The sequence below is a fragment of the Onychostoma macrolepis genome, chromosome 05, assembly GCF_012432095.1.
Source record: "Onychostoma macrolepis isolate SWU-2019 chromosome 05, ASM1243209v1, whole genome shotgun sequence".
Classification (NCBI taxonomy): Eukaryota; Metazoa; Chordata; class Actinopteri; order Cypriniformes; family Cyprinidae; genus Onychostoma; species Onychostoma macrolepis.
Window position 1 is genome coordinate 15,765,696 of NC_081159.1, and position 121,902 is coordinate 15,887,597.

The window sequence follows — 121,902 nt, forward strand, 5'->3', positions numbered from 1 at the left end:
ACAAGAAAGAATCACTGTACTGTATGTCAGACTGAATCACAACACACACAAAATGCCAAAAATGCTGCTTTCTGTTCCTGTGTTGACATGAAGTTTGGGTGGGCGTTATCAAAAGGCTCATTTGTAATAGCAGTTAGGCTCATGGTACACATACTTTAACTTTAGATGATATAGATAATTTTGATTTCATGGGGTTTTATACATGTGGCCTTTTATGTGTGTGTGTGTGTGTGTGTGTGTGATGTTGATGGGTGTATGTGGTAGTCTTCGCCTCAAGATCCTTTTCTGAATGTCAGAACATCTTTACTGTCTCTATCTATCATCTCTCTCTAACTTGATCTCTCTCCGCTCTCTCTTTATCATTCACATGAGTCTTGTGAGAACCGTAATGTCTGGCTCTGCTGCTCAAGTACAGATGGGATGAGACCGTAATTTTCCCTCTCCTGGTAAATATTTGATGCTGTTGGCTGTTATATGCCTGTCTGAAACACACTTTCATCACACTGTGGTTCTTGTTCCAGAGAATAAGTCTTTCTGGTGTTTGCATTCTGAGGAAAACACTGTTTTGTGGAAAGGTATCGTGTAATACTTCACACTCAGATTCAGGAAAACCATCTCAAGAGGGCACTGGCAGGAAATTCATGAGAGGTCTAGAATACTTAAAGCACTGAACATGTGAAGCTGAAGTGACAGTGTGTTAAGCATTCATCTGTGTATGCATGACTGTGTGGTTTTGTCTGGGAGTTGGAGCGCAGCAGATTAGCAGTGAGCACTTAGGTCTGCTTTCCTTCTCTGATGTGATTCTTTCTGATTCCCTTTTCTTCTTTTTTCTTCCTTCATATCTCTCTCTCTCTCTCTCTCTGTGGTGAATCTCCTCTCCTTAGATCACTTAGAAAGAAATTCTTTTTGATCTTTAACATTTGTTCTTTCAAAACCATTTTGTATCTAAATGTGAGAAAGACGGCATTCTGCGTGTGTGTGTGTGTGTGTGTGTGTGAACTCCTCTGTGCGAGTATAAATATACTGATTGATTTCAATATATTGATTTTTCATTTCACTGTGGTTCTCGTTGCATTGATCTATTCATTAATGGATTTTCAGGTCAATTCCATTACAGTTAAAGCTGAGCTTTATAATTTTCATTACATTCACACACAAGTGAAACTCTTTCCCACATTTAGGCATGGTATATCATTAACGAACAGTGTTGTTGTTGTTATCATTTAATATTAATTTGTCCCCTGTTCATTTTATTAATGATGTTCAATTAAACAAAAACCAGCAGTGATTATTCTCTCTTTGGTCACTAGACTTTATTTGCTGCTCTTCTTCACCAATGGCTAACCAGTATCATGACAGGAGCCACTGTTTTCCTGAAATTCTGTCCAGTTCATTTCCTCCTTTGTGTTTTAATCTCCTTTAATGCTCTCACCATCTCTCTCTTTCTGTCTCTCTTCCCTTTGTCTCTCTCTCTGTTTGCCCTCCAAATCCATGAACTGTCTCTTATAATGTCATCCTCCCTTAGATAACATGATTTGAGGATTAGGATTAGGATTATAATAATATAACAATGAAATACTACAGGGGAAATCGATTTAGAAATATTCCTGCTTTCCCGTTGATGATTACCCAACTCTCTCTTATATTATAATTAATATTAATTGTCAGTTTTCACTTCATGCGTTTTATGCACTGGCTCTTAATGTTATCTTTTTTTTTTTTAACTAAAGAGAGTTCATGCCAGAAAACATCAGGAAATAGCAAAGTAAACTGATATTGATGACCACATCTCAAATGCTCCTTCTGCTTACTGTTGTTTTACTGCTTTGCAGTTACAGACCAAAATAGATTTTGCTTTACTGTCAAAGTTCAGCAAGATCAAAGGTCAGAGAGGTTCATGTTATGCTGTGCATCTATAATTTTCACTTGTTTAGCAGCCAAATACACATGCTGCTCTACTCTCTATTTCTTTCACAGCAGCACATATTCTGCCGTTGCCTCTCTCTCTCTCTCTCTCTCTCTCTCTCTCTCTCAGTAGGAGTTAATTTTTAATGCTGAGTCATTTGATGTGTACAGGAGGGTACGATTGCAGTATCACTGTTGTAGTGTAAATAATAGATGTTTCTGGCATTATTGAAACTCTAAGTGTTCCTCAGCACAACTTGGTGCTCACAGCAGCATGCATTTCTTAGTAAGGACATGAGTCACCGAAAAAAAAAAAACTAATGTCAGTGTTGACACAAAGTACATTGTTGGCAGATTTTATACTAAGAAAACAGCTTGAAATGAATTTAAAAACTGTTTCTATAAAAGGTTTTCTTCACTGACTACACGCATTGCAGAGTTTACAAGTGGGATCCATTTGGATGTGTTTGATAGCTACAAGCAGCTTTTTGAAGAAGAGTTTTGTTAGAATAATTGTGTGTTTGGATCAGTTTTTTGCCTATATTGTGGGGACCAAAGGAGGACATCAGCTCAATAAACACATTAATTAATGTCTAAATGAAAGTAATAAAATGCAGAAAGGTTCACGTAAGGGTTAGATTTGAGGGGAGTGGAAAGAAAATTTGTGTCATCATAATGTGACCAAAGCCCTTAGCTTTTTGTGGAAGTCTCAAATGACCAGGTGTGCTAGATGATATGAGAAAAGGGGGAAAAAAATATAGGTACTTTTAAATTTATAAATTTATTTTTCCCTATTTGTGTGTGTTAGTTATTCTGAAGAGCTATATTTGTCTTTCAAACTTCAATTTTCATTAGAATTCTGATATTGGCTTGAAATCATCTACAAGTAAAAACTATAAATATGATAGACATTTATTTAACTGTAATGAATTAAAATTGAAATAATTTTGAACACGGCACTTGTCCTGAATAAAACATAGTTGCAATGCAGGATCATTTGTATTCTATATGAAGAGAGATGCCAGCAGCACAGACAATAGGAGCTATACTTAGCTAGTGTAAGAGCTCTGACTCATCCACATTAGTTAGCAACCATTACGTTGTCTTATCTACACTCATTTTCATTTCATTTCTAATGTCTTAATCTAGCAGCTTCTCTCTTTACTGGTAATGTTTTAGGCAAGCTTGTGGGATTAATTTGGCTATTCGTGGCTCGCACTCACTAGGTTTCTATCCAACAATTTTTATGGAAATTCAGAATTTAGAAATCGTGAATGTAAAAGCTTGATATGTGCATAAACTCCAAAATGCACAGGTGGGTTTTCTCATGTCAACAATCACAATTGAAACATTCAATTTTTTACAAAAATAATGACATTTAGACTATTTAAGCATGTGTTTCTGAACTTACTCACAACAAAGATGCCAATAGAGAGGCTTCTTCAAGTAGCGTGCATAGTTGATAAAAACACATATAATGTTGCACATTCTCTTTGTGAAACATTTGGATGGAAACCCAGGTAGTGTCAGCCTATTTAGTGTGTGAATGCTTTTCCAACTGGGTCAAGGTAAAATGCACACATACACACACACACACACACACACACATTGTCTCTGTCATTCAGAGAACATCTATGCAGGTGATGCAGTGCTGTGTATTGGTTTGTGATTTATGCTTTCACCACCTTCATCCCTGCAATGATTTCATCCTGGACAAAACCCTCCAGCATAGCATGCCCACTTAGATGGAAATACACATTTGTGCACACGCATGCACAGAATCAAGTGACAAAGAAATCATTATGCCATTATATTCCATTTATTTCTTTAATAGTTTATTCATTTATTTTTATAGCATATATTTATTTATAATTTACGTATATCTTTATATATTATTGCTGCATTGGAGCCTTAGTCAGTATAGACTCTCTCTGCCATTCCCATAGAGCTATAGATCTCCTCCCGCATGCTTCAGAATACACCTCAAAAATATTGGGTGCAAAAAAGAAACAGTCTGTTTCTATACACAGCTCGTAACACTATCTAGCCATTCTAATGATGCATCGTAACATGCCTTTGTCTGGAAATGCCCATAGTATAAAATCACTATTTTTCCTGTCCATTACAGAACAAATGCAGATAAACAACACAATTCAGTTTTTTTTTTCTTTCTTTTTTGTTTTTGGCAATCAATGTGTAATTCTTTTTAAATAATGGCAAAAGCTACACTTCATTGTGTGAAATACATGGATGCTGCAATATCGATATTCTGAGATATGTACAGTAATGAATGGGGGGGTTGGTGAAACAGAGGAATCCTGGGATTTGGACTGGGGACTGTGGTGTGTCAATGTTGGTTTTTGCATGAGGATGGAATCTCTTATGGCCCTCCAGCAAATGAGGGGGTGGCTTATCAGTACATGAATGTTCGTTCTCTCTTCTTGCCTTGTGTACTTAATAGCTATATCTATAAAACTATGCAGAAAGAGACAGAAAATGAAAGAAAGCAAGTGGGGGAGAGGCGTAGAGGTGTCTGTGCTGAGGTACGGTTTTATACTCTTTTGTTTGTCCTCCTTTTTTCTCTTTCCAGTTGTTCAAAATGTGAGGGATGTCTCAGCATTGACCCTGGAGAACATTTTTCATACTTTACAATGCTTCTGAGTCACATGCTGAGCTGCCCTTTAGCTACATCCCTCCATCTTTCTATCTCTTTTGACATCAAGCAACTCGAATCAGATTTGCTTCTTAAATTTCTCTTTTTTTGTCGGAAGACTTTTGTTGTTAAGCAGGGCTCAGGGATATCAGTATGTGTGTGGTGTAAATGTGTTTGTCTATTAAGTATGAGTATGCTCTGTTCCCCAGCGCTTGTCATTAAAGTCCGAAAAAGCAGTTTTATTTTCCATAAAGTTTAGAATGCCAAATCTGATTTGCTCCAGTCCTCCCTTTTCCTTTTGCTTTTTTGTTTTCACCCTACCCCTCTCTCACCCTGTCCAAACTATGCATAAAATTTGCAATGTCATGTCTGCAGCACAGGGCGTGGCCGTCGCCTTGTCAGCCACTCCCAACCTCGTCTAAGCCCCTCCCCTATTCGCTGTCAGACATAGGCCGATTCGCTAGACTGGGTGCGGCCCAGGTTGGGCACAGAGGAAAGGTGGGACACATCCTTTTTCCGGATCTCACAAATGGACTTCCTGCGAGCCTGGACGCCACGGATGGCCGTCTTAATCTTCCGCCAGCCCAGATGGTTGAGCTCAGCCAAATTTAGCACCACGCAGATCCCGCTAACTGCGAACATGAACACCAGGAAAACTGTCTTCTCCGTGGGACGTGACACGTAGCATTCGACCTCCTTCACACAAGGGTAGCGGTCGCACTCAAACATGGCAGGAACGTTGAATCCGTACAGGAAGTACTGGCCGGCGAGAAAGCCGATTTCCAGAACGTTCCGGAACACCACTTGTATGACATAGAAGCGGGAGATGCCCTCCTGCTGACGGATCTTGGCACTTTTGGAGTATGTGACCCCTTGCGGAATGTTGGGAATGTCTTTCAAATCCAGACAGTCGCGGTCATCTTTGCTTTCCGGGTGCACCAAGATACCGTTGATGTTGCGGAGCTTGCGGCCCACCCCGTGTCCGTGTTCGATGTACGGGCCGTGCAGGAGGGTGTAACTGCGATCTTTGTGCTTGGCAGACTGGTGAACTGAGTAAGTGATAAAACAGAGGCTGGGCGTACACACCAAGATGATCTGGAAAACCCAGTAACGGATATGGGAGATGGGGAAGGCTTTGTCGTAGCAGGCCTGGTTGCAACCCGGTTGCAGCGTGTTACATATAAACATAATCTGTTCGTCCTCGTACACCTTCTCTCCCACTATACCCACGATCAGGATCCGGAATATCACCACCACTGTCAGCAGGATCCTTTGGGGGAGAGAAAAGAAGAGACAGAAAGAAAGAGGAAAGTAGTGGTAGAGACGGGAAGGAAGAAAAAGCGAGAAGAAAAAAGGATTAGTTAGAGTTCATTTTTTCATTCAAAGGCACAGTGCTAAACTGCTTTTCTAACTCCCTCTATCTCACAAACGCAGACACGTGCACAAAACACATGACAAAATAGTGAGTAATTACTGTAAGAAGCAGAGTTAATGCAGGCATTTAGCATTTCTAAATTACCTGCTACTCATTTTATGCTTTAATTTGTAATTATTTGAAGTTAAAAAAACGTTTCTGTTTCAGCTTGATATGAAAAGTAAGCCATTCCTATTTCCCCAACATTCCATATTTTCACATTTTTCATTTGAACACTCTAGTAAAAAGTAATATATTTAAAATCCATTTATTTCATACTAAGTATAGTTCAAATCTATTAACATATTTACTGCTATATACTTTGAGACTTCCTGATATAAAAATTATAATAAAACTTTATTTGGCGTACAACTTGTGCACAATGCACATTTCTTAATATTAAGTCTAAAATGTGTTTTAATGTCGCTTTTGATGAGGATTGTATGATCTTTGAATAATATCGGTCTTTAAATGCAAAATATTTAAAGTGTACCGCAAGTATATACTTGCAATGGTCCCACTTTAGCACAATCAAATATACTAAGTATGTATTTAATTGGACTTCAGCACTACTTCCGCACAATTAAAGAGCATTAGGTACAAAATTAGTTGTTCCGATATAGCAGACGTGAAGTATACCGGTCTAGTATACTAAAAGTAAAATTGCAGGGCATTTTATTAAGTACATAAATATGAAAAGGTATTTGAAGTATACTTAGCATGAAATACATTTATTTCAAATACATTTAAGTATATTTATTTTTCACTAGGGCAGCCTGACTCTGTTCAACCAATGTGATTTTTGTGGCAGGGCTATCAATTTGTATGACTAATGGCAGATGGGTAACCTGTTTGACAAAGTATCATTAGGTGTGTTTGACTTAATGTGATGCTGCACAGACCAAAAAGTAAAAATAATTTTCATGTAATCTTAATGTTATATTGTATAATAAAACTGATCAAAAATGTAGATCCCACTTCATGAAGAATGTACAGGTCTGAGCAGGGTGTGTTACATGCCTTTATTTTAACGTGTTATTTTATTTTTTCCCCAATTAATATGTTAAATAAATAACCCTACTGTTTATTTGACAAATATTGCATCTAATCCACTTCATCTGCACTAAAGAAAGCAAATACCATGTGAGGGTCACTACAAGAAGCAGAAAGTATCTGACCTGACAGCTTCTTTTTCAAGTCAATGTGACAAATCTTGCCGATCTGTAAGGTCAGCCACAGTTGAAGTCAAAAACATCTAATATTTTGGCTAATGCATGGAGACCTGGATATGACATGCTGGGGATAAATAAAATATATTGTGGCCCCAAATTAAGAATTAGTTCACATGACTTAATTCATTCCTTTGTTTTAGTCAAATCGTGAGCACGTTGTACTACTCTGTTCCTTGGTTTTAATTTGTGTAAACTGTGGCAATAAAACAAGGGACAGAATTAATATATTGTGGGAATTAATTAAGTCAATGTGGCCACAATTTATCTAAAATGAGGGGACAAATTCCTAATTAATTTTTTTTTACATTTTCTGTAAGTGATGTGCAGAGCTCTGAACTAGTGGCACAGAAATTACACACTTCATGAGCTTCATTGATATTGAAAATATCTATGTAGACCATTCAAGAACAGCTTCTATGTTTTAACATTCATTCACGTGCGTGCAGGCATATGTTCCCTGCTGATGATAACTGGGGCATGCTGCATCAAGGCTATCAGAGTTTGTGTTGGGAGGCTGTCCCCATCTCTGCTCTCTTATCAGCTCTTTGCAAGCTTAAATTGGAACTCAATGAAAAAATTTATGAAGAAACACACACACACACACACACACAGAGAGAGAGAGAAATCAACACACAAGCACAGACTCAGACACATCTGATCATGGTGGCAGATAAGAACAGAGGAGATGTGTGAACTCACAATCACACATGCAACATACTAATGTGACATACGACACACAATGTGAGTGTCATGAGGAGAAGGACAACACCTTGAAGCTTTTACGCATGGGACTCACGTGAGTGTGCCATTTAGAGCGAAACATCTCCACCCTTCTGCCTCACACACACTGCCTCTCTCAACAGATGCAGCCTGAGCACACAAATCTTCCTCAGTCTGTCTAGCTCTTTTCCTCACACACACCTACACACACAGATCCACACACACCCTTGTGCTGAGACCGTCCTTCACTCACAATAACCTTGCTCTAGTACCAGCCATGACGTTATTTCATTGCAGGCTGGTCTTGATGCATGAGCACATACATTTTTTCTCTCTCTCTCTCTCTCTCTCTCTCTCTCACACACACACACACACACACACACACACATAGTGTGAGCTATATAATACATATACAGTACCAGTATTTTGCATTTAGTATTAAGACTTATAGGCCCAGTTTGACAAACGGGGGCCTTAGTTAAATTAAGGTATTTAAGCAACTTTTGCAAAAATGCCTTATTTTAAAATATGTCAGAGCAAGATATTTTCAGTTGAGACAGCTCAAACATGCATTTTAGTATGGGACTAGCTTAAGCCTTGTCTGTGAAACTGGGGGTTACTCATAAAGTACTTCATTTAGGTCCTGTCGACCGAGTTAAACTACTAACTCCACAACAATGGCATTTTCTGTTCATCCTTAAAGAATGATTCATATAGCCCTCAGTCCAAGTCCCTCAGCTTATTTTTTAGCATTGGGTGGTGTAGCTTAGTAGCTGAAGATCTGTTGCTAATGAAAAGGTTGTATGGGGCGATGCTTGAAATATAAGTATGTGCCCATGAGCACAGCACTTAACCCCAGCTTTCTCTACGGAGACTGTCCTTGTAACTGAATATAGTGCCATTCTACAGTACACTTGCATAAATTTGTAGAGACATTGAGCATCAGCCCTGGTTGTGTGGCAATTAATAATAAAATAATTGTTCTTTTCTATATTTTATATTGTTGTTATTCAGTTGGTATATTAAGTTTTTATGCTCTCACCTAGGTTCATTTGTTTGATTAAGAAAGTAAAACATTAATATTGTGAAATATTATTAGAAATGAAAAATAACTTTTTTTTATTTTCATAAGTTTTAAATGTAATAATTCCTGTGCGGCAAAGCTGAATTTTCAGCACCCGTTACAGTTGTGCTGCTTTATATTTTTGTGGAAAATGTGTTTTTCAGGATTCTTCAATGATTTGAAATTTTAAAAGAACAGCATTTATTTGAAATACAAGTGTTTTGTAACAAAATAAATATCTTCACTGCCCCTTTGATCATTTTAATAAACTCTTGCTAAATAAAAGTATTCATTAAAGAAAAAAAAAAAAAAAGAAAAAAAATTCAAAGGTCCCCAAACTTTTGAACAGTAGTGCATTTTACTGGATAGAGAGTAATAAAGACAAACTGGTTTTGCTTTCTATCAATGGTGGAGAGTCTTAAGTGAAGTTTCCTCCTTCCAGACTTAATTAAGCATAGAAAATGAAAGTGAGGCATTCCTGATTCATTTTCAGAAATTCATTTTCAGAATGATAGCTGTTTATTCAATATTAGGGCAGTTATGGGGAGTCAATGCAAAAAAATAGACCGGTTTTTATATTGTACATATTTGTATACTCTGAAAGTTAATTTGATGAAAAGTTAGTCATTTAATGGCATTATTCTCAATTCTTCAAGTGTATGCATAGTTTATTGCCTAAAAAAGGAATTTGAATACACACCCTTTTACCTTTTTCTCTTCTATTTCTTTGTCTTCAAATCAAGATTCACGATGTTGTGATTAATTTCATAGCTGGTTGATTAGGTTCATGGAATAGAATTCTTCATTATAGAATTGAATATTTTAAAATCGCTACAGAGAAAATGAATTTGAAAAGAATAATGGGAAATAGTTTGTGCTCTGAGTCAGACAGACTAATGTTAGCTCAGTGCTGTCTAGGACGGTTAGCACTGGTTTTAATGGACATATGGTGAACATTTGCGCTGCACTAAGTAGGACAGTTATGACTCTTGATCAAACTCAACAGCACTTTACTGTAGTATAACAGCAAGAGATGTTTCTCAGTTCAACCAGCAGACGGTGTAACCTTTATTTAACACTTAATGATAATTACCGTAGGATACGAAAAAACTAACGTTAGTTCTTCAGCACTGTATCAATGACCAAAGGCCCTGGTGGGTCTTTAAATTAGCAGCACATCCCCCACTCCCTGCTGCCGTTACTATAGCAACCACATAGTGAACCACTCAGCACTCTGCACTGTACCAGAGAGAGAGAGCGATAAGGAAGGAGGGAGGGAGAGAGGAATGATTGATGGAATATTGGGAAAGAGAGGAAAGTGTAGAGCCTGGAATGAGAGAGAACGAGAGAAAGTAGGCGTACCAAGGGCACAGGAAGGAATAAACCTACATACTAAAAGTGTGGAAATGGGGGATGATGAAAAACACATAGGGAATGAGAAAGAGAGACATTTCAAGGTGAACTCAAGAGAGAAAGAAAGAGCATGAATATGACGAGAAAAGGAAGGAGGCAAGCGGAGACAGACAGATGGGCAGAGGCAGACTAGAGGAGCAATGAGACAAATAGACAGATACGGAGAGACAGATGGAGAGAGACGACTGGGAGCAAGTACTAAGAAACAGCATATTCAGGAAATAAAACCTACTGAAAGGACTCCTTTTAAAGCACCTGGTGTGTGTGCAGTAACACGCATATTGTGTATAGCGTGTCAGTTTGCGGCAGTGTAATTTACAGTGAATGGAGTGTGTGTGTGTGTGTGTGTGTGTGTGTGTGAGCAAGCAGCTGGAAATGTGTACGGTACACTGACTCTCTCCATGTTTGGACATAAGACTGTCAAGCTTTCTGTGCTTTTTTTGTTTCTAAAGTCACACAGACCTTTAAACACATTATTTCTTTATGTAGTATGTATGCCCACATTCCATTTCTCAAGTTTTTTTAATCCAAAAAAATATATAATAAATATATAAAAAATAAGTGAGTTTAAGCTTAAAAGGAAAACAAATTATCATTAATACGCCATTGGGGAAAGAAAAATAAATTAGTTTTTTTCCTCAAAGAAATGTTTCTTGATTTAAAAATGTTTAGATATATTTATACTGGAAAACAAGACAAAAATACTTTTTTCAGAGTACATGCAAACACACAAGAATAGTATATAAGTATTTTATTTCCCAAGTATACTTATACACACACGAACCAACAAAACACAATTTTATTTGGGTGAAATAACGCTCCAAAAGTTTTGTATTTATTTTTACATACCAGAAAGAACAAGAAAAGTTTACTAGAACTAACAGCATCTTCTCACATCAATTATTCATGAACTTTGAGAGCTTTTCTGAGATTTTCAGCTCACTTTCTCTGTGTCTCTCTACATATTCTCTCTTTCTCCACATCAAAACACACTCGTTCTTCAAATAAACAATGTCCTTGGTAGGAAAGCATCTCCTTGCCATGTTTTTATAGCTGACTATCTCATCTGATTTTATACAGCTGACCTGACCTGTGTCATGTGTCCCGGTGCCCCTCTGCCTCTCCACAGAAGCACCTGATATGAAGAACCTGTGCTTGTTCTCATTTATGCATGGATCTATCAAAATGAGTGCATCACAGTTGATGTTTTTATTAAAAAAAAAAGAAAAGAAAAAAAAGCTAATTGTAATGTCTTTAACCTTTTTTACCTTTTTTTTTTCTTTTCTTTTTTTTGAACTAAAAAATAAAATAAAGATATTATAAACTGATTCTCCAAACGAGGGCGTACTCAAATGTCAAATGAGGTTTTATCATATTTAAATAACTGCTGTAGACACACTTGTCTCCAAAGGATAGCTAAATAAACCACAACACACACACACACACTTATTCAAACATGGAAAACGAGGACACCGGGACAGATATGTGTTTGCAAATGACTATCACTCTAGAGATTTACCTCACATGCTCTCTATCTCTTCCACTAACTCACTCGCTCTCTTTCTCCTTTTCTGTCTCCTCTGTGTCAATAAAGACTTCCTACTTCAAATAAGATGCAGCTAATGCCCTACATCCTAAATGAAAAAAATGAAAGAAGACAAGTGAAGAAAAAAATAAATTCCCGAGAGACAAAAGCAACTAAGTAGATGAAAGGATGAGAAAATAAGATGTAATGTTAGTTGTATGCATGCACCATGACTTCAGAAAAATAATTTGTACATAGACTTTATCAAAGCATGCTGAGCTACTCACTCACAATGTCTGTATGTGTATGTGTATGTGTGTGTGTGTGTGTGTGTGTGTTTGATACAATAAGAAAGAATGAAGGGCTGGGATTTTTACTTTTAAACAGTGTTCCTGTAGTTCTGTCAGTTCAGCATGGTGCTCTACTTCCAGGTTACACCTTAATACTACATTTCTAAAGTTAAGTTTATTAAGGCTTTAATGCTCACAAAGGCTGCATTTATTTGATCAGAATACAGTAAAAATAGTATTATTTAGAAGTATTATTACAATTTAAAATAACTGATTTCTATTTTAATAAATGTAATTTATTCATGATTGCATTTCTCCAGTCTTTAGTGTCGCATGATCCTTCTGAAATCATTCTAATATGCTGATTTGGTTGGGTGCTCAAGAAATATTTCTTATTATTTGCAATGTGCTGCTATATTCTTGTGGAAACTGTGATGCATTTTTCCCATGGATTCTTTGGTGTGTGTGTGTAATAATAATAAAATAATAATAAGTAAATAAATAATTGTATTGCATATGTACAAATACCACATTTTTTTTAAAGGAATGAGGTTAGTGATAAATTTCTAAGTAATTAGTATAGTTGCTAATAATTAAAGTTGGAGACTTCTTAATTGTAAAACTGAAACAAGAATTTTCTGTAAGTCTGCTTTGAAATAATATCTTTTAGAAAATGTGCTATACATGTACTTACATTGAATTTAAATATGGGGCTTGTTTATTTCACTCCCCTCTCTAGTGCTGCAATAAAGATTGAGTGATATATGAACACATTACTCTCTCTGCTTCCATCTCACAGGTGACGCTTAATCATCTGCATTTGCACAGGAGGTGTGTGCATGTGCGTGTGTGGCAAGAGATTATGAAAGATAGAAAGAGAGTGATGATTCTTTCTATATTTAATCTGTGAAAGAATATTAGTAGATTTTAACGTGACTATAACCGCAAAACATAAGGACGTGTTATAATAATGAAATGTGTATGTTTGTTCTGCTGACCCATATGTTGTCCAGACCAAACAGTAAATGGAGAATGGTATAGATTACACTGTTGTGACCACTCAAAACAATGACGGAAAGAAAATATTGACTAGTTGAAACTACAACATATCAGCTTTCAACTGCAAGCATGCACATACAGCCACACATACAAGTGTTTGCCTGTGCTTTTGTTAGGATCAATTTGGTAAAGAAAGATCAAACTGTTCTGAACCATTTAGACTCTCTCCCAGCGAGAAAAAGAACAGAGTGTGAGTGTGTGTGACAACACTCATAAAGCCTGAGACTGAAAGTGGCTGAGCTGCAGTGTGTGTTTGTCTCTATGTGTTTTCTGAGGGAGGGAGGGAGGGAGGGAGGATTGCAGCAGCTGATGAATGATAGTAGAGGCTTTATTCATCTGTTCATTCATTTATTCATTCTGTCGCTATGATTCCGGCCTCAAGTGCTTGATCAGACCTCAAAGGGACAGAGAGAAGAATACTCTGATTACCTCACAAGCTCACACATACATTAGCAGACACGTGTTTTCAACTACACAACACTGCCATGCAAATTCCAAAACAGCTCCACCGTTTGAAAAACAAGTTGTGTGTCTTTGCATTAATCTATATGTGTGCGTGTGGGTCTTGTTTTGTCTACATTGTGTGGATCAAATGTCCCTATGTATAGTACAAAATCTTTAAAAAGAGTCAATTGTCTCGACGAGAAAAAGACTCAATAAACCCACTAAATAATGTATTTATGAAAAATTTAACATGCAGAAAGGTGTCCATAAGGGTTAGGTTTAAGGTTAGAGGAAGGAAAATATCATTAACTCAGTGTGAAAACAACAGAAGTCAATAGAAAGTTCTAACCATAATAGAATAACAAATGTGTGTGTGTGTGTGCGTGTGCGCACATTTTTGTGACAAATGAGGACATAAACTTGTATAATGACAAGGGTATGACATAGGTATTACAAGGAGAAGGTGACTTTTCAGGACATTACCCCATGTCCCCACTTTCCAAAACGCTTATAAATCACACAGAATGGAGTGTATTGAAAATCTGAAATAGCGCAAAGTTTCCTGTAAGGAGTAGGGTTAGGTGTAGGGTTGGTGTAGGGAAATAGCACATACAGTTTGTACAGTATAAAAACCATTTCGCCTATGGGATGTCCCCACTTTTCACAAAAACAAACATGTGTGTGTGTATGCATTTCCCTCATATATAGAGTTACATAATGTATGAAACAGTTAGCTAACCTCAGACAAACCCACATTAAGGATTCATTAAACGATGGCAAGTCAGCTTTCCATTTAGTGTCAGATGTTTTGTGATCGATTGATGTTAAGTGATTGACTGCTGGTTTAAGCAGTGTTGGACTGATGGAAGTTTATTACATCACCTAAGGTGAAATGAGTATTCCTTTACATGCTGAAGATTCATTAGATGAAAAAACACTTAAAGACATCTATTGAAAGGCATGTTTGACAAAATACTAAATAAGAAAACAATTTGACTCAAGCTACCCCCCCCCCCCTCCCTGAAAACTGTAAAGTTAATACATAAAAGAAGTGAAAAGACATTGACGATGAGATGCCTGATAAATTGTCATTTTATGAGGAAAGTGTTGTGATTGACTAAATTACATGAACATGTTTTTTCTCAGCATCATCGCTTAGAATGCAATTTTCAGTATGTGTGCAGAAACAAAATACATACACTTAAGTGTCCTGCACACACTCACTTACATGCCCTCTGTGCCACAAACCTCTCACAGACAGGAGAAGGACGTGCCCTTGATGTGAGGCTACCTGCAGTTAAGGTTAATGAGCACAGCAGAGAGTAGTGCTTACTCAAGTCTGGCACACACACACGCACACACACACACACACACAAATGTGCACACTTTAAGCTCCCAATCTCAACATGCCTTCATGACACACATGGTTATTGTGGGTGGGTGTGTGTTTATGTGGTAATGGGACTGTAATATTCTTCCCTGATTTGTCAATATGCTTTATATCAACTGTTCATTTTTAGCAGCCATCTCTTGATTAATACTAAATCTCTGGGTCTGAGACTTTAAAGCTCATAATACAGCCTATTGATTACTGACAATTTATTTTGCATTAAAGAGAGAGACTGAGAGGAATGCATACAGTTCTAAAATGACCAAGAACATATAACTATATTATAACATATAACATATATTATATTTTTATATATTAATATTAATATATATTATAATTGAAATGCAATTGCATCCATGCTGAATAAAAGATAGATAGATAGATCTATTCTTCATACATTAAATAGGTTAATTTATACAATGTGAATACATGTAAAAATGTATTAGCACATGTAGAACTTAACATTCACCTAGACTGACCTAATGCATTTACTGATGTGATCAAATTGAACCTTCATATATAAGGTTTTATCAGGGTACAGTCCTTTTGTGAGGTGTGTGTGTGTGTTGCACTACAGCTCTTACCTGCCGATCATAGTAGAGTGCTGCTGCACCGCAGCCTCCAGCAATCTCTCCAGTATAGTCCACTCGCCCATGATTCCGCGTTTATAGCTCTCACTCCTGCTCTGACCTTCAGTCTCAGCTGTCACGACCTTTGCCCTCGGCAACTCTTCCAGTGTCCCTCTATTGACCTTTGATGGGATTCTTGGGGCTCCTCTTGAAGCCGCAGCTGTGTGCGTCTGAGCGTGTGTGTGTGTCAGGTTAGCGCTCTAGTGCAGAGATGAGCTAGTGTAGCATCTGCAGCAGAAAATCTGATGATGCTGAGGCTGAGAGACTTCAACCATACTGCATCTCTCAGTCTCTCACACACGCACACACACTGGCCACCTTCACTGTGTTATCTCTCTCTCAGGGTGTAGAACGCTCTACCTGCTCTTGCATCCTGTGCTGCAAATATACACTCTCTACACCTATCTGACCTTTTCTACCCTTTCCTCCACATGCACACTCAACTCAAACTCACACACACTCACTCACTTGACGGTCACTGCGGGCTCTCTTTTCCCATTAGTTGAGGTGAACGCTAAAGGAGCACACATGCAAGAGCACACGGATGATGAAGCGGGTCTCTGAATCTCATAGCAACGCCTGAGCGCACCCTCGCACACACACACAGACACATACACACACTATCGGCAGTGCTCCAGTGTGTGGCTGTGGCAGCAGCAGCAGCGGCAGCAGCAGCAGACGAGGATCATCAAGGTTACGTCCGGTTGACTGATGAGCCCGTGATCATGTCTGCGGCAAAGGGCTCAGTCTTCTTCAAACCTCATCCTCTCTTTTCTCTCTCTCCTGCTCGCTCTCTCCACACCTTCCCCGTTCTTTTCGTCTTTGTGCTGCACTGCTGTTGCTGCTGATGATACCTTTCCCTCCGCTCCTCCTCCTCTTCTCTCTCGCTTTCCCTCTGTTACATGCCGTAAGCATGCCACCCTCCCTCCTCCCTCCCTCCCTCCATCCTAGACCTGCTCTCCTCTCCCCTCCCTCTTCTTTCTCTCATTCTTCTCTGCTCTGCTGACTGTTTCACTTGTGCTGCTGTTCAGAATATGCCTGCTGCAGGAGCCAAACGGGTTCTAATCTTGTGCACTTATCTCACCACATACACATTAATAATGACACATCCTCACTTTCAGGACCTCTTTTCTCCCCCCAAATTTTTCTTTTTACTCTAGTGTCAAGAGGATTATTGGGGAAGGGTAATTCTGCACTGCCTAACCCATCTCTCGCTTCCTCTCAATGTAGTCAGCTTACTACTATCACACCTATTCTTCTCTTCTGTTCTGAATCCTTTTCCTCCCCATCATCTCTATCCAATCCTCAGTGTGTGCCACATGCCTCTTTGGAATATATGCTAAAAATGTGTAAGCGATAATGTATAGCCATTACTGCAGAAATGGTTTGAGTTAAAATTATTTTATAACCTTTACCAGTCATGTCATCCTAAAGCTTCCACTAAGAAAAAATATTGTGCATTATAATATACTAGGGATGGTAAGATTCAATGATTCACATTGGTGAATCGGCATAAAAGTTAACGATGCAAAGATTTAAAAAGTGTGCATCGGATACAAGTTGCCATTTATATCGCGATGCATCGTTTCTAACATATTCGTAAAAATGATTTATTTATATATAATTAATAGTAGTTCTGTCATGACAACTCTCGGAGGGTTTAGCATGGTAATGTACATGGCAGTATTAACAAAGCCACTAGAATGCAAGCCTGCAACCATTAGCCAAAAAAGCATAATGGCTAATGCTAACAAAAAGGAGACCAGAGGCCGTTTTATTTGAATGGATGTCAATGGAAGAGAGGCTTCACTACGCTGAATAAACAGCTTTTAGAGGAAACAGCTCATCAGTTAATGAATCGACAGCCTATTGGCTAATCCTCAACAGTTTTACACTAAGCAATACTATTGGATTGAACTATTTTTAGAGTTTACACTGGAAAAAATTCCATTTTATAAGAGAAGTCACAGACTTTTTGCGACAGGTGGGATTCAGCTTACGGCATTTCACATTCATTCCTATGGTATCCGTAAATGGCGATTGAGCGTCGCCCAACAAGGCTGTAATGTGATTGGTTATTACAGCACATGTGATCCAAGTTAGCCTTTACACTTTCTCCAGTAGTAAGTAATACTATGTAATACAGACCCTCTCATCTCACATAATCTCTGGTATTAATGTGTTTGGTCTTGGCGGAAGAGATCTACTATGCTGCTGCTGCTGCGGCAGCAGATACATCAACAACATGCTACTGTGTGTAAGAAATATTACTACTGCACATATGAAATAACCCCCATATAGCATACATGAATCACCACGTAGCAGATCTATACAGGTGGAACTGGGGAAGGTGGAGGGTTTCTTAAGCGCACTGCAACTGATACAACAAACACTAGCCAAGTATTTGAATGTTGAGCAGCAAGCTCATTGTCTGTTGATACAAAAGGAACCAATCAGCTGCCATCTAGACAGGGCTCGACAGTGCGATCATTTCACTCGCATTTGTGACTAAAAATAGATGTGTGCGAACTGGAAAATGTATTTAGGAGAATGAGTGCAAATACAATTATAAAATACAAAACAGCCTGACTTACACAGTAGCCTATAACAAATGTATTAATTTCTTTAATTTATTTATGGAAAACAGCGATACAGCCTCATACGATTATTGAACTTTAAAAAGGCAACGATTTAATTCAAATGAGCACAGATGAGAAGAAAGGTGGAACGAGCATAACACATAACATTAAATAAATATGTTTGGTTCCAAAATGCTATAAATCCATTTTGATTCATTTGAGTAAAAATGTGTTTTCTTTACCAAGAAAGTGGCAAGATGAAAATCATTATTTTCTGTTTCAAATTTTCACATAGCATCTTTAGGTTATAATAACATTAAAAATTCAAATCCAAATTTTGATTTTCAAAGATTTATTATAAAAACTGGTTATTTTTTCCCCCAAAATGCAATAAATCCATGACACTTTTTATAAAAGTTATTTTTCATATTGAAACTGTTGATCCACATATGACAGCCTCTGAACTTGGTCAATACTAATCTTATAAGGCTACAGGCACTGGACTAAAAATTCATCTTGTTAATGCTATAAATTAATTACAACAATAAAAAACAATTTAATCATGAACAACAATATCACATTAGACCACAGAAATTCCAAAATTACATTTCCCTTACATTCAACTTCCAAACGTGCATTCATCTTTGCCATGTTACATTCATTTAGTTGACTAGTGCTATACAGTACCCTGTATTAACAAATCATTAATGGCATTAATAAAAACACATACACTGACAAGCTACGCAATATCGCTTTCATAATCGAATGCGATTCATCTGCGATTATTAACGCCATATTGCGTAGCTTGTCAGTGATCTACGGCTCTGTGTATTAAATGCCGCTCCATCTGAAAGCACGTGATGGAGATCACAGAACCAGCTTTACTGACAAGATGCGCATGACAATCACATGCGATGTATCGTATTTTTGGTTTGTTTGTTGATCACAAAGTACAAAGTAGATGAGGAAAACTAGGATGCCGAGTGTATTCAAAGCGCCGCCATTACAGTTTACAATGCGTGGAATGGTGCGCTGTGATTGGTTGCGCGGATGTATGCATTCTGCAGAGAAGGGAGACTGGCATTTGTCGCGGTTTGGGAAGATTAGGGAGAAAACATGACAGAATAACATGGCGGATATCGCATTTTGCGTAAAATTAAAAATTGACTTTTACCGACCAGATAAAATACTGATTTTGGAGGACACTCAATTTTTTTTTAAATGGCGTTTATCGCGTTTTGGAACCAAACTCTTCATATTTTTAATCAGGTTAGACATGAATTATTTATCACTCAAACCCCTTTCTCTGCCTGTCCGTTGGTCTCGCATATCCGCCATTTTTTTGTAGTTTTTAAACACTTTTTATGCGTATTTGTAGTTTGTAGTTTGCAATGTGTTGTGGGGCAATATTAGCCATTGGAGTGTGCATTGATCTGCACTTCGAATTTTAATCTCAAGTAGTAGACCATCCGGGAACCTTTGGCATACTCTTTTCAACATATGATTTGGGACATACTAATTCTATTTTAGAATACTATTTAGGACGGATAGTATGCGAATTGGGAAGCAGCAACACACTCGGCACTAGAGGGCGCTGACGCTGTGCCGTTACCCCAACAACCCTGTAAACACAGCAGCTATGTAAATGTTTCAAACAGTCATTTAGCCTAGATATTTATATTCACATTAGTCTTCACCATAGCACCAATGTTAAGTTAAGTTAATACTTAAAGACTTAATGAGCTATTTATTTTCATACTTGGCCTATCTATATACTGTATTGACCGATTCATTATTATTGTTCGGTAACAACAGGTTACATTAAAAGGATAGTTCACTCAAAAATGAAAATTCTGTCATTAAAGGTGCTGTATGTAGGATTGACACCGAGTGGTTGAACTAGGTATTGCAGTCCAAATTCAAAATATTGGAGACGGTTTTTTTCACCCGGCCCCTCCTCCTCAGACTTGACGCACAGGCAGGTTGCCAGATTAACGACATCAACAGGAACGAGAGCACATGATGATGAATGAAATTAAACACGTTGTGTTTTCCGCCAACTGGCAACCCGCGGTGCCGAAATACAATTGGGTAAACTGGCAGTGGGCGGGTTTCACAAACCATAACAAACAGAGACATTCCGACATTTTGTTGTTGTTACTTGAAACATTGATTTAAAGTGTCAGTTATTGCATTATTATTTCAGTCAAACCTATAAAACCCTTTGTTACCCCAAACTACATATAAAAGCCTGATCAGTGGCATAAAAGTAATCAATGCAGCTACTTAATCCTTTGCTACTCATTAACGCATGAACTTCCCCTTTAAATAACGTGACGCTCTGCCCTCTATGCTTCTCCCATTAAGGTGAGTAATTAATGACAGAATTTTCATTTTTGGGTGAACTAACCCTTCAATGTTAGTTGACATGAAATAACAGTGACTGCATTTATTAATCTTAGGTCATGTTAATTTCAACTTTTAATAATATATTAGAAAATCAAAAGTTGTGTCTGCTAATATTATTCAATGGAGCTAACATTAACTAACAATAAATAGTTGTATTTTTATTAATCAACATTAACAAAGAATATTAACTACGGCAACAATTAGCTATTGTGATAGTTCATATTAACCTGCTTTAACTAATGTTAACAAATGGGACCTTATTGTAAATTGTTACGTATTGTTCTTTCGTTCATTTTAACTTAATCTTTTGCACCCTAATCTTGAAACACTTGTTTACTTTATATTTTTAGTGTTTTTTTTTTTAAATAAAGTCTTTTTTTAGTAAAAGATCTTTAATAAAGTTATTTAACCTGTTAGGAGGACTTTTCTTTTCACTTAGAAATTAACCTATATATTGTGATAAACAAAAAAAAAACACAGGCTATACCGTGACAAAAGCTTCAACGACTATTGTGAAAATTTTATAACGTCACATATCTAATGTACATACAGTTTAATAGGACTATAAATAATTACATAATTAGCCTATTAAATAGAGTCTGAAGCAAATTTATTTAAAAATCTTGTGTACTTCCTGCATTCTGATAAATAATTGTGCTTATAAATGTCTCCTTATATCCCCTTATTAAACTAAAACACATAATTTGAAAAATTTGCATTGCGCCCCTACATTTTTTTTAATGCACTCCTAAATTTTTAAACTTAGGAGCACGTGTGCTCCTTGGGAAAAAAAGTAAGCATCAAGCCCTGCTAGAGTTTCATGCCAGAACTTTGGATATGCGCTATACTTTTATTATTTGGAAAGTGAACAAAAATTTGTGACCAATTTTATATATTGATTGATTTCTCTTCTCTAAACTGTTTCTGTCATCACTGCTGCTACATGAATATGACATATCAACGAGAGTCATAGAAGATTAACATGGCAGAGGTAGAGCTGCATCTTCCACCAAACAATTACAAATCCAATGTTTGGAAACACTTTGGATTTTATAACAGAGATTGAAATTTTGATAAAATAAAGAAAAATATATCAAATATCTTCTTTTATGCTCCACTGAGGAAAGAAAGTGATAAAGGTTTGGAATGATATGTAGGTGAGTAAGTAATGACAGCATTTTCATTTTTGGGTGAAATATTTCGTGAAAGTTAAAACTGCAGGTAATCACTTTTGTACAGTGAAAACTAAAGTCATAGCTGTTATGTTATTTAGGGGAAAACAGCTTTTGCTAAATAAAGCTATTATCCAATTTCTATAGCTTGCACCCACATATTTAAAAGGTTGGCCTGTCATGCACTTATATTTGATTCAGTTAATTTTCTTATATCTCCCATCTCTCTCTCTTGCCTCATTTCTCTCACTGTCCGTCGTTGCGGTCACGTGACTCTGAGTGCTGCATTTATTTGATTAATATTTCGGGTTGATTCCCTCCCCCCTTCCCTCCTCTTGCCCGTTCCCTTGTTTTACCTCCACCATGTGACTCAGAGACTATAGGGCTGTGAAGACGTGGAAAAGGGAAAGAAAATTATTCAAACAACATTTAAAGGCTTGATTACCATTTTGATAGAGCACCTACTTGAACTGTAATTTACACGAATGTGTATTTCTACGGCTCTCTGTAGCTGCTGTGTGCAGGCATGTGTGTGTGTGTGTGTGTGTGTGTGTCAGTGTCATGGTAACGTTGTGTATAATTACATTAGTCTTGTATTGCACAGGGAGAGGAGAGGAGTTCACTATCCACATAAGCAAGCAGTCATTAACCTTTCTCGCACTCTCACTGCCTGAGTGACTCTGAAATGAAATAGTTAATCACAAAGCAGCGATGTCATTATCAGGGGGGCATTATGGGTAAGGACGCACTGACTTTGACTATGTCAGGTGTTTTTACTCTCATAATGCACACACGCGTGAACACGCAAGATGTTAACAGTGAGGAGGTGGAGGAGGGAGGGTTTTCTTCATGGTCAGACTGTCAGGGCTGCTGTTTCAGGGAATGCACAGTTTCGGAAATTATGGGATGTCAGGTTTTGGGTGGCTGTGAAGCTTGAAGGCAAGAGGCACAGGTGTGTCATCCGTGACCTAGAACAGCTATTTCTCTTTTTCTCTCACACACATGGGGGTATTCAATGTGGATTCGAAAATTATCTATCTATCTATCTATCTATCTATCTATCTATCTATCTATCTATCTATCTATCTATCTATCTATCTATCTATCTATCTATCTATCTATCTATCTATCTATCTATCTATCTATCTATCATTCTGTCTTTCTATCTATCATTCTATCTATCACTCTATATATCTATCTATCATTCTATCTATTGTTCTGTTGTTCTGTCATTTATCGTTCGCTCCATCATTCTATTGTTCTATCTTACTAGCTGTCATTCTATCTAACTATTGTTCTATCTATAGAGATATAGACCCCAGACTTTAGAAAATTTGTGTATATGATTGTTGTGAATATCTTTTATCATGACTCCATTCTGAAATATCATCCAAAATTTACACTCAAAATTTTGCGAGTTTCACTGCATCCTGTTCAGTTTTTACCCACGCAGAGGTAACTCATTTGCAGGGAATTTTCAGGGATGCTCCAAAATCTATGCTGGGAATGTTCCAATTGTTGCAGCAAACATTCACAGAGCCCTCTGAAAATAACAGTACCTTTATCATTAACACTAAGCAATGGTACATACACGCACGTACACACATTTACTTAAAATGACTCTGATGTGCAGATTGTTTTCTTTTTTATTTTCTCATGTTCGGAGCATATGCAGAATAGTGAGGACCACTGTTCAACAAAATGTTGCATATTGGTTTAATTAAGTTAATGTATTTGAAAAATTATTTGAATTTTAAATGTTACAACACAGGCATTTCTCAAGGGACCAAGACGGATACATGTTCAGACTGCATTTGTTCTCCTGTAGCTGTTGTACTAATTAAATGACTTATTGGGAATTTTCTAAGGGTCACAGGAATACAATCTAAAAGGAGGATCAACTGGGTTGAGCATGTGCTAATCTATATGTTTACTTTAGTGGTAACTGCAAATGAGATTCACCTATAGCCTGCTGCAGAGGTTACAGTAATGTGAAGTTAAATATAGAGCCGGTTTACTCTGCTGGGGTACCAAATCAGGCCATTAGCAGAAACGGGGTTGGAAGGAAGTGGACCGTGAGCAGAAGACTAAAAGGGGAAGAACATCATGTGAATGAGATTTTTATGATTTTACAGTATTAAGAATATCATTTGTATTTAATCATGTCCTGAATCATTTTAGCCTACAAAAAACAATCTCATGAGAATGTCATGAGGATTGTAAGTATTCTGTCAGGCTAGAATGCTAAATTCTATTAAGAAAATTAATTAAGCATGAAGAAATTTAATGACTCTAATTGTTTGTGTTGCATGTGTGTGTAACTATATAATATTAGGATTATTGAAATTTAATTGATATTAATTTCATCCCATCAGTTTAACTTTGAAAAGAGACATGACAATGACTAATTACTATTCATCAGTGTTATCAGTGAGATACTATTATAGTTTTAGTATTTTCTTTTTTTTTTATCTCTTATTTCAATTTTTTCTGGTTTTAGTCTTAGTTAATAACCCTGCAGTACATATTTTCATGTAAAATCAAGGTACAAAGGCTCAAAGTCAATCAAATAGAAGGTGTTTAGTTTAGCACTGCCATGGAAATTTGGAAGCACACACAGGTTAAACACTTTGTGCTTTATACACACCATAGATTAGCCATCAAAAAAACTAATTTGCCTACATACGCAGTAGTAATTTGAGAATACCAGACCCTGTCTACAAACTAAGGACACAATCCACAACTGAGCCTCTGCAACCCCAGGGTTTAGCTGTGAGACTATAAGAACAAAGCTTTGTGTTTTTAAAATATGAGTGCTGGCGGCCAAGACAGAAACCAACATGAATGCTGCTGGGGGTTTTCTTACTTATCTTTGCCATTTAGCAGATGCTTTTAATCCAAAGCTACTTACAGTGCACTAATTGCAGGGACAGTGCCCTCGCTGGAATAACATAGAGCAAAGTGTTTGGCTCAAGGGCACAAAGAGCCAGATCTCTTCTCTTGCCATAAACTCTCTAACCTCTGTCTTAGTGTTCCTGGTCCATATCATTATGCTACCACCTCCCTAAATACTGTGTAATTGTGTCATCTTCTAAAGTGGAAAGGATTTGAATCCATGCATACATAAACAATGGATTACCATTCAGTTTCTGAATGGTAATATAATTAATATATTAATATATAATTAATCTGAATGGTCTATAAATTAGAGCAATTTATAGCAAATTCCACATTTAAATGCAATAAAAAAAATTTGTCGAATGGAAGTTATGTTAATAAATAGCTGCCAGGGATGGGGAAATTGCTTTGGCCGTATAGTGGCGGTGATGTTTTGTTCAGTTTTTACCACACTCTGTGAGCCCAGATAGAGCAGCTGCCATATCATACTGTGCTATAGTTGCTGACCATGCTCATAAATATGGTCATTGTTGAACCTTTTCAGCACTCCAAAGTTCCTATTTGGTAGTAACTCAGCATTATCATGCTGCACAACAACAAGCTTTTCCAGAGACACTGTAAGTTTAGAATGTGACTGGGTTGGTATGCCTCAAAAGCATAGTAAATAGTAGGTAAATGCTCTTAAAAGCCGCATAGGAGGATTTGGAAAAAACCTGGTCCAGGACTGTGGGGATGGAAAAAGTGTTATGTGTGGAGATGAGGACATATGGGCAGTAACTGTTTTCACACTGAGTCTCACCTTGCTGTGATACCTGGCTGACCTTTCGGAGCACACAGGCAATGAGTGTGGGTGGAAGAATAGACTGGATTGTTGTTTGCCTTATTTGTGAACTACAGTCACAAATATCATTCTAATGGTGTATATGAGAAATGTTGGGCAGAAACTCTAAACATCATAGTCACCTCACAAATAAACTTTGCTTACAGTTATGTAGGCTATGTATACTTTTTGTTTAGTCAGGTATAAACATATTATATGTATATATGTACATACATTATAACTAAAATTACACATCAGTACTTTAAGGTCACATATAAATGATGTTTCAAACAAGATGTGAGCTAATATTCTTAAAACTCATAAACATCTGTTTGGGAAATGAGGAAAAAATACAATACATGCTAATATGAAAAATATGTCCATCCGCCAAAGAGAAGGCTGCTTTTTAGATATTTTAGAAATTAAATAGTGATGTAGCTGGCTCTTCCAACAGCACAGCAGTTTTAACGAATGGATCCATTAGAACGTCTCCACCACCTCTTTACCTAATCAGATGGTCTGCTTGATTTTATCAGGAGGACAGTGCTCTCTGTTGTTTGGAAAAGGCACTGCAGCTGGTACCAAGAGGAAGCACTGAATGAGCCTTACATTCCCATGAGAAGCATACAAGTGGAACGAAAAATGCTGCAATAAAACTGCTGAATTAGCAGTAATACCATCTGTATTTCCCTTGTACGTGAAGCTTCATAGAGGGCATCTCATGTTGTAATTCATCTCACAATAATAAGAGGTGGACATCTGAACTTCTGGCAATAGTGTTTATGTAATATACTGTTATGTATATTGCTGTGAAACCTGGCTAATACTCTTTCAATTATTTCACATCACCTACATTTGTAAGACATTTCTTGCATACTTATCACATATGTACACCAAGTTAAATAAATATAAGACCCACTTTGCTTCTACTGAGCAACCATTGCTAATCTTTAAATGCATCTGGTGCATTACCCAATTTATACATGAATTAGAGAGTGTGTCACATTAAAGACTTCAAAGCACTTTTAGGCTCTGAGACTCCCTGATCCTTAACTACAAGCTTTCAGGACTCATGAGACAATCACTCAGCACGCTACATCATATTACAGTCCTGCCAGATTTTGTAGTCTAAATGCGTGATGAGTGTTTCTACACATATGCAACTACTATGAGGCATATAAAAATAAACTAAATATGTTTTGGGAAACAGAAAATGGCACATCCTTCCTAAAATGTCACTGAAGCCTTAAAGATAGCAAGTATGAGGGAGAGGAGTGCAGTCTTCGGTTAAGATAGAGTTCCCACATGGCTGGAGGGTGGTTTTGAATGTCAGCCTGAAATAAGTAAAACACTGATCTCAGATCATCTATTGCCAACACTCAAGATACATGAAAACCAGATGATGTCTGAAGGATATATTAGGGCGATAAAACTTCTGTATCTGTATAAAATAATAAAACTTAAAATACCTTAAATTGAAAGCTATTTTTTTGTGAAGAAGTAAACTGATAAATTAACAGAAAATGTTTAAGATGCGTAATAATAATAATAAAATAAATTATCATCATTAGTATTATTGTTGTTATATAACCAGCAGTGGATGAACCCATTGGTCTGTCTCCTCTAAACTTGATGACCTCCATGGAACAAACAGAAAAACAAAGGGATTGCAGTAAAACCCCATCTGAAACACGGTACTTCTAATACTTAATATTAATCAGTTTTGTTACACTTGGCTTTAAGCCAAGGAAATTCATAATGGAGAAGCAAATTCATAACGCAACTTGTACTGTAAAAATCAGCAATTTTGTGTTTACGGTTTTATTGAGGTGCATTCTGGGAGAAAATGATTGACATCGCGGCCATTTTGGCTCTGGCCGCCCCGCTCCCATTGTGTGTGAGATAGTAAATACTGACACTGCCAGACAAGCCGAGCACATATTTCACCGCGCGAATTAAAACACGTTCACCTGAGGTAAGTGCCCCAATGCATCACTGTCTCCTCTCTGAAATACTTTTCAACAGCTTTGTGAAACTTTCCTGTAGAATAATGTTTATTTTAAGCGTTAAAATGTTAAAATCCCATCGTCTGAAAATGAGAAAGCCGATGGCGAGACGCGAGAGAAATAGGCTCTCCTTTTCGTGTCGGAGGACACACTGAAATCCGTCCCACTTTCGTATGTCTCTATTTACTTCGGTCAAACGGCGTAAATTCGCGGCAGATTTTCCTTCTAAGCGATTATTTAGTTACCCAAGGATGCCTGCTACCGTATTGTGTTATGGGTTTTGCGTTGTATGCGTTAGATTTTGAATTTTATTTCAAAGTTTACGTCCTCCCCTGTGCCTCAATGCACGGACTCTCTCCAGTTGCCGTTCAAATTGCAGCCATAATCTTGCGGTTTAGGGCGGGGCTTAGACAGGCTGATCTCCCCCCACAACTGGCAGAACGGCCTGTGATTGGCTAGTTTATTCCGCTCTTCAAACTCTACTGGCTACTGCTTTATTGTTGTTTTACAGTCGTCTGAGATTGGTTGAAATGCTGTATCAGTCCACGCTGAGTGGTTACTTTTATTTATTGGGTTTAATGTGACGTGCTGAAGGAAGTGGCCTGAAATAGCATATATGGGGCAGGGAGTCAAATACCAAAACAAGTGTAAAACTAGAGACGCTATTTATAGTAGAGATTTACTCACTTTTACATCTCGGTGCTTCATGTTACACAGCTAGGAGAAAGCACTATTAAACATGTTAACTTGTTCCTAGAGTTGTTTTACATTCCTGCCTTGTATGTCATGACTTAACTGTGTTCTAAAATACTCAGTGTGTTCCTTTCTTGCAGGTGATATTGACTAACAATGGCCCGTACTAAGCAGACTGCTCGTAAGTCCACCGGAGGAAAAGCTCCTCGTAAGCAGCTGGCTACCAAAGCTGCCCGCAAGAGCGCTCCCTCGACTGGAGGAGTCAAGAAACCTCACCGCTACAGGTGATATTCCAGACTTGTAATTGTACACAGCAAAGAAAGAGTTGCGAGGACCCCTGCATTAAGCATCTTTCTTGTCTGCAGGCCTGGTACTGTGGCTTTGCGTGAGATTCGTCGGTATCAGAAGTCCACTGAGCTGCTGATCCGTAAGCTGCCATTCCAGCGTCTGGTTCGAGAAATTGCCCAGGACTTCAAAACTGATCTGCGTTTCCAGAGCGCCGCCATTGGTGCACTGCAGGTACGCATTGAGGTTATTATAGCTAACTAAAACTGAAACCATAAAATACATCTTCATTAGTGGAAATAAAATCAACACTAAATAAAGTTTGATTTTGATTTGATAAACTTTATTTATAATAAACAATGTGTAATCTTTAAAATTTAGTAAAAAAAACTAAGACATTCAAACAAAAACACTTAAATTACAACTTTAGAATTTATTTAAAACAGAAAATTATTTAATTTAAAATATTATATATTTGGTCTTTTTTTTTTTTTTTTTCCTTAAATGTTGAACTTTTTTGCACACATTTCTGTTTGAGGATTTGGATTTGATAGTTTTTTTTTGCCCAATTAACTGACCGATTTTTGTATGTATTCTTGCAGGAGGCCAGTGAGGCATACCTGGTCGGTCTGTTTGAAGACACTAACCTGTGTGCCATCCATGCCAAGCGTGTCACCATCATGCCCAAAGACATCCAGCTGGCACGCCGCATCCGCGGGGAGCGCGCTTAAACTCACCCCTTCTTTCTATTGCCCTCTTTATTTCTTTCTGTCTCTCCACTTGTTCTCCTCCTGCTTTTCTTGGTAGAGTTTAGAGTATCAGTGATGGGGAGTAACTGTGTCTCAGTCTGCTAGTGCTGTCTAAATGACGCGTAGGGTACCTATATGTGCATGTAACAGGTGCTGCTGATCACACACGCACGCACACACACATACACAAACACATACATAAACTTACTCTCACACATTCACATTTGGAGTGTAAACGAGGTCCACCCCGCCCGCTTTAGGGCCACACATTCAACACGCATGTAAAGAGAAGAAGTCTCACCCTGTGCTCACATTTACTCCGCTGCCCAGAGAGAAAAACAGGGTTGTGTCTGGGGTCAGTCTGCTTAAGGGGAGCGGAAACTTCCACAGCAGGGTGCTACTAAAACTGCCTCAGTCCACCTTATTGAAACCTGTCCTCGCCAGTCCCCCAACTCGCATATGTTTTTAAACTCACCTTGTGTACCCTCCCCATCCTGCCCCCTTGATCCATCCAGTTCTTACATGTCCTGCTTGAATCCTTACTTGGCCCTTCATAGTGGAGGTGAGTGTGGGGTCAGACTTCTTCTCTGTGTGAGTGACTGTGGTTGATGTGATCAGCAAAGCAGAATCGTATTCAACTGCAAACCAGCATCTATTGGTTAAAAAGTTGTTACTTGTAATATTGATGATTGCTATTATTGTCGATATGGTGTCTTTTTTCTTTTTCTTTTTTTTTTACAATGCATACATGAATTGTTCTTTAAAAAAAAAAAAAAGGATTAATCCGCAGAGAATCAAGTTTGAATTCGTTTTATTTTTCCTATTTCATATTGTAGTGAAAGCCGATCCTGCTCCTCCTGTTATAACTTCAGGCAGCCACAGGGGGGCGCTCTAAACCAGCCTCTCATTCAACTTCACTGTTCGACTAACATCCTGCTCTCCCTTCCTTTCTTTGTCTTTCTCTTTTTCTGTCTCTCGTTTTCCACTCTTCCAATTCCAGTTTTGTCAAATTAAAGATCGGCGTTAGAGTCACAGAGTGTAGCAAAAAATATTCTTTATGTTTAGTACTCTAGTACTGAGTCTTTCACTTTGTTTGGGTAGAACTTTGCTCCTTCCCTCTATTCGTGATACACAATGTAACCTCATGTTTGTGCTTCTTTTATTTTTCTTATTCGGAAATTGAAATAAGCTGATCTTTGTATTTTCCAAATTTCTCATATTCTGGTGGTAATAAATAGATGTTACACAAACTGACTTTTCAGTGTCATTTATAAAAACACCCAAATTCATCATGGTCTAGTCCTATGATCTAGTGTTTAGAGTATCTTTTAAATGTTGATCAATAAAAATGATTGAAGAAATGGTAAAAGTTGAATCCTGCAAAAAAAAAATTAAACAAAATCCAGCAAAGAAATACATGCTAAAGCTGTTTTTTAATTTGTTTCCTTACCTGCTGAAATAATTGTTACACAAGTTTCCCATACTTTTAATATATACCAACCAATATTTACATTCTTTACCAAGCTGAAATTGTCAGTGTGATTTAGATGAATAAGGAACTGAAACTGTTTATTCTACTGTGTTTTTTCTTTGTGTGAGTTCCTCTTGGTGAAGCAGTGTTTTCAAAGCATCAGAGTGTTTATACTCTTAAGTCAGCTTAGTTTTAGTTGTTTGTACATTAAACTAGGATGGAAGGCAGTATTTTAATATTAGAACAATTGTAAGTTTACCTTCAAGTAGTAGCCTAGAATAAAACGAATATGGTCTGAAAAAAAGGTTAATCTGTGCATTTTATCCAAGTCTCATAGCACAGCAAAGGCACAGTGAGAGGTTGCATGTGAGGATGCGGAAAGGTAACACATAAAACATAAACAATTTTAAGCTATCGAACTGATTGTATAGGCATGCCAGAGGGTCTATAAATATGGTACCAAAAATTAACATCAAATTAACAATTAATTAATTTACAGAAAGAGAGCAACTTGCACATACAGCTGTGTCTTCACTCATATATTAAATATACACATTTGACTTTCACAGCAACTAAAACACAGAAAAAAAATGTCAGTGATAGCGATCCATAAATAACAAGGTGTTTGCTGGTATAAATCCTAGGCTAGACCACGATGTGAACTTACTGTTTTCTGTGATATAGTCACCGTTAGCACGACCAGCAGAGGGAGCTGTTTCTTTCCAGCGATATTCACATAGCATCGTAGCACACACAACAGGTAGCCCACACTCCGTCGAAAAACTTAATTTATATATTACACTTTACTGTTCGACAACTGAGCTATGTGTATGTCTTCTTTGTTTTGCTTTCTTTTTGACTAGTCACTCATCGCCAGGTGTTTTTAGAAAGGAGCGCTTGTAATGTATCCTGTAACTACATTAACATACACCTGTCATTTAAAACCTGTATTAAGTGTATTTACAGTTGTATAGTTTCAGGTCTATGTGTGTGAGAGAGTCTGTAATATGGTAGAGTAAGTAATGTATTTGTCTGGTTAAGTATCATATGTATCTAGATGCTGGTTTGTGGGTTATGTGTGTGCGTGTTCGTAAGTGTGTTGTGTGTGATTTGTTAGATTTGAAGGCTCAGCAGCTTCTCCTTTTGTCTTCTTGCATGAACTACAGACAATCTGTCACACAGAGAGAGATTAATATCTGGAGAAACAGGGGGAGGGTGAGAGGAAAAGAGAGTTGACCGAGGAAGACTACACAGACAGACAGAGATAGATAGACAGATAGTTATACACAGATAAATTTAAAGGGGCAAGAAAGTGAAGGAAATAGACCAAACAGCTACTGTACAATTTTTACTTATTGTTTTTTAAAACGTGTTATACACACACAGAAATGTTCATATGAAGTAAAACAATGTCACATGATTAATTTTTCAGATTAAAAAAATATATATGTTCACTTGTGACCTATACATAAACAGCACACACACACACACACACACACACACACACCCTTCGTCCTGGAAACAGTACATGTGGTTTTATTCAGGTCAGAGTGGGATTATGAAGCAGGACGGGTGGAGGGGTGGATGGAGAGAGAACAAGTGAGAGAGGGCATGAAAGATGGCACAGAGGAGAGAGAGAAAGGCCTGTGAGTATCTTTAGAGTAACTGAACTCCGCATCTTTCACTGTCTTCATACAGGTATACTCATGAGAGATGTACATAAAGAAAACAAAAAAGTGAGCGCACACACACAAAAAAGTTTTTTTAAGAATAAATTTATTTTTAAATAAACCACTTGGCTTGGTATTTTGTATCTGATGCAGTGACACTGTAATTTTTATATGGCTACATGTTTATAGGGCCATCAGTGTATATTGTTTCTCACATTTTTAGCCAGTTTTTTTTTACTTTTACTAGCCAGCTTTAGTTTTAAGCATCTTAAGTCATTTTTGTGGATGTTGGAAGTTCACATATGTGTAGTTCATCACATTAACTATAGGTATTTTGCACTAAATTTTGGCAACCAGAAAATCTCAGAATGATTTTTGTCTGCTGTGAAAATATCATGAAACCTAACTAACTAGTGCCTTTGTGCTATACTGGTTTTGAAAGGCATTTAATTTGACATTTTGTTGTATTAGCTAATGCCAAGACATTCATACATTTATAGACATGTTATTGTCTAAAAAATTGGGTAAATGACTGCAACTAATACTGAGTATGGGACCAATATACTGAGACAGATGAGGAAAGAATGATGGAATAGTCATAGCAGACAGAGAGGGAACTGGAATCAACAGGAGGAGATGCACGGAGAGGTGTGGAAGAGGTGAAAGAGAGCGAGAGAGGGAGCTTCAGTAATCCTGTTTAATTGCTTTAGGGTAGTGTTCTGTCGACAGTAAGGAGATTGAGGTGCTCTCTGGGTCATTGGCTAAAATAACCCCACACACCCGGCTACATGGGCGGAGCCAGCCACACCACACCATCACAGCAACACGATTACCAGACAACACCATCGCAACAACCTTCTGGACCCCCAGATGCCTCCTCTGTGTGGGCAACCTGTGTATCCAACCCCCAGGGTGTCACAGTGACTCAAGGAGAAGATGGTGGAAGAATGTGAATCTTGCACTTCATATTTCTAGACCCAAAGTACTGAACTTTTCATCTGCTTTCAATTTAGTTGGTTAAAAATCAAGTTCATTAGTTTGAATTACCAGTTACCTTGCTGATACCAGAAAAGCCCCTAATAGATTCGTTTTCATTTTTAGTACTTATATTTATTATTAATTTAGTCCTTATATATTTTTACTTAACATTTTGTAAAGTAACCTCTAAATTTGTAACCATGTATGCGTGTTCAGTTTGAGGGACAGACATAGCTTAATTTAACTGAATTTAAGTTCAGTTTTAAGGAATTTCCCCCCTTTTCTCACGTAAATCTTTTGTTCTATGTTTTTATTTATGATAGTGGTACTTCATCTTGCATAATCAATGAGAAACAGAGTTAGACAACTCATGTTAGACAAATCTTGTGAAACAAAGCCACATTTAATTGTGTAGTTAAACTAAGAGAAAGAAAATAAAACCTTTAATGTAGCTCCCATCTGAATGTATTCGTTCAAAGCAATATAACAACAATTGTAAACACCAACATTTTTTCAACACAAGGTCACCCAAATAGAAAATATATATCAACAGTATGCATGCAATGCCATTAAATGAAGTTTAATTAGTTACTATTAACTCAAACTAACAGAAAACAACATTATTTCTTATAAGTAAACATAATTTAACAATACATAAATAACAGCGAGCTAAAAGCACAACACAAGAACTTCTAATGCCTCCCAGTACAGACAAACCAAACCAAACTTATGAAAAAAGTAGAAAGAACTTTGTCCCACAAAGAGCTAATTATATATGCAGAGAAACTGAGAAGTTTCCCTCCATTCATCGTATGTGCTTGTCTTTGTGTAATGTGTGTGTGCCTGTGTTTTAGTGATAATTCCTTCAAAGTGTTGTGAAATATGTTCTAATGTGTGTCTGTGTGTGAGTGTTTGCATGTGTGTGTGAGGTAAATGGTTAATAATGATGACTGATCAGTATACTTGAGGAGTCCCTTCACTCTCCGCCAATCACAGAGCAGGTCTGGATTACAGAGGAACAGTCTTCACCTGTTCCAAAATGGGCACCCCTTTTCACCTCTGAGATCACATGAATCCTGCTGATTCAGTCCTGTTCATCATCTAAATGTCTCCGGCATTTCAAGCAACAGTTTTGTTTAATTTACTCTTCATCCGTCTTCTCCTCATTCTCCTTCCCTCCTGTTCTTTTTCTTCACTTGCTCACTTTCTCTTCTACAGCACCTGGAATTTGTGGTCGAGGCAGTCAACGGTGCTGAAGTTGAGCTTCCAGGCCTGCTGGTCCTTGTAGTCCAGGCAGTCTACGGAACTGAAACCCAGCGAGGAGGTGCTGTATCCTTGGGAGGAGAGGGAGGGTGACTGGCTGAGCGAGCCGCCCATGGAGGGCACGGTGAGGGGAGAGAGGGCGCCCCCGCTTGCGGACAGCTGACTGGTCATGGGAGAAAGGTACGGGCTGCAATCCAATCCACTGAAGTAAGGAGAGGAGCTGTAGCCCTGGCTATAGGTGGTGGGCTGACCGTAGCTCATAGGATAGGGAGCGGGGCGCTGCACGCAGGGTGTGCCGGAGCCACACAACGGGTCAGGAAGGGGGGATAGAGAGGTGGGACTCCACACAGAAACTGGTGCTGTGCCTGTGCTGGCACTAGGGGGCACGACTGGTGCGGGAGCAGCCACCACTGAGGAGCTTGCACCAGGGTCAGAGGTCAGCTCAGGGGGTGGAGAGGACTTCTTTTTAGGGGGACGGGGCTTGGGCTGACCGCTGGTCTGCTGTTGCTGTTGGCGGCATTTAGCACGACGGTTCTTGAACCAAACCTAAGGAAAATAAGAGTGGGGTTAAAGGTGGAAATAAAAATTTGGCTCATTCCGCTTAGGATCAAACGGGACTTGTTTCTTTTATATAATGTACAAATCTCATGCTAGATATTCAGGCCTGCAACATTAATGGGCCTCACAAACACAGACTTTCAGATTTGTTTTATTTGTTTTGTTTGATTTGTTTGTAGTTATTTTCAACACTTGAGACTCAAGGATTTAGAATAGTTTCAACTTCAAATGCACACACTGTACATATTTAGCTGCAGATGTATGGTTTACTTGCATTATAGCAAGTGAGTGTTAGATGCTGGGATAAATGTATTTTATTTTACTTGAAGTGAATTATCTGCTACATCAGGCATTAGGCCAGATGTGTTTAGAAAGATGTCAGAGAGGTGTCAGAGAGATATTTGTCTCAGTTTGAGGTAGATAGTCTCACCTGAACTCTGGACTCGGGAAGGTTGATTTTCAGAGCCACCTCTTCTCTCATGAATATGTCTGGGTAGCGTGTTTTGGTGAACAGGGCTTCCAAAATGTCCAGCTGGGTCCGTGTAAAGGTAGTGCGCTCCCGACGCTGCTTCCTTGGAGTGGCTGTTTATAAAAACATAGACATTACACAGTAAGAAACAGCTTTATGTTTTTCAGTAGAAAAAAAGGAATGCACATTTAATCACAGGGAAGAAGAAAACATTTTGTTTTTACATGTAGATGGTATCAGTTTTAATTGTTTAATATGAGCTTATAACAGTTATGGTTGATGTTGCTGAGAGAAAGAGGGAGGGACTTGGACTATCCGTTGTCATCATAAAACAGTGATAGATAGATAGATAGATAGATAGATAGATAGATAGATAGATAGATAGATAGATAGATAGATAGTATTTTCGACTAACGTCCATCACTAACGACAAGCAAATAAAAAATAGTTTCTAGCATATCACATTTTTTAATTAGTGCTTTATTAATATTTAAATTATGAATCCATTCAGCTTTATTCTTATTCTCCATTCAGTACGATTATGATCATTAAATCATTTGCAACAACAGGGGAACCAAACGCGTGAATTTTAAAGCTGGATTTAAACCGTTCATAATTGGCTATAAAGTACTTCTACATAATAAACAAGCAAAAACAGGCGATCATTTTAAATTAAAATGAAAAAAAAAAAGTTGGTTATATACATTTTTACTACGAAAAAAAACACAAAACAAAAAGATCTTTAACGTTTTACAAAGAACCCTCAAGATGAATTTCAAATACATTTGACGTCGACTTTTCTAAAGTTAATTTTGTTAGATACGTTTGTTAGGCTACTACGTGAGCAATGTAGATATCAACTGATTATATCACTTTACGTAGCTTAAATTTTAAGAAAAAAAGGGGCAACTCATCTGAAATAAAACAGGAAAGACGGGGCTACCTTTCAGTTTTGCTTTTCCCCTCTCTTTTTGAAGTTCATTGACCACCAAAATGAATCAAATGTCTGACACAAACATATTATAAATGATTAATAAGAATGAACTGACCTGGGTAGCCGACGGCGGTGTGGAGCAGGTCCATTCCTGAGGCGGACAGTGTTAACCCGTTCACAGCATAATGGGGCTGCTTTATGTAGGACATCATTCTTAGGACGGCCGCGTCTCTCGCACACTCTCTCTATTGCTCTCTCTCTCCCTCCCTCTCTCTCACTCTCTTTTTTCTCTGTGACGCTTTTTTTTTACGGATCGGGGGTCGCGCTCTGCTCCTGATGCCGCGTGTCTGTGCTCGCGTCTGGCGCGTGCGGTGCTCCTTCAGTCTCGCGGCTCTTCAAACACCTGTGGATTCTTTCCCGCTTCTCAGTGTCTTGAACAAACTTACACTCTTGCCCAAGTTTAGATAATTAATATCTCCCTGAATATCAAAGATAAGCGTACTCTTTCAATGTGAGGTAATCGTAAAAATAAATAGCCTGTTATACACACAAGTTTTAGACTCTATGTCAGAGTTTTGGCGTTGGTTAAGGCGCGTGTCCCTTGGGAAGGACCGGACAGGAGCGGGACACTATGAGCAATAAGACACCGAGCAGCTAATCAAGGGACATCTCTCTCTCTCTCTCTCTCTCTCTCTCTCTTCTTTGACGTGTATCTTAACACGTGGTATGACAATAGACATTTATTTATTTCACTTAAAATACAAGGTAGGCTAAAGTGCAAAATCATAGATTATGAGGGGTTGCCTGGGTCTGGTTGTCTGGTTATGGCACATAACAATTCGATTTTCGAACGTTCTGTTTAAACTATTAAACAATTTCTTTCGTTTTTTAGTTTGAAACCAATAAAGTAATAAAAATTGTGAAGATCGAAATATGGCGAATATTGCCTTTTAAAAATGTTCCATGCTCCGGCCAAAGATGTCTCAAAATCCCGCAGATATTTAAAATATTTCAAATGTTTAGATATTTATTTATTTATTTTTAAATAGGCTATTTAGCTATAATATAAACATATTTAAATATATTTAAAATAAATATTTAAAGTGTTTTTAATTGAAAAGTAGGCTATTATTATTATTATTATTATTATATTTATCTGGGTTTATGTAGCAACCATTAATTTAATGGAACAGTAGCAACCATTAATTTATTTGAAACATTAAAAATAAATGCCTGTGTCACGCTGTACATTAGCCTAGATGTGTTAGAAAAATGGGCCCTCACAGTAGCCTAAATATCCCCCTAAAATCAATTTCAGGAGGGCAGAAATCGTTCCCTAATAATAATCATATTAAATATTAATTTTATTTCTATTTTATAAATTCTATAAAAGTTTACAAATTATGCACAAGCTATTAACCATTAGATCCACTTGAATTAGCTGAATGTTTTTTCTTCGTATAGGCTATTGATCGGCGCCGCGCAATTTTTCCATCTTTAAAAAAAGCCATATGTAATAGTTTAAATGTCAGATATTAGACTAAATCTAATAAATAAGACACCTACAAATTATTTCATTCGTTAATCGAATGTGTCTGTTGTTTCCGGATATTAATATGTAACTAAATGTTTCTTGTTGACATTTTCTTGTTCAGTCCTCTGTTAACACTTCTGCATAACGACATGCCTAATAGAAATAATTTATTTTTATCATCATATATATCTGTTAAAAACTTAAAATCCTTAATCATAATTTCTTGACTGAACACAAAACGTAATAGGAGCATAATACCAGTAAAATATTTGACGCCACATTTATGATTTGTAAAACATCTAAACTTTGGTACTCTTTACACTTTCTTTTTTGACACACAATAGCGTTATGTGAGTAGTCCCTTAACCCTGGATAAAGAGAGGAAAGAGAGATTTCTCATCAGTCCATAAGAGGAGAGATAGATATGTGTGTTAAATAAAAAAATAAAAAACATCACAGGATGCAAAGGGGGTGATAGAAGAAGAGCTGGAAGTTAAAGAATGTGTGGATAAATGATGAATAAAACGAGATGAAGACAGAAGGATGAATGTTTCTTGACCAGTGATGGAGACCTGATAAAAGAAGAAAGGATAGCAGCCATATGGAAGTTTGTTGACCAGTTCTGATGCAGGAAAGGATCCATCATTTCTGTAATGAAGCTATTTGAAAATTTCATTAGAATGTATTCTAGAGAAAGAGAAAATGGAATGGTTTATTTGAAAGTATTATGAGTTTGAGTGTAAACATGTTAGTGACAGAGAGAGGGAGAGAGAAAGGCGTCAAATGGCACTCAAGATGAACTGAGTGATAGGTTGGCTTAAAACAGACACAGTGCAGACAGGGTTATTTGGCTGTGACTGAGATAGATGTCATCCCTCCTAAGTACAGCACAAACTCTACAGCCAAGGAACAAAGGGCAACAAAGAATCTTCAGATTCTCCTAATTATTATGACTAGCTTTTTTCTGAATGACAGAAATACTAGATTTATATATTGTAGAAAATATACTTGTATCTTGCCTAAAGATCTGCATGTACCGAATACAAGAATGAGAGACAAATTATCTACTGTATTTGGTGACAAAAAGCTGCAGAATATGATTTGATTTGGATTCTATCAGCTTAATTTACCACATAAATAAATCATTTATTTTTCTTTTTTTTAAAGGGAATTTGAAAAAGGAATATAAGATGGAAAGAGCTCGGTTGAGCGGTCAGATGTTAAAGGGATAGTTCACCCAAAAATGAAAATTTGATGTTTATCTGCTTAGCCCCAGGGCATCCAAGATGTAGGTAACTTTGTTTCTTCAGTAGAACACAAACGAAGATTTTTAACTCAAACCGTTGTAGTCTGTCAGTCCTATAATGCAAGTCAATGGGCACACAATCTTTGAGAGTAAAAAAAACATGCACAGACAAATCCAAATTAAACCCTGCGGCTCGTGACCATACATTGATGTCCTAAGACACGAAACGATCGGTTTGTGCGAGAAACTGAACAGTATTTTTATAATTTTTTACCTCTAATACACCACTATGTCCAACTGCCCTGAGCACGTGCACAGCACCCGGTGCCTGACGTCTGTATGTCCAACTGCCCTGGCGTAGTTTACGCAAGCGCCAGAAGTGTGAAAAGTCAACACTCCCGGATGAGTTCGCACGAGCAAACGTATTCTTTTAGGTTTAAGTCGGTTTGAACAATCAGGATAAGTGCAAGTAATTACCATTTTGATTAGCTGTCATACCCACAATCTCTGTGCACTGTGTAAACAATGAGTGACATATAAGCGACAGATGCTTCCAGCGCTTGCGTAAACTATGCCAGGGCAGTTGGACATAGTGGTGTATTAGAGGTAAAAAATGATAAAAATACTGTTCAGTTTCTTGCACAAACTGATCGTTTCGTGTCTTAGGACATCAATGTATCGTCACGAGCCGCAGGGTTTAATTTGGATTTGTCTGTGCATTTTTGTTTTACTCTCAAAGATTGTGTGCCCATTGACTTGCATTATAGGACTGACAGACTACAACGGTTTGAGTTAAAAATCTTCGTTTGTGTTCTACTGAAGAAACAAAGTCACCTACATCTTAGATGCCCTGGGGGTAAGCAGATAAACATCAAATTTTCATTTTTGGGTGAACTATCCCTTTAAGAGCAAATGCAAACCCATTCTTATTCAGGATCAGAATTATTTTGCGATACATATATATAAAAATAATGTTTTTTAAAAAGCATTTATTATTTATAAACTCAATAATGTAGAGAAAATTTCCAGTTGTCCACCTCTTTAATCACCCTCTAAGCAACGATTCTCGATAAAAATGTATATTGTGAAATTTTGTGAAATATGCAAGTAAAACATTGACATATAGTTGCAATTATTTAGTTTGTCAAATATAAGACAGTAGAATGGTGAAATACACAATTTATACAATGTCAAAGCTGTATAAGCAGGTTTTATAAGTAGTATTTCTTTATCATTCGTTACAGAATCATTCAACATAGAATTAATGACAGGAGAATAGATAATATCATTCCCAAACAACAACTGTATATTTAGGCTATGTGCTTGTTTTTTTATTTATGTGACAAACTAATAATTTGCTCAGATTATGAAACCGTAGAACATGCCAGTATTTCAGCGGTTGTTATTGTTGTTTTGTGTGAAAGAAGTTAAAAAAGAGAGAATTTGTTGTTGTTGTTGTTGTTCTGTGTCAGTATAGCATGTTTGTATGTTTATGTGTTCAGGATCTGGGCTTGTGCGCTTGCAGAAGGGGAAGTTTTGTGGAGGGTGGTGCAGTGGGGGGTGGGGGGACCAGTCCGTCCATCTGGCAACAACCAGCTACGCAGGCACAAGAGCAATTATGGAAGTGGACTAAACTCTAATCCGCAAGCACACACACACACACACACACACCAGAACACATTAGCACAGAAATACACAGACGACACAGTGACACTGCAACAGACATTTAATCTGAGTGGATAGTTGGATAGATGAAATAAACAAAATGTTCCCACGCAAATAGAGGTAAAGGAAAGAAAAATGTGAAGATGGACTGGGATGAAGGAGGGCGAGTGAGGTGACAGATAGAGAGAAAGAAAGAAAGAGAGAGAGGGAAGGAGGGAGGGAGGGAGAGAGAGGGGTAGTGGGCCGCATCATTGCAGGCACACTGCATCAGTTAATCCAGATTAGGCAGTCTAAAAAGGAGCGGCTTAATCTGCAGGCCAGCCAGTAATACACAGACCGCTGTCAGCACCAATCACTCACACAGTTCTAATCCCTAAAGAAACGCACACGCCGGACACACGCACACAAACACACGCGCTCTCTGAACAATGTGAGTTAAGCATGCATATATAAAATATTCTGCACAATCAGGCAACAGATTCATCAAGTGCTAAATATGTGTACAAAACTTTTTCCAACTACTTTAATCCCTCACAAACCATGTGATTAATCAATTAATAATACAGTATGCAATTCTAATGCAGTATGTAGATCTGTTTCTTTTGGAAGATGTTGTGACGAGGCAGTTACTTTCTGATAACGACAATACGTCCCATTGTGGACAGACTTTGGGTCACAGATTAAAATGGTTTTAATGTCAGTGGGGCTGTATGCTGAGGGCCCCAATAACTGATTGACAGCTTGTCTGGCCCTCTAGTGGAGATTCTGTCCATTTATCCCATTTATTTCAATTCAATTCAATTCAGTTTATTTCAGTTCACGTTTTGCTAACAAACAAACCTTTACAGTAAGTTATTGATATATACATGAATGTGTGCAAGTATTGTATCCAAATGTGCAAAATTTTATGACATTTCTTTTCTTTTGCAGTTTACTTGAGTCAGATCTTAGGGGTATCCTATGTCCCATAATTCAGTATGCTTTTCATTCATTTGAATAACAAAACCAAAATAGTATCTGTTAATACTGAACTGAACTGAGCTGGATGATGACATCACTGAATTAAGTGTTTACTATTGTCCTTTTGCATTATTGAAACACTATTTTCCTATTTAATACTGTAAAAATGCTTTGACACAATATGTAGCCTAATTTTTAACAGCGCTATATAAATAAAGGTGACTTGATTTGACTTAATAGTATTTAATTGGTGGCTAATCTAATTAACTTAATTGTTGTCCCTTCGGGATATCATACATCAGATCAGACGATGCTAGACATTTAGTAATGCAACATCTTACTTTTAGATGCCTTTGTGATCATAGGCTACTAGGCCTATTTAATGTAATTTCATTTAGACTTCAGCCTGTCAAAATAAGTATCTTTTTTCAAATTGCAAATTATAATGTTGTTATGCCTAAATTTACTTGTGGCATTAAAAACGAGAGAGATGCTTTATTGACTGATTGATTGACAAGAGGTTTTCATTCAGTTGTAATTCATTGTGATGGCTGCCAATTTAAGTATGGTGTTTTAGTGAATTTGTGGTATAGTTAATATTTTTTCTTATCCATACAGACACATTTCTACAACAGTATAGATAAAGTAGGGTTCAATAAAGAAAGTAAATGAGTTAAGAAATGTAATTTCGCCCCCTGTAGATGCCACTTTTCTTCTTTGGAAACAGAAATAAATTATTAGCACAATAGCATTAGCCTCCCACTGGTTTCACTTTTTTGCATCTCAACCACTGAAAGAATAAGACAGAAGGGCAATGAGCAAAAAACAAACTGGTATGGGCTATTGGGGAATATTTGACACGAACATTAAAAAAAAAAAAAAAAAACTTTAATGTTGATATCGTTGTCGGCGACAGCTGATGACGTCAGCCTCAAGTCGAAACCTCTGATTTGTTAAACGGTGCGAAAAACGCAGGTGATTGGTCAAATGTACTCAAAAACCCGCCCACACACGGATGTTGTTTTTTTGCCACTAGCCTGACAGTCCTGTAAGGTCCTTCTGAATCTATTTTTATTTTTGGTTGTGATTATCTGTAATATGTTACCAGATATAAAAGGCACGTGTCCATTTGTGGAAGACAGTTTTAGCCGTTTTCCCTCGCAGAGTAACATGTACGGACTGTGCCAGGCAGGCGAGCAGGAGTTACTGGCAGCGACTCTCAAGGGGAAAGTAGTGTGCTTCAGATATCAGGACCTGCAGAAGAAAATCAGACCTGTGGCTAGAGAGATTCAGTTCACATATATACCAGGTGACAACCAGTTTGTTTCGACAATCTTTTGTTTTAGCTGTCCAATGCTATTTTTTTTTTTCTTATCTTTTCTGTCAATATAGTTGATGCAGAAATCGTCTCCATTGATGCCTTCAACAAATCAGCTCCTAAAAGAGGACTGGTCGTAGGAATAACCTTCATTAAGGTGTGTTTCATCATTAAGTGATAAGTAACTTTTTCCCCACCCATGAGATCTGACATTCATTTTTCAGCTTTGAGACACTTTCATTTCTGTCCATAAATATTTAAATGCAGGGGAAATAATGTGTACGTGTATTTCTTGTTGTTTATATCTTTCTGTCTCTTTTTGTCTCTCAGGACTCAGGAGATAAAGCAACTCCTTTCCTTAACATTTACTGTGATTATGAACCAGGGTCAGAATTTAACCTAGAGTCTATTGCACGTGAGTCACTTAAAATATCCCTTTTTTAGTTGTTGAATTGATGCACTGGCATGTTTTGAGACCAAATTATGTTTAGTTTAAGTTATTCCTATATTAGTATGCTTAATTTTACGAATTTAGATCAGAGACCAGTGATATTCAAATGCCAGACTTTATAGGTATGAAGGACCAAATGAGATTAATATGTTATATTGAATGATCTGAGGCTTCTGTCCCGTTGACAGAAAGCTGTCTGAACCTGGAGCTCCAGTTCACCCCCTTCCAGCTTTATCACACTGAGTATGTCATGTTTGTATAAAAGAAGCTTATATGCTGGCATTTTTTATATTTGTATAGATGAAACACTGTTTTGTTACTTTTACATCTGAATGTTGAAACTGCATTGATGTTCATAATTGATTTGCAGGGTGCATTGTGGAGATGGATCCTGTGAGACTGTGTTTCTCCTCAGTGGGCATGATCAGCGCATACATCTTTACAAAGAGGTCTGCCTATAAAATGTAGTCAGAGTAATGGCTGCTTATTGTTGATGCTTTAATTTGTACTTCTCTTATATTCCCGTACTAAAGATTGGAATTTAATTTTCAATGTCTGATAGTAGAATGCGTCTCTACACCAGTTTGAGGAACAACCAGTAGAAAGACTCTTTCCTGAACTGCAGGAGCTGCAAAGCAAGTGAGTGTGTCAAGTTTGGATGACGAGACATGTTATGTAAGATGTTTGATGGTAATTAGTATGTTTTTTGTTTGCATTGCAGTGTGTTATGGTTAAATGTTTTGAGCATTGATCAAAATCGGCGCCTCACTGCGTTTGGGTGTCAGAACGGTTCTGTGGGACTTTCTCTTGTCAACCAAAAGGGACCTGGTGAGAAATGCACTTACACACGTTCCTCTTTTTCTTAGAACGTAATATGGTGATAATAAAAGTTCTGGCTTTCTTTGTACATTTGCCTTATTAGAGATTCTCCAAAACTGGCGTGTGCAGCATGACAGTCCCATCTCCACTGTGTTACTGTTCCCTTTGAAACAGCAGCACCAGAGCACTGACACTAACAGTGAGTGATACAGTTTATCACTGAATGGTCACAGTTATCAACCATACTTAAAACAAAGACGCTATTTAGGCCTTTGTCTAACATGTTTAGAGTACAGAGTTTGAATACTCGCATCCAGATCACTCTGAATTCATTTTTAGATTTAAATTTACAGTTTGAGGGCTTCATAGAGAAATGCATATAATACCGTTCTCAAGTTTTGGGTTGGTACCATTATTAATGTTTTTGAAAGTCTCTTGTGCTCACCGTAAAATTTATTTGATCAGAAATAAAAATGTAAAATATAATTTATTCCTTTACCCTGAGAAATCATTCTAATATCGTTATTTTCTGCTCAAGAAACATTTTTGTATTAACCATGATACCTTTTTCAGGAATTCTTTGAATATGAAGTTCAAAAATATTTCTAATGAATTAAGCTTTGTTACTTATATTTATGGAAGATTATTAATGATGGGTAAGACCTCCAGACTGTTGTTATTGATCGCTCTTTATTCATCTTTTTTTTTTCTTCTGACAGGGAGTCAAAAGGAAACATTTAATCTGTTGGTGACCAGTGCAATAGAAATGGCTGTTGTTTACAGGTTAGTGGCTGGTTAGTTTGTTGCTTGTTCTGCACCATGTGTCTGGTAGAGTGTAAAATAAATGTGTGCATGTTCAGGGATGTGGAGCAGTATGGACTGAGCAGACAGCTGTGTTTGGCAGAAAGCGACCGGTGCGATGCAGTGCTCTGTGCTCTTGTTGTTGATCTGGACTTTGATGGACAGCATGAGTTGTTGCTGGGAACATATGGACAGGTACAGTGCTGGATTTAAAGAACAGAAACACTTGCTAGAGAACAAAAGTATGCCACATTGAATGAGTTTAAAATACATAAATTGATCTTCAAGCAGCTTACCAGTATGCATAAAATTGTTCAATTTGTGATCTACAGGATCTACTGTGCTACAAATTTCACCAACCAACGGGAGCCTTTGAAGATAGGTTACAGCTGCTGTGGAGACGGAGTTTTAAAAGTCCCCTGCTATCACTCATTTATCTTGACCTGGATGGTGACGGGCTAAGAGAGCTAGCCGTTCTTACTTTAAAAGGCCTGCATGTCCTACAGGTAACGGTCACTGCACTGATTTATTATTATTATTATTTTGATGTATTAATTAATTCTCCGTATTTTTGTCCCTAACAGCACAGTCTGAAAACAACAGCAGATCTTGTTCTTCACAGATTGTCCACTTTAGTATCAAGATTGCCCATTTCTTCAAAAGACCAGTCAATCAAAAGCCAAGATTGTGAAGAGGAGTCCATTTCAATCAGCAATGAACAGAGAACTGCAGAAACCTGACATTGTCTATTAAGTGACAGATATTTGTTTTTATTTCAAAGGAAGGTAAAGTGTGTGAAGAGTTAAATATCTCATTTTCTCTGTGTAAGAATGCATGCTATATTCCATCTAACAGGCATTTCAGCAAGCATAACTTGTGCAGTGTTTTGCTGGGTGAGTGGTCGTAATGGGTTTTAATGACAGACCTATTCTTCCTTGAATTCTGTACCAGTGCGGTGACTATAAAGTTGATGCTGTTGTGTGATGTATACCCTGAAATGAAAACGTCTCCTTGCTGGTGCCATGTTTGATTCCAGACTTATTCAATCTTATATCCTAGTGATCACAAGCAATTCTTGTTCAGAGCGCGACCTCATTTCTGTGCCTATTGGCTCTGGGTAACAAGTTGTTCAATTAAATAAAATAAAAAATAAAAAACATATCATTTGCCCAGAACTTTGAAAGACCCTACGTACAAATTTGACAAAACTAGTTGTCATTTTCTTGTTGATTAATGTCCTATTGAAATAAGAATTTTGTATGGGACTGAAGGGCTTGACATTATAACCTGGCAAAACTTATTTCTTACTTGTTATTGCTAGTCAGTAGCAGGTAGTATATGGACATTTTATTTGTCAAGAATTTGTATACCCTTATAAATAAGACAAGTCATCATTATTGCTGGTCCATTTTTAATCTACTGAAAGTTAAACGCTTGATTTGGCTTCATTCTCAAAGTTCTGTAGGCAAGTGGTGTTGTGGTTTTGTTGTATTCCCAGGAGAGGGCGCCCTTAGTTAACGTTGCATCGGTGTCACTGTGCATTTCAGAGACCCTGAGATCAGGCTGGACGTGACCCCTGTGTTTGTGCAGCCTGAGGCTTGGCCTGAAACTTCTGTCACGCTCGGCTCTCTGGGGTCTGCAGCTAGTTACTGTTGGACCCCCAGAAGATTTAGACAAAGATATTTTGTCTTGTGCATTAGTGAGCTGAGGGTGTGTGGATTTTAATAGTTTACTAGTCTTTTTTGAATCTTAAGCTACAGATTTGTGATGAGTTTGGAATCAAGCTGTTAAGCTCTGCAGCTAGATACTCTTGCCCTCTTAAAGAGTAGCTGTGAGAAAAATCAATTTCATCACAAGGTACTGCTCTCGTTACGCTCATCCCATTACCCTTTTTTCTTTTACCATAACTGTATATTTTGTTATATATTTTTGGTCCAGAAGGTCACAAGGCTGACAAGTAATGACCATGTAACTTGCAAGAATATATAAAAGCAAATTATGTATCCTGTACAGGGGCGCAACTGCACATTTGTCAAGGGGTATGCAAGATCAGTGCCGGCGCCCCACTGTATTTTAGTAGCCTCTAACACTAACTTGCGCAGAAGACTTTCTGCAAGTCAATGACCAAAAGCCCATTACTAGCATGTGCATGGAAGGACTCATCAGGAGTGAAAAAAGTGACAAAGGTTTGAATCCCCTTCCCTCTTTTTTAATACCATAGGGGAAAAGTAAAAACAAGAAAGAAAGAAAAGTATGTCACATAACATCCACTTTAACTCCTGATGGTAGTCTAACACGTAATATTGCTCACTTTTTATATAATATAATTTATTTGCCTAAAAGTTATTCATATTCTTGCACATTTTTATATAGTAAAATTTATTTTAAAGAACATCTGCATTTTTTTTTCTCTTTAATTCATGGAAAATTTTCCATGCTAAGTGGAAGATTTCTGCCAAGATTTCACCTGGTAGAAAAACAAATACTATTCAAATGAATGTTATGATTCCCACTGTGGCCACTAAATGGCAGCAGAGGATCATTTATTGTCTCCTTTACCATTTCCACTCAGTAATATAGTTCTTTTCACGTTTTGCTAATGGATTTATATTTAGACATAAAATCACTATTATAACATTTAAAAATCTCTTTTTTGTCAAAGTTCAGCATTGTTTTGTATTTAAGTATGAAGTAGCAAGAGTTTGAGAGGTACTGAGAGATACTATAAAGTACTGGACTGTTTTAGTGCCTAAAAAAACTGAATACAATTAATTTGTACTTAATGTAATTCACAACTATTTCAGTTACAATTAAGTAATACTGAGTGAATGACAATTTTTGTATTACCTAGGCTCCAGGTATTTTAATAAAAGGGCTCACTATAGCTTTATTGCTCAGTAAACTTGGTTCTTGGTGACTCGCGCGCCGAGGGCAAGCTGAAGTGCGCGTCTGAAAAGTCTCCTGTTTGTTGTGAGCGAGAGATATGGCCGTGCCGCGTCTTAAGTTTTTAATAAATACATTTTTGAACTCATTAAAATGCTAAAAAACTGTTGTATAAAAATGTTGCATTAATTAGTTTTAATAACTAAGCTTTTTATTATTACGTTTTATTACTATAGAAGATTTTCACAATGATTTTGGCAAAATGGCGCCCCCCTGTGTTGCGTCCCTATGCACTGCAGATACTTCATACCCCTTTTTTGCGCCACTGATCCTGTATGTAGTGATACTAGAAAATACCTATTAAATACCTGTAATATTGTGAAATATTACAATTTACAATAATTTAATTTAAATAATTTACTTGTATTTTGATATTTTAAAATGTGATTTGCATTTTAGTGCAGTTCAGCAAAGCTGAATTTTCAGCAGCTATTAGTGTTCAGTATAACATGTTTCATAAATTATTCTAATATGCCGATTTCCTGCTTAATATTTTTGTGAAAATCTTTATTTTTTTTAGATTCTTTGATGAATGGCAAGTCAAAAAGAACATTTATTTCAAATAGAAATGTTCTGTAACAAATTTTGTTAGTGTCACTTTTGATCTATTTAATGCATTCTTGCATAATAAAGAATTAATTTCATTTTTTTTTTTTTAAAGTCTTACTGACGCCAAACGTTTGAACTTGTGTACAAATGTACTACACTTCAAAAATAAGCTTTACAGAACTTTACAGATCAAAAAGTTATAATTTTGAATGAACTGAATTCATGCAAGTGGTGTAACCAAAACTTTTATAGCCTGGACTACCTTGTCTAGTGTACAGCCTTACTGTAACGACATATCACTGTGTTGATCTCCTGGATTTTGTGTTTGGTTGCTTGGCTGTCTCCTTCAATCACACAACAACAATCCCACTGATATAAGCCAATATGCACAAGAAACAAACACTTCACAGTGACGTCTTGACTAATTTATTACTTTGTCACACAAATGTACTCTTATACAAGACTGGTCAACTGAAAAAAACAAAAACATTAATACCAATATATAAAAAAAAAGAATTAAAAATGAAACATACAAAACATTGAGTCCAGTCTTACTCTGGAAATAAGGTAATCTTAACAGTCCCATTTCTTTCCCTCCAGGTCAAGAGTTAAGACATGCTATGGTGCGCAGCTCAAAAGGTCACTGGGAGTTGAAGGTTAGTGGTTGTTATTATGGGTTCAGTTGGCGTGCTGTGCTGTTGAAAAACACAGTTTAAGAGTGTATGGGTAAGGCCCGCCTGAGGAAAAAGAGAAAGATGAGATTTAAGGATCAATGTGATTTATGATTAGGGCAAAACAGTTCATAAACTTAGAACAGTGTAAAATTATGCCACCGCTAGGCGAGTGAATACTTACTGGGGTTCTTCATCTGGAAGTGGTTGATCATAGCAAGAGCCTCCATTGCATCATTTACTGACTCCCACTCCAACAGACCAGATGAACTTCTCTCACCTGCAGTTCCACCAACACAAGAGCACACACACACAAACACGTGTATTTATATAGAACCAAACATACACCACACTTTACCAAATAATTCACACAGTAAATGGACTGTTTATAGACAAACACAAACTCATAAGTAACTCACTCTTGCCAGTAAACAGTTTGACGCTGACTGGAGTCTTGATTCCCAACTCATCACAAATCTGTAGATAAAGACCCAGAAGAGATTATTAAAATCTAATTCCACACATATCATTAAAGCACAAGACATTTTTGTCCAAATTTAATCTTTTCTTTCCTATTGTGACATTATAGCAAGAGGGAAGGAATATTAATGCTGATTAAGATTACAAACTCACATTTTAAAAAAACATATGTGCAGATAAATCAAACACTACAACATTCCATAAAAAAAAAAAACGAGTTTTATATATATACATATATAATGACAGATAACAGCTCTGACCTGATTGAACGCTTCAACAGTGCAGTCTGGTTGACCGTTGAAGAAGTGCAGTACGTTGCTGGGCTGCTGGATGCGGTTCTTGGCTGCCTGTTCAGCGGTGGTGAAACGGTTGTTTCTGTTGCCATGGAAATCCTTAAAACTACAGCTGCCATCTTCCAGTTGGTACGACTGACCTGGCATTATGGCCTGTTGTTTGGATACACTGCAGACCAAAAGACAAAAAAATAAACAAACAATATAGTACACACAAGACAGATAAATCATGCAAATTTAGTTTTACTTGTCTTGGACTGAGAAACAACTTTGTGGTCTGGCACATTTACTAATTATCAAATGTAAAAAGACTTAATTGAAATTGATTATTTTAAAGTATGTATTAATTTAAACAAAAGGATAAAAAAAACGATGAAAATGCATACTCAAAAAACAATTCCATTGTACACACCAGACATTGAGTTTTTGTCCAAACAGCATGTTGTTGTTCAGGTGTGAAATGGCTCTGTCAACGGCATAGCAGTCTCCCATCTCCACCATTGCAGCGCCTGGTTTACTCTTCATAAATTTCACCTGAGCACACATAAAATATTCAATACAATAGGAGACAAACAACTACATACAGTATCTCACAGAAGTGAGTACACCCCTCACATTTTTGTAAATATGTTATTATATCTTTTCATGTGACCGCACTGAAGAAATGACACTTTGCTGCAATGTAAAGTAGTGAGTGTACAGCTTGTATAACAGTGTAAATTTGCTGTTCCCTCAAAATAACTCAACACGCAGCCATTAATGTCTAAACCGCTGGCCACAAAAGTGAGTACACCCCTAAGTGAAAATGTCCAAATTGGGCCCAAAGTGTCAATATTTTGTGTGGCCACCATTATTTTCCAGCACTGCCTTAACCCTCTTGGGCATGGAGTTCACCAGAGCTTCACAGGTTGCCACTGGAGTCGACATCACGGAGCTGGTGGATGTTAGAGACCTTGCGCTCCTCCACCTTCCGTTTGAGGATGCCCCACAGATGCTCAATAGGGTTTAGGTCTGGAGACATGCTTGGCCAGTCCACAACCTTTACCCTCAGCTTCTTTAGCAAGGTTTTGGGGTCGTTATCATGTTGGAATACTGCCCTGCGGCCCAGTCTCCGAAGGGAGGGGATCATGCTCTGCTTCAGTATGTCACAGTACATGTTGGCAGTACATGAACTGTAGCTCCCCAGTGCCGGCAGCACTCATGCAGCCCCAGACCATGACACTCCCACCACCATGCTTGACTGTAGGCAAGACATACTTGTCTTTGTACTCCTCACCTGGTTGCTGCCACACACGCTTGACACCATCTGAACCAAATAAGTTTATCTTGGTCTCATCAGACCACAGGACATGGTTCCAGTAATCCAGGTCCTTAGTCTGCTTCTCTTCAGCAAACTGTTTGCGGGCTTTCTTGTGCATAATCTTTAGAAGAGGCTTCCTTCTGGGATGACAGCCATGCAGACCAATTTGATGCAGTGTGCGGCATATGGTCTGAGCACTGACAAGCTGACCCCCCCACCCCTTCAATCTCTGCAGCAATGCTGGCAGCACTCATACGTCTATTTCCCAAACACAACCTCTGGATATGATGCTGGGCACGTGCACTCAACTTCTTTGGTCGACCATGGCGAGGCCTGTTCTGAGTGGAACCTGTCCTGTTAAACCACTGTATGGTCTTGGCCACCGTGCTGCAGCTCAGTTTCAGGGTTTTGGCAATCTTTTTATAGCCTACGCCATCTTTATGTAGAGCAACAATTCTTTTTATCAGATCCTCAGAGAGTTCTTTGCCATGAGGTGCCATGTTGAACTTCCAGTGACCAGTATGAGAGAGTGAGAGCGATAACACCAAATTTAACACACCCGCTCCCCATTCACACCCGAGACCTTGTAAAACTAACGAGTCACATGACACCGGTGAGAGAAAATGGCTAATTGGGCCCAATTTGGACATTTTCACTTAGGGGTGTACACACTTTTGTGGCCAACGGTTTAGACATTAATGGCTGCGTGTTGAGTTATTTTGAGGGGACAGCAAATTTACACTGTTATACAAGCTGTACACTCACTACTTTACATTGTGTAATTTCTTCAGTGTTGTCACATGAAAAGATATAATAAAATATTTACAAAAATGTGAGGGGTGTACTCACTTCTGTGAGATACTGTACACTACAGCTTGGGGTCAGTGAGGCTTTTTTTTAAAGAAATTAATACTATTTAAGAAATTAATACTAGAAATAGCAAGGACACATTGTTTTTGCTCTTTCAAATAAATGCTATTGAACTTTCTATTCCAAGAATCCTGAGAGAAAAAAAAAAAAAAAAAAAAGGGAGTATCCTTGTTTCCACAAAAATATTAATCAGCACAGCAGTTTTTAACTTTGATAAGTGTTTCTTAAGCACCAAATCTGCAAATTAGACCAATTTCCTAAAGGATCATGTGACACTGAGGAATGGCTGCTGAAAATTCAGCTTTGCCATCACAAAAACATTCAAACTGAAAATAATTATTTTAATTTGTAATAATATTTAACATTACTGTATTTATTGTATTTTTGATCAAACAAATGCAGCTTTGGTGAGCATAAGAGATGCCTTTCAAAAACATTTGAAAAAATGACCACAACCATCACCCACTCACCCTTTCCACATTGCCGTAGAGACAGAATATGTTGAAAACTCGGTCTGCATTGATCTTGGTGGGCTCAAGACCATACACCATGACCACAGGAGAGTCAGCATGAGCACTGTAGTCCGGCGGAGGAGGTCCGTGTCCGTACTGCGCCCCACCATACCGGGGTCCGCCACGGCCACGTCCTATTGGGGGCCCCATGCGCCTGCCCTCATAGTGAGGGGGTGGGGGAGGTGGTCCATAGGTGTCATCATAGTGACCATAGCCACCCTGAGGACCACCTAGAGAAAAAAAATAAATAAATAAAAAATAATATATATATATATATATATTCCATAAGCACCTATAGAGCAAGAGGCACAAGTCAAACCATTTGATAATGTGTATTAGACTGACCATATTCAGGTGGATGATCTCCCAGCAGTGCTGGCTGCCTTTGCCGCTTGTTTGGGTTAGCATTAGGGTCTGAGAAAGAGAGACAGAACAACAATACAACATCTCAACTGCTATGAACATCAAGAGTGAAAACACAAATTGAAAGGAAAGGCTGTGCCGTTCTGGGAGTGACATGCAGTGAGCATTAGTTGTTAATACTACTAAGTGACTGCAATACTAAGCCATAATGGAGATTTTGAATGGCATATCAGGTCGATCAAAGAGAAATTCAGCGACATTTACATTGAAGAAAATGTTTCATTCTCTCAGACCTCACAACCAAACACACACCTTGTGAATTGTTCCAATTGCCATCTGCATCGGTATCTGCACAAACAGGTATACACAAATCAGATTAAATTAAGTATTAAAATTATAAACAAACATGATTAAATAACCATACCTTCAAAATTAAATATGCATTTGTGCATTTCTCTTGGTTCAGACTATAAAAACCACAGGTTCCAAGAGGTGTTCAAAAGCACATGTATTAATAAATTAGAGGTCTGTTCCAGAAATAAGTGGTCTTAAAGAATAAGCACTTCAGACAAGTAGCTGAGTTCTAGTTATGGTTACAACAGTCTGCCTGCCTGCCTGCAAGTCCAAGTCAAATTATTTTCTCCAGTAAAATGACACCCAAACCACATCAATGTCATAATACAAGGTTTCACAGAAAAGGCTACTACAGCAATGCATTGTGATAAACACATTTACCTACATATTTTAGACAGGAATTTAAGAGAATACAGCAGAGTTTAATGTTTTGCTTAAATGTTATAAAATACTAAACTTTAGGAAGCGTTTTAAAGGTCCTTAAAGTCAACATGAAACAATATTGCAACCCATTATACTTTCTTGATCTGACCTATTCTAATGTTTTCATTATATATTTCACATGGAAACAAAATGTGCACTTTGAATAATGTACACCAATAAATCTTAAAGCTAGACAAATGAACAAGGCTTCTGATTAATAAGGTGGCAGGTCTTTTTAGAATGAAATTTAAAAGTTGTGATAAAATGAAAATAAATATTTTCTTCTGTATTGTGACATCCGAGTAAAACAGATCAACTAAAAGGAAGGGGGAAAAAAATGTAGAGCAGGAATTGTTTTAATCTATCAGTTTTTGATTGGATGAAGGCAGATCATAAGAAAAGGGCTGGATTTAAGTGGACAGAATGATTGGAAAACATCACCATGTGTCACCAAATAGAAGTGTCATTTTATCAGAAGACAGGATTTAAAACTTACATGGATCAAAAACAAAAATCAACATATGCACTGATGAAGCGTTTAAGAGTAATACCATGCATTTAGAAAATAGAAAGTTAATTTTCATTTCATGTCAACCTTTTTTTTTTTTTTTTTAAAGTGATTGATCAATTAAACTAGAAGAATGGTAAGTTTCAGTCCTATAGAAAATTTTACCTTCTAAAAATGAAAGAAAAAAAATCTCAGTCACTTATGCCACATCATCCAGGCTGAAAGAGTCTAAAAGGAATTAAAAGAGAGCTGCATATATCCACTCATCATTGCAGAAAAAAAAAAGACAGGATTCTTTGTTTAGCCCTAAAAGGCCACACGAGAGTATTCAAGGGTCTTCACTTCATGCCAAAAGTGTGTAACACATCTTACCAACCAAGTTCCAGCTCATCCAGCCAGGACAAACAGATCGAATAAGCAGTACGCTATACACCCATTAAAACAAAAACATATGTAGCAGGCACCATGGAAGTGTGATGTTCTTTACCAGTCGCCCTACTCCTGATGATTTAGTTTTCATTCAGTTCCTTAGGACATTTCTCCTAGTCCTCTGCATGCGTTTTTGGTGCGTTCCAGGCACATCGGTGCTTACCGTAGTAGTACAGGTGGATAGCAGACAGCAGACGGTGTTGAGTTTAGAAGAGACGCCACACCAGCAGTCAGACTAATCCACACCTGCGTCACACAGGGGGCGTAACACAGGGATCAGAACACGGTCAGCCGTGCCCAATGAATAAAACAGATTCAACACAGAGAGGAAGAGGAGGAGAAGAAGGGATGGAGAAATGAGAGATAGAAAGCACTTCAGTCCACAAAGAGACAGGGCTTGGGGAGGGAGAGCAGCTGCGGTCCTTCCCATGTGTTACAGTGGTGTATTGTTGCTAATGTCGCCCGTAGTGTCTTGTCTGGTGCATTTCGCTATTTTTAGCAAGATGTGTTTGCCACAATCTCACGTTGATGTCAGAGCATGTGGCCTGTGAACATGCGGTTTCGGATGTGTCACGGTGTGAAGTCGATGTCATCTCTGTTAGTTACATATAGACAAATGTCTGCTCTTTGCTGGGTGAGTAGTGACGATGTCAACTTGTCGTGCTGCGCGCAACGAGACCACCGCCGCTGTGTTGGAGCAATCTTGACTTGTGTCGTGATGATAATGTCGACTCGCTGATCTCTGCGTAAACCTCAAACAATTTGTTTGCTGTTGTGCTGTCATGGCAATGTCAGTTTGGCAGTCTCTGACCATGGCGCTTGTGTTGTAGCAATCCTGATCTGGTGTGTTGTCACTGTTATGTCAGCTTTGCATGTTCGCATGATGTTCTCAGGAAAGAGGAAAGAAGCGAGAGCAAAAGTAGCCCAAACACCCAAGAAACATGACGACATTAGGCAGGGAATGAGAAGGAAATATCTGTGTAATTCTTCTCTGTTGTTCTGTGTATCTGTACCACTTTGCTTCATGTGTTTGCTGCTCGATCAGTCGATGTGCGAAGGTCTTCGGTGATTGGCTGTAATGTATTATCCAAAGAGATTAGACCCATTCCCCTAAATGTGTCATTAAGATGTCCGCCACCTTTGTAGAGAATGGAGATGTTAGCTGAGTGGAAGAATATCTTGAGTGTTTTTTGTTTTTTTAAAAATCCGTGTCGATACGAGTGAAATTGCCATCTTTGAAGCATTTAAAGTTGTTGTGAGTTCCGTTTCACTGTTCCATGTGGCCTGTTGAATTGCTGCGAGTGTGTCTTGCAGAGAAACGTAAGTAGATGGAAATGTTTTGTTGGATGTAAAATGTGTTCCGCAGCTAGTTCAAGCACAGGAGCTTAATGTATCTCAACTCAGGACTAAAAAAAGCTCAGCAGTTTTACCCTGAGAGACCTGATACATAGACAATTTACATAAGGAAAAAGTGGAGAACACTGAATATGAACCACATTTGGGAGTTCTAAAAATCACATTGCTTAAACATGTTCAAATGTGAATCTGATCCTACAAAGCAGAGCATTTACATAAACTCTGGCTAAAGAAAAGCAAACAATAAAAGCATTCTGAATGCAAAATCTACATTAGAACAGTGAATCTGAGCGATCCATTACACTTTGCTTGGATCATTGTGAATCTTTGCGCTCATAAATCTACCTGTCTCTTACATCAAGCCTGGCTCTACAACCATGTTCAGGCAAGCATTTGCCCTATTGCTGGGGTGTCCAATCCTGCTCATGGAGGGCATAGTCCTACAGAGGTCTAACTTCAGTTTGCCCCGACACACCCACCAGGAAATTTCTAGTGATGCTAAAGGTTAGCTAGTACAATGTCAAACTGGGGTTGGAGTTAAACTCTGCAGTTTAGCTCCAATTTTCTGCACCCTGCCCTATTGCAAAGCAAAAAAAATCAAATCTCCATCATGTAACAAACTAGATGCGGTGTCATGCTTAGTGAGTACAGGTGAAAGAGTGCCTGCTCCTAAGGATTTCTGTGTATATGAGAAAGACTTATGCTGTAACACGAAACAGGTGACATGCGCAACAGACAAGTGTATGTCAATATGAGCTAAGAAGGATGTGCGCTTCTGCCATCAATATGATAATCAGGCCCACTCAAGTGCATGTCTTTGGTTTAAATGAACGGATGTGTTTGGTTTTTTTTAAAGGCGCGTGTTCTTTTTGCGTATGTGCAAGAATGCTTGTCCATGTAAGAACGTCTATACGCAACTACAACTGTGTAAATATTTGTATTATAATCCAAACAGAAGGAACGCAAGAATAAAGCAGCATCACTGAAGTGACATCCTTGGGAAAAGATGTCACTTTAGGAGGCTTGTCCACACACCCATCCCCATAAACCATAAGAAGCACAGACAGAGTGCATGAGCTGTACTGTACCTTGGCCACTCAAATTGGGGTTGGTGTAGTCCCAAGTATCCTGATCGTTTTTGAAGACGTTGAGACGGGTTGGCTATACAATAAAAAGTGAGCTTTCATTAGTAATCAGGGTAATATGTAGTCACAACCATTTCAATTGTACCAATGTCATCAACATTTGTGTCATTTGACTTGAATGAGTATTTTAAAGAATTTACGATTATATTGACTTGCATGAATTTTGCAGGTCTAGAACTCACATTTAAAAAAAAAAAATTAAAATAATTTTAAGCCATGTTGAGGCTCCCTCAGAAGTCTCCCAGCTGAGCACCAGTGGTGTACTTTTTAATGAAGAAACTGAGTGCATAAACTACTTAGACTAGTCTTAAAAGTTAGTCTTTTTTTATCTGCAAGTTGGTCATATATAAGGTCTAATTTGAAGACTGATTACGACTTGGTTAACTGCTAGTTAGTCAAACAGTTCTTAAGACAGAGTTTACATGTTTACGCAACTGACCCCAGGCCTGCAGAGGGCACTGTACAGCACAAGAGGTATCATACATGTAATGTTTTGGGGTACTAACCTTGGCGTACTCAATTTTAAGGGTGCAGCAGCCTGAGTAGATGTCAGCTCCGTTGAGAGATGCTTTGGCTCTCTGTGCACTCTGGACCGAGTCAAATGTGACCAAATGTCAAAGAGAACAATATTTCGATTGCAAACAAGAGCATGCAGAATAAACTACACTTTGACACTTAAGCTTTGTTCTTGTGATGAGCCCCATGCACTGTGCAGAAATGATTATACCACATTAGAGAAGATTTTTTTTGTTCAAGGATATTCGACCATGGCTTGAACTCCATTTTTCCTGAAGATCACAATCCTTTGCACAGGTCCGCAGTTATTACAAATGGTGTAGAGAACATCCTACAGACAAGAAACAATAGTGTATAAACAGAGACAGGGATGAGAATAACCTTGAGTAGATAGCTAGGCAATAGAGTCCACTCAGCTACACCATGATGGGTGTTATCAAAACAACTTACAGTGGTAATGGGATAGATGGGGTTCATGATGGTAAGGAGCAGTACATTGTTGACGCTCCGTGTATCATCAGAGTTGCTGGGCCGAGAGATTTTCTGACTGGTAGAGTAATTAATGTAAGATGGCCGGCCAGCGATGTAGATTTGATTATTGTTAGCATAAGTCACAGCGTTACAGGAGCCGTTCATGTCCTCAAACTCCACCAGTGCCTGACGCTTCTTTGGCATTAACACAACATAACTGAAAAACAGACGCATATACAAAGACTCTCAATAACAACTTTGAATTTCTCAAATAATTCTCTATAAATAGTGCAAAATGCAAACCAATAAACAGCAAATTGATGACTTCTTATGAAATGTATTACCAGAGAAGACATTACTTCTATATTTTTTACAATCAACTATTAAATTAGTTTTCATTTCAAGCAGTGGTTCTCAACCAGGGGGGCTTAGCTTCCAACTTCTAAGGAGGCCAGAATCAACTTCTTGAATTGTATAAAATCACAATATGAATAATGTTGAATTAAATTATCAACACTTGGTTAATAAAAAAAAAAAAATACTTTTGAAATATTGGAGGATATATATAGAATATTGTGTTGGACAACAGGGAGACTTTGAGTCAAAAAGGTAGAGTGCCACTAGTTTAAAGGAACCTTTGTTACCTCTGTTCTAGATTCACCCCAAATACACATTTTTAACTTATTCATATAACTCACTGTAACCAAAGAATGGATTCGAATGAGCACCACAAGGATTGAGGATACCATTTGGCACAAAAACGATTCATTTCCACAATGTGCGTTACCTTATGGTGCCAAACTCCTGTAGCGCCTCCACCAGGTCAGCCTCGGTAATGCCGTCAATAAGCCCCCTTATATGAACCACAAGCGAGGGCAGGGTCTTGTGCGGGTCGTCATAACCCTCCTGAACATACAAAGGGAGGACTGAGAGGTTAAATCAGACAATAATGTAAAACCAGAATCCTTGTGAATGCTTAAAGCAAATATATATGATATTTACACATTTGTTTCACTCCATTGGCCAAAACGATGCAAAATTCTGTATTTTTAAGTGAATAAAGGTTCGGGTTAGCAAAATGGACCTAATCCAACATCAGATTCAGAGTAACGTAAAGATACGAAGATGAGACTCGTCTAAACCAAGATTAGCGTTTATCAATTCTCTTTTTTTTCGTGCACTTAACTCCATTTTCCATTTTATTAAATAAGTAAACGTCTGTAACATACAGTATGAACGGTTTACATTATAGTCTGAGCTGACTGCCCACAGAACAATGAATGGGCATTGAGTAAAGCACTGCTAGCCGAGCCACAGGTACCAGTTAGATGTATTAGATGCTGTGAATTATATATCTCATCTTATAGCTAGCACTTATCACACTCTCTGCAATCGCGTGATTGTTTTTCACAACTAAACAGACGAACTTGTGTTGGCTACAAGCTAACTTAGCATCACGTATTGAATGAAGAAAAAACGCGTTTCACGAGGGAAAATGAAAGTCTATCGCCACAAGCATGAAAAACGCAATAAACTGAATAAAATGAAAGTACCGTGGCCATTCCGTCGCTATCCGTTTTCTGTCTTTTTGTTGCTCTGCCTCCGTCGCCGTAATAATGGCCTGCCGCAGCAGCCATGTTGTCTCAAATAAAATGTTCTAATGGAACACACTACTGCTGCAGCTACGGCAACCCGCAGGAGGAGGGGAACGCGAGAGGAAAAGGGAACATGGGAACGGTTGCGTTATAACACCTACTGAGCAGTCTAGCTATACACTATTTTAGGGCTTCGTAGTCGCGTTCGAATGCGTCTGGGCTGGCAGTTTTACTACTGTATTATAATAGAGTAGTGTAAACCTGATTATGTAATGGTATTTTTCTCCAGACTGAGCCATCATGTAGGTAGTGGAGAGGTATTCAAAAATCAGTTTGGTTTTAAATGTCTCCACACATTTTTCCTCGTGTTGTCCTAAAAAATGGTTTTGATATAGCTGATGTTACAAACGAAAGAATATATAATTATACAAAACATTTGGTTTCCCTCCACCTATAAAATTTAATTAGCCTGTTTCAGTGTGCCTAGAATACAATAGAATTGATTTTCCTCAACTATGCAATTCTACATAATTGGTTTTTGGTGGACAATTTGATATGATCTGCTGTTCTGATTCAAGAGTGGAGTCAAATCAAAACACTAATTAACACCTTTATGTTTGTAAAAAAAAAATCTAAACAAACGCACATAAAACCTGGGAAAAGCAAACTACACAGTATTACCCAGGAGAAATGCAACAACCATATAGGACTAAACTCTGTATACAAAAGCAACAATGGTAAAAAAAATTATGGGTGGGTGATATGACCAAAATCTTATCAAAAACCCACGCCACAATAATTATATAACTAAATTAATTAACTGGAAATATGATTAAATTACCAAAAAGTTTAGATGAAATTTTACAATATAAAAAAGCAAATTACAAATCAATAAGTATATTAATAGTATATGAAATTTTAGCTGGTTGTAAATTCTACCATTTAAACTAGCATAACCCTACCCCTTAATTTAAAAAAAAAAATAAAAACACATCAGTAAAAATTTTGCACAGAAACAGTTGGGTTTGTAAAGCTTTACTTTATTAAAAAGATCATTGCCATTTTCAATGCAAAAAAAAAACAAAACAAAAAAACAAACTCTACAAACAAATCACAGCGTACTCTTCAGCTCATATAATACACCGACTAAATCACAACATAGCTCATTCACCACCTTACCCACAAATCACTGACCACAGGACACTGGCTCAACACTGAAATTAAAACAATGGAGCTCTTAAAAAAATAAAAATAAAAACCGGTTTACAATCTGAAGGAGGGGGAGGGGAAAAAAAGGGGGATATGTAAATGGGAAAAAAAATCATGAGATGATAGGGATGCTTTTACAAGGAGCTTTCATTAAAATCTGGGGAAGGAGAAGAAAAGAAATAGCTTTGTAGCTACAGTAGAACCAGTATTGAAATCATGGAGATAAAATGTATTTCAGCCTGAGGCAAAGGTGGGGAATGGGGGGGGGAGAAGCATCAGCGTTCAGATCAGTCAGCATCCGGTGTTGGACTTCTCCTTGGGCTGGCAGACCTGGAATGACTAAGATGAAACAAAGTATCAGAATCTGCTCGTTTTCTACAAGAACGACATAACTGAAACTTGCCATTGTGTAAATTTGCATTTACCTGTCTTTCTTGTGACTGACCGAACGAGACCGAGATCTGGACACACTACGATCTCTCGGCCTAGAACCAGATCGTGAACGGGAGCGGCTACAAATACAAAAACAATTTAAACTGAGAAAGCACGTACAACACTAATACATTTAACGTCACACACGCAAAACTGAAATAAATTAGCCTGAGTAAACTAAGTACCTGTCTCTACGGACAGGCGTTCTGGATCTGGACCTGGACCTACGGACAGGGCTTTTCGACCTGCGTACAGGTGAACGCGAGCGCCGCACAGGGGTTCTGGATCTAGAGCGGGCCTGAGAGCCTGACCTAGAAAGCAAAAGGTGAAGGTTTTAAAAAATAAAAACACAATAGCCCAGACAATTAAGGCCCCGATATACAGGTGCATCTCAAATTAGAATGTCATGGAAAAGTTCATTTATTTCAGTAATTCAACTCAAATTGTGAAACTCATGTATTAAATAAACTCAATGCACACAGACTGAAGTAGTTTAAGCCTTTGGTTCTTTTAATTGTGATGATTTTGGCTCACATTTAACAAAAACCCACCAATTCACTATCTCAACAAATTAGAATACTTCATAAGACCAATAAAAAAAAAACATTTTTAGTTAATTGTTGGCCTTCTGGAAAGTATGTTCATTTACTGTATATGTACTCGATACTTGGTAGGGGCTCCTTTTGCTTTAATTATTGCCTCAATTCGGCGTGGCATGGAGGTGATCAGTTTGTGGCGCTGCTGAGGTGGTATGGAAGCCCAGGTTTCTTTGACAGTGGCCTTCAGCTCATCTGCATTTTTTTGGTCTCTTGTTTCTCATTTTCCTCTTGACAATACTCCATAGATTCTCTATGGAGTTCAGGTCTGGTGAGTTTGCTGGCCAGTCAAGCACACCAACACCATGGTCATTTAACCAACTTTTGGTGCTTTTGGCAGTGTGGGCAGGTGCCAAATCCTGCTGGAAAATGAAAACAGCATCTTTAAACAGCCAGTCAGCAGAAGGAAGCATGAAGTGCTCCAAAGTTTCTTGGCAAACGGGTGCAGTGACTTTGGTTTTCAAAAAACACAATGGACCAACACCAGCAGATGACATTGCACCCCAAATCATCACAGACTGTGGAAACTTAACACTGGACTTTAAGCAACTTGGGCTATGAGCTTTTCCACCCTTCCTCCAGACTCTAGGACCTTGGTTTCCAAATGAAATACAAAACTTGCTCTCATCTGAAAAGAGGACTGTGGACCACTGGGCAACAGTCCAGTTCTTCTTCTCCTTAGCCCAGGTAAGACGTTTCTGACGTTGTCTGTGGTTCAGGAGTGGCTTAACAAGAGGAATACGACAACTGTAGCCAAATTCCTTGACATGTCTGTGTGTGGTGGCTCTTGATGCCTTGACCCCAGCCTCAGTCCATTCCTTGTGAAGTTCACCCAAATTCTTGAATCTATTTTGCTTGACAATCCTCATAAGGCTGCGGTTCTCTCGGTTGGTTGTGCATCTTTTTCTTCCACACTTTTTCCTTCCACTCAACTTTCTGTTAACATGCTTGGATACAGCACTCTGTGAACAGCCAGCTTCTTTGGCAATGAATGTTTGTGGCTTACCCTCCTTTTGAAGGGTGTCAATGATTGTCTTCTGGACAACTGTCAGCTCAGCAGTCTTCCCCATGATTGTGTAGCCTAGTGAACCAAACCGAGAGACCATTTTGAAGGCTCAGGAAACATTTGCAGGTGTTTTGAGTTGATTAGCATGTCACCATATTCTAATTTATTGAGATGCACCTGTACTGGATCAAACGAAGTTCATTTTCGTTTGGTGGCAAAAAGAGGTTGGAAAAGGCTGAGCAACAGTATACTGTTTTCAAACATTCCAACACCCTCGCGCTGCTGGAGGCGGGGTGTAGATTAAACGTGTCGCGACGCTCACCTTAAACACAAAGATGCAATGGTGGTGTATCTAGGTCTTTTATTAAACTGGATCAATTACACATTTTTATATTTTGTGTTGTCGTAATTTGATAAAAACAAAAGGTTTATTATTGTATGTTCTTTTAGCATTTCATTTATTGTATACCTTTTAAATTCGCTTATTGAAAGAACTACTACAGCAGCAGCAGTATGGTGTAACATTTATTTGAAACAAATATATTTGGGACTTGCTACCTTATCTCTTTACTCCTTCGTTTCATTCTTTTCATGGCTTTGGAAAACTTGCATCTGATGTTTCTCTACATCGCTTTTTGCATTACTCCAGATTGTCCACACCAAGCTTTGTTGCAATTTCGTTCTATAAATTAAACGCTTTCTCTGAATCTTTAAAGTCTCTCTGCAAGCGATCGTACAGGTGCGGATATATTTGTGATAGCTCAGCTATTCGAGACAGTGTATTTATGTTGCTAGTGACTTGAGATGTTGTTCTCCTGTCTCACCTCCACTGAATGAGAAACGAACTGAAAAAAAAAATAGCACGTCAAAGAAGGTGGAGTTCCAGAACACACCCACCGATTGCATAATCGCCACGGACCAATGGTAGCTCAAAGGTGTTTAGGAGCCAAAACGAACTCCCCCAGGAAAGTTTGCATTGGTGAGCTGTTTCGAACTGATTTTATTCGAAATTACATCATATCAGTTCGTTCTTCTATTTCGTTTGAAGTATATCGGGACCTTTAGGAAGCCAATTGGTTCTTCAGAAAGATCGCAGCAAGTAGACATACTGCAGTTAGAACTGGTAAAAACAGAACTGTGGCCTGATAACACAGCTTACCTGCTTCTGCGTTTTGAGTATGAAGGTGAACGGTACCTCCTAAGTATAAATAAAAAAAAATAAATAAAAAGTGGAGTGAAAAAGAAAAGTGTCACAAAATCAGATTGACGCATCTAGACTGTAAATCTGCCCAAACACAGCTGGAGTAGTGAGAGGACTTACCTTTCATTGCTGCGGCTACGAGAGCGGTAGCGCCGGCCACGAGATCTGGACCGAGAGCGAGATGCTGACCTAAGAAGAAACAGAAACAAAATGAAAGATTAGCAATAAACCAGTGCCAGGTAGCAATGCAATAAAATAAAAAAGTTGGTTAAGGTACCTGCTGCGTCGACTTCGCCGCTTGCTGAAACGATAACAGTCGTAGGCATAATGACCACACTCCCCACACTGGTAACAGCGGTCATTGGGGTCAAATTGTCTGCGACTGGGACGGCCATAACGAGACTTTCTGGACATACCATTAGACATCTCAACTCTCACGCGGGATCCACAAAGCACCCTAGGATATTACAGATCAGAAGGTTATTTGTTTCCCTATGCCAAGCAAAGGTGCGCTCAATATGCGTGTCCCAGCTGTTGACAATCCCCCGCCCCAAGTGACACTTTTTTTTTTTTTTTTTTTCAAAGCCACACACTTTACCTAGATGCAGGCTAATGTCAGATAAACTAAGAAAAACAACTGAACTCAAACTACAATTAATCTGCATCCAGGATAACACCAAATAAATTGGGGCCTTTGTGTGCGGAAAAAGAACAGTGATAAACCGCCGACACTCACCCCTGCGGGTCTGAGTTCCCTGAAGAGGTCAGGGGGTTAAATGTGCTGCAGTAGCATCATGGCAAATGTAGGCAGGTAGAACTCAAGTTGACTCACTTTCCATCCATCCCCTTTACGGCATCCTCTGCATCCCTGGCATCCTCATACTCTACGAAGGCAAAACCTGGAGGGTTCCGGGCTACCCACACACTCCGCAACGGTCCATAGTAACTGAAGGCTCGTTCCAGCTCACCTTTGGCTGCACCATTGCCAAGGTCACCAACATAGACCTTACAGTCAGCGGCGCGAGAGGAACTCCGAGATGAGTAAGACATCTTGCACCTGTAGTATGGACAAAGGTTAAGAAATCAATTGGTACCCATTTGAAACCTTCAGTTAAAATAAATAAAATTAAAATAGGCAGAACTTAAATTTTAAACCTGCTAATATATACTACATGATAACTAATTGCACAAATTCAATAACACTTGCACATATTTACTTTACGAAACAATACACATACACACAAAAAAAAGTCAGAAATCAGAGTTTAACCAGGGGGTTTCTCAAGGTCAGTGGAAATGCTATAAAACTCTCTTTTCTAAATATAAAATAATCATACTCACAACCGGTTAAAGGGGCAATCCACCAAAACTAAAAATCTTCATTTTACTGAATTCACTCACCCTGACACAAATTCAAATCTGTAGGACTTTCTTCAACAAAACACAAATGGCAATTTTTAAAAAGATTATTTCTTTTTTTTTTTCCTATACAATGAAAGTCAATGTATACATGGGGTGAGTAAATGACAATTTTCTCTTTTGGGCTAAATTTAGGCATTACATAACGCAATAAAGTTACAGTGTACCTAAGATGTAAACTCCCTGGTTCTGTTAGGGTTAAAAAGCCCTGCCGTAAAGTAGAGATCCTCATAGTATAAATAAAGTGCCTTGTGTATATCATTGATCAATAAGAGTGAATGAAAGCACGTTAGTACAATCCTGCATGTGCTAAAAACATTTTGCAAATCGCGATCAGCTGTTCCCTTATCACGTGCAAGCTTCCAAATCGGTCAAAACTTAAGATATGAGATCTTGCAGACTATAAAGAGTAAACGTATTTCTTTAAGCATTGTGTTTTAGTTTCGCTTTCCTTTGTAACACCAGTCACTTGATGGACTGTTCAATCATGTTTATCAATACAAACAGCAAAGTTAACAAGACTCAAACAACCAAATTCATACCAGACAATAGGACAAGGGTTTATAAGCATAATATGGATGAGAACGTAGCAAGTGGGTTGATTGTTAGCCAATACACAAGATTAACGCCATTAATAAGTGCGCCAAAATCGCAGGCCGCTCTTTGTTTGGCACGTTTTTGAATCAAACCATACACCTACCGAAGCGCAAAGATCCATCAACTGGCGCAACTAGTAAAGTCCCGAGCTTTCGTACAAGGTTTATAAACACATGCGAAGAGAGAAGGCTTTGGATAATACACAATAAACAACACCGTCGGCTGCACGCGGACTTACTGTGTGACTCGACGTCCTCGGTTCCGTGTGAGGGCGCGTGGACGTCTTCTTCTTCCGGTTGATTAAAGGTGCTTCAACCAAATCTTGGCCGACAGGAGAATAATACAGCGAATAAATACAAGCAGATACAGACCTGATCATCGCTACTACCTATAACCGATTAAAAACCTGCGCACGTAAATCAAAATAAAGCTCTCACCTATTATCTTATCTCATGCTCCTCACGCTCTTGGCCCGGAAGCATCACCCGTCACCGGCTGAGCGAGCGCGGCCTGTAGATTTCTCTCACTTCCAAGAAGGGGCGGGGTCTTTAACACTCGAACGTGATTGGCTCTAGCTGATGTAACTCAAACTAAAGGCGCGTTTTCCTACTGGTTTGTAGTGGCGGGTTTTTCATTCATTCTAGTAGTTCGCATATTTTGAATCAGTTCACTAAAAAGATTCGTTCATTGATTCAAAGCAGCCATTTTTGTCTCACTCACAGATAACAGTAAAAACATCTATATTGTCAACCGCTGAAGTGTTGATATTACGTCCGCATTACTATGTGTAGTTAGTAGTAATTTTACAACATTAATGATTCACATTCATAATTCTTACACCCCCCCCTCTGGAAAATTAACTAAAGCATTTGCTCACCTCGAAAATTCTACATGGTGTATATTGTTGCTGTTTACTGTAAAAAATAGGAGGACAAACGCTCATAAAAAGGAATAGTTTTTAGTAAAGGAAATTATTAGTGAACCAGAACAATTCAAGGAATGGCCCTTGGAAATGTGGTACTGGGATTACATTATGCCAAAATAGTTGTAACTAATTTCATTTTTAATGTCTAAATACAACATGTTCCAATCAGAATACCAAAGCACAATAAGAACAAACACTTCAATTTATTAATTTTTTTACATTTAAATGCTGAAATAATAGATTTGAGTGAATTGATTAAGTGACAGCCTACAAGACTCTATTTGAGTAAATATATTAATGTGAATTATGATGATGATAATTATCACATGCATTCTTTCTTTGATCAACTTGTCAAGGTAGGTCCTATAATGTCTGACATCCTCAAGTAAAACAGGAAAAAGAAGTTCGGTTTCACTTGTCAAAGAGTTTTTGGTAATTTCTTTGGAGAGCCACAAGTGCCTTTTCTCTCAGAGAGAGGCCTAGCATCTCTTCAGGGGACATCACCTACTGTTCATGAGTCAGCGTATAAAATTGACATCACAGTTCTGTCAAAAAAGAGCTACATCTTGCAGTGTGTTAAATGACCTCCATGCCACTGAGGGTCCATGATACCTCTAATGTGCTAATGTTCAACAGCTAAAGACGTCCCTGTCAGCAGTGCAGTCATACAATCTTGCTTTCTCTCACTCAATCTTTTTTCAGGTACGTTTGTTTATACAGAATGTGATATTTACTTTATGTACATATTACCATGGAATATACAGTACATTGTGCATTTCTCTCATAGCTCAGTTCACAGGAAACATAACTCATTTCATGCGAATGCAATTAGTGTAAGTTTGAGTCTGGTTGTTTTGTGTTTCTCTCTCTCCTCAGAAGCCGGTGATGTGACAGTAGGCCTCTAGGCTGGAGAATGTGATGTAGAGAAGCCACAAACTGAGGAACAATAGTGAAGTCAGAACCTTCAGCGTTTTGGTCCCACCCAGCTCTCCACCCACCGATGGCCGCCGCCGTAGCATCAGCACACCCATGACGATGAAGGCAAAGATGGTGAAGAGTGTGACTGAGAATGCAAGGGAGCCAGGATCTACGTGAAACACCTGACCTTTGACCTCCCAGTAAACAGCTGAAATGGACCAGGCCACGCCAATCCCCAGAAAAACATTAACCGCATTGCTACCAGTTACATTTCCAATCGAAGCGTCTGCATACTGATCCTGTTTAGCAGCGACCTTACTTGCGAATGTATCTAAAGAGAGGAAAGGGAGATGGTAGTTGGTTGCTTGTGTTTCACATAATCAGACACACAAGCTATGTTACAGATTTACCTGGTATGGAGGTTCCTAAGGCAACGAACACTACAGCAGTGACTGTATCACGGAGGCCCACTGTGCAGCCAAAATGAGATGCCAAATCTCCAATGATGGCGGTTAGCAGCCCAATGACCAGAATGGACACAATAAAGCAGGCCCAGCCATTCCAGTATTCTGTGGGTGGAACGAACGCAAACAGAATCTTCCAGAACACCGTAACTGCGTGCATGAAATAATCACAGCACGATGGGTGCTGAGGCTCCCCTCCTTCTTCATCACCTTCTCCTGAAAGAAATGAGAGAAAAAGAGAAAGGTATAAATGAAACAAAACTATCACCTGAAATACTCTCTTAAGAGTTTTTATGCAAACAAATACAGTATAAATCATTTCACATATGAAGAAACACACATAGTCAATGAAATGATTTGATTCTACCTGCACTGACTGTTATTGCCTCGATGAACTGTTCTCTCCAGGAGTGTGTGCCAATTACTTCAGCAAGATTAGTGTCCTTCAATAGGCGGTCTACTGTATTCTAAACACATATGCACACCATAGTGAAGCTCAGTGATTGAGAAATATATCCATTAAACAGCAATCAATCAGACAAATCAATTGCTCCGTAGAAGTCGGCACACTTTTTTTTAATTCCCCTTTGTAATATTGACAGTATTCTCGAATAATTTGCACTAAAGAACTGTTCATGCTCAGTTCTTGTTCAGTCAAATTAACATTTTGTTTCATTTAAAAATCATCAGGGTACTGTAGGCTGTGTATTAAGCCTAAGTTTGAAAGCTTTCAATTAATAAACACAAATTAAAACAGAAAGAGCTGTGATGAAGAAATGAGATTTAATTGCAATCTTCTACAATCTTCATGCATTGAGGTGTGATTCAGTCAGACAGTGTTTAAAGGCTGAAGTTTAGGGCAATCCAAACACACACTTCACACTGAGGAAAGTGGTCTACTACCGCATCTAAGACTCCATTAGGGGCCATTCCCTGTCGGACCTATGAGAGGGAAGGAATCACAGCTTATACGACTTCTGCCTGCATGAGACAGACTAAATTGGGCACTGAGTTAATGTGTTTGTTACAGAAGCCCTATAAGGCCATGGATTATTATTAATATTTATTTAGTTATTTTTTTCGTGATCACTACTTAAGTTAATTTTCTTTTGATCTCGACGTAACAAAAGTTGTTTTCGCGTTATCATAACTTGTTGTTGATATTTCAACAATACTTTGCTTTACTTAATAATGTCAATACAATAAATAAATAAATCACAGCTCATTTTTTTTTCAGAGACATGCTAAACATTTTATTTGTGTAATTCACACTTTAAATGGTCTAACAACAGAGCATTCAACACCACAAGTGCAGGCAGCGTGCTCTCAGATGTATGCAGCAGGTAACTATTCTAGAATCTTTTAGAGCTCCTTGGATTCAACCCACTATTTTTTCTTATCTATTTGAAATAAAATGATATTACATCATTTGTTTGTGATTTTCATTAGTTCTGTTGATAGCCTGACCATGTGGCCATTACATGTAGGACAGCGCCTGATCAAAACAGACTTATGATTTGAAGACATCATTACTGCTTTATTTACTTTGAAACAGAACTATGATATTTTTGTGTATTTTATTATTTAATTTGGTTAGTCTACAGTTATCGCAGGTGTTGGATAATGGGTTGGACATCACGAGAAAACAACTTTTGTATTGTCAAGATTACAAGAAAATAAAAATAATAGGTAACACTATTTTGATAGTCCACTTTAGACATTCTACTAACAGTAAGTAACTTTGCAACTACATGTCGACTAGCAGTCATTAGAGTATTAGTAGATTGTCTGCTTAATAACTTCTAACACTTTATTTTGATGGGTCCACAACATACAAGATACTGACTATGAGAAATTTTGCAAGTACATGTCAACTTATTCTACTAACCCTAAACCTAACCTAACAGTCTACTCTGAGAGTTAGTAGACATGTAGTTGCAAATGAATGAGAATTAGTTGACATGTAGTTACAAATTTATTTATAGTTAGTAGAATGTCTAAAGTGGACTATCAAAATAAAGTGTAACCAAATAATAATTATCCATGGCCTATAGGGCTTCCGTAGTTTGCTCCTGTATGTATACATATGACGTGTGTGTACCTTGAAAACAATGCTCTCCTCTATAATGACCTCTAACTTGCGGAGTTCTCCCAGAATGGGCTTTCCTTTCTCTGCTATACGCCTGGCATCCTCTAATTCTGGACCAGGGGTGGCTGGGGAAAATGAGAGGGAGAGTAAATGATATATATTTATATTAATAAACTGCATATACACTGCAAAAGAAATGTACAAAGAGTTAGTAGAGTCATCTTACCCTGATTCAAAAGCAGATCTATATGCAGCATGCAAGTAGAAAATGAACCGATGAATGAATGAATCAGTCACTTGAATAATGAATAAACTGTACACTATAGTTCAAAAGTTTAATAGTTTTTGAAAGAAGTCTTCTATGCTCATCTAGGCTGCATTTATTTGATCAAACAGTAAAAACAGTAAATACACTTATTTATATGTATTCATGTACAGTATATGTGTATTTTATCTATCTATCTATCTGCACTTATCTACAACAGTGCTTGGTCAATCGTTGGGTTAATGAAAGAGATTCCTAGTAGCTGATTAGCTCACTAACGAACCTGGTGTTAATTCTCTCTTTAACATTCACTTTTATTCGGACACTTGAGCTCATATTACATACACACACAAACGTGAGGCTGAAGTGTGTGTGTGTAGGTGAGTTGGATCTAGTTACTGTGTGTGACGCATGTCTAGTTTGTCCCCCTGTTGTGCCGTTGTTATTCATCTGAAACTGGACACTGGTCATAGAAATGTGTGTGTGTGTGTGTGTTTGTGTGAGAGACAGGTGAGTATGAGGCTATTGGAACTTCAACAGCCTTAACAAATGAAAATATACACAAGCATTCATAAAAATCTCCCACAGAGAAAAAATTAAATACTGTAACAGATTCTGAGATGATTAAAAAGAATAGTAACACACACACACAGACCTGAGATCCCTCTCTTGAGCCACTTGGGTTCTTCAAGGACAATGAAGAAATTTTCTCGCTTCTCATATTCCTGCATGTTAATGATGCGCACCTGTAGTGTCTTACTGTGGACACACACGCACACAAAGAGCAAAGGACAAATAATCATTTCCTCTTGGTTTTACCTCTGAAATATTAAAGGAGACCTCAGCATTTAAATCACATCAGAGTTAGGCCTACATGAATACTTTAACACACAGTGCATTAATAATTAACCCACACACAGACAAACTGAGGCGAGCGTTCAGTTGTGTACAAGCTCTTTTCTCCACAAACCACTGCTGAACTGAGCATTTAAGATTTATGTCATTTGTATTGATAATAAAGGTAAATTTATTAAGTTTCCAGAATGTGTGTGTGGCATGATTTTGGCCGTTGTTTGTCATGTGCTCTCTGAAGCGTCACTGTACACTTGACAGCACAGATTTCACCTCATCAGATTTCACATTCACATACTAAATTAATAAATAAAACCTACTAAATAAAATCCTGTCAAAAGTAGATTCTAACCATCTAAAATTCCTGTCAAAAGTGCAGGAAATATTAATGTTAATTTGTGCCAAATTGTTCATCAAAATACTTGTACTTTTAAAATACAAGATATCATTTATAATATAATAGTGTTGTTATAAATATATCCAAATGAATAACTGAAGAAGCAAAACTGATTTTTTTATGAGAATACAGAGACAAGTGAAATTACCTTGTGTCAATGTAATCTTTTAGCCAAGGACAAGTCCTGGGTTAAAACTGATTTTTAACATTTGCTGCTCAGAAGCCATTATTAGCTTAATGAGACTGACAGTAACGTTGACGCATGAGTAGGATCCATCTGGGCACACATCAAACCAACAGTCCAAAGTTCAAAACCACAGCAGTCCACACAGAAGACTACAGAACATCTTAGTAGCAATGTGGTACACAAACATGTAGGGGTCTGAAGGTATCAGGCAGGGATTATAGGAAAACAGCACCAAAGGTGACAAAAAAGGCGTATGTAACTGATACCTTATTACTAGTACTGGGGTAGAAGAGACCTCTAGTGGTGTACTATGTATTATGACATTTAATATTAGTGTATTACAAAATTACAGCTCAGAATAGTATTTCAGAGTGTTGCATTTGTAACTAAAGTATTTCATAATGCTTACTGTGCATTTGAAAAATGTTATTAAACCATAGATTCTAAAACCTGACATATATGATATATAAATTGACATACACTACCGTTCAAAAGTCAGTATTTTTTTTTTTTTTTTTTTTAAAGAAATGCATTTTTTTCAGCAAGGATACATTAAATTAATCAAAAGTGACAGTAAAGGCTTTTAAACTGTTACAAAAATTTATTTTTCAATTAAATGCTGTTCTTTAGAAAAACATGCATCACAGTTTCCACAAAAATATTAAGCATCAAAACTGTTTTCAACATAATGTTTTAACAATAAAAAGAAATGTTTCTTGCACACCAAATCAGTAATGTAGTAAAAGCTGCTGAAAATTTAGCATCACAGTAATAAACTATTATTAAAATAATAGTTATAATTTAAATTGCAATATTTCACGGTATTACTGTTAAAGTGAAATACATGCAGTCTTGGTGAGCATGGTATGAATGGTAGTGTATGTTAATTTATAATTCCTTATAACACATCATAAATGTACTGCATACGTTAGTAAAGTATATTAATGGGTTGTAACAATGGCCCATAATTAAAGGTTTTAAGTGGTACTGTCAGACTGCTTATTGAGATACTTACCAAAATACTCCACAATCAATTTAACACACATGCACTCATGCATTAAAGAGTATATAAACTACATTTTTTGCATATATATAATTACCTAATTTTTACATAAATTCAGATTTGTGTGTATCTGAGAAGTAAAGAGAATATGTTCACATTTTGAGTGTAAAGGTAAACTGAATTTAAAACTTTAGTGTGAACTTTTACCTAGTCTGCTCATTGGTAAACTCTAGCTCTCCTTGTGTGTGCTCATAGTCAACACCCTGTCGCGCAGAACCGTCCTCTGTGTGATATGGAATCATGACAGTTCCGCGCACACCTGACGTCCGGTTCACCGGCACCTCCACCACACCTGAACATTCACCCACGCAGAGCTCCCGCTGACTAAACGCGAAGACTCCCGCATGGTCGTCGTCCAAAATGGTTACAGTGGTTACGAAGGGTTCAACCAGTCGGGCACCATCAGTGTTGGTCCCGCCCTCACCCTCTTGCAGGTTCGAGAGACGCACAAAGAAGTGTTCGTCTTCCTCAAACACATCATCATCGATAATTCCCACCTATAAAACATACACACATGCATCTTAAGACATGCATCCGAGTCATATTCAACTTAAATACTTACACTACCATTCAAAAGTTTTATAATGTTTTTGAATAAGGTCTCTTATTGTCAACACTTCCAAACAGTAATATTGTAAAATATTGTTATAACTTTAAATAAATGTTATCTATTTTAATTTATTTTAAAATCTTCAGTGTCACATGATCCTTTAGAAATGATTCTAATATGCTGATTTGATGCTTATTATTATCAATGTTGAAAACAGTAGTGCTGCTTGATATTTACAGTTCAAAAGAACAGCATTTAATTTAAATATACTTTTTTAACATTATAAAAGTCTTGACTGTCACTATTGACCAATTTAATGCATCCTTGTATTAATTAAAATATATATTTTGTGTTTTCACATGCTCTTTGAATGTTTATTTTACCAAGTTTTTTTTAATTGAATCACTTACAAATGATTCACTTATTAATTTGAATATATAATGAATATTTTAGCATCATGTTCTGTTTATTGCTGTGATGGACTATATCATCAATTTGTGTGCTAACTGAGAAAGTATAGATTCATTTTCAGAGTCAAATATGACCGAACATAATAACGTGATGATTCACTCTACAGATTGCATTGGTTGAATTAATTGAAGAGATGTATTTCAAAAGAACATTCTGTTCATGGATTAGACATCACCACGGTGTGTTTCTCTTACCTTTATTTCTTTGCGTGTCTCTCCAGGCTGAAAAATGATTGTTCCCTCACAATACTCATAATCTGCCCCAGAACTGGCTGACCCATTCTCTGTCCTGTAATCGACGTGGAAGGTTCTGGTGCCGGTTCCCCCCTGTAAGCAGACCCACAGACTGACGCTCCCACAGTTCTCACTGCATTGGTACTGCGCCTGCTCAAAAGCAATGTGAGAACAGGTGGCCAGGTCATTCTCAGCTGAATCTCCAGCTGCTCGTTTTGCCTGTTCAGCAGCTGCATGTTTCTTCAGTACGTTCCCGGCACCGATCATCATGCGTGTTGCCTGCACCCTGTAAAAGGCCCGGCTCTTATGCTGTTTCTGCATGGTGGCGTAGTTTGCCATCTCGATCAGCTGGTCCAGGTCTTTATCTGGATGCTTCTCTCTCAGTTCCTTAAGCATGCGGATCACCTGCAACCACAGACAGTCAAGGTAACCTCCAAACATTTTTCATTTCAATGTTCTGCTCAACATCTTTATATGTAAGAGATGACATCCAGCTGGGTGACCAACTCTGGTCAGGTGAACGAATTTTATTGTATTATTTAGACTAGAGTATCATTTTATTAAAGAAATAATATAATATTTCCATAGTTATAATAATAATAATTATTAATTATTAAAGGTATAGTTCACCCACCCAAAAATGAAAATTTTGTCATCATTTACTCACCCTCATGGTCCAAAAGAGTATATGTAATACATTTCATGGTGAATCAAACAAAACATTTATTGCTAAAGCTACTTTTTGTCATGTCTGTTTGATGCTTTACACAACAATGACTTTAAATTATCTTTTGGGAGTAATTTCTCAGCCAAATTTGATGTGCGAACGATTTGTGATTAATTAGATTAATTAATCGCCACATCATGTATTTAATTAGATAAAAAAAATTTAATCAATTACCAGCCCAAATATATACATATATACATTATATATATATATATATATATATATATATATATATATATATAAAAGTTCTGGGGAACGATTAATCACGATTAATCGCATCCAAAATAAAAGTTTTTGTGTACACAATATATGTGTGTGTACTGTGTTTATTTATTATGTATATATAAATACAGACATATGCATGCATATATTTAAGAAAAATATGTTATGTTTACATATTTAATATAAATTATATGAATATAAATATATACTTGTATATACATGTAAATATTTTCAAAATATATACTGTATGTGTGTGTCTTTATATATACATAATACATTTACACAGTACACACATATACATTATACAAACAAAAACTTTTATTTTGGATGCAATTAATCGTTGCCCAGCACTAATATATCTCTATATATACATAAAATAGTAAAAAAACTAATAGTAAAAAAAGTTTTTAAAAAAAGAATAAAAATTTTGAAAAAGAAATGCATATATTTATGTCGTATGAAGTCTGATATTTGAGAAAATATAAAGGGTCACTAACTTCGTCAATTCTTTCACTGCTTTTTAAAAAAAAAAACATTTTTACAGAACTATACCATAAATTTGTCCTATGGTGTGACAAATAAATAGATAATACATAAATAGCAAGAGAGAGATTTATCTTGTTATTATTATTGTTATATTGTTAGACACTTATTTTCATATAGTGCTATTTATTTAATATGAAATTATAATTAACATAATTTTTTCCCCATGACTTGTTGGACAATTTCAAGACAAACTTTGACAACAAGACAAACTTTGCTGTCATTCATTCAAAACCGCTGAAAATTATACCATTTTAAGTTGAGTGATATTTGTATCTCCCCTATTGCAATACTCAACTGTTTTTTTAAAGATATTTTGAGATAAACAAAAAAATCTGTGGTTCTTTTATGTCACACCATAGGACATTACGTCACACTACAGGACAGAAATGTAGTTATTAAATGATTTCTATTTAATTTTGAACATGTCAAAAGAGAAAGAAAGTTTAATTTTGTCCAACTAAAGATATACTGAAGTATATTTGATTGTGTTGAAATGGAACTACTGCAAGTATACTTTAGGTACATTTTAAATATCTTGCATTTAAAGACCAATATTATTGAAAGATCATACAACCCTCATAAATAGTGATATTAAAACACATTTAAGACTTAATATTAAGAAATGTGCATTGTGCACAAGTAGTACTCCAAATAAAAGTTTAATTATAATTTTTTTACCAGTAAGTCTTGAGGGATATATCAGTAAATATGTTAATAGATATGAACTATACTTAGTGTGAAATAAATAGATTTTAAATACATTACTTTCTTACAAGGGTATATACAGTATATATGTCTAAATGTATACATTATAATAATAATAATAATGTTTTTACTAACATGTTTGATCAATTTAATGCATCCTTGCTGAATAACAGTTTGAAAAACAGCTTTCTTCAAAAAAAGTTTTGAATGGAAATATATAACTGTAACAATGTAGTTGACTGGTTGCCAAAGACAACAGTCAAATATACAAATTTGCAAATTATGGGGAAGATGGGAGTGTATGAAAAATGTTGTACAGACTACTTGGGGAAAAAAAGTCTGTTTATGAGAGAAGTTGGGGTAAATATTTGACGTTTATTGAGGATGCAGGATAACGTCCTGGTGGTAAGACACATTTAATCAAATGTTGTTTTTTTATTACTTTGTTTATTTCATTTACTTATGCTCATTGGATTTATGCTAGCAATCTACATATATAACTGTGATATATTATATATGTGTATATAAGTGATACGTTGTTTAGGTGGGTTGGGGGCATTTGACAAAATAATTATCTGTAAATGGAATGTATTGTTTTGCTTATTAAAGAAAATAAAAAGTTTGAATAATAAAAAAAAAAAATTACCAATGATAATCCCTGGAATACTTGGAATCCACTGGAACACAAGAACATTCACCACAATTTCACTCATAGGGTTTTGATTTGCTTTCTCACCTCCTCTCTGTCCTGTTCGGCTTCTTTGGGTTTCTCCATATTGACACTGGTGGTGCTGTTTTGATATTTTTCTCCCATGATTGTATCAATGCCTCTGGGTGCTAGCTCACCCTCCATCTCCACAATGATACCATGACGTTTGTCAGCACGGTAACGCTTGTGCAAGTACTTGTAAAAGAGCAGGCGCCGGTCGGCAATCCAAGCCATTAAGACACACACAGGGAAGAAGAAAAGAGTGACCAGAGCCTCCCAGACCTCACACACACACACAGACACAAGAAAATAAGTTAATTAAATTGGCCAAGACATTTACCTAAAAAGATACATATTAGTGCTGGGCAACGATTAATCACGATTAATCACATCCAAAATAAATGTTTCTGTGTACATAATATATGTGTGTGTACTGTGTATATTTATTATGTACAGTCATGGCCAAAAATATCGGCACCCTTGGTAAATACGATCAGAGAAGGCTGTGAAAATTAATCTGCATTGTTAATTCTTTTGATCTTTTATTTAAAAAATTCACAAAAATCTAACCTTTCATTGGATAATAAGAATTTAAAATGGGGGTAAATATCATTATGAAATAAATGTTGGACACAATTATTGACACCCCTAGAAATTCTTATGAGTAAAATATCTCTTAAGTATATTCCCATTCATATTCACAATTTTTAGCACTCCAGGGTGATTATGAACATGAAAGTATCCAGCCATGGCTTCCTGTTTCACAGAAATATAAATAGGAGGGGAAAACAAAGCCTAAATTCCCTTAATCGTCCATAAGAAATGAGAAAAACCAAAGAATATATTTCTGATGTGCAGCAAAAGATAATTGAGCTTCACAAATTAGTGAAGTGGCTTTAAGAAAAGAGCTAGAGCAGTGCAAATTCCCATTTCCACCATCAGGGCAATTATTAAGAATTTCCAATCAACATAAAATGTTATGAAACTACCTGCAAGAGGACGTGTGTCTATACTCTCCAAGGACCACAGCTGGAGAATTGCAGAAAATAATTGAGTCTCGGGGTCAGAAAACCTTAAAAAAAAATTGTCAAACAGCACCTACATCACCACATGTTGTTTGGGAGGGTTTCAAGAAAAATTCTCCTAGCTCATCCAAAACCAAACTCCAGCATATTCAGTTATCAGACACGACTGGAACTTCAAATGGGACTGGCTTCTATAGTCAGATGAAACTGAAAAATGAGCTTTTTAGCAGCAAACACTCAAGATGGGTTTGGTGAACACAGGGATAAAAAGTACCCCATGTGTACAATGAAATATACTGCTGTATTTTTGATGTTGTGGGCCTATATTTCTGCTGGAGGTCCTGGACATCTTGTTTAGACACATGGCATCATGGATTCTATCAAATATCAACAGATAAAAAAATCAATAAGTGGCTGACTCTGTTAGAAATCTTATAATGGGCCATGTTTGGATCTTCCAACCGTACAATAATCCAAACACAAACCTCAAAAACAACACAGAAATGGGTCACTGAGCACAAAACCAAGCTTCTTACCATTCCAGTCCTCTGACCTGAACCCTATAGAAAATGAGTGGGGTGAACTGAAGAGAAGAAGCATCAACATGGAGCTGGGAATCTAAAGGCTCTGGAGTGATTCTGGATGAAGGAATGGTCTCTGATCTCTTGTCAGGTGTTCTCTAACCTCATCAGGCATTATAGGAGAAAATTTAGAGCTGTTAAACTGGCAAATGGAGGTCTCAAAAAGTATTGAATAAAAGGGTGCAATTAATTGTGGCCGATGTGTATTAGAGAAAAACATTTATTTCATAATGATATTTCCCCCCATTTTAAATTCTTATCATCCAATGAAAGGTTAGATTTTTGTGAATTTTTTTAATAAAAGAACAAAAGGATAAACAATTCAGATTCATTTTCACAGCCTTCTTTGATCATATTTACCAAGGGTGCTGATATTTTTGGCCATGACTGTATATATAAATACACACACATGCATGTATATATTTAAGAAAAATATGTTATGTTTATATATTAAATATAAAATTATATGAATATAAATACATACGTGTGTGTCTTTATGTATACATAATAAATATACACAGTACACACACGTATTATATAAATAAAAACTTATTTTGGATGTGATTAATCGCGATTAATTGTTGCCCAGCTCTAATAAATATCTACATCCACATTATGCAAACATGTTCTGATTACACACACACCTGTACAATGCCAGGGCTTATGACTGCCAGGATGAGGTAGAGCCAGATATAGGCAAAGACGCTCCAGGATGCAGTAACAAAGAAAACTCTGAGATGTTTAATCTTCCTCACCTCTCCATCAGGTATCACCCACACACACACTCCGATTATCACAAACATGTTAAATGCAGCACTGCCGACTATGGTGCCGGGACCCAGTTCTCCTGACTCAAAACCATGTCCACACACCTGTCACACACAGACAGAGAACAACACTACCATGTGTCTGAAGCAGGTAATAATTTATAATTTACTATACAATATGTTTTCAAGTATGACACTTACATGAAAAAATTGTCCTTGTCTGATGAAGAGCCATGGCTCAAAATGTTACCTTTGGTGAGAACATGTGGAGCTATGGTGTGGCAACTTTGTCTTCCTTTTTTGTTATTTTATGTGGTTGGGCACCCTCGTCAAGCTTTTTTGCTCGCTAGATATGTGCACTTTTTGTTAAGTTCTAGTAAGCATTTTAGGGACTTTTTATACTATTTATTTTAACTGGGATTTAAACCAATAACAGTTGAATGCCACTGAACAATGTACAGTAGTATGATTTGTACTACCCTGAATGTTGCTGTATAAGGTTTAAGGAAAGACCGAATCTTGTAAAAATGAGACATTTCTGAGTAATCATTTCTGAATTCTCCAGATGCATTTATGGAGAAGTAAAATGAGCCCTTTCTGACAGCTGAAGTATTTAACTGACTACTTCTGTGTCTAACCACGTTGAGTTAAATGAGGTTTATACATGGATGAATAGCAGCTGAATCATCACTGTAATGAGGTGAGTGTGTGTGTGTCAGTCATTTAATAATTAACCTGAAAAAACACTCACCCTTTACATCTCTTGAGCTAAACTACTGGGTGATGCGAGTTGCTGGTTTGTTTTGAAAATGTGTGCGTACCTCTATTACTGACAGCAGGATCTCAGGGGCTGATGAACCCAGGGCCATCAGAGTGAGGTTGGATACAGTTTCATTCCAGATTCTAACTGTCATTACTGTCTTCTCTCCATTTGCACCGGTCACAGTCACCTCTTTCTCCTATATGGCACATCAAGTACATAAAAGCATAATATTTTGGTCATTTTAGCCACCAATATGATATCACGCTATAAGTCATTTTTAGCAAAATAAAAATACATAATCACAATGTAGCAGTCTTTTTAGCTGGAAAATCAAGGGAAAAAAATATATTTTAAAAACCATGAAGTAATGCCAATTTGTATTTAAAGAAACTAATACTTTCATTCGGCTAAGATGCATTAAATTGAACAAAAGTGACAGTAAAGACATTTATAATGTTACAAAAAAATATTTCTATTTCAAATGAATGTGGAATGTATCACAGATTCCACAAAAATATTACGCAGGTCAACTGTTTTCAACATTAATAATAATAAGAAATGTCAGCATATTAGAATGATTTCTAAACAATCATGTGTTTACTGTTTTTTGTGGGGCATTTTTGCCTTATTGTTATGATAGGACAGTGAGTAGACTAAGAGCTACCTATCTATCTATCTATCTATCTATCATTGTGTCTATTTTGTGTTGCTGTGCACCTGTGAGGTGATGACCTCGATGGCAGCCATGAAGCGATCAGCAATGATGGACACACCCAGGAACATGTAGAGAAGAAATGCAAAGTAGATCACTGCTCTTACTGACTGCATTGGCAGTGAGGGGTCTTGTGGCAGCCACACAGGAAGTAGAATCCCTGGTTGACATTTGACTTTCTCAGCACAGGATCTTTTGGGGCCATCTGCGCTACTGTTGCTGTTCCTATGAGCACTTCCACCCGCACACATCTGTGGAAAGAGGAGGAGAAGGAGGAGAAGGTGGAAGAGTAGAGGAGGAGCCATGACCAGATATGGCGACCAGAATGGCTCTCCTCTAGAGGTTGGGAGATTGACAGACAGAAAAGAAGAGTGGTATTATTTCATACAAAGCATGCTCAATCAATCATGATACGTATTTTGTTATATTATGCCACAATTAACATAAAAGCGTTTTTACAATTATTTATACAGAAATTTTGCTTGTGTTTTATGAATAAAGCTCAATGTCTATATGTGGATACCATATGAATAACAATGTGAACTAGGCCATCTCAGTCCGAATCTAAATCCACAGGTCTTATCAGTGGTTCATTAGTCATGCCTGGCCCACACTGGACACAGGCTGTCAAACCTAATGGATTCAGGAGACTAATACTACAATTGGACTGGCAGCAGTGGCACCATTAAAATGAAAGAAAAGACATAAAAACACACAGCTTGCTTTCAGCTTTAAATAATTAAAACATTTATAAACTAACAACTAAAGGAAATGCCAATTCTTGAAAAGCAGCAAAAGAAATTTATTTTATATAAAAATGACCATAAAAAAAGTAACTTAAATGCAAACAGAGGGAGAAAGAGACCAACAGACAGTAAAATGAGGATAAAAGCACTAAGGGGTTAGTAAGTTTTTTAAGAAAACATTTAATTGTGACAAAAGTGACAAAGACATTTATAATGCTGCAAAAGAGTTCTAAAGAGTTCAAAGACTTCTAAGCAAGTGCTGTTCTTCTGAACTTTCGATTCATCAAAGCGTCCTGAAAAATGCACAAAAATATTAAGCAGCACAACTATTTTCAACATTGATAATACTGCTCCTTGAGCACCGCATCAGCATGAATTTAAAAATTTATTTAAATATTTCCATTTTAATCTGAATTTTCCTGTATATATTTGTCATGGAGTCACCAGCCACACCAGCCATGTACACTCAATCAGAATCACCTGATTAATTAGCACCACCTGCACTCACTTACCTCTACTGCTTATAAGGACGCTCTGCTCATGCACTCATTGGCTGGTCTCAATGTTACAAGCTCCTCTGTAGATCATCACTTACCTCCAGGATCCTGAGCCTTATGTGCGGTACTTATCGGCTGTACTTACCTGTTGATTTGCATGCTGGTATTATCTGCTTGGATTTCTGAGTTTCGTTTGGACCGTTCTGAAAGAGGAATTGAGAATGAGTTTATAACTTCAGTTAAGTGAGCTTCCTATGACTGTTTACGTTCCTGCTTACCTGTTTGAATTGATCTCCTGCATATTGAAATTAAAGAAGCTCAATTACCTTGCACTCAACTTATCCATCTCATTCCTACTGTGACACAAGACCAGCCCCTAACGAAAGGAAAATGGATGCTCAGGATCCAGCCACTTCTGACCCCTTCGCTGAACTGGTACAATCACTCCATTCATCACTTCCATCATCTCCAGTCACTTCATCTGCCTCCGCATGTCCCATGACCAAACCTGCTACTTACTCCGGTGAGGCGTCTGAGTGCAGTGGCTTCCTTCTCCAATGTTCCCTTTACTTTGAAATGCAACCCCAACAATTTGTGAATGAGAGAGCAAAGATCGCTTTTATCATCTCCTTGTTGTCGGGACGAGCACTCCAATGGGCAAGATCCATCTGGGACTCTCAAAGTTCAATCATGCACTCCCTTGATGCATTTGTAAACCATTTTAAAGAAGTGTTTGGCACCGAAGCTTTAATGATCTCTGTCATGCACATCTCTCAGTTATGGGTACACTATAGGTACTGTCAACAAGCACCGTCCTTCAGATGAAATGTTAAACTGAGGTCCTGACTTTCTGTGGCCATTAAAAATTCCAGGATGTCCTTTGAAAAAGAGTAGGGGTGTAACCCCGGTATCCTGGCCAAATTTTTCTCAGAAATCATGGTTTGTTTGTTTTTGGTTTTTTTTTATTGTGCATTCCAAGTAACATCAATCAAACTGCAGTTGGGCTGTTTTGATTAAGTAATAACTTAAACAAATACAGGTAGTTTACAAAATTAAAGTTCACCGAAAGTATTTTTATTTTTTTATTTTACATATTAAAAGTTTGTTTTCTAGCAAAAGCGGATAACTCCACATTAAAAAAAAAAACCCCTCGTTTAATCTTTGTAATCTCCTCGGATGACAATGTAGATGTCTGACAAACGTTGTTGTTATCATAGACTGTATTGTAACGCGCTGCTTTTGCAAGGTTCCGTGAAAACGTTTCAGCTTTTATTTTCCTTTTACGCCCTGACGAAGATATCACCGGGTTCATCAAGTTCGTTGAAATTATCCATCCTCGATCACTTTTAGTCAGCTTTGACGAAACTCCTCTCAGCTAGCACGTCTTTTCAAAGTGAAAGTAGCCTTGTCACCTGACCTGAATACAACGCTCTGATTCGCTAAAATGGACTTATCGGCTTCTGTTCACAAACAACAAGGGCACTTGTCAGCTTCTGCAGTAAAACGTGAACTCGCGATGCCTTGGAAGTGGACAATACCGGCATTTTTGACAAAACGCGTTTAGGGTTCATATCGCGCTATATGTGGAGAATAATGCACTGTAATCAGCTCATTTTTTTTAAAAGTGCCATTTATCGGTTTTTGCAAATAAACTCTTAAATTATTAACGGGTTCATCCGTCCTTCTGCCTCTCCTTCGGCGTCAAGCTTCTTCTTGGCCAAAAAGGACGGGGGCTTAAAGGGTCAGTTCACCCAAAAATGAAAATTAGCCTGTGTTTTACTCGCCCTCAAAGCATCCTAGGTGTATATGACTTTCTTCTTTCAGATGAATCCAATCGGAGTTATAATAAAAATTGTCCTGGCCCCTCCAAGCATTACAATGGGGATAAGCAGGTGCTTTTTGTCAACAGTCCATAAGACGTGAAATAAAGTGAAAGTGAAAGTGAAGTGACATACAGCCAAGTATGGTGACCCATACTCGGAATTTGTGCTCTGCATTTAACCCATCCAACGTGCACACACACAGCAGTGAACACACACACACTGTGAACACACACCCGGAGCAGTGGGCAGCCATTTATGTGCGAGCATCCGTAATAAAACGTGCCTCACACAGCTCCGAGGGGTGAATAAAGGCTCCTGTAGTGAATCCATGTGTTTTTGTAAGAAAAATATCCATATTTCAAACGTAATAAACACTTGTTTCTCACTTACGCTGACTGTCATAGGTGCAAGCCATTCCGGCAGATGACGTAGGATGTATGCGTTGCGTGCGCGTCTGTGAGTATGCTAGTCTCGCGAGTTTGTATAAAAGAGCAAAGGAAGCAAAGTTTCCTTACTTTAGCAAAGGAAAACCTCTTGGCTCATATCAAAATCCTCCTACATTTTTCTTTACAAATTCACGTTTTGTGCTTCTAATTCGTGACCGGCGTTTTGTTTTTGTTCTCTGTCTGTGTTCATCACTAATCATGCTATGCCTACGTCATCCGCTGGAATGGTTACACTGTAAAAATGACCATGATTTTAATGGTAAAAAACTGTGAAAATGCTACAGCAAAAACCTGTTAAATGGTTTACGGTAAGTTCCCCTAATATATACGGTGAAAAACTGTAATAGACATTTCAGACAATTTTATGGTGAGATACCGTTTTTGGAAGTGAAAAACAATGTAAAATTTACAGGAAAAAAACGTAAATTGATGTTCACAGAATTCCCTGCGTTGCATTTCAAATTGGATGTTTTTTCTTTGAAATAACTGTTTCTTCTTAGTTTTTCTTATCAGTTATGTTTATTAGGGTTGTATGTTACATCTAATGTTGTTAAATTTAATGTTTACTGCATATTTCAGTTTAATGAGTCTCACCATGATGCAGGTTAGTGTTTGTGTGAATGAGACTGTGCACCTTCTATATACACTGAACAAAATTATAAACGCAACACTTTTGTTTTTGCCCCCATTTTTCATGAGCTGAACTCAAAGATCTAAGACTTTTCCTATGTACACAAAAGGCCTATTTCTCTCAAGTATTGTTCACAAATATGTCTAAATCTGTGTTAGTGAGCACTTCTCCTTTGCCGAGATACTCCATCCACCTCACAGGTGTGGCATATCAAGATGCTGATTAGACAGCATGATTATTGCACAGGTGTGCCTTAGGCTGGCCTAACAGTATTTAACTGTAAATTTAAGTTAAAACCGTAAAACCTAAAATGTCGCTACCGTATTTTTTACGGTGGAATTCCGGCAACAACAGCGGCTGGTTTTTTACCGTAAATTTAACGGATTTATTTTACAATGTACCACAGTCAGCGGAAGTGAGAAAAAAAGTGTTCATTACGTTTGAAATATGGATATTTGTCTTACAAAAACGCATGGATTCGCTACAGGAGGCCTTTATTCACCCCCCAGAGCCATGTGAGGCACGTTTTATTACGGATGCGTGCACTCTATTTCACGTCTTCTGGACTGTTGACAAAAAGCACCCGTTTATCTCCATTGTAATGCTTGGAGGGGCCAGGACAATTTTTAATATAACTCCAATTGTATTAGTCTGAAAGAAGAAAGTCATATACACCTACGATGCTTTGAGGGCGAGTAAAACGCAGGCTAATTTTCATTTTTGGGTGAACTAACCCTTTAAGGCTGTGTATAGATTATCGCACTCAACTCTCAAACCGTCAAGTTTCCATATCCACTTCCCCTGGTCCCAGCCGCCTTGGAAGATCTCCGTGGAGCTCGCATTTTCTCCGAATTAGATCTCCACAGCGCCTATAATCTAATTTGCATCTGTAAAGGGGACGAATGGAAAACTGCCTTCACAACTCCATCAGGACACTATGAATACCGGATAATGCCGTATGGACTCTTCAACTCTTCCAAAACTTAATGAATGAAATCTTCCGGGACATGCTTAACAAGTTTGTCATCATCTACATCGACATCCTGATCTACTCATCCAGTCTGACAGAGCATAAACGGCACGTCACCCGGGTACTTCAGTGTCTCCACACACAGCACCTCTACCTAAAACTGGAGAAGTGCGAGTTCCGCCAGTCAACCATCCAGTTCCTGGGATACATCCTGACGCCACAGGGAGTACAGATGGGCCAGGAGAAGGTGGATGCTGTCAAGAACTGGCCACAACCCACCACGGTAAGGGAGTTACAAAGGTTTCTGGGATTCGCCAACTTTTACCATCGTTCCATTGCTCAGTACAGTCAAATTACCACTCCACTTACATCCCTTCTCTGTCACAAGCTGATGTCCCTGTCCTGGACACCAGAGACCACTGAAGCTTTCCTCCAACTCAAATCAGCCTTCTGCACTGCTCCTGCACTCTCATCTAGACCCGAATCTCCCTTTCGTGGTCGAGGTTGATGCTTCCTTAGGAGTCGGTGCAGTATTGTCACAAAGGAAGGGTGAACCCCATGTGCGTACTTCTCCAAGAAGCTTTCCCCAGCGGAGCAGAATTATGACATCGGAAATCATGGACTACTGGCCATTAAGCTCACCTTAGAGGAGTGGCGGCACTGGCTTGAAAGCGCAAGACATCCCTTTAAAGTCATCACTGATCATAAGAAGTTCTAATACCGCCGTGACGTTAAACGCCTCAACCCTTGCCAAGCGTGCTGGGCCTTGTTCTTCACTTATTTCCGATTCAGTGTCACTTATCGTCCAGGTCACAAAAACCTGAAATCAGATGCTCTGTCCCACCTTTACCAACCAGACCCAGCTCCAGAATGTCCAGAAACCATTCTCCCTCCAACTATCTTTCTCTGTCCCATCAAATGGGCCCTGGACAATCAAATCCGTGTCTCCACCCAAGACGAACCTGCTCCGCTGGGAGATCCAGAAGGGAAGATTTACTTGCCATCTTCTCTTTGCCTTAACCTTCTGGACTCCATTCATACGTCTCCAGGATCAGGCCATCCAGGCAACCAATGAACACTCTCGTTACTCCGGAACCGATACTGGTGGCCCAACATGGCTCGGGATACCGCCCGCTTCATCAATGTTTGTTCAGTCTGTGTCATGTCATCCACACCACGTCGTCTGCCCGAGGGCAAACTAGTGTCCTTGCCCATTCCACGCTAGGTATCGACTTCGCCATGGATCTTCCTCCTTACAACTGTTACACCACTGTCCTAGTGGTAGTGGACCGATTCTGGAAAGCCTGCAAGTTGATTCCCCTACGAGGGTTACCAACTGCTCTGGAAAACGCAGAGGCCCTCTTTCATTACGTCTTCCACAATTTCAGAATCCCAGAGGATATTGTCTCTGATTGAGGCCCACAATTTGTGTCCAGGGTCTGGCGTGGACTCTTCCGTTTGCTGGGAGTCTCAGTCAGCTTATCTTCAGGATATCATCCTCAGACCAACGGCCAGACCGAACGCAAGATTTAAAAGATGTGTGTTATCACTGAGCCTACTGTCACGAACACCAGGAAAGTTGGAGCCAGTATCTTCCTTGGGCTGAGTACGCTCAGAACTCCCTTTGACAGGAAACAACTGGATTAACACCTTTCCAATGCATACTCTGTTACCAACCACCTCTCTTCCCTTGGACCGGAGAGCCATCGTGCAAAGGGCAGTTCGGAGGCACAAAACCAACTGGATGCCCGCTGTAACCCTGCTCATCAATACCAACCTGGCGACCTAGTCTGGCTCTCCACTCAAGACATCCGCCTCTGACTGCCCTGTAAAAAGCTGAGTCCCTGTTACATCATTCCATTTCCCCATCATCAGGCAGATTAACAAAGTGACTCCCAGACCACTACTGTATCTCACCCTCCTTTCATGTTTCTATGCTAAAACCATACACTAACCCTCTTCTCCCTCCTTCTGCAGAACCTGAAGTACCTCCTCCTCCCGAGATCGACACCAACGAAACCAGAGTCAAAGAGGTTCTAGACTCCCAGCAGCGAGGCGGTCGTCTCCAATATCTGGTCGATTGGGAAGGATACGGTCCCGAGGAGAGATTTTGGGTGGACAGAGATAACATTCTAGATCCATCACTCCTCACCGACTTCCATCAACTCCAGCCGGATCGGCCTGCCCCTAGAGGCCGTGGCCGTCCTCGCCGTCGGTTACGGACATCAGGAGACACCCGTGGGGGAGGGGGTACTGTCATGGAGTCAACAGCCACACCAGCCACGTACACTCGATCAGAATCACTTGACTTCTAATTAGCACCACCTGCAATCACTTACCTCCACTGCTCTGCTCATGCACTCATCAACTGGTCTCAAGGTTACAAGCTCCGCTGTAGATCATCACTTACCTCCAGGATCCTGAGCCTTATGTGCAGTACTTACCGGCTGTACTTACCTGTTGATTCGCCTGCTGGAATAACCTATGGGATTTACCTGCTTGGACTTGAGTTTCGTTTGGATCGTTCCGAAAGAGGAATTGAGAATGAGTTTATAACTTCAATTAAGCGAGCTTCCTATGACTGTTAACGTTTCTGCTTACCTGTTTGTGTTAATCTCCTGCATAATGAAATTAAAGAAGCTCAATTACCTTGCACTCAACTTGTCCATCTCGTTCCTACTGTGAAAATATTAAAGGGGTCATATGACGCTATTTTAAAGATCATTATTTTGTGTATTTGGTGTAACCGAATATGTTGACATGCTTTATTGTTCAAAAAACACATTATTTTTCAAATACTGTACATTATTGTAGTTCCTCTATGCCCCGCCTATCTCAAACATTTTCTACAAAGCCCCTCCTTCTGATAAACACAGTCTGCTCTGATTGGTCAGCTGACCCAGTGCATTGTTATTGGCAGAACACCACAAGCACCCATCGGAAATGTAACGCCCCTTACCATAAACGCCAGCTTCAGCTTTATAAAGACTGTTAATAATGTCCTTAGTTTTACCATCAGTTGAAGCCCGAAAGGGGAACAGAGTCGCGTGACAGACACAGTGATGATGCTCGTATGTATTTGCAGTACACAAGCCGCGGTTAACACAGCTGACTCCACTGTGATGTGACCCTGTCACTCTCTCACATACACACGTGCACTCACACGTGCACACACGCACACACAAACACACGCACAACGCAACGCAAAACTCAGCATTTGAACAGTCAATAGCAAATACTTAAACTAATAAAACATACTTACAGTCGCTGATTCAGAGCAAGGTCAGAACTGACCAATTTTTTTTTTTTTTTAAATATCCTTTGTGAGTATCCTTGTACTCTCCTAGGTCCACAAAACTCTCATCCATAAAATGCATTGCACAAATTCGAACATTTGGGCTGTGTTGTTGTGTTGTAATTAATGATTCCTAACTGCATCTACTTTCGGAAGGCCAAATAAAGTGCTTTTGCTTTCGCATAGAAACATACAGCGTCTCCCTGACATGGCTGCATCATCACAACTGCGGTTACTGAAACCACGCCTTCTTTCTTTGCATGAACATTTGAGCGGCATTACGCAAATATTTCCACATCGTGACGTAGACATGTGGGGGCATGTTTTAATGAGGCGTTTTAGCCCGGTCTGGATCAGCCTTCTCTTTTAGATAGAATAAATCCTTTTGTGGGAGACTTTGAGCTTTGTAACTCCGCAGATCTTATACATGCACAAACAGCTACATACCACACTAAAGAAAAGTAAAAATAGAAATCGCATCATATGATCCCTTTAAACAGATAGAATATGAAGAATTTTTCAATAGAGTGCTGACATGCACCAAAAGCTCTGACATAACACATCCATTTATACATTTGTAATCTTGATTTCTTCCTTTCTTATTTTCCTCTAATCATTTCTCCATATCACCTGTGTGGTGTGTGGTAGAGATTGAGAGTGACGTGCTGGACTGAACCATGTGGTCATATTTCACTTTCTAAGCTGCGCTATGGTTACCTGGACATTAGCTTAACTGTGCTACTCTACACCACTGTCCAAAAATAACCTGCCCATCACACCTGGCCCTACAACACAAACACACCAATACACATGTATGAAAGTGTCTTGTATGTTTTTGTAGATGTTGGGTGATGGTGTATGTGTTTGTTTGGGTATGTGTCTAAGTGAGCATGTATGCATTTACTCCCTTACAGTTATGTGTGTAGGTAAGTGTGTGTGTGTGTGTGTGCCAAAACTGAAATGTCTCCGATTACCTCGATGACACTGTTTCAGTCTGTCAGTGCCGCTGATAAGTGATTGGCCGGATTGGCTTACACACAGAGCTCTGACAGCTTAATAGGAGTTAGCACCTTTTAGTGGTTAAGATTACCACCACCAGAGAGAGAAAGTGACAGACGGAGACAGAGAGGGAGATAGAGGGAGAGGATCTGTTCTAGGAAACGTGAGAGTGACAAAGGAAAATGAAGAGAGTGGTTAGCTAAAGTGAAAGGAGAGGGAACATCCACAATTTAACTAAATCCCTAATTTTCACATTTAACAATGAACTACTTAAAATGATAATACAAATAATTAATTAATAATTACTTTAATAATAGTTGTAATGTTGACATCACTCTTAGGTTAAAAAAAAAGGTAAAAATTCAGTTTAACTTCATTTTTCAATTTTAGTAGGCTTAGACAGTATCCATCTGATTTTCAAAATAAATTCCATGAATTCATTTCAAATTCTTAACCGCAACATCCATTCCTGCACACTGACAACTACTGAGCTGCTGTTGTCCTGTGGATTGAGAGGTGTTTATGAGAGTGAGTGTGCTTTAACACCTTCTCTCTCTTTAGGAGGCTCTATTGTATTTGCCACCCAATACTGATTACACACGCTCACACGGACTTGACTACATAATAGTGGAAGGACAACGTGAAACAATTGGCCTAGAACTGTGTAAGGCAGCCACATACACAAACACTCACAGAAAGCTTGATATACAGCATACCTCACCATAGTATCAACACTGCAGTGATTTTTATAAAAATTTACACAAATACAAATACAAACACACAACTAAAAAAAATGAAAACTAATTTCATGCACAGTTACTATGATATTTTAGATCAGTCCAGAAATGTTTAAAGATACTGTAGGCCTATAAGTCTGCCAGTATTCTAATGTTTTAACCTAGTTAATAATGTCAATAAAGAACCCGGTCACAGAATTCTTTCATAACATTAATCAATCAATCACAATAGCAGTTAACCATAGCCAGTCAACTTTACTTGAACCTGTCCATGTGTGAACCACAAACAAAACACCATTAAGCCAGTCTTTTAAAAGTGAGTTCTAGAACAGAGTGTTCCAGCTGTCTCCAAGGAATACCAGCCAATGAGGTAAACACACACACACACACACACACAAACACACTGCGATCAGAGATCTGCTTTCAGTCTCAATACACCATAATCTCAGTACATTCCCCTCTGTCTACTTACCACTAGCACTCATACATCTAATAATCACCAGCTTATGGTCATCTATTGCTGTCATTAAACACACTAAACTAAAACTGTAACAACTTACAGTTGCCACTAAGCCTATGAAGTTTGCAAGGTACCATAAAATGTTAATTATTTTTACAAAAGCGTAATCATTATGCTGATTTGGTGCTCAAACATTTTTTCTAATTTTTTTTTTACTACTATCAATATTGAAAACAGCTCTGCTGCTTAATATTTTTGTGGAAACCCTGATAAAATTTCAAAAGAACAATCTTTTGTCCCATTATAAATGTCTGTACTGTCAATTTTAATACATTTTTAGTCAATTCAATGGATCCTTGTTGAAGTGGGAGCCCTTCAGTACCACTACTGAGAACCTGTGTCCTAGACAATGATTGAAAATAGAGTATATATAATAGTATATAGTTGTTGTTTTTTATTTACATCTTTAATACTTTTATTAAAGCAAACATACCTAAAAAAAAACAAAAAAAAAACTTTAATGATGATGCATGTTAAATATGACATCAGCTTGTAACATGGTCATCAAAGATTAAGTGATTTTATATATATTATACTGTACATAATTTATATATATAATATCATACAAACGTCTGCCCACAAACAGAACCACACACAGTCACGTGTACACACTCACCGGGGCACATGCACGCAGACGGTGCAAGTGACTGACACACTAACATGGGCATTTGGATTGAGAAACACTACTCTTGCTTTCATGGTCTCCATCCATGCATTAAATAATTAACCTGTTGCAGATCGATCTAAGATCAGGTGGTTAACTAATGACAGGTTTAGATCAAGTGTTCGGATCGGAGACTGTGTGTGATCATTTGACCTGGTATCACGTGATTAACCTGTTTCAGTTTTGCATGTTGCATATTACATGCTGCTCTATAAGTGGGACGTATTAAAACCGAGACCAGCAGATAACTTCACAGACCTAACAAAAGACAAAGACGAAGTAGATCGACAGATGTGCACATGTGAGGAGGAATGCATTCTCACACGTACATAGAGAGACAAACACACCAGACTGCTTTAGACTGAGAGAGATACACATACACTCATCAACAGACTGCAGTGGGAAGGCTGAGAGCTCAGGTCTTGTGGTGTGTGTTACGGTGGCCCCTCATCCTGGCCAGCGTTACTCTAGAAGGATCCGTAGTCTCAACTTCACCCGCCACTCATCACGACACAGTCGTTATGCAATATTTAGCACAGCACACACACACCAGATACACACTCATGATCAGACAAATGCTGCCTAAATCACATTTTGTCTGACCAATAGGCCTACACATGAACATAAACATCTGGACTGGAAGTTTGGAAGGACTGGAATAATAAATTATACAAAAAAATCTGTGGTGGTATGATACTTTTTAGTGAACTCTGACTGTGGTTCTAGGCTGAGATTGATGTGCATCTATACAGGAGTTGTTGACCGTTTGGTTAGAGGACCAACATTATGATTTCCTCTCAAATTCTTCAATGAAGCACAGAATATGTAAATGCAGTTGAGGCAGCTCAAGTCAAAACAATCTCAAATGACTTACTAGTGCCTCATGGGGTGGTATTTTGAGGTGGGTGGACTCAGGTAACCTCAGGAGGCCAGATTCTGGTAGTGCTCTGTGTGAGAGCCAAAGCGATGGCAAGTCTTCAGCAGCAGCTGCGGAGCTTCAGCTCAGGAGCTGCAGAGTTTCATCATCATCCCACTCTGAAAGACATGAACTCGAAGTCAAAAGTGTGTAGGAAGCTGTGGTATAAGAACACCAAAGAAAATATAGTGAACAACAACCTGCATGTCATTCAACTTATATTACCCACACAACATAACATTGGAAACATGATGCATTAAATTAATCAAAAAAGTTACAGTAAAAACTTTACATTGTTAGAAAAAAACATAAATTTGAACTTCACATTCATCAAAGAATTCTAAAATATTTTTTTTAAATTTGGTTTCCACAAAAATATTAAGCAGCCAAATCATTTTCAGCATTGCTAATAAGAGGAAATGTTTCACGAACACCAAATCAGCATATAAGAATGGTTTCTGAAGGAACATGTGACACCTAATGTAAAGGCTGCTGAAAATTCAGCCTTTTTAAATTTTAAATTATAACAATTTTACAATGTTTACAATATTTTAAAATACTGGCCAGCATAAGTTGTTAATGTTACTGACAATAACTAGTAAATGGCCAATATTATAAATATATAATATATACAGTGTAAAAAGTGATAAGTTGACTTAACTTCACGAAATTGAGGAAACCTGTTGCCTAAGTAAATAATAATTAAAAAAAAAAAAGTTAAGTGAATTTGACAATTCACTTAATTATTTTTTTAATTATCATTTATTTAAAAATTTTAAGGCAACGGGTTTCCTCCATTTTTTTAAAGTTAAGTCAACTTATCACTTTTTACAGTGTAGTTTGATCACTACAAGTAAATTTAGGCATCAAAAAATTATAGTGTACAATATAAAATACATATAATAAATTTTCTATAAGTACTCAAAACGATAATGGAGGAGCACTTGGATTCTGGTTAGATTCAGAATAGAACTAAGAGAGCTATAACCAATAGATTTAAATGATTAGTTGGGTGTTAAATAAGACTTTTTGTTACAGCGCATTTCCAAGTAGCATTAAAAATAAAATGTTTTAGGAAATTAACTTTTCACAGCTCTGCTATCATTACATGTTTACATGTGGTGTGAAAGGAAATATCTGTTTAAGGGTTAAATCCTTGCCATAATTTATCTCCATACCTTTAAAGGGGTCATCAGATGCCCATTGTCCACAGTTTGATATGATTCTTTAGGGTCTTAATAAAAAGTCTATAACACACTTTGGTTAAAAATTCTCAATAGTAGTGTAAAACAACACCCTTTTTACCCTGTCAAAAACAGCTCTGTTTTCAGCAAGCCGTTATGTTGCATGTTCCTTCAAATGCAAATGAGCCCTGCTCACCCCACCCCTCTCTTCCGAGCCACTCTCTGAGAGCTGCATTCATCGTGGAACTTGCTGCTAACTAGCACATTATTAGGAAAGACGATTTGCAAAGATTCGTAAAAAAAACCTTATACTCACTTCTGTACGTGAAGCTGGATCACAAATGATTCGCGCAACGCATTTAGGTTGATAGGGGGGCATATTCCTTTCAGAAACAAACGTAATCCACTACGTCTTCAGCGGCTCAGATGTCGGGAGTAAATGACGACTGCTATGTTTATTATTACATCCAACAACAAAACACCTCAATCGCTTAGGAGCCATTCTTGTCAATAACCGCTCCGGCATTTAAACAATGGCGGACTGTTGACAGCTCACTCAGGGCGGGTCTGTGATAAAACCAAAGATTGACGCCACTTTCAATCAACAATCGTGGGAGGGGCCTGTGCAGAACTACGTCTTTCTGCCAAGAACCTGAGATCGGCTTGATTTGAGAAAGGGGTTTGGATTTATCAAGATTTTTTTTTTTAAAAAGCACTGGGTGGATTTTTATCATTATAGGGTGGTTGTGTACACACACTGTCAAGACACATTTCAGTTCAAACAACATGTAAAAGTGAATTTTGCATCCGATGACCCCTTTAAGTTAGAGCTGGATAATGTTTTATGTCTTAAAATAGGCAGAAACAATTAAATGCTCAATATCAGGTGACAGCAGAAAAAATCCAATTACAGACTAATTTATTAATAACAAAACACTTCCTGACAATCATATCTATAGAAGGAGCATGATTCTAAGACTATACCATCCATTACATGCACAGACACACATAAACACACACATGCACACTTCTACAACAAGCATGGTGAATCACAGTACAAACACACATTCCATCACAGAACACTATATTTTTCATGCATATTTATTAGCTATTTGGATGTATTATGTGAGCTGAAACACCACTGATGTCCTCTCATTTATACACAACATCTATCTCAACCATTCTGTCCATATTTCCTCCAGTGCAAACTCCACAGAGGTCCATTTCACTCTTACCTCACTCCAAGAGTATCACATTCTGCAGGCAATGCAAACACTGCATTACCTGTCCAAAGAGCAGAAAAAACACCTGTCTGGCTGCGTGCTCAGGGCTACTTAATAAACCACATCCCATTTACCAGTCTAGAAAAGAGGGAAAGAGAGAATGGACTAGATTAGTTTTGTGAAAGCACCAGTGCATGGAAGTAGCAAAAAATATGCAGCAATCCTTTGTTCAAATTTATTTAATAAAATAAAACGTTTTGTGCCAAAACACATCAGTTTTCATTGGTTAAAAGAAAGTGAGTGAAAATTAAACCAAGGAGGTAAAGCTCATACAAATCAACTAGAAGAGAAAAGGAATGGATTGGAGAAGGTTTTTTGTGTTTTTCTGCTCTTAAAGTTTATTAAAGTTTGAATTTAAATGATTCATTCATTTATCTATTTTATTTTTATTCATGAGTTTTATTTCTTCTAAATCTGATGAAAGCCTGTTTTCCCAAATGCACTGGCTTAAAATAAAGCGTTTATAAATAGCCTACATATTAATAACGTGTTGCTGGTTTACTTTTTGGAGGGAAAGTCTCAAACGCACACCAAATCTACATTTCAGTTTAAAAAAATACTGTAAAAACATGTGTTTGTAATTATAATTTGAAATGACTGTTTTCTATTTTACTATATTTTAAAATGTGATTTATTCCTGTGATGGCACAGCTGAATTTTCAGCAGCCATGATTCCAGACTTCAGTGTCACATAATCCTTCAGAAATCATTCTAATATGCTGATTTGCTGCTCAAAAAACATTTCTTATTATTAACAGTGTTGAAAACAGATGTGCTGCCTTTGAACGTTAGTGTATGCGCATCTTTGACTCAGAACGTTTATGGTGTAGCCTCTGTCAATGTGCTACTGTAAAGATGGTCTGCCATACTGAACTCATGGCGAGTCTCATGTTTCTGTCTCTTACAGAACTTCATGGATACTTTACCGTTTAGAGGTGACCCTTCATCCCAGGGAGGTTAACCACTAACCTGTGTCTGTGTGTGTGTGTGTGTCTGTGTGTGTATGTCCGCCCATGTGGGAGATGCTGCTATTGGATAGTGTCTGTTGTGCTTGTATTTCCATGTGATTGCTCTGTAGGATTTTTAAGAAACACAGCAAGAGAATGGAAAACAAAACAGTCAGCTGGGAATGTAAATTCTGGGACTGGAGGATGTTAAAGTAACTGGAGTAGGTTAAAGGATAAATGAGTTACTTTCTCCTGCATGGATCTTCTGTCACGCGAACCCGCATTCATTTACCCACACTTTTCTCTGTAAGAGAGTCTTCGGGACAGAAACCTTTATCATTCTCATCACCATCATCATCATCATCCTCACTACGACACAATCATGCGTGCATTCTCCCTGCAAACATGTTTACCCACGTTACTCACTGACCGCACCAAGGATTGTAACTAAATATTCTGTTTCTTTTTTCCATTTCGAAAGACAACACCATTTCTGAGCTAGACAGGTTACCGTTTAATCAGTTCCACTTTGACCGCACAGACTTCCACCAGACGATCGTGACTTTCATGTAATCTAAGACTTTAAGTATTACTCTGCTGCAAAAAATTTTAACAGGCCACTTTATCAGATGATCTACTGAGATTAGCCGAAAGGACATGGCGTGTTATTTCAGTGGACAACGGCAGAAAATATAATATGAATAAACTTAAAAAAAAATTTTTACATATTCAAAAGTATTTAGGGGGTTGTGCTGTAAAGCCTAGTAAAAATATGTTAAAAATATGGGTGTGCCAGTCATTATATTTTTATTCTCTAAATCAGGCAAGCTAAAAATGTACTTTGAAAGATAAATGATCTGATTCACAGTCAAAACAATAGCCTGTACATTTGACTGAATCGACCCAAATACAGGTTATGGCACAGAATGGTATTTTTAAGAGTCAGATCAGTTAAAGTTAACAACTGCTGATTTTCATTTTTTTACATTGTAGCTTCAGTTACATTTACTATCATTACGATCATTGTTAGATCACATTAGATCACATAGAGAATCAGTTTGGTGGACTGAAAAAAAAGATACTTTGATCTATGTTTCCCTCAGTGAAATTATAAGAAATTAAAAGGCAAGCAGTGAGAGTCAGAGCTGAACACTGGGTTTGAAGGGTACCACTAAGGTAGGGAGATGCACAAAACACCACCCCAACCCCAATTCCTTCTGGTACTGAGACTCGAACTTGTGATCTTTGGGTTACAAGTCTGACTCTCTAAATATTAGGCTATGACTGCTAAAAACACTGGATTTAAGTAAATAATATGCCAACTGGTTACATGTGTTTACATCAACTTTTTTTTTTTTTTTTTTTTTTTTGGAATCAATGCCAGGAGAAATAACTGCCCTTTTGCTCTTTTTCTTGTGGAGGGTGAAAATGACTCTCGTTTTTAGCTTTCATCGACTTCTAAATAATACAAAAGAAACCTAACAGACCTAAGGTTGAGCGGCTCATTAATAACTTGTGTAAAGCAGCCACAGACTGAACTGAACATGTGACTGGCAACAGGTGCGACTCTGTGAAGTAACAGTACAAACACTTACAAACATATAATGAGTTCATTTCATTCTTCTGTTCATGATATATACAAAGATTCTGTCAAGTGCGTATTCGGTCCTGATAGATATAGTGGCAATTAGTGAACCAATGTGCATGCCATACAGCACTATAAACCCCAGCACTATAAAAGTCTTTATCTATTTTATTCAACAGAACTTACCTCTATGGCAGAGCTCAGGATGGACAGACATGACCGGGAGGCAGTAGAGGATGTTGCTCCAGTGCTCAGGAGAGTCGCGACATAAGTTTTCGTGGCGTGTCTGTTTCTGTCCTGAACTATGCGAGCATCCCAAACAAGCGCGCATCCTCTGCGCTCACAGCACGCGACAGACTGCGCAACAGCTCAACGCGACGCTCTGATTGGTGCGTCAAAGCATGTCGCCCTCAAAATACCCCAACACTTGCCTTTATATACTCCATAAAAACTGGAGCAAAGCCAGAGGGTACAATCACCTATATGCATCTATAATAACTAATTAATAATTAAAAACAATAATAAGAATAATTAAAAGCTTTTAAAAACAGAGATACTTTAAAGGGATCCCTGTTCTTCTTACAGTAATTGTTTCATGCAAAAGTAGAAAAATATACATTTATAGCTAAATTATATATTAATGTTAGGCTATAGTAGTAAATATATTTTAAGTGTTATTAAAAATAGTTATACCATTTGTGAACTGCCCTTAGAATAATTTATCATGCTACCATGCATAGTTAATGCTGTCACAAAAAAATAAAACAAATACAACCACCACTGTCTTGAAAAATAAAAATAACACAAAATGGCAGCTAGTTCTGAATTAGGAAATAGAGTTCTTGTTCCATATTCGTTATGATTTTACAGTTGTAAAATAACTAGTAACTACTGTAATTTTACAGAAATGATTTTTACCATTGTAATAGCCTACGTACAGATTACAGCGTCTTGTCTGCAATCAGTGAGCTATATCGCCATCTGCTGGCCATAAGTACTAAAATATAATGACACCAGTGCATCTAGCACTATTGTGAATACATAAAAGAAAACAGTGTCACAAAATGAATGAGGAATGTTTTATTACATTATTATCCTGCTAGATACATCTTATGAAAGTGCAGATAATTTATAAAAACATTCGAAACAACAGTGCTTTGTTAAAAAAAAAATCAAAGTCTACAGAGTACATCAACTCCTAACTTTTTTTTTTTTTTTTTTTACTGTTATGGATTATTTCACACTGGCTTTGCTGGTCTTGATAATAATCGAGCTGTCTGTGACTTTGGTATTAAAGAATTCAACCATGAACTGGTTCTTCAGTCTGTGAAGGAAGTGAATGTACCTCACTCCTGGCCCATACTTGGAGAATACATGGGAGACCTATACACATAAACACACGTCATGAGGGCACATGAATATAAAATACTTATTAATATAAGTATATATAAATATAAATGTGTATGTATGTGTGTGCTACCTTTTTCCAGGTGTGCGAGTAGCACTCCAGGTTCTCTTCAGGGTTATATGTGTGCTGCTTGATGACCGTCTTACCATCAGCACCCAAGAGCTTCACATCAAGCTGATAGATGGATTTATGAAGCTGGCTTTCCTCATACCTACACATGAAGAGAAACACTCAGACACTTAAATTAAGTGTATATTAAACCTGTGATTTTTCCTGAAATTAGACGTTTCAACCAAAAATCACAACAATGCAAACTGATTCTAAAACAGAAAACAGTTGTTTCATAGATTAAATTGTCCAGCTATGTCAGAAATTACTTCAGATTCCTTTGCGCTTTTTTCTTTAGCTGCAAACCATTTGAAAATCTGATGATAAATTTGCCAAGACAGGAAGAGATTGCATTACAGCAACTTCCTTTGTTACAACAGCTTTTAACTGACATCCAGTTTAATTTTTGACTCTTCTGTGCAGCTCAGTTTGTAATTACTGTTAGAAGATTGCATATACACTGCAAATTACTATTTTCATAACAGGTCATATAACTCACCAGTCCTCAATGACGATCTCAGGTTGAAAGTCATCTAGCAATTGGTCCCACAGACCCTCTGCCTTCAGGTCCACACACTGCTCTAGAGAGAACCACCTGAAATTAAGATACACAAAGACCATGTCAGAGAGATGATGACATTTTTCTCACCCTGAAGAACTGACAAGGAAAGGAAAAGTTTCTTTGAAAAGTATTTATTTATTTTTATTATTTATTTATTTTTTTTAAGTAAAATGATCTCTATTGGAAGTGTTGGAACAATTGGGCCAATGCCTTTATAGGTTTTTGTGACAAAAAAATAAAAATAAAAAAAGATCTTTTCACAGAAGTGACACTCACCTGTACTGAGGCAGATGGCAGACCACAACCCCGGGGGGAATTCCACTAGTGTCATATGGTAAAACTTCTGTGCTAGTTTTCCAGCCAGAGAAATTACCTACAATTAACATCCAGGTACAAGATTCAATCACCTTTTTATTAGCAACCAAAGACATTAAGAACAGCAAAGGTTTTGGTTTTAAAGTTCAATCTATCAACAATTCATGTTGTTTTAATCAAAGATATAATATAGCACATTTCCATGGCAGAGGATTTTAAATCCAGTAGAGGTGAGTTCATACTGTAGGCAGCGAAGATACTGTTTTGATTGTTGACTCACCATCGGGCTCAAACTGAGGTGGTTGGTTTGGAGGAGGTGGCATTTCCGATTGAGGGGGTTCGGGTGGTGGGATGGTGTGGTTTACACCTGGTTGTTGAACAAGGAAAAAAATAAGAGTTTGAAAGATTTAGCAAAATGAAAAAGATCTGTTTCTATTGCAGTAAAATTTTATTGCAAATAGGCCTACTGTTTTTCAAATTTTTATGTCAAATATTCATTTAGCCAAATAATAAAAACATCCATATAATGTAAAGACAACTTTTGCAGTAGTATTTTAATAATTTGTCAACAAGTTCCAATATGAGAGGCATATGCAGGGGTGCACATAAGTTTTTCAGGTTCTCATATAATTAATTAATAATAGTGATAATATTATTGCACTTCATATATATATATATATATATATATATATATATATAAAATAACTAACTAAAAAATAATAAACTAAATAATCAAGTGTGATAATACTATTTTATTTTAAAATAAAAAGGCAGTATTACATACAAATGCAATTATTTTATAGTAAACTTAAAAATAAAATGTTAATATTTTTATTATTATCATTTTTATTTTCATCATTTTCAAACGTAAAATCAGCGAGCTTTTATTTTGGCGGGTTGCCGGCAAGCAAGTATTATGCGCTTCCGGGTTTAGCGCTGCTGATGGAATTGCTTTAGTGAATGAAATGTTACAGACAGTTTTGCTTTGAAAATGGCAGCGGTAGCTTAGATTATGCTTTCAGTTTGATTAGAAATCTTATACGGTACAGTTTGTCGATCTAAAATGGCATTAACAGCTGTCAACCATGTCGGTAGCAAATGCGCTGTCAGAATTTATTTACACAGCGCATTTTTAATTTTGGTCGCGCATGCGGACCTGAGGACCACTTATGTGCACCCCTGGGCATATGTACATTTTTGGTGGTACTTTTCGCTGCTACGTTTTGGCATTGTTTCAGCACTGCACGATGTATTTCTTAAATTCACTATCAAATAACTAAGTAATAACTAGTAGGGTGAATTCGGGTAATCTGGGACACCTAAACTCCAGTGTGTTTATTTCCTGTTCTAATCAAATTTAGTCAACAGGACTTTTACTATAATTTTAGCATGGATGTCATGTGACCAAAATCACATGACTTCATGGGGGTGAGTCCACAGAAAGGGGCGGGGCACTTGTCAATCAAGAAGCTCCCCTGGGAATTGCATGACAAGGTCAATGACATAGGATTCTGACTAGATTAATGTTAAGGACATAAATCTGTCATAAATAAGACAATGTTCCTAATCGTTGTCAAATTATGTCTGTGATCTATTCAAGCAACAAAATGTGTATTAAAGTGTTGAAAATGTGTTTTAGTTTTTTTTCTTTCAAACATTTTTTTGTTGTCCCACATTATCAAATATGATTGAGAATGTGGAACAGCATGCTTTGGGTAATCTGGGACGGTCTTCAAATGGGGGAAATATGCATTTAGGGTCTTTATAAATCTAATGACAAGGGTTAATATATGCCATAATGAGAAATGGGTGTTAATTATGGAGGTTATAACATTAGCACAAGTTCACAGTAGCTAGCAGCTAGCTAAAGCAGCTAGCTAGAGAGATGCTACAGAGATGGAATCTGGGAAACGTATTCCAATAGCATGCAAAGGTATCAGGATGAAGTAAATCGTTAATTTAATTTCCCAAATTCTCAGTTAGTTTAGTATATACAATGGTTCAAATCACTGAGCAGGAGGGGGATCTGCGCCCAGGCCAGTTCACAATGTTCTGTTCACAATGTTCTGTTCACAAACGCACGCACACACACACACTCTACACACTCACACTCTACACACACACACTCACACTCTACACACACTCACTCTACACACACTCACACTCTACACACACTCACACACACACACACACTCTACACACACACACACACACACACTACACACACACACACACACACACACACACACACACTCTACACACACACACACACACTCTACACACACACACACTCTACACACACACACTCTACACACACACACACACTCTACACACACACACACACACACACTCTACACACACTCTACACACACTCTACACACACACACTCTACACACACACTCTACACACACACACACACACACACACACACTCTACACACACACACACACACACACACACACACACACTCTCTACACACACACACACACACACACTCTACACACACACTACACACACACACACTCTACACACACATCTACACACACACACACACACACACACACACACACACACACACACACACTCACACACACACACACACACACACACACACACACACACTCTACACACACACTCTACACACACACACTCTACACACACACACTCTACACACACACACTCTACACACACACACACTACACACACACACACACACTACACACACACACTACACACACACACACTCTACACACACATCTACACACACACACTCTACACACACACACTCTACACACACACTCTACACACACACACACACACACACTCTACACACACACACACACACTCTCACACACACACTCTACACACACACACACACACACACTCTACACACACACACACTCTACACACACACACACTCTACACACACACACCTCTACACACACACTCTACACACACACACTCTACACACACACACACACTCTACTCTACACACACACTCTACACACACACACACTCTACACACACACTCTACACACACACACTCTACACACACACACACACACACTCTACACACACACACACTCTACACACACACACTCTACACACACACACACTCTACACACACACACACACTCTACACACACACACTCTACACACACTCTACACACACACACTCTACACACACACACACTCTACACACACACACACACTCTACACACACACACACACTCTACACACACACACACTCTACACACACACACACTCTACACACACACACACACTCTACACACACACACACTCTACACACACACACACACACTCTACACACACACTCTACACACACTCTACACACACACTCTACACACTCTACACACACACACTCTACACACACACTCTACACACACACTCTACACACACTCTACACACTCTACACACACACACACACACACTCTACACACACCTCTACACACACACACACACACACACTCTACACACACACACTCTACACACACACACTCTACACACACACACTCTACACACACACACACACACACACACACACTCTACACACACACACACTCTACACACACTCTACACACACACACACTCTACACACACACACACACACACACACACTCACACACACACACACACACACACACACACACACACACACACACACACACACTCTACACACACACACTCTACACACACACACACACTCTACACACACACACACACACTCTACACACACACACTCTACACACACACACACACACACACTCTACACACACACACTCTACACACACACACTCTACACACACACACTCTACACACACACACACACACACACACACACACACACACACACACACACTACACACACACACACACACACACACACACACTACACACACACACACTCTACACACACACACACTACACACACACTCTACACACACACTCTACACACACACTCTACACACACACTCTACACACACACACTCTACACACACACTCTACACACACACACACCTCTACACACACACACTCTACACACACACACTCTACACACACACACTCTACACACACACACTCTACACACACACACTCTACACACACACTCTACACACACACACTCTACACACACACACTCTACACACACACACTCTACACACACACACTCTACACACACACTCAACACACACACTCAACACACACACAGTCATTAAGTCAGCTAAAATATGAAAATATCCATGGCCTTTAATTAACTCAATGAAATGTATTACAAAATGCAATGGCACCACAGCATCAGGAAAAGAGATGGCAATAGAAAGAGCGAAGAAGAGAGAGAGAGGGAAATACGAAGAAGCTAAACCAATGGAATGAGAATAAAGTGAAGGGAGCTATTGGTGATATTGTGTTTGGCATGCATAAAGTATGGTGAATATAGGCTTTTTTTTAGGCCTAATACATATGTCCCAGATTACAAAGTGACCTGTCCCAGATTATCAAATTCAGGCAGAATTTTTTTGGGGGGCACAAAAACACTAAATAGGTGTGGCATGTCTCCTCTGGGCATAATATCTACATTATTTCTTCTGGTGTGGTTCGAAAACATCTTAGGGATTTCAGAAAAGTCTAATGTGTTTATCTAATGTGTTAGATATCAAAATAAATCGCAGAAGTCAAAATTGCAAAAAATGTCCCTGATTACCCGAATTCACCCTATCTTGTTTCTTTTTCCTATAGGCCTACATCCACAAAATTAAAACATAATTCTTCCACAAAACGACAAAGGCATGATATTCTCTTTTAACGTCTTACACAAACAATGTTAGTCGAATTCCTTTAAAGTTTGCCTAATATTCACAGATAAACTAGGCTACAGGAATTTTTTACTACGCAGATAATCCCTTTCAAAAAAAAACCCCCAAAAAAAAAACATCCTGCAGGAACTCCTGAGAACTTCCTAGCTGAAATTAACTTTAAATTTCATATTAATTAAAAAAAAGGAAAACATTTCATTTTAAAGCACAAATCAAGTCGGGAGTAAATAAAATTAATAGGCTAATTTAACAACAAAATAACACAATTTATGTACGTGCAACTCTAGAGTAACGTTCCTGCATGATTCACCCAATTTCTCAATAGTTAAACTAACGGCCTCGATCTCCTTTACTCTATCTCAACATAATAATGTTGCTTTATCCAGTTACAACAAAGTTCAAGCAGAGATTTGATTAAATGTTACAGTGCGAAGTAGCGCTAGCCAGAATGGTGTGTGACATCAGTACCGTAAGGCGAGGGGTTCTGCAGTAGGTTGCGTTTAAACGGCTTCTTCTCAAACGCCGATTTCCAGTCCGTGCTGTCGGGCATAGGGACACCGTGAGCCCCCAGCTGCCACTGCGAGTCACACTTCTGTTTCCAGTCAGCCGCCATTTCGGACTGTTTTCCTCGCAGTCCACGCACAGCAGACACGAGGAAGTGTTTTATTATGGTCTGCCCCACCCAGAAAACTGGTTCAGAAGAGCCTTCTGCTTTTACGCAAGGTACTTAACTGCACTTTACTCAGAAGTGAGTCACTACAGACACGAATGACAGATCACCTGAATATGAATAGCGTCAAGACACTTGTATTTGATAGTTTTGACCAATACATAGGGACAGATATAATGCTGCGAGTTGACATTAGGATAGAACGCAAAGATTTATGAGTTCAGAGCATTTCAAACACTTCATTTTTATCACATTAGTGAGGCGAAATAGAGTATTATTCATAAGCAGCACTAACTTGCATATAGCCTACCACACCCATAAAGACCACACCAAGGACTTATAATGTCAGTCCAAGGCTGCCTGAACAAGCAGTGTTCATTGCATCAACCAAATCCATCAGTATATCTTTCAAATAAATGTAACTTAATAGTATCTTGCATATGCATAAAACCCAGGATAAGTTCAATAAATAATCATAAAAATATTTTAATCTACAAATCTATTTAAGTAAAATAATGAATTTTCGCTAAAAAAAAAAAAAAAAAAACCTTACTTCTCAACAAATACATTTTAGTTTAATTAAATTACTTCATGTTTAGATTTACATGTGTAAAGATTAAATTTCTTTATTATTTATATAATATATTGATATTGTAATATTTAAAATAAGTTAATATCCATAGCCACTTAATAATTATATCCATATAATTTATTATATACAACCCGATTTCTGGAAATGTTGGGACATTTTTTAAATTTGAATAAAATGAAAACTAAAAGAATTTCAAATCACATGAGCCAATATTTTATTCACAATAGAACACAGATAACAAATGTTTAAACTGAGAAATTTTACGATTTTATGCACAAAATGAGCTCATTTCAAATTTGATGCCTGCTACAGGTCTCAAAATAGTTGGGACGGGGGCATGTTTTATTGTAACAGTTTCTCTGTTACTTATGTACCTACCAGAAGTCCTCTTAGAGCAGCACTGTCATTACTCACCTGAGCATTAGAGGGCGCTCTGAAGAAGGAGAAATGGCAGGATGGAAAAGGAGCATAAGATGCTGACTTTGAAATAGAGTAGCATCTGCCTGCAAAACCGGAGGCTGCATTTTCAGGACCGCATTTCTAGGACCGCATTTCTAGGACCCTAGGTTTTTAGTGACAGCGCCACCTACCGAATTAGAGGACCAGCGAGCGAAGATGGATGACAGTCGGAGTGTGAGTATCAAATGTGAATACATTTTTATTTGTTTAACATTAAAAACAATTGTGATGCATTTCATTGGAAAGTTAACATAGCCGAAGATATCGTGATTTGCTAAATAGTCTTGAATTCATAGCCGTCATATATTAGCCTCTAATGCTGTAAAATGAATTGTTAGCACATTAATTTAACGAAACTGTTGCATGATAAGCCTGTGTTGACTTATTGACAGCACAATAAACTGTAGCACGTTCGTTGTGAAAGCTTGTTAATTACTCATTGTTTTTCCATTTTAATTAAGTTAAAATAATCTTAATGTTTTAACTGTCACATGCTCACAGTCAGCCTGTTTAACGTTACCCCACAATACATGTTATGAGTACGTCTCTTCATTTTGACATGGTTTTATAATGTTGTTTGAGACATATGACATTTTAATAGTCAGACATAACAGAGAGGCCATCATAATAATTGACTGTTAAAATACCACGTGTTAGATTGTCATTTACTGTGTACTGTACTATATATGAAGTGCTTTCAAGGACACAGATCAGGGCAGGCAATAGTATGACAAAAGATTAATAAATAAATTTGTTGTTTGTTCAAGAACACAAATAAAAGTCGGGACAATGGGGTGCAGTTCTTCTTTCTTTAATTCTATACTGTGCAATAACTGAATCACGAACTCCATTAACACAGGTGTCTCTCTTTCTTTCTTTGATAATTAACTGGACAACCAAAATCTAACCCAGAGTGGCCAACAAACCCAGAATGGCCAACAGTGCTTATTCCTGAGTTTAGTCTGGGTGTATTCAACACAATACACTACAAAATTGGTCAAGTATTGGAATTGTTTTTACACAATGTGTAAACCCTTTTTAAGCGTTAACAGTATTTCTGATTATGTTCTCCATTTACTGTTTCAGTGAAGTGGAAGAATTGAATAGGGTGCTAGAGAAACAACTGAGAAAAGAGGGGAGAGCATCCAGGTGGTAGGTAGTGCTGCTGCATACATCACAACGTGTGCTTTAAATATTTAAAGTCATGTCAATAATATGTTATTTCTATTCAGATTTCTTGCATCTCTCTCTATTATTTTTTTTCTCAGTTCAGATGGGGTTTATTGACATGAATGTTTCAAGAACCTTTGTTCCCACAACATCAAAATAATTTTTTCCAAATCTTTGAACAGTATGCAGTAATACTTATGAACATTAATTAATTATTTTTGTATCGTATATGTGTGTGCGCTCTGTGGTAACTAAGATCTTTTAAATATGAAATTTAAAATTAGAGAGTAGAACATGTTCAACTAAATGTTCCTCATTTCATTCACTTTTCTCTCTTTCTCTCTCTTAGGAGTCAGTGAAGACGTCGTCCATGAAGTTCTTTCTATGTGGTTCACGTCATGAACAAATTTGTTTTGTGTGTGTTCAAGTTCAACTGTTGTAATATATTATTTTATAAAATATACACAATCTTAAATCTACCCCAGAGTCATCCTTGACTATACCATGATTCCTTGTTTATTTTATTTGAGTTATAATATTATGCTACTTAGACCCAATGATTACTCAACATTCCTAGGAACCAGGTTTAATTGCAATAAAGAAAGTAGTATTTGGGTGTAATAAAACTTTTAAAAAACTCAAAAATTCTAATGTAGTTAAAACTGGGTGGAAATACTGCCTTAGTTGCACTTTTTTCGGTCCTCCAAAACTAGGGTCCTGGAAATGCGTTCCTGGGACGGCGGTTCTCCGGCTCGGTAGGTGGCGCTGTCACAAAAAACTAGGGTCCTAGAAGTGCGGTCCTACAACTGCGGTCCTGAAAGTGCAGCCTCCGGTATTGCAGACTGATAATATTGTTGAAATATGGGAACTTAAAAGGGTATAAACAGGATAAAATGAACAGCACCTGGACAAGATGGAATTTGTTATATTATGCTCAAATACGCAAATGATAGAATACTTTAAAGTAGTATTGGACTTATATAATAAGATATGGGAAGAAAGAAGAATGCCTAGATCATGGAAACATGCAATAATAATTCCTATAGCTAAACCAGGGAAAGATGCATCGATAGCAGGGAATTACAGGCCAATTGCGCTTACATTGAATTTATGTAAACTGATGGAAAAAATAATTGTAAATAGGCTAAATTATGTACTTGAGAGTAAGGGAGCGTTGGCACCTAATCAATATGGTTTTAGGAAAGGCCGATCAACATTAGATGCATTAGTAAAGTTGGAAACTGATGTAAAGAAAGCTATGGCAGTTAAAGAGGGATTAGTGGCAGTTTACTTTGATATGGAAAAGGCATATGACATGCTATGGAAAGAGGGATTGCTTATTAAAATGAAGAGAATTGGAATAGAAGGAAGAATGTTTAATTGGGTTTTAAGTTTTTTATTTGACAGAACAATTTAAGTTCAAGTGGGTAGTGAAGTATCTCAAACTCTTAAGTGTAGAAAATGGAACGCCTCAGGGAAGTGTGATTAGTCCTATATTACTTAATATTATGATTAACAATATTTTTGGAAAAGTGGCTCCGGGAATTAGCACTGGCTTATATGCAGACGATGGAATAATGTGGAAAAGAGGAAGGAATATATCTTTTAATATGGACAAAATTCAAGAAGCCATAGAAGTAGTTGAAAAATGGTCATTAGAATGGGGTTTCAGATTCTCAATATCTAAAACATGTTACCAGATATTTAGAAGGAAGAAAATTAAAGAGAATAAAATACTAAAATTATATGGGTCTTTAGAGAAAGTGTCAACATTTAAGTATCTAGGATTGTGGTTTGATGACAAATTAATCTGGAAGGATTATATAGATTATATATTAAATAAATATGGTAAAGTTTTAAATTTAATAAGAGCAGTAGCAGGACAAGATTAGGGTGCTGACAAATAATCATTAAAGGGTATTTATGTTGGTCCTATGCTATCAACATTAGATTATGGATGCATTGTTTATGAGTCAGCATCGTCAACGTTGTTAAACAAACTAGATGTCATGCAAGCTAAGGCATTATTACTCATTTTAGGAGCAGTTAAAACCACACCCATTGCAGCATTGCAAGTAGAAACATCAGAAATTCCATTATTTATAAGACAGAAACTGGCTATGGCATACTGGATAAATTTACAGGGACAAAGAGATAATCATCCTGTAAGGGAAGTCCTGAATGATTGCTGGGAAATTTCGCAACAGGTAAAGGCTTTGCATGGAAAATAAAGGGGTGGGTTAGACTCAATGGGAATAATAATTCGATTTATGTGGGTTCCAGCACACGTGGGAATTCAAGGTAATGAGGAAGCAGACAAAATAGCCAAAGAATCATTAAAAATGAAAGATCCAAATATAAACATTTCACTCAGTAGATCAGAAGGAAAACATTTTATTTTAGAAGCGTGCAATAAGAAATGGCAGACAGTTTGGGACTCATGTCATACAGGTCGGCACTATTACAAGGTCCAAAAAATCATAAAGAAAAGCAAAATAATTCACAACTTAAGTAGAAGAAAACAAGTTATTTTCACACACTTAAGAACAGGACATTCAAATCTAAATTATACTTTACACATTATGGGGAAGCATAACAGGTTTGTGTGCTGTCTGTTTGATGGAGGAGACTGTAGAACATGTTTTGAAGAAATGTAAGGCTTATAAAAAAGAAAAGAGGATTCTTAAGGAAGAATTACAAGCAGAAGGGTGCCTGGAATTCACTATAACCAGTTTATTAACTGATGGTCCAAATTCAGGAAAACAAATAAATGCAATCATGAGATTTATTAAGAATAGTGGGTTATATAATAGGATATAGAAGTATTTATTTCATTCTTTTCACACTCCATCACAGTAGGTGGCGGTATTCACCTTTGAAGTTGGTTCTCAACCTGCCATAAAACCAGAAGAAAAAGAAGAAATGGCAGGAATTTAATTATCTTATCTTCTTTGGAGAAGCTTACCTCATGGTGGTTTGTGCCTTTGAGGAACTTTATAGTTCTAAGCTCATTCATAAGTAATTGTTCATGATATTTTGCTTTGGTAACAATATGTGTTTGTAGCACTTGATTATGGTTTGTTTGTTTAAATGTTTGTCTACAGAGGGTTTGTGTTCTGAGCATGTATGGATTATTTGGTGGCTTAAACATCTGAGAAGTCTGGAACTAGGAGAACTGATTTGCTTCTACTGCTTAATAGCAACGCTGGACTTCAAACATCTCTTTTCTGCTTGAACTTTGCTGCGGAATCATCTTGGCATTCAAGTACTGTTATTTTTGCACTTCATGTTTTAACAAAGACCGAGCAAGTGATTACAAGCCAAGGACTATGTTTTGGAGTACTGGACTGGTTTTTATGCTCTGGTCCTAACTGTTGAACTCTCAATTGTTTGTGTCATATTGAATTTGCATGTTCTGGGTAATTATATTTAATACACTTGACTCATGAGTACAATTGGTCTGTTTGGTCCCTCATTTCGTGTGACACTTATAAGACAAAGGTAATGATGTGCCAAATGTTCTCTATAGGTGAAATATCTGGTCTGCAGGCAGGCCAGTTCAGCACCCGGACTCTTCTACTATGAAGCCATGCTGTTGAAATAGCTGCAGTATGTTTTATTTCATTGTGTGAATTTCATTTCATTTGTGTGAATGCATAATAGGAAACCGACTGTCTTCAGAAAATTTTCGATTGCATTTGCTTTCCATCTTCCCTCTGTGTAATGCCAAATAAAGCAGTTACAGAGGTTACCGTGGAAACAGCTCTGTTCTGCAGTTCATAAGCGCCATCTGCTGTCAAACTGTGGATTTACAAATTCATTCAGTTTATCTGCCATATTTTTGTTCAGACAAATGCGAAAATCAGACCAGATTTTTGTTGTAAATCTTTACCGGTCGATGGAAAATAGCCTACCTTGTTATCAGAAGTGTTGAGATTTTTAGAATGCACATTAGCTTATGTAAAACTGTTTATGGAGCAGATAAAATTTAATTTATCATTCTGACTCATCCTTTTATTAAAAAAAAAAAAAGATTTAAAGGTTGATATGTTGTAATTTTAACTTTATTTGATCATGTAGTACATGTCAGTAGATAACATGTTATGAATATTTTTTGTTAGTTTAAAATCTGGACATGATTTTTTTTTATGTTTTATTTCACTGTTTATGCAAACAAAAAGTGCATAGTGCTGCTAATTTTATTCGTTGGCTTTTGTCATAAAACTTTTCATAAAAATTATTTCGGTGTGTGTATCAGTACTTTTTTTATATTTCCAGCACATTTTAACAATGGTGTGTATAACCGTTTGGATTGATACATTATTTAAGAGATTTAAGTACTGTTTAGCATTGGTAGCTCTCAGCCGCTTTAATTTTTAAAAAGTAGCTCCCAAGTGAAATGAGGTTGGAGACCCCTGTGCTAGATGTCCTCTCAGCTGAATCTTTTCAAAATTCCTTGCTTTTTCAGCCCTTTGTTGCCCCCGCGCCAAATTTTTTGAGACCTGTAGCAGGCATCAAATTTGAAATGAGCTCATTTAGTGGATAAAAGTGTAAAATTTCTCCTTTTAAACATTTATGTTCACTATGTTCTATTGTGAATAAAATACTGGCTCATGTGATTTGGAAGTCTTTTAGTTTTCATTTTATTCACATTTAAAAAAGGTCCCAACATTTCCGGAATTCGTGTTTCTGTCTTTCTGCTCAACATCCCCATCCAAACTCAAATATAATTGGCCTTATTAATGAAAAGTGTGTAATGAATTTCTGTTTCATGAAACATTCAGTTTGATGCGACAATGTACATAAGAATATTTTACAAACTATTTACACAGAAATCTCTTCTGCTTGTGTTGCATGAATGAGGCCCAATGAATGTACACAAATATTACATATTTTATTCCTCACTTATCCTCAGTCAGGACCTGTGATATTGTAAGCAGATAAGAAAAAGAGCAGAGGCCACCTAAGCCATCTCAAAAAATGCATCTGGATGACCCTCTCAACCACATCCCCCTCAGTTGCTGTGGTTTACATAACTACTGACTTCTTAAGATCTAACGCCCTTTCTGAAATCCTGAGCTTTGCCAAATAAACAAAGGCCTGGGACTTTTTAAACAATCTGCAGACAAACACCAAACCAGCTGCTCCCACAAGCATCCACCCAGTATCTCCTATTAATCATATATGAAACAAGCATTCCAGAGAATAAAAACAGTCTCACAAACTCCTTTGTTGTTACAGTGTTTAATCTGCTTTCTGTGTTGCATACTGTTGTCACAACTCAGTCATACTCGGAGTCAAGTTTAGTTTTGCAAGCTGTATTTTATGAACTGAGCTGGTGCATTTTCTAAAGCTAAGAAAATATTTGTAGAGAAAAAGGGTGAAAAAAAATCATATGAACCACAGACATGTTCTGGTGTCATTGTTGTGGTAGTCAACTCAAAACACAATAGCACTTCAAGTGGAAACAAACTAATACTGCTCTCTGAGCAGTTATGCACACAAAGACCAATTACATTGCACTGGTACTGGTTGGATTAGAAAATAAAATATATATAAATACCTAAAAATAAAATACATAAACCATGATAGTTTAAACAGCAACATTTGAAAACATTTTGAAAAAAAAAAACCCAACAAAACAAAAAACAACAACATTGTGTGTCTTATGTTCTCATAATCCTTACATCACTCTTCTTTCTTGTTTTCAGTTTGCAGTGGCAGCAGGTGGCCATCAGGGAGAGTTTTGGTTGTTCTGTCTCTACTGATGGGCAGTTCTAGAATTCTGTATCTACAGGATCTGAAACACAAATAACAACAATGCATCACTTTATATGGTGTACATCTGCTTCCTGAGCACAGAACAACATTCTGCATTCTCCTGAAGCCACACAAACATCAGTAAATCCACATAAATGTGGCGAACCAGCAATTACAATTCAGTCAGGTACTCATTTCTTGAGAAAGGTCCACTGGCTACAATCACAGAGAACGAGAAAAAGAATGTGTCACAAAATAAAAAATGCTGGGTTAACTACATTTTCTTTGAAACAGACTTTTCAAACATTTTCAATTATGCTTTTCATCTATAACACTCAGCAATATAATCTTCTGTCTGAAATCTGTCTAGGATTTCTTACTGAGCTTCATAAATGCACATCAACAAAGCAGTAAAATATTTACAAAATCAAAAAAAAAAAAAAAATTATTATGCACTGTATAATTATTTAGAGAGAAATCCTCCATAATTATTAGTGCTGTCAAATGGTTTAATCGTGATTAATCACATCCAAAATTTGTTTACATAATATATGTGTGTGTACTGTGTATATTTATTATATATATATAAATACACACACATGCATGTATATATTTCAGAAAAATGTTATGTTTATATATTAAATATATTTATATATAAATTATATGAATATAAATATATACGTGTAAATACATGTAAATATTTTCAAAATATATACTCTAGGTGTGTGTATTTATATATACATAATAAATATAAACAGTACACACACATATGTTATGTAAACAAAAACTTTTATTTTGGATGCAATTTAACGCAATTAATCGTTTGACAGCACTAATAATTATATAAATAACATGTTAAGTTGGCCAGGCACACTGTGTACTGGTGGACTCACTGAGCTGCACATTAATAAACTCAGTCATATCACATTTCATGCAACACGTGCCAAATGTACACGATACACTCTTTATGTACTCATGTAAGTGGCTAGACTGCAGTCACACACTTGGAGAGTGAAACGGTATGAACCAGGGTGTCAGAATAATTATCTGTGGTTCCATTAGCAGGCTCACACTGCCATGGATATGAAAGGGGAAGTTCTCTCTCACTTTCTGTATGTCTGTATGAATATAAGTATATTCTTGTCATGTATAAAATATGAAACATTTTGAGTTGGATTGTGCGGTCCTCAAATTCATGTGGCATTCTCACATAGAGTGGAACACATTAAAGTTATTAAAATTAATTGAAATATAATGTTTCAATTATATATAAAGTTTCATAGTGTACAATCTGTTTACTTTTGTAAACTACTTGTTTACTTAATCTGTATCCATATGCATCATGCTAAGTTCTGCCATTATTCATTAACATCAAATTCTGATTTATATCAACCGATCGAGTTCTTTGCTGAGTCAATGCAATACAACCCAGAGAGACGGAGGATGGGATGTAGGAGTGTTGAAACGAGAGAGAGACGAGGGTCATGAGAGTTTAACAAAAACATACACATAAACTCATAAAAACATGTCTTCCTTTCTGACATCATCACATACTTGATACAGTAACAAAATAACGTACTCGGTTACTATCGTAACCTCGGTTCCCTGAGATATTGGAACGAGTACTGCGTCTGTAAGACGCTGTATTGGAAAAACTCCTTTTTTCCTCTTCAACTGAAGCCTTTTCAATCACGCAATGAAACTGCACGTCCATTGGTTCGTGCAGTGCTATAAAATCCATGGCTCGGCGGCGGCGCTGAGCGAGCCTATGGCTATGCAGCCCGCCATAGCCTGCCAAAATGGGTGGGGCCTCTGGCTATATAAGTTATATAAGAGATATATATATCTCAGATTTCTTCTAATGAAGTGACTGAGGCGTGCAGCTCATAGCACAGCCAGGAACGCAGTACTCGTTCCCATATCTCAGGGAACCAAGGTTACGATAGTAACCGAGTACGTTCCCTTTCGATATTCCACTCGTACTGCGTCTGTAAGACGCTGTATGTGAACTAGTACAATCACGCCGTGCTATGGCGGGGAATGACTCAAAACCATGACTCACCTGGGAGTAAGACCCAGGGGAGTTAATAAAATACACCAAGCACAGGCTGAGCCATCAGGGTGGGTCCTGGGTGTCGTCCCATATAGTTGATACTTGGTGTCTATATAATATGGACCGTACAAGTGAAGGAGGGACTCCTTCTACAATGTTGGTCAAGTGAACCCATAAGACTGCTTAACTAGCCGGAGGCGGCGAACTAAGCAGAAAGGACTCTGGCCTGCAAGGCGGGGACGTCGAGGTTGTAAAACCTTACAAATGTGGACGGCGAGGACCAGCCGGCCGCCTCACAAATTTCCAAAATGAACACCTCGCTGGACCATGCCCAGGAAGAGGCAATGCCTCTGGTGGAATGGGCTCTGACTCCAATGGGGCACTGCAAGCCCAAGGAGGAGTATGCTAGGGTGATAGCATCCACTAACCACCTGGAAATTCTTTGTTTCGTAACAGGGCGACCTTTAGCGTGGTTACCGAAGCTGACAAAAATCTGTTCCGTATGAGGCAGAACGCTCAATGTATAACCTCAGGGCCCTGACAGGGCAGAGCAGGGACAATTCCTGGTCATCCGTTGAAGGGAAAAGCGCGGAAAGCGCTATGACCTGGGCTCTGAACGGAGTGGAGAGCACCTTAGGTACATAACCCAGCCTTGGTTTCAGGATGACCTTGGTGTCGTTAGGCCCGAATTCCAGGCAAGCAGAGTTGATGGAAAGGGCCTGTAGGTCTCCTACTCACTTAACCGACACCAGCATTAACAGCAGGGCAGTTTTAAACGAGAGTGATCTGGATTGCAATGGTTCAAACGGGGGGCCTTTCAAGGCCCTTAGTATGGTTGGTAAGTCCCAAGGTGGAACTGTACGAGGACGCGGGGGGTTAATTCTCCTGGTGCCTCGTATAAACTGGACCACCACACTATTCCTGCCCACCGATCGGCCAGCAATAGGGGCATGGAAGGCTGCTATGGCTGCTGCGTAAACTTTGATGGTGGATGAGGAACGCTGTTTATCCAGCATCTTCTGCAGAAACGAAAGAACCACTGATACAACAGAGGCAACCGGATCTAAGTCGCGGTCTTGGCACCAAGCCGAGAAAATAGACCACTTCAGAGCATAGAGGAGTCTGGTAGACGGGGCTCTAGCTTCTGCCATAGTGTTTAAGACACGCTCTGGGAGGTCAAAAGGCTCCCGTTGAGCAGCCACATATGCAGGGCCCATAACTCGGGCCGTGGATGCCACAGCATGCCATTCGTTTGAGAGAGGAGGTCCCGTCTCAAGGGAATGGGCCACAGGGCTGCTTCGAGCAGCTGGAATAACTCCGACACCCATGGCTGGTTCCTCCAGAGGGGGGCTATTAGAAGAAGCCTGTGCTGTTGTTCCCTAATTCTTCTGAGTACCTGCGGTAGCAGAGCGATTGGAGGGAACGCATAGAGCGGGAGGCTGGGCCACTCGTGGGCCAGGGCATCCGTGCTCTTCGTGAGATAGATTGGGCAATGAGAGTTGTCTTAGGAGGCGAAGAGGTCTACTCGAGCTCTGCCAAAGTCTTCCCAGATTTTCTGAACCGCGAGCGGGTGGAGCGTCCATTCTTCTGAGGAGACGTTGTTCCTCCGTCCTTCGCTAGCGTGCAGAGGCGCTTCGAGACGAGGCCGCTCCGGTGATTTATGTATGACACCACAGACCTACTGTTTGAGCGTATTAGCACATGGTGTCCCCTTATGTCCGGCAGGAAGAATTGATAGGCACGGCACACTGCTAGCATCTCTAGGCAGTTGATGTGCAGACCCGACTCCTCTTCGGACCAAAGACCGAAGGTCGGTTTGCCCTCGCACAGTGCCATGTGTCACTGTCATGACAACCTTCCTTCTGTGCGCCATGTCTTAAGATCACACCTTGCTGCAGCCAGAGGGGGTCCCTCCAACGGGTCAGGGCTGATACACAGGCCCGAGTCACCGTTATGCGATGGCGACCATGACGCCAAGCCGCAGATGGAACCCTCTGCTTCAGCCAGAACTGGATGGGCCGCATGTGAAGCAGGCCCAACTGAAGTACTGGTGAAGCTCCTGCCATAAGGCCCAGCATTTTCTGGAAAACCTTGAGCGGTTGGACGGTCCCTTCCTTGAAGGAGGCCGCATGGCGCTGAATCGTCATGGCTCGTTCTGCTGAGACAGTTGCTGTCATCTGCACTGAGTTGATAGCTGTTCCCAGGAACGACACTCGTTGGCTGGGTGACAGTATGCTCTTGGCAAAGTTGACCCTGAGCCCGAGGCAATCTAAATGGCGCTAGAGCCGGCCCGTGGGGAACCAATAACACACTTCCCTCTGTTCCCAGCACTGAGCGGGGTGGCGAAAGGCACATTAGAGACTGTTTGCGGGGTGGTCCGGCGGTAGCGAGACTCGGGCCCCTCCTCTTTCTGCCTGGATGATCAGGAGGACTTCTGTGGCGCCAGATCCAAGGCGATCTTGGGCCGGGGTCCTTGGCGCTTCGGGAAGGGGTGGCATCTTGCCGAGCGGGAACGCCCTCTATCGCATCGCTTGAGACGACTTCTGAGCCTCCGTAAACCGCTCCGCAAAGCCCTCCACAGCTGGCCCGAACAGGCTGTTAGATGAGGTCGAGGAGAAAAGGGACGAGCGTTGGTGGGGGGCTTGCTGGCGCCCCGGGAGAAACCACTCGTCCAGTGTTTTTCCCATACAGCGTCTTATTTCTTAGATACTGCTGCAGTTTTTGGTATAGCTTAACAAGTTAATATTGGTTGATTAACTAATATTTCATATGTTCTCTCCAATCTTAGACTCAACTGGGCAACTGTAACATCATTTGATGGACACATCCCATCCTGACACATAACAGACCTGCAGAGTTGCATTTTCCATGCATTTAGGCATCAATTGCATTGCAGTAAATTAAATTAGTTAATGTAATTAGACATTATTAGTGCATAGTGTTGTGCGTCATTCAGGAATACCAAATATAGTAAGTGTCAGACTACTATACGAATTGAAAATGAAATTCCACACCGCTTCAGATGACCTGTGAGACGTCCTGCCTTTCCCACTACCTAACATGTTTTACAAGCATGCAAGCACTACACTGTAAAAAAAAAGAAAGTTGAGCCAACTTAAAATTTTAAGGCAACAAACTTCAGCAGATTTTTGAGTTTTCTCAACTTGTTGTTTTAAGTTTATACAACAAATATTTGAGAATCTCCCACAAAAACAAAGTTGAGCAAACTCAAAAATCTGCTGAAGCTGGTAAAAAATGTTTTTTTTTAAGTTCGCTCAACTTTTTTTTTTTTTTTTTTACAGTGTAGGCATATTTACATGTATTCAAAAATGAAAAATTAATTAATTAATTAAAAATTATATATATATATATATATATATATATATATATATTGCAGAAATGAATCATCATAGGAGATAAAACAAAAATTGTGCAGAAAAGTACGAGCGGGAACAGACGTGCACACACTGTACCTTAAAAACCAGCTTTGACTGAAGGTCATATGGAGTGTTTAGACTCATGTTACCTGCTACTCTGCCAAAGGCCAAGTATATTATTAGCCACTGCTGCTTGTTAACTTGCTATGCTTACCAAGACTACTGAACATGATGATGACATGGCCTCCCCAGACCCACAGAGTCATACACACAACATATAATTCTCATTTTGAATTCCAAGTCTCACTTCCACTTCCACATTCTGTTTGTGTAATATGTATGTGTTTTAAATGAGACTTGGTAGTTTTCATTCTAGTTTGTTAGTAGTTAACTAACCATGCATCTTACACCACTCCCTGGCTGTATTTCTTAACAGGACATCGTTTGACAGATAATTTGAGGCTTTAGTATGGTTCCCTTTTTCTCTGTTTACTTCAAAAAAATGTATAATCAGATGTATTGCACACTATGTATATGTTTAACAATAGTACCTAGTATACAAGAAATGCAAATGAGTAAGAAGACTTTTTAAAACTCTCACACTGTCTTCACTTTGTGTTGTGTAACTGTCCTGTATAGGAGCTGGAGTTGAGTGTGTTGTTTCATTGTATACGCAAATACACTAATGTTATGCAACCTTCCTCCTCTTCCACATGCACAACATTCTGACACCACCTCACAGACCTAGAAAGATAAGACATGACTATACACACCCAACTGGAAGGAATAATGTTCAGTGAATGGAAGGCATTTATCACATTCACTAGTCAAGTCAAGTTTATTTGTATAGCGCTTTTCACGATACAAATTGTTGCAAAGCAGCTTTACAGGAAATTAAGTTTCTACAATATGTTTAGTAGTAGCTTATCAGTGGTGCCTATGTCTTCTGATAGTGGACTAGTGGACTATGTCCACTACTGTTCTATTTTAAAATAAATGCTGTTCTTTCAAACGTTCTATTCATCAAAGAATCCTGAAAAAATGTGTCACGGTTTGCTCAACAATATTAAGGAGCAGAACAGTTTTCAGCATTGATAATAATAAGAAGAAAGGGCACCAATTCAGCATATTAGAATGATTTCTGAAGGATCGTGTGAGACTGAAGACTGGCTGCTAAAAATTCAGCATTGCCATCGCAGGAATAAATTATATTGTAAAATATATTTAAAGAGAAAACAGATATTTTAAATTGTAATAATGTTTCAAACCTATTTTTACTATTTTTGATCAAATAAATGCATAAAACACTACTTTCAAAGTAAGACACTTCTTTCAAAAACATTTTAAAAATCTTACAGAACCCAAGCATTTGAATAGTATAGTGTACTTCTAAAAACACTGCTCATTATTTCTAAAAAACTGCTTCTAGATAGCTCGATCTAGCGGCAAGCTTACAATT

The 121,902-nt window shown here is 37.9% G+C and overlaps 8 protein-coding genes and 1 long non-coding RNA gene across 19 annotated transcripts; 3 read left to right on the top strand and 6 right to left on the bottom strand.

Annotated features, from left to right (window-relative positions):
- Positions 1–3,719: 3,719 nt before the first annotated feature.
- gjd1a (gap junction protein delta 1a) lies at positions 3,720–16,597 on the bottom strand. The gene is made up of 2 exons (XM_058774745.1): positions 15,693–16,597; positions 3,720–5,828 (listed from the first exon to the last, which is right to left on the bottom strand). Exons 1-2 carry the CDS (start codon positions 15,761–15,763, stop codon positions 5,000–5,002), a joined length of 900 nt encoding a protein of 299 aa, XP_058630728.1. The 5' UTR covers positions 15,764–16,597; the 3' UTR covers positions 3,720–4,999.
- Positions 16,598–27,444: 10,847 nt separating this feature from the next.
- Positions 27,445–30,598, top strand: h3f3c (H3 histone, family 3C). Its single transcript, XM_058777639.1, has 4 exons — positions 27,445–27,590; positions 28,455–28,598; positions 28,680–28,833; positions 29,202–30,598. The coding sequence occupies exons 2-4, from the start codon at positions 28,471–28,473 to the stop codon at positions 29,328–29,330; spliced, it is 411 nt and encodes a 136-aa protein (XP_058633622.1). The 5' UTR covers positions 27,445–27,590; positions 28,455–28,470; the 3' UTR covers positions 29,331–30,598.
- A 3,302-nt stretch (positions 30,599–33,900) lies between these two features.
- Positions 33,901–37,307, bottom strand: crx (cone-rod homeobox). Its single transcript, XM_058776714.1, has 3 exons — positions 36,807–37,307; positions 35,719–35,870; positions 33,901–35,276 (listed from the first exon to the last, which is right to left on the bottom strand). The coding sequence occupies exons 1-3, from the start codon at positions 36,901–36,903 to the stop codon at positions 34,680–34,682; spliced, it is 846 nt and encodes a 281-aa protein (XP_058632697.1). The 5' UTR covers positions 36,904–37,307; the 3' UTR covers positions 33,901–34,679.
- A 5,799-nt stretch (positions 37,308–43,106) lies between these two features.
- Positions 43,107–49,261, top strand: kptn (kaptin (actin binding protein)). The gene is made up of 12 exons (XM_058775235.1): positions 43,107–43,405; positions 43,489–43,571; positions 43,745–43,829; positions 44,054–44,108; positions 44,236–44,314; positions 44,431–44,504; positions 44,587–44,693; positions 44,788–44,883; positions 45,404–45,467; positions 45,545–45,680; positions 45,818–45,991; positions 46,070–49,261. The coding sequence occupies exons 1-12, from the start codon at positions 43,195–43,197 to the stop codon at positions 46,223–46,225; spliced, it is 1,320 nt and encodes a 439-aa protein (XP_058631218.1). The 5' UTR covers positions 43,107–43,194; the 3' UTR covers positions 46,226–49,261.
- Positions 49,262–49,387: 126 nt separating this feature from the next.
- On the bottom strand, positions 49,388–60,378 carry hnrnpl (heterogeneous nuclear ribonucleoprotein L). 2 transcript variants are annotated; one of them, XM_058775234.1, is made up of 14 exons: positions 60,222–60,378; positions 59,456–59,574; positions 58,648–58,885; positions 58,441–58,528; positions 58,188–58,282; positions 57,625–57,697; positions 53,779–53,814; positions 53,449–53,517; positions 53,062–53,333; positions 50,834–50,955; positions 50,389–50,590; positions 50,068–50,125; positions 49,833–49,928; positions 49,388–49,714 (listed from the first exon to the last, which is right to left on the bottom strand). In XM_058775234.1, the coding sequence occupies exons 1-14, from the start codon at positions 60,303–60,305 to the stop codon at positions 49,656–49,658; spliced, it is 1,611 nt and encodes a 536-aa protein (XP_058631217.1). In that variant the 5' UTR covers positions 60,306–60,378; the 3' UTR covers positions 49,388–49,655. The 2 variants fall into 2 exon arrangements, with proteins under 2 accessions (XP_058631217.1, XP_058631216.1); XM_058775233.1 differs by having other exon boundaries at positions 49,833–49,937; positions 50,065–50,125.
- A 904-nt stretch (positions 60,379–61,282) lies between these two features.
- srsf7a (serine and arginine rich splicing factor 7a) lies at positions 61,283–67,304 on the bottom strand. 3 transcript variants are annotated; one of them, XM_058775236.1, is made up of 9 exons: positions 67,161–67,303; positions 66,962–67,044; positions 65,540–65,764; positions 64,985–65,164; positions 64,828–64,896; positions 64,666–64,704; positions 62,090–62,215; positions 61,898–61,984; positions 61,283–61,811 (listed from the first exon to the last, which is right to left on the bottom strand). In XM_058775236.1, exons 3-9 carry the CDS (start codon positions 65,755–65,757, stop codon positions 61,760–61,762), a joined length of 771 nt encoding a protein of 256 aa, XP_058631219.1. In that variant the 5' UTR covers positions 65,758–65,764; positions 66,962–67,044; positions 67,161–67,303; the 3' UTR covers positions 61,283–61,759. The 3 variants fall into 3 exon arrangements, with proteins under 3 accessions (XP_058631219.1, XP_058631221.1, XP_058631220.1); XM_058775238.1 differs by lacking the exon at positions 64,666–64,704 and having other exon boundaries at positions 67,161–67,304; XM_058775237.1 differs by lacking the exon at positions 67,161–67,303 and having other exon boundaries at positions 66,827–66,963.
- Positions 67,305–67,667: 363 nt separating this feature from the next.
- slc8a2a (solute carrier family 8 member 2a) lies at positions 67,668–99,497 on the bottom strand. Of its 8 annotated transcripts, none has more exons than XM_058776448.1 (15): positions 99,324–99,497; positions 96,558–96,683; positions 94,097–94,257; positions 81,900–82,145; positions 81,241–81,378; positions 80,297–80,524; positions 78,074–78,328; positions 75,099–75,542; positions 74,031–74,380; positions 72,040–72,143; positions 71,132–71,244; positions 69,907–69,972; positions 69,398–69,497; positions 68,977–69,246; positions 67,668–68,897 (listed from the first exon to the last, which is right to left on the bottom strand). In XM_058776448.1, exons 4-15 carry the CDS (start codon positions 82,143–82,145, stop codon positions 68,521–68,523), a joined length of 2,691 nt encoding a protein of 896 aa, XP_058632431.1. In that variant the 5' UTR covers positions 94,097–94,257; positions 96,558–96,683; positions 99,324–99,497; the 3' UTR covers positions 67,668–68,520. The 8 variants fall into 8 exon arrangements, with proteins under 8 accessions (XP_058632431.1, XP_058632426.1, XP_058632427.1 ...); XM_058776443.1 differs by having other exon boundaries at positions 81,900–82,230; XM_058776444.1 differs by lacking the exon at positions 96,558–96,683 and having other exon boundaries at positions 81,900–82,230.
- A 705-nt stretch (positions 99,498–100,202) lies between these two features.
- Positions 100,203–107,188, bottom strand: nccrp1 (P1, F-box associated domain containing). The gene is made up of 6 exons (XM_058774742.1): positions 106,831–107,188; positions 101,811–101,897; positions 101,492–101,588; positions 101,153–101,248; positions 100,618–100,756; positions 100,203–100,520 (listed from the first exon to the last, which is right to left on the bottom strand). The coding sequence occupies exons 1-6, from the start codon at positions 106,973–106,975 to the stop codon at positions 100,371–100,373; spliced, it is 714 nt and encodes a 237-aa protein (XP_058630725.1). The 5' UTR covers positions 106,976–107,188; the 3' UTR covers positions 100,203–100,370.
- LOC131540191 (uncharacterized) lies at positions 106,964–109,727 on the top strand. Its single transcript, XR_009271208.1, has 3 exons — positions 106,964–107,085; positions 108,006–109,235; positions 109,603–109,727. It is a non-coding gene; the product is annotated as an uncharacterized LOC131540191 (long non-coding RNA).
- Positions 109,728–121,902: the final 12,175 nt, after the last annotated feature.

What these genes read in the sequence shown, in the direction of transcription:
- slc8a2a (XM_058776441.1), bottom strand. An exon ending in TCGAGGTCATCACCTCACAG is followed by an intron (nt 81,379 to 81,899) that starts GTGCACAGCAAC and finishes TGTGCCATATAG; the next exon opens with GAGAAAGAGGTGACTGTGAC. An exon ending in GCTCAAGAGAGGGATCTCAG is followed by an intron (nt 71,245 to 72,039) that starts GTCTGTGTGTGT and finishes CATTTTCCCCAG; the next exon opens with CCACCCCTGGTCCAGAATTA.
- h3f3c (XM_058777639.1), top strand. Translation starts at nt 28,471, where the DNA reads ATGGCCCGTACTAAGCAGACTGCTCGTAAGTCCACCGGAGGAAAAGCT. An exon ending in AAGAAACCTCACCGCTACAG is followed by an intron (nt 28,599 to 28,679) that starts GTGATATTCCAG and finishes TCTTGTCTGCAG; the next exon opens with GCCTGGTACTGTGGCTTTGC. An exon ending in CCGCCATTGGTGCACTGCAG is followed by an intron (nt 28,834 to 29,201) that starts GTACGCATTGAG and finishes GTATTCTTGCAG; the next exon opens with GAGGCCAGTGAGGCATACCT.
- srsf7a (XM_058775236.1), bottom strand. Translation starts at nt 65,757, where the DNA reads ATGTCTTACTCATCTCGGAGTTCCTCTCGCGCCGCTGACTGTAAGGTC. An exon ending in CGTAGCCGCAGCAATGAAAG is followed by an intron (nt 64,705 to 64,827) that starts GTAAGTCCTCTC and finishes ATTTATACTTAG; the next exon opens with GAGGTACCGTTCACCTTCAT. An exon ending in GTCAGTCACAAGAAAGACAG is followed by an intron (nt 61,812 to 61,897) that starts GTAAATGCAAAT and finishes GTTTCATCTTAG; the next exon opens with TCATTCCAGGTCTGCCAGCC.
- nccrp1 (XM_058774742.1), bottom strand. Translation starts at nt 106,975, where the DNA reads ATGGCGGCTGACTGGAAACAGAAGTGTGACTCGCAGTGGCAGCTGGGG. An exon ending in ACCTCAGTTTGAGCCCGATG is followed by an intron (nt 101,589 to 101,810) that starts GTGAGTCAACAA and finishes TGTTAATTGTAG; the next exon opens with GTAATTTCTCTGGCTGGAAA. An exon ending in ACTCGCACACCTGGAAAAAG is followed by an intron (nt 100,521 to 100,617) that starts GTAGCACACACA and finishes TTATGTGTATAG; the next exon opens with GTCTCCCATGTATTCTCCAA.
- kptn (XM_058775235.1), top strand. Translation starts at nt 43,195, where the DNA reads ATGTTACCAGATATAAAAGGCACGTGTCCATTTGTGGAAGACAGTTTT. An exon ending in TGTCAACCAAAAGGGACCTG is followed by an intron (nt 44,694 to 44,787) that starts GTGAGAAATGCA and finishes TTGCCTTATTAG; the next exon opens with AGATTCTCCAAAACTGGCGT. An exon ending in GAAATGGCTGTTGTTTACAG is followed by an intron (nt 45,468 to 45,544) that starts GTTAGTGGCTGG and finishes GTGCATGTTCAG; the next exon opens with GGATGTGGAGCAGTATGGAC.
- gjd1a (XM_058774745.1), bottom strand. Translation starts at nt 15,763, where the DNA reads ATGGGCGAGTGGACTATACTGGAGAGATTGCTGGAGGCTGCGGTGCAG. An exon ending in CACTCTACTATGATCGGCAG is followed by an intron (nt 5,829 to 15,692) that starts GTAAGAGCTGTA and finishes TCTCCCCCAAAG; the next exon opens with GATCCTGCTGACAGTGGTGG.
- crx (XM_058776714.1), bottom strand. Translation starts at nt 36,903, where the DNA reads ATGATGTCCTACATAAAGCAGCCCCATTATGCTGTGAACGGGTTAACA. An exon ending in CACCGCCGTCGGCTACCCAG is followed by an intron (nt 35,871 to 36,806) that starts GTCAGTTCATTC and finishes TTTTATAAACAG; the next exon opens with CCACTCCAAGGAAGCAGCGT. An exon ending in TTCCCGAGTCCAGAGTTCAG is followed by an intron (nt 35,277 to 35,718) that starts GTGAGACTATCT and finishes TATTTTCCTTAG; the next exon opens with GTTTGGTTCAAGAACCGTCG.
- hnrnpl (XM_058775233.1), bottom strand. Translation starts at nt 60,305, where the DNA reads ATGGCTGCTGCGGCAGGCCATTATTACGGCGACGGAGGCAGAGCAACA. An exon ending in CCCCAATTTGAGTGGCCAAG is followed by an intron (nt 53,815 to 57,624) that starts GTACAGTACAGC and finishes CTGTTTGTGCAG; the next exon opens with ATACCGATGCAGATGGCAAT. An exon ending in GGACAAAAACTCAATGTCTG is followed by an intron (nt 50,591 to 50,833) that starts GTGTGTACAATG and finishes TTTGGTCTGCAG; the next exon opens with TGTATCCAAACAACAGGCCA.